This window comes from Populus trichocarpa, chromosome 1 (assembly GCF_000002775.5).
Source record: "Populus trichocarpa isolate Nisqually-1 chromosome 1, P.trichocarpa_v4.1, whole genome shotgun sequence".
NCBI classification, from domain to species: domain Eukaryota; kingdom Viridiplantae; phylum Streptophyta; class Magnoliopsida; order Malpighiales; family Salicaceae; genus Populus; species Populus trichocarpa.
The window spans coordinates 40,157,040-40,292,566 of record NC_037285.2 but is presented as its reverse complement, the minus strand read 5'-3'; the positions used below and the strand labels follow the sequence as shown (position 1 = coordinate 40,292,566).

At 32.8% G+C, this 135,527-nt stretch overlaps 13 protein-coding genes across 21 annotated transcripts; 11 read left to right on the top strand and 2 right to left on the bottom strand.

Moving 5' to 3' along the window:
- Positions 1–2,418: 2,418 nt before the first annotated feature.
- Positions 2,419–5,952, bottom strand: LOC18095411 (trifunctional UDP-glucose 4,6-dehydratase/UDP-4-keto-6-deoxy-D-glucose 3,5-epimerase/UDP-4-keto-L-rhamnose-reductase RHM1). Its single transcript, XM_006370002.3, has 3 exons — positions 5,794–5,952; positions 3,311–4,913; positions 2,419–3,212 (listed from the first exon to the last, which is right to left on the bottom strand). The coding sequence occupies exons 2-3, from the start codon at positions 4,877–4,879 to the stop codon at positions 2,769–2,771; spliced, it is 2,013 nt and encodes a 670-aa protein (XP_006370064.1). The 5' UTR covers positions 4,880–4,913; positions 5,794–5,952; the 3' UTR covers positions 2,419–2,768.
- Positions 5,953–30,318: 24,366 nt separating this feature from the next.
- LOC7459144 (bidirectional sugar transporter SWEET2) lies at positions 30,319–36,322 on the top strand. 4 transcript variants are annotated; one of them, XM_024587772.2, is made up of 7 exons: positions 30,319–30,620; positions 31,077–31,113; positions 31,215–31,431; positions 31,524–31,682; positions 31,766–31,885; positions 34,584–34,720; positions 36,036–36,322. In XM_024587772.2, exons 1-6 carry the CDS (start codon positions 30,560–30,562, stop codon positions 34,695–34,697), a joined length of 708 nt encoding a protein of 235 aa, XP_024443540.1. In that variant the 5' UTR covers positions 30,319–30,559; the 3' UTR covers positions 34,698–34,720; positions 36,036–36,322. The 4 variants fall into 4 exon arrangements, with proteins under 4 accessions (XP_024443540.1, XP_024443534.1, XP_024443526.1 ...); XM_024587766.2 differs by having other exon boundaries at positions 36,000–36,322; XM_024587758.2 differs by having other exon boundaries at positions 30,320–30,620; positions 36,004–36,322.
- Positions 36,323–37,657: 1,335 nt separating this feature from the next.
- Positions 37,658–40,724, top strand: LOC7491365 (uncharacterized). The gene is made up of 3 exons (XM_024589488.1): positions 37,658–37,797; positions 39,032–39,427; positions 40,095–40,724. The coding sequence occupies exons 1-3, from the start codon at positions 37,658–37,660 to the stop codon at positions 40,366–40,368; spliced, it is 810 nt and encodes a 269-aa protein (XP_024445256.1). The 3' UTR covers positions 40,369–40,724.
- A 3,881-nt stretch (positions 40,725–44,605) lies between these two features.
- On the bottom strand, positions 44,606–45,570 carry LOC7459143 (uncharacterized). Its single transcript, XM_024589435.2, has one exon. It carries the CDS (start codon positions 45,466–45,468, stop codon positions 44,896–44,898), a length of 573 nt encoding a protein of 190 aa, XP_024445203.1. The 5' UTR covers positions 45,469–45,570; the 3' UTR covers positions 44,606–44,895.
- A 3,313-nt stretch (positions 45,571–48,883) lies between these two features.
- Positions 48,884–56,737, top strand: LOC7459142 (protein FLX-like 1). Of its 3 annotated transcripts, XR_008059664.1 has the most exons (7): positions 48,888–49,175; positions 49,381–50,024; positions 50,101–50,264; positions 50,650–50,732; positions 50,868–50,997; positions 55,196–55,249; positions 56,290–56,737. XR_008059664.1 is itself a non-coding variant. In XM_052454374.1 (5 exons), the coding sequence occupies exons 2-5, from the start codon at positions 49,417–49,419 to the stop codon at positions 50,958–50,960; spliced, it is 942 nt and encodes a 313-aa protein (XP_052310334.1). In that variant the 5' UTR covers positions 48,884–49,175; positions 49,381–49,416; the 3' UTR covers positions 50,961–51,232. The 3 variants fall into 3 exon arrangements, 2 of the variants coding, with proteins under 2 accessions (XP_052310334.1, XP_006370061.1); XM_052454374.1 differs by lacking the exons at positions 55,196–55,249; positions 56,290–56,737 and having other exon boundaries at positions 48,884–49,175; positions 50,656–50,732; positions 50,868–51,232; XM_006369999.3 differs by lacking the exons at positions 55,196–55,249; positions 56,290–56,737 and having other exon boundaries at positions 50,868–51,232.
- Positions 56,738–62,688: 5,951 nt separating this feature from the next.
- Positions 62,689–64,452, top strand: LOC7459140 (uncharacterized). Its single transcript, XM_024609086.2, has 2 exons — positions 62,689–64,071; positions 64,173–64,452. The coding sequence occupies exons 1-2, from the start codon at positions 63,043–63,045 to the stop codon at positions 64,224–64,226; spliced, it is 1,083 nt and encodes a 360-aa protein (XP_024464854.1). The 5' UTR covers positions 62,689–63,042; the 3' UTR covers positions 64,227–64,452.
- A 3,660-nt stretch (positions 64,453–68,112) lies between these two features.
- On the top strand, positions 68,113–73,342 carry LOC7459139 (protein SRG1). Its single transcript, XM_002300417.4, has 4 exons — positions 68,113–68,677; positions 72,095–72,342; positions 72,445–72,769; positions 72,865–73,342. The coding sequence occupies exons 1-4, from the start codon at positions 68,426–68,428 to the stop codon at positions 73,105–73,107; spliced, it is 1,068 nt and encodes a 355-aa protein (XP_002300453.1). The 5' UTR covers positions 68,113–68,425; the 3' UTR covers positions 73,108–73,342.
- Positions 73,343–84,544: 11,202 nt separating this feature from the next.
- LOC18095407 (probable xyloglucan galactosyltransferase GT17) lies at positions 84,545–102,776 on the top strand. The gene is made up of 2 exons (XM_006369996.3): positions 84,545–86,691; positions 102,725–102,776. Exon 1 carries the CDS (start codon positions 85,143–85,145, stop codon positions 86,604–86,606), a length of 1,464 nt encoding a protein of 487 aa, XP_006370058.2. The 5' UTR covers positions 84,545–85,142; the 3' UTR covers positions 86,607–86,691; positions 102,725–102,776.
- Positions 97,368–127,751, top strand: LOC7459136 (uncharacterized). 3 transcript variants are annotated; one of them, XM_024611314.1, is made up of 5 exons: positions 124,732–124,884; positions 125,152–125,283; positions 126,007–126,587; positions 126,777–127,292; positions 127,374–127,751. In XM_024611314.1, exons 2-5 carry the CDS (start codon positions 125,154–125,156, stop codon positions 127,509–127,511), a joined length of 1,365 nt encoding a protein of 454 aa, XP_024467082.1. In that variant the 5' UTR covers positions 124,732–124,884; positions 125,152–125,153; the 3' UTR covers positions 127,512–127,751. The 3 variants fall into 3 exon arrangements, with proteins under 3 accessions (XP_052306071.1, XP_024467082.1, XP_006370054.1); XM_052450111.1 differs by lacking the exons at positions 124,732–124,884; positions 125,152–125,283 and adding an exon at positions 97,368–97,765; XM_006369992.2 differs by lacking the exon at positions 124,732–124,884 and having other exon boundaries at positions 124,891–125,283.
- LOC18095405 (probable xyloglucan galactosyltransferase GT17) lies at positions 98,902–102,776 on the top strand. 2 transcript variants are annotated; one of them, XM_052450112.1, is made up of 2 exons: positions 98,902–99,026; positions 100,325–102,776. In XM_052450112.1, the coding sequence occupies exon 2, from the start codon at positions 101,176–101,178 to the stop codon at positions 102,637–102,639; it is 1,464 nt and encodes a 487-aa protein (XP_052306072.1). In that variant the 5' UTR covers positions 98,902–99,026; positions 100,325–101,175; the 3' UTR covers positions 102,640–102,776. The 2 variants fall into 2 exon arrangements, with proteins under 2 accessions (XP_052306072.1, XP_052306073.1); XM_052450113.1 differs by lacking the exon at positions 98,902–99,026 and having other exon boundaries at positions 99,378–100,558; positions 100,637–102,776.
- Positions 119,431–120,436, top strand: LOC127904926 (uncharacterized). The gene is made up of 4 exons (XM_052450115.1): positions 119,431–119,622; positions 119,701–119,905; positions 119,999–120,162; positions 120,236–120,436. Exons 1-4 carry the CDS (start codon positions 119,451–119,453, stop codon positions 120,403–120,405), a joined length of 711 nt encoding a protein of 236 aa, XP_052306075.1. The 5' UTR covers positions 119,431–119,450; the 3' UTR covers positions 120,406–120,436.
- Positions 121,036–124,049, top strand: LOC7459137 (protein SRG1). Its single transcript, XM_002300415.4, has 4 exons — positions 121,036–121,508; positions 122,693–122,940; positions 123,044–123,368; positions 123,603–124,049. The coding sequence occupies exons 1-4, from the start codon at positions 121,260–121,262 to the stop codon at positions 123,858–123,860; spliced, it is 1,080 nt and encodes a 359-aa protein (XP_002300451.1). The 5' UTR covers positions 121,036–121,259; the 3' UTR covers positions 123,861–124,049.
- A 138-nt stretch (positions 127,752–127,889) lies between the features above and the next one.
- Positions 127,890–130,865, top strand: LOC7459135 (ALA-interacting subunit 5). Its single transcript, XM_002300413.4, has 8 exons — positions 127,890–128,309; positions 128,508–128,566; positions 128,681–128,755; positions 128,845–128,961; positions 129,065–129,135; positions 129,447–129,747; positions 129,845–130,134; positions 130,391–130,865. Exons 1-8 carry the CDS (start codon positions 128,177–128,179, stop codon positions 130,452–130,454), a joined length of 1,110 nt encoding a protein of 369 aa, XP_002300449.3. The 5' UTR covers positions 127,890–128,176; the 3' UTR covers positions 130,455–130,865.
- The last annotated feature ends 4,662 nt before the right edge of the window (positions 130,866–135,527 follow it).

Genomic DNA, 135,527 nt, shown 5'->3' with positions numbered 1-135,527 from the left:
TTTGTTTGGATTTTTAGTTGTGATTGTGGCATAAATCTTATGATCTTGTTAATTTGTTGTGTTTTCATGTTTTATTTGGTTTTTAGGGAAAAAAACACAGAAATTAGTCGAAGAGGCACTTAAAGCAAACAAGCCTTCTTCCACCTTTAAAACAAAATCTTTTATTAAGGTGACTACATAAATTAATCAAAAGTTCAACGTGCAATGTGAAGCTAAGCTAATGGATAATCATCTCAAAACTGTGAAAAAAAATAGGGAATAATAACCAAACTTTAAAATAAAAGTGGCTTTGGTTGAGATGATTGTTTGAAGATAATTACAGTTTTGAAAGATATATATGATGAAGAAATAAAGTTATGATAATCCCTATTCCATTAAAGAATGAATGGCAAAATCCATCTCTTTCCATCTTTATTTTCGCTAAACTTGCTTGCTTAGTATACTCTTTGTAATTTTTACGTTTACTTTTGTTTCCAAAACTTTATACAAGGAACTAAAAAATTCATATTCTAAACTTTATGAACAAACACATCCCAATCATGACAAGTATCTCAACAAAAAAACTTGATATGTATGGAGCAATGACAATTGTTGTTAGAAAAGACATGTCAACTGGAAATTATACCAAATCATATATTGATATCAACTTGGAAGAGAACACTCAACTGCAATCTATTTCAACTGAAAATAAAAACGAATATGAAAAAACTTTTTTAAAAAAAAGACATCTTTCTCTAGTGCACGAAAGAGACAACATAGGAAGAGAAATCGATGTTTGAAGATGATGATGTTGAAAAGTTATCTAAAAAAAGTTAGAGATGTAGCGTTTGCAATTCAAAACCTAAGCAAAAATCAACTTGATATTAACGAGTTATATACAGAAGTGATGAAAATTGAAAGCTTTGATGAGATCACTCTTGATGATACTTTTAATTACTTGATCCAAAATGAAATGTTGGCAAAAACATTTATGGCAAAAAAAAATGTTAATTTGAGAAAAATTTGGGTTCAAAGTTTTGTGAACCAACACTACTATAGGTCTGATTACTAAAATAATTTTACTATGATAAGAAAGTCTATATTTGTTATTTGACAAGTATTTTTATGTTTGTTATTTGATCTAATATGTTTATTTTTGTTAATTGAAACTAATATGTATATGTATGACATCAAAACTTAATATTTATGCATTACTATGTTTGTTGTAAGATATTTATATTTATTTCCTAATGCTTAATTCATATATATATATATATATATATATATATTAAAGAGATATTGAAGGGATAATTGCCCATACCTTTTTTTTTAAAAAAAACAATTTTTTATCCAAAAAAACCCATCAAAATATCTCTAAAAAAATCTTCATATCAAAAAAATCCAAATATCTAACTCTTAATTAATACCATTAACTAATTTGGCTTTTTTAATATGAAAAAAAATTATTAATAGGTTTTACTTAAGAAATATTTCACAAGGATATATATCTATAATATTATATTTAAAATATTTATATCTATAATATTATATTTAAAATATTTATATTACATATATAGTTATATTTTATAAAATATGCTATATATAAAAATATGATATAATAAAAAAAAATTTCACAATTACACTTTTTATATCTCATTTTTTATTATAAGTGATGAAATATTTATATTAAATATTTTATATATATTCGATAAACTTAAAAAAAAAATAAACATTAAAATATTAATAAATTATTTTTTAATTTATTTTTATAATATATCCAAATACTAGAAAGTATTTTTCAATTTATTTTGTTATGATAGTATCAAACATAAAAAAAAATCTCTTTTTCAAGAATTTATTTTCTACAAACTAAGTTTCCAAAAGGAAACACTTTCAAGCAGAAGAAATTGGTTTCAAAGGGCAAAAAATCATATTTACTGTCTGACGGCTGCTAAAAAGAAAAAGAAATCCCAGCAATTAGGGGGAAAGCAGGCAGAATGTAGAATATATCTTGACTCTTGTACGTGTACTCCTTGTAGCCTTGAGTGAATTGGAATTTCGAACTCAAAGCATAGATAGCCCTTTAACTATTTGGTTGATGTATAAATAGTCCTTGAATGAAGTACTCAGTATAATTAGTCCATGAACAAATTTGGGGATCTAAAATCTTTCAATTAACCGAAATCTAGATTTTCAGGGTTGTTCGAGGTGTAAATTAGGATATTTTTCGAAGTATTTTTTAATTGGAAAGCATTAAAATAATATTTTTATTTTTTAAAATTTATTTTCAACATTAATACATCAAAACCATTCAAAAACACTAAACAGGTTTAACCTCAATTCCAACATGGAATTCTTCTTCTACCACATGTTTATTTGCTTACTCCCAACTGGATGGAAAGTAATGATTCCTGTCAAATTTCTTGAAACCCGAGAGCATAACAACAACATAGTACCAATCTTATATTGAAAAGCTCAGCGATAAAGAATCAAAACACAAAACATTTGTCTAATATGCAAGATAGCATATGACCACAAATTTTAAGAACTTATTAAGAGTTTCCTGTGGAAAGGGATGATACTAAGCAAATAAAAATACAAACCGAGATAAGTAACTGAGATAAGTGTTCCTAAAGTAGTGATAGAATTAACCTCCTTACTCTCTAACATGGCAGAAACAATGAGATGAATCTAATAATGAATGGCAGGTAGACCAGAAAATTTTTAATATAATTAGGACACTCGGAGGTAATGCAATGCAAAATAGGGTCTGCACCTGAATCTTTGGCTTAGGTTCTCTTGTTGGGTTCAAAGACATACTTGATTAATGACTCTTTGATTGGCAGCAACTCAGGGAACTCGTTCTTCAGCTTGGACGCATCCATCTCATTGTTGCTCCGGGGGGCAACTATCACCTTGGCTTGCTCCTCTAGGTCAAAGTTAACCCATGTAAAGTCCGGGTTAATGTAGTTCTTGTACATCTCCAAAATCTCATTATGGCTCACAACACCAGGGTTTGTGAAGTTCCATATGCCTCTCAAGTTCCTCTTTGCCATCTCAATTGAAATAGGTAGAAGTTCGTCCAGGATAGTCATGCTGTTTGGAATGTTCACCACCTTATTATAGCGAGAAATCTTTGTAATGAAGTTGCGTGGGTTGTTTAGGTCTGATGATATTGGCATTCTAACTCTGAGGGTGCACACATTGTCATACTCTTTCAAAAGCTCTTCGACCTGGTTAAAATTTCAAAGAAAATACATGCAAGTTAGAAATATAATTTCAAAAGAGAGAGAGACAGAGAGAGAGAGAGAATCTAAAAGAAAACAATCACCATGGCCTTAGTCTTTGAATAGTAAGAACCAATGAAATTGGGCTTGTCTTCCTCGGTGAAACCAATGCCAGAACCCTCTGGATGACCAGCATTATACTCAAATATGCAGCCTGTAGCAAAATTCATCATCAGGAGGTTGTGCTCTCTGCAAAGATCTGCTAATGTCAGAGTTCCAGTAACATTGGTGCGTATAGTTTCTGTCTTGTGGGATTCACACCAATCAACATTGGGCCTGCCAGTGACCCCAGCAGCATTAAAAACATGGGTAGGCCTAACATTCTGAATATCTGACAAAAGTGAGGATCGATCTTCCAAGCGCCCCTTTCCATATTCATAGGAAATTCCTTGTTTCTCACACAACTTCCCAAGCAAACCCCCAATCCACCCAGTCCTGCCATAGATCAGGAACTTAAGCGAAGGTTTTCGAGGAGAGCCAGAGCCGCTTCCTTTTGAAACTGGAATCACCATCCGGGTCTGATTTGAATTATTTGAGACATAAGAAGCATCTTTCTCTTCAGACCCATCAAAATGTCTCCCACCAGGCATCATGAGCATTCTTGGATGAGGAAGCAGGGCTCCAGAGACATCACCCCACCAATCAGGATTTTGAGTGTACCACTCCATAGTCTTTCTCAACCCCTCCTGCCATGTAGTATGTTCTGACCATCCCAAATTATTCAGCTTCTGATCATCCAAAAAGTACCTCTGGTCATTGAATGGTCTGTTGTCTACAAACTTGATGCTCGTATCAGGGTCCCTTGAGAAAAGGTTGCAAATATCTTTGGCTACATCAATCACTCTCCTTTCCTTCTTTGTCCCTATATTGTAAACATGGCCTACCTCTCCCTTGTGAAGAATGACTTCAAAAGCCTCAGCGACATCCTCACAATACAAGTAACTTCTCACATTAGAACCATCACCATGGATGGGAAGATGCTTCCCTTGCATGGCTAAGAGAATAAACTTTGGAATTAATTTTTCAGGGAACTGATTGGGACCATAAACATTGTTCCCACGAGTGGTTATCACAGGCAGCCCATATGACCTTCCATATGCCATAACAAGCATTTCTGCTCCAGCTTTGGTTGCAGAGTAGGGGTTAGTTGGGAGAAGTTGAGAGGCCTCATGATTTCCTACAACAGCGTCTTCATCAGTCTCCCCATATACTTCATCTGTGCTCACATGGATGAACCTCCTGATCTGACCAGTGACTTTGCAAGCTTCTAAAAGGACATGAGTTCCATATATGTTGTTCTTGGTGAACTCAAAGCTGTTACCAAAAGAGTTGTCCACATGGGTCTGGGCTGCAAAGTGCATAATTGTGTCAATCGACTCCGTGATCAGGAGGAAGTTGACAAGGTCTGCACTTCCAACATCACCCTTGACAAACTTAAAGTTAGGGGATGACTTGGAAGGGAGGAGATTTTTCAGGTTTGAACAATAGTCAAGCTTGTCAAGCACAACTATTTTATAATCAGGGTAGTTACGGATAAGCCGATTGCAAACATGGGACGCGATAAACCCAGCAGCTCCAGTAATGAGGATGTTCTTCGGAGTATAGGTAGCCATGCCAAAACAACTTCCAAAAAAATAGATCCTAGAACTGCAAGTTAAAAAATATAATAGTTTAGCCCAGAATTTATCTAGAAATGTAGATCTTGATCACCATATAAGACAAAGTAGAATGAATGCTATCAAATATGGGTCCACAGTTATATTTTTCGAGAGAAAAACAATAGCCAACCACCACAGGTCACATTAAGTAAAGAATAAACAGAGAGAGAATGAGAGAAATGGACAATAAATCCGAGTGCAATCTAGGGAGGACGTCCATCATCAATAAACCAAAGGAAAACTAAATCTCATTTTTCCCAGTTTTTCCTTTCAATATAATGAAGCATTAATACAGTTCAACTAAATCTAAAGCAATGAAATTTCCATGTCATCAAGAAACTACCTATACACTTCAGTTATATATGCAATCAAAATCTCAAGAAAAGCAAACATTAAGAACAGTTAGCAAACAGGAAAGCAAGATGACAACAAGATCACCAGCCAATTATCAGAACTCATATATAGTAAATAAGGCAACAATACATCAAAGATCCACAAAAAATGGCACGCAAATGAATGATTCCAAGGGGCAATTTCAACAAAACATGCATAAACCTGATATTTTACAATAGTTCCAAATTATATATTCTTAGTACAAAAGATCCAGATCCAACTAAGCAACAAATGTGGATCATCCAAATCTAATAGCAAGCAACAGATAATACATAAAGTTTCCACCTTTATTACAGATCTAACAAACTGGAGAAAAACCAAGATCATAAAAAAAGCGTTAGCAGCTTGAAAACAACATAACTGATCAAGATCAAAACTTGCATAAATCATGCTCCAATTTAGTAAAGAAAAAAAAGCATTTCAAGACCAAAAAAAAAAAGAACTGTTAACAGAGAGAAGTGACAGGATAGACTTACAAATCTAAATCACGTGAAGATCAATCAAATCCCAGGAAAAAAGAAATGGAAATTTAAGAGACAGGTGGATGAAATCGGGACAGAAATGGTGTGACAGAGAAGGATGTTAGGGAGAGTTCATGTATATATAGTGTATGTCTGTTAGCTAGTATTAAAAAATTGAGACAATTAAGGACGACCATTTAATTTTTATTACATGACTAAAATACCCTTAATTGTCAAGTTATTGACTGACTAGTGTCACTGTTTAGAGTGGATGTTGAAGCATGCTTGGGTTGGTTGAATATTCAGGAGAGAGAAAAGGAAGGTAAATTACCACTATGCCCCCCTAAGTCTTATATTTAACTCTTTCTACCCTAACTTTGTAACATGCATGACCTCTTCTAGAGCTTTTAAAACGGTGAAATTTCGGTTCAAAATGTGTGTTTGTTGTGAAATTAGTATAGAATAAATATATTAAATTAGTGCAGAGTAAATATAATATACATTTTAAGTGTTGTTTTTTTTAGATGAAAATACATTAATCAATTAAAAAGTATATGTTTAACATGTGCTTTTGAAATTGTTTTTAGCTTTAAATTAATTTTTTTATATATATTTTTGGATCGTTTTAATATTTAATGTCAAAATTAAATTTTAAAAAAATATTATTTTAATATATTTCTAAATAAAAAAACATTTTAAAAAATAATTTTTATTACACTTTCAGACAGGCTCTAAAAAAAATCTTTTGCTTTTTTATTATGGATCTTTGAGCTCTAACCATACTCTCAAACTTATGTGTAGGTTACACTAGGAGTGATTATTTTTTGTTCGGTTCGGTTTTTATAAAAAAAAATAACCAAACCAAATTTTTTTAAAAAAAAAATTAAAAACTGAAACCGAACCGAAACCGGTTTCTGTTCGGTTCAGTTTTTTGGGACAAAAATCGGTTCAAACCGGTTTGGGTCGGTTTTTCCGGTTTGACTCAGGTTTTTTTCCGGTTTGGCTCTGGTTTTTTTTCGGTTTTTTTGTTTGGGTTCGGTCTAGTTTGATTTTTTAAAATTTTAATTAATTTAATCGGTTTTTTTTCACAGTTTAATTTTTTTGATTATTTTTTTTTAATTTTTTCGATTTAATTGGTTTTTTAATTTTTTTTCTCCACCTTAGCTTACACATAGCAGGTCTCATGAACAAAAATGGATGGAAGGATGAGGTATGATCACGGGGTAGAAAGTTTAATATCCAAAATCATGGTATATAGATATTCAAATTTAGAATTTGAGGGGCCGCAGATGTAAGAAGCTGCAAAAGAATTATTATCGCCAGTGTTTTCACGTGAACATAAATGAATGATGATGTCCTTTTCGAACTAATGAGGTTCTACATGATTGGTTCCTCCCTGAGAACATGAGAAAATGCCATGTTTTTAGAACAAGTCCTCGTGATAGGATTTCGTGCACTCATTATTAACATTACGTGTTTTTTTACTGTGCATCACGTTATTATAGAGTACTGTGAATTGTATTAGTGATTTTTTTTATCCCTGTTGTCTCTTTTTTATTCTTTATTTTTTATGTGATTAAATTGATGGTTAATTATTTTTTATTTGTTAAAATAAAAAAAAAAGCATAATTTAAAGACTTTGGGTCAAAGTGAGGAAAAAAGTGTCGATTTCAAAGTTTACATTAAAAATTCACTTTGATCCTAAACTTTTGGTCCCTTTAGCTTTTGAAGAAATAATTTTAGTATATTTTTTTTAGTTGCCGGTTTGTAAAAGGATAAAAAATCATTGAATTCTAGTTGTTGAGAAAAAATGTTTTGATTAACACCGATTCTAGTTATGAAAAAAACCAATTTTAATGTTACCGGATTTCATTTGATGATATCGGTTTTACTTGGGTGTTATTTTTCTTCCTTGCCTAGAATGGTAGATTTGACCTGGAAAAAAAAATTCAAGTAGATCTAAGGTTTTTTACTTGTTTTTATAGGTGGTTTGGATAAAAAATGGTGATCTCTCTTTTATGAACGGGTGAGACACACATCCCTCATGCATACCCCCACCCTCTCTCTCTCTCTCTCTTATATATATATATATTTTACACTTTATTCCATTGAAATAGATTAACTAGAAATTAGTTTCATGAAATTTATAACATTATTTTTCATAGTATTAGCGGGGGTTAGGTAACGGTTTTGACTCATGAAAAAATTTGACCCACAATAAAAGAATTTCTTGCTGATGGCAACACTTTTTGTGTTTTTGCTACAAAAATTTTATACTGCCTGCAGTGTAGAATACAAGCCAATGAACTAGTAGTGTTTAAACTAGATCAAGGTGTGTTCCTTGGGTAAAGTTATTTGGTCAATTTATCAAAAAGGAAAAATAATTTTGTGATCGATTTCAATATTTGGTTCTCAAAACTATCCATATTTTCTAGATTTATTATTTAAAATGCTAATCTTCTTTTTTTAAATAACATAAAATAAACTTTCTAAATTACTCATTATAATTTATGTAGTAACTTATTAGCAGTACTTTTCTTTATTTTCTTTTATTATGGATTGTGAGATAATTTTATTGTGGATTGCTACAATGTTACCATGATTTTAAGTCTTACAATTTATTTCAATTCGTATAAGAATTAACAAGAAACATCTCAACATTAAATTAAAGGTCAACATTACAAAAATGAATTTAGTTTTATAATTTAAAAAATAATTAAAACAAAAAGGACCAAAGTTAACACTTATTGAAAAAAGCTTTTTTCGTGTGTTCATGGGTGCAAAAAACTATAGTTTGGCATTTGCAGTTTTAAATCTTTATATGTTTAGTCTTTGTTGTTTTAGGATTTTACATTTCAATCCTATATGTTGAGAGAATAGAGAGAAATTCATCAAATAAAAAAGAGGAGAGAGAAAATGTTTGATTGATCCCATTTCGGTTATAAAAAGGAAAAATAATTTTTTGATTAATTTTATAATCAGAAACTATATATTATGTAGTTATATTTGTTTTATCAAAACTATCCATATTCTAAAATTTTATTATTTAAAATGTTAATCTTTTTTTTCTTTAAATAATATAAAATATACTTTCTAAATTACTCATCATAATGTATATAGCAACTTATTAACACCGTTATTTCTTTTATTGTGAGATAATTGCATTATGGACTATTATAATGCGCGCAATGGTTTTTGTCTCTTTTTTTTATTTGTCATTAAAAAATTATATAGTTACAATTATTGAATTTTTTTTTCAATTTTATCCTCCTACATTCTGTTGACATGATTTTAAGTTTTATATAATTTTTTTAATTTGCATGCTCTAGCATATTCTTATTAGCGAGAAACTTCTTGAAATTAAATTAAAGGTTGATATTACAAAATAAAAGCTAATTTTATAATTTTAAAAACAATTAAAACAACAAGGATCAAAATTAACACTTAAAAAACAGTCGTTTTATTTTTGTTGTTCAGGTGCAAAGAACTATAGTTTGGTCTCTACAATTTTTTTTTTAATGTTTGGTCCTTGTGTTTTTAGAATTTACATTTCAATCCTAAATTTTATTTTTTTATGCTAAATTCCCTAGATATTGAGATATGAGAGAGAGAATCATCGAAAACAGAGAAAGAAATGAGAAAGTGTTTGATTGATCATATTTTGGTTAAAAAAAACCTATTTTTGTGTGAATAAATTTGTCTTGGAGTGGAGAGGTTTCAGTTGAGATGGTGTTTTCCATTAAACATGCCATAATTTCTTATGTAAAGTTATTTGGTCAATTTATCAAAAAGGAAAAATAATTTTTTGATCGATTTCATAATAGAAACTATATATTATGTAGTTATATTTGGTTTCTCAAAACTATCCATATTTCCAAGATTTATTATTTAAAATGATAATCTTATTTTTTTTCTTTAAATAAAATAAAATAGACTTTCTAAATTACTCATCATAATATATAATGACTATAGTAACTTATTAACACTGCTATTTCTTTTATTATAGATTGTGAGATAATTGCATTGTGGGCTACTACAACGCAATTGTTTGTCTTTTTTTTTTTTGTCATTGAAAAATTATATGGTAACAGTAACTCTAATTTGTTTTTTTCAAATTTATTTTTCTACATTATATTGACATAACTTTAAGTTTTACAATTTGTTTCGATTTACATGCTTTAAGCATTTTCTTGTTAGCAAGAAACATCTCGACATTAAATTAAAAGCAAATATTAAAAAATAGAATTTAATTTTATAATTTCAAAAACAATTGAAACAATAGGATCAAAGTTAACACTAAAATACCAACCCTTTTTGTTTTTATTGTTCATGAGCGCAAAAAACTATAGTTTGGTCACTGCAGTTTTTTATTTTTTTATGTTTAAACCTTGTTGTTTTAGGATTTTACATTTCAATTCTAAATTATTTTTTTATATTCAATCCCTGTATATTAAGATAGGAGAGAGAAAGTTATATATAAAAAAAGAGAAATAGAGTGTTTGATTAATTAGATTTTGGCTTCAAAAAGACCTATTTAGGTATCAACAAGTTTTTCTTGGGGAGAGGCTCAATTGAGATGGTGTTTTCCTTTCAACACACCATAAAAAGTGATTCTAATTTTTTTATGGTCAATTTCATAATCAGAAACTATATATTATGTTGTATTTGGTTTCTCAAAACTATGCATATTTTCAAATTTTATTATTTAAAATGTTAATCTTCTTTTTTCTTTAAATAATATAATAATATTTTCAAAATTTAGAGGTAATTGCATTTTGGACTACTAAAGTGCAATTGTTTATGTCCCTGATGTTTGTCATTGAAGAATTATTTATATATAATCACTTATTTTTTTTATTTAATTCTATCCTTTCTTTTATATTACGTTGACATGATTTTAAGTCTTTTTTTATTTGCATGCTTTAAACATATTCTTGTTAGCCAAAACTTCTTAACATTAAATTAAATGTCAATATTATAAAAAAAATAATTTAATTTTATAATTTAAATAAAAATTAAAACAACATGGACCAAATTTAACACTAAAAAAATAGCTCTTTTTATTTATATATTTCATGGGTGTTAAAAACTACAGTTTGGTCTCTATAGTTTTTTTATTTTTGGCCCTTGATAGTCTAGGATTTTATATTTTAGTCCTAAGCTACAATTTTTTATGTTTCATACCCTTGATGTTGAGAGAGAAAGTAATCAAAAAATAGTAAAGGGGAGAAAAAAATGTTAGAAAAATTATTTGCTTCCTATAAAAAAGCCTATTTTGATGTCAATAAGTTTGTTTTCAGAGAGGAGGTTCAATAAAAATAGTGTTTTTCTTTGAACATACCATAAAAAGTAGACCTAGGTTTGTAAAGTTTGTTTAATAGGGGTTTATTTTAATCTGGGAATGTCTTTTTTTCTGAGGTTTTAAGAATTATTTTTTGTGTGTTTTTAGGTGAAAACAAATTAAAAATTAGTTTTGTGGGATCGAAAACTCGGACTCTAACTTTTCTACTATTAAAGATGGTTGAAATCTCAACTAAAAGATGATGTGTCATCTACCAAATAGGCAACTCGTCATTTACCCAGGCAAACTATAAGTAAAAAAAAAAAAAATAGAGAAATAAAATGAGTATTCATCTAATTGTAAAAAAAGCCAAGCACTTGGGGCTAACCTTCTAAAACCATGCAAACCTAGACTTTTTGTTTAAAGCCAAATGCCTCTAGCCTTTTTTGTTAGATGCCCCATTATTATTATTTTTGGATAAAATTATAATAAAATTAATTTATTAAATTAATATTTAAGGGATTATCCAATTATACCATTGTTTTTTTAGTAGGTTGGAGCTTTTTATGACGATATTAATAATTTATTTATGAATAATTATGTATTAACCTTATATACATATATTTTTTTAAATAATTTTCTAATTAATATTAAATGAGAAAAAAATATGTATTTTGATTGCTTTTTTATATAATTTTCTCAGATTTATTTTTTTATATATTTTTCATAAAGGTTCATAAAAATAACCAATTCATTATTTTTTTTATTTTTTTATTCAATCTTTCTTTCATTATTATAATAATTGTTTGCTTAAAAAACAATGCTTCTAAAAAACACATGTTTTCATCAAAATAAAAAATAAATACATGAATAAAAAGTTATGATTTTAATTAATAATAAAAGAGTCATTTTATTGTTAAAAAAAAGAAGAAGAAAAAACCCATATTTAAGCTCTACTTCAAATTTACAAATTTAAACACTAACCACCGTCAATGATTAAATATTTTTTTTAATAATTTACAAAAACAAATGGAGGTGTAAATAATGGAGGTGGAGTTTGTGGCGCTCTCCACTCAAACTCGATCAACGTAAATTTCAACATCTTAATTTTTTTCAAATCAAAATGTTGAAAATTAAGATTTTATCTTATCTAAGAACGCGTAATAAACTGTCAACAGAGAGGATGTAATCATTGTTTGGACAAGTTGGACTCCATTAAGTTTGTGATTTATTTATTCTATTTGCTTCACGGGGTGCTTGATAGTTGTAAAGATTATTTTTGCAAGGTATTTTTTATTTTTTAAAAAATTATTTTTAACATCAGCAAATTAAAACGATATAAAAATATTAAAAAAAATTAATTTTAAACCAAAAAAATATATACTTTGACAAACCTTTGTTTGAGCCACACTCCCAAATACAAGCTAAATCGATTGATTCTAAGAGAGAGAAGAAAAAAAAGAGAGAAACCCAGACTTATTCATTGACCTTGCAGCGTAAATGAATAATTTTATATTCAGTATTTTTTTTTATAAATGTAATTGTATAAAAGAAAAAAAGTATAAAAGTTCGAGGAGCATACCTCAAGGAATACAAAGACTTGTTACTCAGGTCAAACTGACCAAAAGCAACTGGAAAAGAAAGAAAAAGCTAAAAGAAAAACAAAAGTGTAAAAAATAGACCGCATAGACAAATAGCTTGTTAACCAGTCAACTGGTTTCTGGAAAACCCAAAAGCAACCAATCGGTTGTTCGTGCAGAAACCCAAAAAAAAAGAGGAGACGATCGACCGGTTCAGGGAAATCACAAAACTGATTGACCGGTTCTGCAAGACAGTAAGCTAGAAAGCAGGACCCAAATAGCAGCAAAAGCAATGAAACCTCAAGACATTGGAAGGCGCCGGATGGACCTGATGGCAATTGAAATCTAATATCTTGGTTCAAGCTCAATTAAAGGGACCAAATGAGCTAAAAAATCTCCTCACATACACTATCAATTTAACAATTTTATCGATGGAGCTTTTTGTCGATATTTACACTCACAATCTTTCGGTAAGTATTTTACTAACGAGCTCATGGACGGAAAAGGCCGTAAAAAAAAACTCTCATCGGTAATTTCTGGTATGTTGGTGAGTTCTTCGGTAGTACATTTTTCAATGAATTAACAGACAGACAAAGCGCGCCAAAAAGTTTGTAATTTGCTTCATTCCTTCAGTATTTCCCTCGGGAAGTTTGCCATATAACCGACAGAATATTGTATGCAATTTTGTCGGTGTTTATATTTGTCCATCGATATATCCGTCGGTAAATATAATATATCACCAACAAAATACCATCTGTAATTCTGTTAGAGAGTTAACAGTAGCAATGATATTTGCAGTAATTCTTTACCAACTCTCTGGAATATATCGACGAGTGTGGTTTGTCGGTAATCCCGTCAGTAATATTTAAAAAAATATATATTTTTGTAAAAAAATTTATTGAATAGAAGTAGAAAGATAAATAAAATAAATAAAAATCAAATGTATAAAAATAAAATATTTATTCCAAATTTAGACATTTATTCGTTCGAATACAATAAATCTAAAACAGATGCGGTGCTGGCGGAGGAGGTAGGTCGTTGTTGGGACTGTGGGGCCAATAACGAGGAGCACATGGACCATCCATGTGTGATTTCATCTCTATTACCACTCGGTGAAGTTCTTCATAATCCTCAGTGAGTTGTTCATATTTTTCATTAAGATGGGTCGTCGGATCCTATACTCATTGGTCTAACATCACCTCAAACTCGGGAGTTTGAGTGCTCGGAACTGATTGCGAGCATCCAACAGTCGAAACACTATAGGCCATCCGCAATTTCTTAGCCATAGTTTTAGAGAGTCCGTCCACCCGATTTCTATCAGGCCCACCAGACAATCCTGCCTCTAACCACAAATCTGGATCAAGATCCAGATGGGTCAAATGATCGTCCCTTTATCTATCATTCAAGTGATTGTTATATGTATCCTGGAAAGAAAAAATAAATTCATCAAATTAAAGGAAATTATAACTTAATAAAAAAAAATGGTTGAAAACCAACATATCACAAAGTGCAAAGCTCGACTATCCGCAAACTGCTGCACCTCTTTTTAGCGATCATCACTTTGTACATGTGTTTCAACAAAAAGCTCTTTTGAGCTTTGCTCGCGTCCAAAAACCATAGCCCACAAGATTAAAAAAAATATTGTTAGTTAAATATATTTATAAAAATTAACAAAAAAAAGTAATAAAAAAAATCTTACCATCCGCTTCGCATGTGAAACAAATGGAACGGATCTACCAGTGTGCGTGGTAACGAAACCATGAACACATTGGTACCAGTTCTTCGCATCGGATTGTAACCGTCGAGTGAAACGCGGATGTCACGTGTTGAATGTAGTCTGCCTATACATCCTCCGAGATATATGGCGGTCTAAAATTCTTTCAACCGTTATGTCATTCTAGGCTGAAAACTCGCTTTCTCTCACATATTCTTTTGCTTTATTTTGTGTCTCAAACTAAAAATCACACAACCTATCTGTTAGTAAATGAAAAATAAAATTTTAATATTTGGAATAAAAAAATTATCTTGATTTTGATCTTACCTAGTTGCAGTGTGATTCTCCCAAACTCTCCTCGCAACATTATCATCAACTCTCTCTCATTCAAATTTTCCCCTATAATAAAAATTTATAAAAGAAAATTTCAGTATTTTTAATAAACTAACCAAATTAACATAATAAAAAAATATTTAAGTTAATTCTAACCTTAAACCTTGAAAACTATGCAATGACTTGTGGTTTCCATTCAAGATATTTGGAAACCCGTCTTTATTGAAATAATAAAATTTTCATCGATAATTCAAAAGGCGATGTTACCGTTCTTATAGCCTCAATGTTTGTAAACCTGGAATTGCATTTGTTCAATAAAATTATTTTAAAAAAATTATTAAACATGCCGTTGTGAAAGCAAATCAAACTTACATTGAAAGGTGATCCTTTTACTGGGCCTCGTACTTATAGGTAAATGGATCCCACTATGAAGGGACCCCTCTTGATGTTGTAGCATTGCACTCAACGACCCCGTGTTGTGAGTCGATGCCTGTTCTTGGTCAGCACTTAATAACTCATGGTTGTCAGCATCAGCGCTAGAAGAATTAGAAGTGATCTTGTCCTCACGACGTGCAATACACTTTCCCCTAGGCATTTACATAGATTAACAAAAAAAAATTAGAATAATTTAATTTTGAATAAAATTCTCAATTTCTAAGTGGTAATCTTTTTAATCCTAAATTTAAAAAAAATAATCTAAATTAAAAATATTAATTAAAATTAATCTTACACATTTAATTGAAATTGAACAACAAAATTGAAAAAAAAAATAAATCAAATTCTTAAAAATAATGAAAAAATTATTTAAATAACCACTAAAATTCAACAAAAAATTAAACAAAAATAATGCAAAAAAAAATAAAGAAGAAAAAGAAATGAAAAAATATTATTTTTATGACGTGTTTAGTGTCGACTAAGCATTAAAAAAAATGAAAAAAGATTCTTAACCCATAAAAAAGAAAAAGAAAATAAGGAGAAAATTAAAAAGACAACATACTTTAGGATGAGAAAAGAATATAATGCTTGATTTTGGCTCGGGTCGTGAAAACAAAATAAGAAAATGAAGAGAAAAAAGAGAAAAAAAGGATGAAAAAAGAAGAATGGAGAAGATGAAACCCTGTCTGTTGTGCTTGTGGTCTTTTATGTTACATTTTATTGACATAATATTAAATATTAATATCTTTAAAAATTTTGTCGGTGATTCCGTCTGTGAAGTCAAGTTGAAATTTTCAATTCGTAAGAAAAATTTCATAAACCCCTTTAAATATTACTGATGACCTTTTCATTTCATCGGTGATTCTGTTGGTAAAAGAATAAATAGTCAAGAGTAAAAAAGAACATTAATTACCAATGCTTTGGAATTCTCATTTCGTCAGTGATTTCATTGAGAAATGTGTACCATAGTAAAAAAACATCATTAATTGTTGGCACGTTGGAATTCTCATTCTATCGGTGATTCTGTTGGTAAAAAAACATTAGTTATCAGCGCCTTGAGAAGTGAACAATTCCCATCACCATTGAAATATATCAACATAAATATTTTGTCGGTATATTTATGTGTAATTAACACCATGAAAAGTGTTAGGAAGAAGAGGAACAATTTCATCACCACTAGAATATACCGATGGACACATTCTATCAGTATTTCTATCAGTATAAAACAATGTCTGATGTTAGATTGTATCTGTATTCCCTAGGGGTGAGCATTTCCGGTTCGGTCCGGTTTTGGACCAAAATAATTAACCAAACCGAAATTATTTTTTTTCAAGTTTTTGAACCGAACCGAACCGAAAACCGGTTCGAACCGACCATATTCGGTTCGGTTCGGTTCGGTTTTTTCCCCTTCCAAACCAATTTAAACCGAAATTATTTCAATTGAGTTTTTATTCTGAGTTTTTTCACTAACCATATTTTTTCAGGAATTCTATCTTCGTCTTGTTCTTAATTTCACAGATCTGTGCTTATTTTCACAGATCTGTGCTTTCTCAACATGACTTTTTCTTAAAATGGTTGGGCATATATGACGAACAAAAGGAAAGAACAGAGGTCATTTGACTAGAAAAAAAAACAAAGGGAAGATCAAAAGATAGTTTACATAGATCCTCATATGCTCATCATCCATCGAGTGCCAAACTTTATTTTGAATTTTTGTTCTCACAATACCAACATCAAGGAGAGCACAGAAAAGCCCTTTACTGGTTCAACATGATAATCTTCTTTGGTTACATGTGCATGAAAAATTATACAATAATTACAGGATTATGTGAGAAATAGAAAGAAGAAGGGTAAAAAAATTAAAAACAAAATTAAAAAGGAACATGTCTCCTATAGAAGGAATAAAACAATTAAAAGTAAAATTACAAAAGTGATGATAGTGGCGTGCCTTTCAAATAGGAGGAGCATGGAGCATGGAGCATGGAGCATGGAGCAAAGCTTAACAAATAAAGGAGCATGAAGGAGAATTAAAAAGTAAAGATGCAGGGAGCAAATGGAAAAGAGAGATGGAGAGATGCAGAGAGTAAGGGAGGGGGCGGCTAGGTTTGTTTTTAGAGGAAAGTTAATTTAGGTTTAGGAATAGGAAAACATGCTATTTATACCCGTTTCTTTTTTTAAGTGCTGCCTGGCTTGGTTGAACCGGTTCGGTTCGGTTCGGTTTAATCGGTTTTAGACTTTAGAAACCGAAACCGAACCGAACCGGAATTTTTTTGTAATTTTTTAATCGGTTAATTCGGTTTTTTTTTTCGGTTCGGTTTTTTTGGTTATTTTTTTTTCGGTTTTCTCGGTTTTTTCGGTTGTTCGGTTTTTTTGCTCACCCCTAGTATTCCCTATCTATTCATCCTGCAAATACTTAAAACCACAGTTACATGCACAACATAATAGCACTAGTTCACATAATAATAATAAAATAATTTTTTTCTTTTCATTCAATAATATATTAACATCATTGTCATTATATTGAAGTGAATTTTGTCCATAAATATTACATTATAGTTTATGGCATTACAAATTCATGGTGTGAAAATTAATCAGAATTGTCTTCTTCTTCGTCAAATGACTCGTCCTTATCTTCATCACAATCTTCTACATTGATTTCGTCATTATCATCATCTTTATTGACTTGTGTATGTCCACTGGAGCTCAAAACATCATTCAATTCCTCATTGTCAACATTAACAAAAATATTATCGGTGATTCAAAAATTTGAATTTTCTTCTAAATCATTAGATGGAGCAACTTGATAGGGATCAACTAATTCACCAAGTTGAAAGACATCATCTTCCATAATTAATTCATCGTTCTCATCCTGAATAACCTCAACACGACCCCTAAGTTTGGTTTTCACTACAAATAACCAATCAACTCTTGATGATCATTTCTAAATGAAGGAGTGTATGTGTAATAAACTTGTTGACATTACTTGATGAAAATAAAGATATCATCGACATTGTGGAGTCTAGCCTTTGAATTAATTTCAACCAAACTATGATGGGGATCTGCTCTGATTCCTCTATTAGTGGTGTCATACTAATATTATTTGAATAAAAAAAACTATATTTTGTTCGCTATGATATTGCAATTCAATTATCTCTTCTAACTTTCAATAATAGTCAACTTCAAACTCATTAGAAGTCGATCTCTTAGCACAAACCTTATTGTTATATGTCTTTCTACCATGCCTATATTCTTCAGTATGAAACACATGTCCATTGAAAAAATAATTATTATAGCATTTCACCTTTTTTTCAAGACCCAGACTTAGTAAAGACAAAGTAACATTAACATTCCTTCTCAATTGATAAATATAGTACATGAAGTACAACCATGAACATTTAATGAGAAATGTGTAATGACATTAAGTATCTCGAGGGATGAGGATAAGTAAACAATACTTACATATGTTCTTAACCATGTGGAAAATTATTCATTTTATAATTGAAAGATTTGAGATTCATTCAGCTGTGAGTCTTAGAACAATAAATATTGATGATGTTGCCTTCAATAAATTCAATAATGTATCATTTTATGATATTATAAGAGATAAATTTTTCAACAATAATGACATGTTAAGTAGCATACTTATTGAATAAAAAGTCATAGTTCATCACAGTTAAATAACATATAATTATGTGCTTGTCTGAATTCTATTTCAGACAAATATCTTCCCTTTATAATATTTTTTTGCTAAGTGTACTCCTGGACATCGCGGTGACCAAACAAAAATTTTATGATTATTTATTGGACAAAGAACGAATATCTGTCATCTCGTTCTTTGGGGTATTGTGTAGTTCAATGAGTTGTCACCTAATACTATAGTCACTAGGAACCTTAACTGGTCATCAGAGATTCTATGGTATGAGACTAGTTACACGAAAAGGAAGATGTTATCACCCCTTAAGCGTCATAGCTAAGGCAGACTGCATTACTGATTTTGTCTAAAATTACTAAGAATTTGTTCTTTTTTTTTTCTTCCTATCATGTTACTGGATCTAGCGTCCGTGAACAGTACTTACGAATATTTTCAACTCTGGCGTTGGTAAATATTGCACAAAGCAAAAAAAACGATATTCCTAACTTTGACGCTAGTGAATAAGTTCTCAAAATTTTGAATTTTTAATGAAGAAGAAACAATTTTTCTATGCCTTTTTCTTTTTGTTTACCTTTTCTATTATTTACTCTTTTTAGACAAGAATAAAAAAAGTATTGCATAATATATTTGCATTTAATAGTAATGGTTCACAAATTGTGCATATAGCAAAAAAAATAAAACTAAATGAAAAAAAATAAAACAAGGCACGAGAAGTCCACAAATAAATCAATGAAGATCCTCAAATATTTCTGAAATTTTTTGATATAAAAAATAATTATTTGGCTAGGTATAAAAATAAAAGGGGAATAAAATACATGGAAAAGATATAACGGTCAGCAAACCTAATTTGAGCTGGCTGGGCTTAAGGCCCAGACCCAACCCAATCTTTTTTTAACATTCAGCATGATCCAGCCAACCTTGCGCGGCCCAGTTACGTGGAAAACAAGATCTTGCTACAATGATAGTGAATTAAATAGGCAGGGGAGGGAGCGGGAAACACTTACTTGTTTTGCAGATGGCCTTGGGACGAAGATCTTGCTCGACCGCCACTGGATGAAGCTTCTGTTCTTAGTTTCCCCTTTTGCTCCCTGGCTTTTCTTGTTCTTCCTATTTTTTGTCTCTCCTGATCTCTCTCTCTCTCTCTCCCTCTCTCTCCCTCTTCCTCTTCTCATAGGGATCCTCCTTCTCTGCCTCAGCCGACGTCTCTCCTCCTGATAAGCATGGCTGGGGAGTTGGTTTGCTGCAAGGACTCGGACGCCAACAGTCCCGCCACGGTTGGCCTGTTGGCGATAGGTTAAATCCGAACTCCAGCTGCGTGTTGAGGGAGACCTGATTGGTTTGGGATTCGTGGAAAACCGAACGATCTACATGTTGCCTGGGTTGAGTTGACACCGTCTAGGCAGCATTTCCTTTTTTTTCTTTGCAGGTCGTTTCCTCTGTTTCCAGAGGAAGAAGATGAAGAATCAGGAAATGTAAAACGACATCATTTTGGACTGAGGGTTATTCTTCAATTTGCCTCCTGAAGTATCAGCACCTATTCAATTTGGTCCCTGAAATTTAATTTCTTGCAATTTGGAACCAAATTGACCCTGAACTTTGATATTTTTTCAATTATGCTTCTGATTTCATTAATTAAACTAATTGAAAGTTTAATTAAGTCCCCAAACTTATAAATTCTTTCAATTTCTATCAAAATTGAATCCCAAATTTATAAATCCACCGATATTAGTCTTAAAAACTTCCGGTTTGTGTTGTCTTGACCCAAACTTCAAGTTATTCTTCATTCATTTTCATTTTTCTCTCTTTTTTTTTGGTGAATTTATGTTGTTAAAAATTAGATTATGACAGTACGGGTCGTCCATTATAGGAGAATATTGATAAATTCTCACTCGAAGGCACTTTCTCACCATCATCATGCCTTGGAACATAGTTGATTGTTTCTCTCAATTAAGATTCGAAATAGTACGAGATAAATGCTGAGATCTCTTGAATAATATAGGTCTCGTATATCGAAGCCTCAACATACAACTTATTTTTTACTTTTTTCTTAAGGTTGAACAAGTGCCTGCATGAAATTCAATAAATGTTTTGAATTACGCAAAAATTGACAAAAAAAAATTGTAATTACAATGCATGTGTAAACCCTAACCTCTCTAATGGATACATCAATCTATATTAAACCGGGCCGCCAACTTTTATCGTAAATGATAAATATATAAGTAGATACTCCATCGAGTCAAAAAATGATTGAGAAAATATCATCTCAAGTTTGCATATTGTTTGGATGATATTCGTTTCAAGCCTCTTCATGTGTTATGTATGTAACTTGTTGGAACATATATCTCTAAAGAAATTACTGATTTGCACGAGTGCATCCCATATCTTATTTGACAATGAATCTCAGTAATTTAATGGAATGAGTATTTGTATAAACACATGGCGGTCATGGCTCATCATTCCATATAATCTACAATCCTCTAAACTCACTAACATTGATATGTTCGAGACATGTCCAATAGAAAAATACATACTTTTAAGCTATTGGTAAACTAGTAATTGTGTATTTTTATCTAAGACGAAGCTGACTTAGGGTTTTGAGACCCGTGACCTAACATAAACCACATCCATATTTTTACAATGACAAAACAATGTTATATTCATTCTAGCCTTGATGTTGTCCTTTGTCTTTCCCTTTACGTCTATAATCATGTTGAAAATGTTCTCAAACACATTTTTTTCTATATGCATAACATTAAGGTTATGACGAAAAATATTGATCTTCCAATAAGGAAGCTCCCAGAAAATACTTTGCTTAACCTAATTATGGGTCAACCCAAAACCAGGAACTTCTGCTTACCAGATTGAAAACCAAACACAATGTCACCGTACTCGGACATTACACCATACAATTCCTCACCCGAAAGAAGTGGCAATGTAACATCCTTTTCAACTTTGCTAACAAACAAGTCCTTCTTGTTCTATCTGTACTTGTGATACATTGACAATAACCACTGATGAAAGTAAAAAAAAAAAAAAGATGCTTTACCAACATTTGTTAATGTGAGTGCTTTGTTATTTTCCATACAGTATGGACATACTAGTTTTTCATGTGTGCTACAACTAAAAACCATTTCATAAGCAGGAAAATCATTGATAGTCCACATCAAAGCTATTTTCATAAGAAAATTATGTTTCCTCGATTCATCATAAGCTAAAGCCTTGGATGACAACAACTGTTTCAACTCATCAATCAACGGTCGAAGACAAACATCTATATTCCAACCCAAACTATTAGGGGATTGATCATAGATAAAAACATGAACTACGGTCTCATATACATCCCCGATGATAAGTTATAAATCGTGAGCATCACCGGCTAACAAGAATAAAGAACAGCAAATGACCTGAATGGATTACATCTATTTGTATATAACCTAAGACGCAAGTTCCATGATTCCACTGAAAACTAAGGATACACATTATTAAAGTGTTTCAAGGCTTCACCATCAGAAAGGTGCACCATTACTCTATCCACTGCATCATGTGATTGGTGTCATATTATGCGCTCAACAGTCTTTGGTGACATGAATAACTTCTGCAGTCTAGGTATGATTGAGAAGTATCTAAGTTTTTTGTGTGCGACAAGAATCTTTTCTCTACCAGTTCTGAGTTTATAATGAGAATGCCCACATGTTTTGCACATAGTCGAGTCTGCGTTTTCAAAGTAGAACAACATGTAAAAGTTTAATCACATGTCAATTTTATGGTATCCCACACTGAGAGGTTTCATCATGGACGTGGCAACATAGAAGTTCTCTTTCATCTTGTTCCCTTAAGAAAAAAAAATGTTTCTTTCCCATTCAACAATTCTATCATAATTGGCCTTACTCAACCCATGATCTGACTTGATGATGAATATATGTGGAACGACCAATAATATATTATGATTTGTGCAACCATTCCATAATGGTTCGTCAGAATCTTTCAAAAGATTAAAAAACTTGTCTGTGTCTGTATTAGATTATTCATCTATGATTGGACATTAACCGGTATGACCTTGATTCATTCTCATCGTACCCATAACTATATTTCTATAAGGATTACTATTGTCATTTACAACTCGATGCACATTGCTAACACTAGAAGTTGACTCAACCATCCACTTTATAATGATATCTTGAGAAACATATAGTTTTCTATGTTTATACCAATACAAGTATTTCTCCATGAACTATTTTTGTAGAAGATGCATCGTTACAACATCTAGATTGATAAATTTTTTATTCTTACACATCTTGCATGAACATCTAATACCGCTTCCACTAATATTTCTAGGATTGGATAATATGCAATTAATAAAACCCTAAATCTCCATCACAATAACTCATCCTCTGCAACCTGTAGGTAAATCTCGATACATCCATGAAATGATCATCCATTACTTATATCAAACATATTTAAATAATGATGACAACATGTATTAATTAACTACGTTAACTACATAAATTTGCAAAAATATTGGTTTAGCTTAATTTTATTCAATCTATTTTAATAGTTCTCTTAATTCATTATCAATTATATATCTACATAAATTCAAATTTCTACATATTTACCGAAAATTACAACTAGGCTATAAAATTGAAAAATATAAAATAACTCATTAAATAAGTCATTATTTATTTCATCACAAAACACCGAAGTTAAAAATTCAACATAAGTTCATCAATTTACAAACAAATATAATTTTTAAAAAAATCTAAAACAAACCATAACATGTACAAATCATAAATCCATACAACAAAATTATATGAGAAAAAACTATAAAACAAATAAATACAAAAAAATAATACTTATACTACAAAAATATGCAAAACAATTAACATTTAAAAATTGTGTTCAAATAAAAAAAGGTAGAATTGCTTACTTAAGGTGGAGAATCCTCAATAAAATTTGAATAAGAACATAAATGTTGACAAACCAAGTGTTGTGGTGGCCGAATTTGTTGTGGAAGGTTGAATTGTGTTATGGTGGCTATTTGTTGCAAAAAAAAATACATAAGAAAGAAAAGGAAATGGGGGACGGGGAGAGGAGGGTCGATCGTCAGGTTATAAATTAAATACTACCAATGGATTTATCGATAAAATAATTCTATCGAGCATGCCATTGGTTATTCTATTGGTAAAAAATGTCACATCACTGTACAATTTGCCTTTTGAATCTCACTATAAAATTATCTATAATTCCGTCGGTATATACTTAGAGATTATTTTCATTGGTATATTTACAAACAAACTTTACTGTCGAGGGTGAAAGCTGTTGGTAAAAGTTACACATCATCATACCTGATTTGATTTCAGGGTTTTGGACTTTTTTGGGTTGATGGATTGGTTTCTAAATGTTCTAAGGGTGATAGTAAGGTGTTTTTGGGTTGCAATGTCTTAAAAACTAGGTTTTTAAAGCAAAAAACTAATGCCTTAATTTTCTAATCACCATAGTGGTGACTGGAATGTAGGTTGGTAGATGACATGTTACATATCTTTTTTTTTAAAAAAAAAAAAATAGGAGCAGATAACAGGTCATCAAATGGTTTAAATTTTTAAATTTTTGGTTTTTTTTTTTCTGGGCGATTCCAACCTTTTAAGGCCAAATTAAAGGATAATTGACTCAAATTTATTGACAAAATAAATTATTGAAAGAAAGAGGACCAATGTGGAAAAGACACTAAAATAGGTGGTGGGAACTTTGAAAAGTTCAATTTAGTCCTCTATCTTTTCATATTATACCAATTTAGTCCCTTAATTTTTTTATAATTCGATTTTGATATAAAAGTTTATTTTTATTATTTTTAGTTCCTGTTTTAAGAGAAGAGAGAGAAAGATATTGCCAAATTTCAATGTTGAGAGAGAAAGTTGTTGTTCGCACCATTTTTGACCATCAAAATAGTTATTCTTGGTATCTACGAGTTCATGAGATGAGAGGATTTTAATGGTGGTTCTTTAGAGCTTCAATGTTCCATATAAAAACAAATTTAAGTCATGGAAGACAAATTTAACCCGGTTTTATTTCAATTTTTTGGACCTTTCTTTTTAGGTTTTTGGGTTGATGGATTGATTTCTAGATGTTATAAGCGTGTTGATAAGGTATTTTTAGGTTTAAATGGCTTAAAAACTAGGTTTTTAGGGGGAAAAACCAATGCCTTGATTTTCTAACCACCATAATGGTGGCTGGAATCTAGATTGGTAGACGACATGTTATATGTCTATTTTTTTTTAAATAGGGTGGATGACAAGTCTTCAAACAATTCAAAGTTTCTCTATTTTTTTTTTTTGGTCTTCAAACTTTTTTTCTAGCGATTCCAATCTTTTAAAGCCAAATTAAAGGATAATTGATTCAAATTTATTGACCGAGGATAATGTTGAAAGAAAGAGGACCAATGTGGAAAAGAAGCATAAAATAGGGGGTGGGCTCAAACTTGTGAAAAGTTCAATTTAGTCCTCTTACTTTCCATATTATACCCATTCGGTCCTTTATTATTATTTTTTTTGCAATTCAATTTTGGTTCAAAAGTTTATTTTTATTATTTTTCAATTTTGTTTTTATAAAGAAGAGATAGAGATTGTTGGATTCTAATGTTAAGAGAGAAAGTTATTATTCATACCATTTCTAACCACCAAAATGATTGTTCTTGGTGTTCATGAGTTTTATACGATAAGAGGATTTTGATGGTTGTTGTTTAGAGCCACCATGTTAAAAAAAAAAATTAACTAGGTTTGGTTTCGGGGTCCTGAATCATTTTTTTGAGTTGATGGGTTGGATTTAGATGTTTTAAAGGTGTTGATAAGGTGTTTTTTTTTTTATTAAAATGACTTAAAATTTGTTTTTTAGGGAAAAAACCCATTGTTTTGACTTTCTATCCGCCACAAATATGGTCAAAATCTTGACTGGTAAACGACACGTTATTTTCTTTTTAAAAAGAAAACAAATAAGATCGGACAACATGCCATCTACCTTTTAAAAGAGAAAAAGCCCACGCCCACACACGTGGGTCCGGGCTTGAAGGCACAAATGCCTAGGCTCTTTTTTTGCCCTTTTTTTTTTAATCAAAATTTCTTATTTGATTTTTAGGTTAACTATAAAATTTTAAAAATAATTTATTGAACCAGGTTAAATCTATGACTCAGATTATATGTTTGCTAGTTTAAGCCACAACGTCCGGGCTATTATTATTTTTTCTATTTTTAATGTATTTTTTTCCTTTTAATATATATATATACATATTTTCATTATTTGTTATCAATGATCTATTTTTTTTTATCTAACTTGAAACTAAAAAAAGTATAATTTCATATTTTATTATCAATTATCTAATTTTGTTGTCCCAATCTCACATGTTTGTCCTAATTTTTTTCTTAAAAAAATATTTCATATAAAAACAATTCACATGTGTTTTATTTTTGTATGATTAAATGAAAAATAATCTATGAAATAAAAAAAGTTATTGAACTTGATGACGTGTATGACTTGTGTCGTTAGTATAGTTGGTTGACTCGAGTTCACTTGGGTGTTTTTTTTAAAAATTAAGTACTACTTTTTACAAATTTTATCCTTTAATATTAAGAGCATGTTTAGGATTGAGATGGTTTTTTTGTTTTTTTTTTAACCGCAAGAATATAGTATTTGGTTATCAAATAAAAGTGTGGCTGAATTTGTGAGGCCTACCATTAAATGAGATCTAACCTAAGTTATGATAAAACTATTTTTTCATGCTTTTTCTAAACCATAGTTCTGCTTTTATTATCTTCTTTTATTTTTCTTACCATTAAAAAATCTGTTGAGCATTTTAACCTTTGCAATTTAAATGCTGTAGCATGTGCTTAGAGAAACAAAAGTTTGGTTTTACCTATGATAAACACTCCATTAGATGTACACAAATCATCCATATAAGGTTCGGAGAGTTTTCATAGACGGATCTTCATGCATGCTTGATGTGCAGTAACAAATAGTAATATACACATTTTTCTTATGCTTCTTATTTAATTTGAAGCTATGAATTTACTACTTGTTCTTTTTAGTTATTTTACCTTTAAAAATAGTTTTAACCAAACATGTTTGAACTAAATATATATAAAATTTAACTAGCAACAACTAAAAGTGCTTTTTATTAAACCTATTTTTTTCAAACCGCAACTATAAAGGCTACCACAATGCCAAACACATCCTAATTTAATTCAAATTGGGCTTCCATATTTGTTATTTGCAAGATTATTCCTGCAAGTTTCGTAGGTCAACTCGGGTTGACTCAAGTAAATCCAATATGCTTCTGTCTCATTATTTGATAAAAGTATTGTCTATTATATAGTTGGTTTTGAATTCATGGTTAAAATATATTTCTTTTTTTAGGAAACATGTTAGCAATGCCTCAACATTTTTGTTGGCGTTCAAGGAAATTTTTCTATGACCCGTGGCGTAGCGCAGGCAAATTCTAATATTGTTTGACTAAATAAAGAACTTATTATAAGATACAAAGTTATTAGACACAACTAAATACATGGCTCATGTTACAAGATTAAATATCTCGATCTACATCTATCTCTCTATTTTTTGAGTTTAATCTTTAGTTATCTTTAACAACTTTTTTTCACGTCTTATTAGTATGAATAATTGTTTGATTAAATAAAAAATTTATTCCAAAAAACAAAGTTATTGAACATAAATGGGTATATCGGCCATACGTTTTCTCAATGTTTTACATTGTGATCCTCTCTCTTTTAATTTTATATTTCTATCATAATTCTAAATTTTACCTCATAAATTTTGATCATAAAAGGATTTAATTAAAAAACATAAAGTTGAAAATGAGAGAAATATGCCATTTCTTTAGCACATCCTAGTTTGTTTGGAAGGTAAACATAAATCTTCATGAGCTTAAGTTAGTATAGGAATAACACCAACCAATCCCAGTGCAAAAAAACAGAAGTCTATTTATCGGACTGCTTCAATAATTAAAAAAGAAAATTTACCCAAAAAAGATGAGAATATCAAACCAACTCCAGAATGTTCACATGATTTATGACGATGGAGGATAGCTGAAGAATTTTATTTAGATTTATTTATTGTGCTTAGTTTAGTTATTGTTTTATTTAAGTTTATTTATTGAATTTAATTTAATTATTGTTGGATATTTTATTTAGTGGGTTATAAATCCAATTATTTGTATAGTTAGAGTTTTAGTATTTATATTATTTTTTTAAAATGTTAATAACTTGAATAAAAATCATAAAATTTTCCACCTTCTATTATTTCTCTTCTTCAGCGTTTTCTTCTCTTTCTTTGACATTTTCTTCTTATCTTCTTCTTTTCTCTCTTCTGTAGCTTTGAATCTCTTTTGGCCCGCATCCATGTGTTAAATGCCTAAGATAGAGGACAGGTTAATTAGCAGAATCCTTGATTCCAATGAACACAGGTAAGGTAAAGGGCCAACATCAATCATCAGTAAACAAAGAAGCAAAAGAAAACCATGTTGATTGTCAAGTTTAGGGGATATTTAACAATAATTATAATTTAATTTCTAATGAGAACAGTTTTGGCACCATCCTCTTGCGTATCTTCTGGGATAAGATTTTCTTGAACGATACAGCTCTAAGGTAAGCCACTTGCTGCAATTTGTATGATATCCAACTTATATAATATAAGGCCATCATTTTCCATGTTGATTACGAGTTGAGTTGATTAAAAAAAAGGAAGAAAAATACTCCTACAAAGTTTACAAGGTCATCATTTTCTTTCTTATCTTGTCCAGAAAGCTCAACGTACGGGTCTCCTCAAGTTTCATATATAACACGGCCAGTTCTTTCCCAAACCCTAAATACCTATATCATTTTCTTTCTGGATTAATTAATCACTTTAAAACTTGTGTAGAAATAGAAATCCCAAGTGTTATTTCATCTCTGCTGTGCATGAATGATAACTTTCTGCTCAGGTACAGAGGAGAAGGTGAAGAAAGGTGTCCACCACCGACCAAAAGTAAGAAAAAAGGAGAAGTAAGGCCTGGCCTGCACATGTTCTCTGCAAACTCGAAGCTGGAATTAAGCTTGTGACTTTATTCACAGTACAATCTTATTTTAATGCAATATATATGTGTGGTTGAAGATGGCCCCCCCCCCCCCTTTTTTTTTGTAGAGAAATTAAACATTATATTGACAAGTCTTATTAATTAATGGGTCCATATTGGTATTTGAAAATGTGATAAGAAACTTATCCTCTCCGACAAAAAAGAATAAAAAAGAGGAAGAAAAATGAGTTCATCAAGGGCATGCACTGGATCGATCATCGTTGATAAGTAATGCAAGTTTATCTTAGCTTTTCAGTTAAGCCAAACGGGCCCTTAATACTAATCTATTAATTAATCCCATCATTTACAAATGTATGCATACATTGGAAAGAGGTAGTCAAGACGGTAAATACAAATGTATATTATTAATCATAATTCATGTATTCTATCTAGTATTCTACTTTCAACCATGTCCTTACATACAAATCTGAAAATTGTTTATGAGATTATTAATTATTATTTTTTAGTGTTTTTGGATCATTTTGATATGTTGATATAAAAAATAAAAAAATATTATTTTGATACATCTTTAAGAGAAAAATACTTTGAAAAACAATTATCATCACACTCCTAAACAGAAGGACTTGATGGAGGATTGTTGAAAAATTAGGAATCAAATTGATAAAAATAAAGTTAGGGGATCTAATTGTGAAATGAAAATAGTTGGAGGTCCAGTGGTAAGAGTTTGGGACTAAATGTTTGCTCCCTCTATGGTCTCAGGTTCAAGCCCTGTGGTTGCTCATATGATGACCACTAGAGGCTTACATGGTCATTAACTTCAGGACCTGTAGAATTAGTTGAGGTGCGCGTAAACTGGCTCGGACATCCAGGTTAAACTAAAAAAAATAATAGTTGGGGGCACTAATATGAGATTAGGCGAAGAATAAAAGTTAGAAAGGTCGGATGTTTGAATAGAATAGTAATAGTAAGGAAATTTCGTGTGGAATCTATGTATGACTAATTCCAGCTAGCAAAACAATAATCATCAAACAACTTTTCAAACTAATTATTGGAGTAAGGTTTGCTGGCTGAAGAATCTTCCAAGCACGATTCCTGTTTTGAAACGACCGTCCTACCAACGTTTCATAAATAAATAAATAAATATTTTTTTTTATTTTTTAAAATTATTTTAATATAATAATATTAAAAATAAATTTTAAAAAATATTATTTTAATATATTTTAAATAACAAACATTTTAAAAAAACATACCATACCAGATTCTTTAAACCGTATCCATGAATTAAAAAGAAAAAAGAAAAAAAGGTGACTGATCTGATGAGTCGTCATGATATGGATGAGGATGATAAGTTGATGAGGATATCACCAACCGGAACCTGCCAGCTCGCCCCAGCCCCCTTGTCTGAAGGAAAGCAAGGGTCCCCTCTCTCTGACCTGTCTGCCTATTTAACAAAAATCTTACATGATTTGTCGTACTAATTTTAATGTACTAGAGGTTGAGAAACCCTCTCTCTCTCTCTCTGGCTTTTATTTCGAAAACGTGAAAAATTTAGAGAGATAAATACTTTGCTATATTCATATCTAAAAGAGAGGGAGGCGGGTTTTGGTTGTAAGGCTGAGATAAAAGCTTAAGGCTGGGTTTTAATTGGTGTTAAAGAAAGAGAGGTTGGTTGGTGTTTAGTGAAGGAAGGAAGGAAGGAAGGAAGGAAGGATTGATGAGTGACTCTGTTCATAATCCTGTCTGGACCTCTTGCAAGGATGCAGCAGGAATCGCCGGTACTCTTCTTTCGATTCTTACTTCTTTCATATGTTTCTCGTTTAAAGCAAATGGCCCTTTTGTTCTGTTTTTCGATATCAATTTATTAGATTCGGAAAAACAAGATATCTCATATGGTTGTATTTGGGGGTTAGTAACTGCCTCAGATTTCCCCTTTCCATCTTTATTTCTTACAATTTGGATTGCAACAGGAACCCATGTACAGTTTGTTCAGAAAGGGAAGGGAAAAAAAGAAGATATGTGTGATCTTAAATTCTATGCGTGCATTGGATACTTTATTTTTGCTTAATCAATGTACCAGCCCCTTTTAGATGCTTGCAATTCCCGTTCTGGAACTCGAAGCAAATGTCAAATTAGATGATATGAAGTATGAAGTAAATGTATTTTGCTATATGAAATAGAATTGGAATATCATTTGAGAATTTTTCTTTGACACCAATACTTGATTGTTGCAGGGAATATCTTTGCTTTTGGGCTGTTTGTATCACCTATGTAAGTTGTTCTTCTGTCCTCAGTGTTCTTTCACTACAGAGATTGATATAATTCATCGCTTTGACTAGCATTTTTTTTTTCCTTGATGTTGAAAATCTCAGACCAACATATAGGAGAATCATCAGAAACCGTTCAACGGAACAGTTCTCGGGGTTGCCGTATATATATGCACTAATGAATTGCTTGATCTGCATGTGGTACGGCATGCCCCTCATATCTGCTGATAATCTTTTGGTTGTCACTGTCAATTCTTTCGGCACTGTATTTCAATTAGCCTACATTATCTTGTTTATAATATATGCCGAGAGAAAAATAAAGGTATTTATCCCCTTTTATTTGCAGAACTTATCAACATTTTATGGGTTCTATGTGCTCATTCACTTACATTTGCTATCACTTGTTGCCGGCAGGTTAGTATGTTAGCTTCGCTGCTAGTGGTGCTTGTCCTATTTGCAATCATAGTAGCAGGAAGCTTGCAAATCCATGATCGAATGATACGGTGGATCTCTGTTGGGTCATTGACTGTTGTTTCTCTCATATCAATGTTCGCTTCCCCGTTGTTTATAATTGTCAGTAAATCAACTATTTCCTTTTAATTAAATATTTCCTTAAATTGCTTAATTTCTTATTGCCTTTTTACTTGTATCTCCAGAATTTGGTGATCCAAACAAAGAGTGTTGAATTCATGCCATTTTATCTCTCCCTTTCCACTTTCTTGATGAGCACCTCTTTCTTGCTGTATGGAGTATTGAATTTCGATGCCTTTATTTATGTAAGCTTCCTCTGGCACATGCATTTTCTTTTCGTGCAACCTTTACCTTTTCCCTCTATATTTTAACACTTCAGATTTAATGTACAAGCAGTTATAATTGTTGTGCAAAACCCAAGCAAACTAACTGATAACACAAAATAAAAAGGAGTGGTTCAGCAAAGTTACTCCACAAAACTTCACTATTAAATATTAGGGATTATAAGCACTAATCAAGAGCACACTTAAATACCTCACTACCGAAAAAACCTGATTACACAAATACCACACTAATTCTGTTGACAAAAAAATCACAAACAAAGGTGGCTGTTACAAGTTACCAATTTCTGCAGCATAAATGTGTACACACACACACATAATTAAAGCAAGGTTACACAAGTCCATATCCAACTAGGAAACAAGTATCAAGCCAAATTCCAAAACTTATAATTATACGAGGGTTTTCTTGGGAATGGAACAGTGTATTGTAACTGTACTTAATCAATCAACCAATCAATTAAAGCCACCTCATTATTCAATTTAAGCCATTAATTTTAACAAATCTCCACCTTGGTTTAAATAGGGACAAATCATCTTCTACTTCGACCTTGTTTTTGTTAAGTATGAAACTCCACTCTTCTTCACACACACTTGCTTGTACCTTGCAAATTGTTTTGTACGATAATCTTCTTTTCCACTATCTATCAAAGCAAAACTAACTCTCTTGTTGGATGCAACCAAACACTACTTTTTGTATATTTAACCACACACTTCATTGCATGCTCCACCTTGAACTGCACTACCTATCAACTTATACAATTTATTATGCATAAGTTTTCCTTTTGTCACTACCAAAACATCATGACTAACTTTTATATCGCCACCTTCAACCGAGCATGCATAAGCACGTGAATCAAGTTTCTCAATTGAAATTAAATTCCTTTCAAATTTTGGCGCGTGTCTAACATCACCAAACATCTTCATTGTACCTTCATGCATCTTAATTTTAACAACACAAATTCCATCAACTTTAATTTCATTATCATCTACAAGCACTACAGAATCTCCACCAAATTCTTTATAATTATCTAACCATTCTTTCTTTGAACAAACATGGAAGGAGCATGTAAAATCTAAAATTTATGGAGTTTTCAAACTTCCTTGCCTTTATTAACCATGAAAGCATTGCCATCATGGCAATCGCAGCATCTCTAGACTTCTTGCAGTTTAGTTTCTAATATTCTGAGTCGGCTTTCATCTTCTCAAAATGATATTGAAAATGGCCTTTTCCATGACAATAAAAACATTCCCTGTTACTGCAATTGACTCCAGGTCTAGAATTTGATCTAGAGCTCTTCTATCAAGTCTACCTCCTCTTCCATATCTCTACCACGATAATCATAATTTTGTTTTCGAGACAACCAACACCTTATCATCTCTGACATTATTTTCTACTCCTAAAACCTATCATTCTCTGGTAAAGTTGTACTCACATCATTTAGACCCAAAGTTGTACTTCCAACTTTCATTGTTTGTGCCAACGACTTGCATGACATGCAAAGATGATAGTAGTAGGAGGGATTGCTCTTCATTCTCAGTCTTTTCTCCAACATTAACTACCTGCATCATCAACCTGTTAAATTTTGAAAGATGGTTGTGCATGCTCATTCCTTCATCTATCCTTAACGAATATAAATCCAATTTTAAAAGAAAATGATTAGTTAATGACTTGGAAGCATAAATACTCAAACTTTTCCCAGATGCCTCTAGGTGTCGACTCGCCTAGGACATTGTACTTAACCTTTGAAGCCAAAGCCAATTGAATCTAACTTGCTGCTTTCTTCTAAATTAAGTTCCAATCAACATCCTTCAGTTGTTCGGGTTTAGTCTCTTCGACAACAATATCAAGTCCTTAAGTTGTTAAAACATCCTTTATTGTGCTTTGCCAAAGAACGATATTGTTTTTCCCATCAAACAATTTGATCTCAAATTTCGTTATGCCAATTTGTGTCCTCATCATCTTCATTTGATTTGCTTAAGTCTTCAATCAACCAGACTTTGATACCGCTTATTGTGCAAACACCTAAGCAAACCAAACAATAACACAAAATAAAAGGGACATCAAATATAATGTGGTTTGGAAAAGCCTACTCCAAAACTTCACTATCAAATATTTGGGGATTACAATCATTAATCAAGCACACACTTAACCTCATTAACCAAAAACCCAATTACATCCAAGAAATCACTCACAAGAAAATACTACACTAATTCTGTTGATGGCAAAATCACAAACAAAGGTGATGGCCACAAGAAGTTTCGGCTATCCTCCCTCTAAAATTTATGCAACATACATAAGTGTGTATATATACATCAAAGTCAGGTTACACAAGTCCATATCCAACCAGGAAACAATTGTCAAGCCAAAGTCCAAATCTTAGGGTTTTCTTGGTTGTGGAGAAATGTATTGTAACTCAATTTACATAATTAAATCGACAAATCAATTCAAGCCACGTCATTATTTAGTTTAAGCCATAAATTCCAACAATAATGTCCCTCTTTATGTAACATAAATTTATGAGAGTGTTTTCATAACTATGTAGTTGTTTATGAATGAATTTATATATATATATATATATATATATATATATATATATATATATATATATATTATCTTGGGTAAGTTTACCCACTAACAAGTTTGATTTCATTTGAACTTCAGGTTCCAAATGGCATTGGTACCATTTTGGGAATTATACAGTTGATGTTATACCTTCACTATAAGAAGAAATCCGTACAAGAGTCCAAAGAACCCTTGATAGTTTCGCACGCATAAAATGGACATACTGGCAAAAGAAGGTGAGGAACAAGCAATGTCTCAATTCAATTGTTTTGTTATTTGTGATAATTTTCTATTGTTTGAGAAATGGATCTTTCTTGATGCTTGCGGTGTATAATGCTGGGGTGCCAGGGCATGTTGATTTGCCTGGGCTATGCTTCAAATAGGAGTGTATTCATAACTTAGTCTAGATAATGGATGCTTTGGAACTTCTTGTTTCAAGGAGACACCCCATATTTATCAAAAAAGGGCACTTTGTGGGCTGTCTTTCTTTCCATATTTTGAATGATTTTAAATTGATATGAATCCATAGGTTTATCCAACTTCCTAATTAAATGATAATCTAGGCTTCTGGTGCAACTGATATAAGAAAGAGTAAAGGCCCTAGAGGAACGTATACATGACCAACATGATCCAATCTCATGCTCTTCGGTCACTTTTATGATCCAATCTCATGCTCTTCAGTCACTTTTATGTGTGTGCACGCATGTTGGTAATCAAAATTCAATCCTCCAGCACCGTTGATTTTTTTCTTTTGTTCATGTTTTCAGTGCACTGCTGATGTGTGTGTCCACTATTTCTGTTCTTGCCTTGAATCTTCAAATCTATTTCCTTGCCCATCCTTTTGATATCAGGGTTGATACACATCATTCTAGCACATGCTTGACCTGAATATTCATATTTTGAACCTCTTCTGCTGTAAGACATATATGAGAAACACAATCCCCTTATCTTAAACCTGTAATTCTAGTAACTTTGAAAAATCCTTTATACAATATCACATGCAGGAGTGAGATGTAACATTGAAACATGGAGTGACTGCTTAGAGGCATGTAGACAATTTTCTTCATTGTACAGTAAGTCTTATTTGGCATATGAACAAAAAAAGAAAGAAGAAAGAAAATCAGCTATTATGTATTTTTTTAAAAAAAGTCAGACGAGAAGCATAATATTTTTCTTATCCTTGAAATAAAAAAGAGGTTAAGGCCTCCATTGTACAGTCAAAAGTCCATTGGATTGCTGAATGCAGAGCAGAAAAGAAATCACCTTATAATTCTTACTCGCTCGACTTTCAAAATTTTAGAGAAAAGGATGCCAACTCATGATTTTAGTCGCTTTGCTCTCCAAATTGGATAAATATGCCATTAGTTGTTGATGTTTTGAATATATATTTGTTTCATATCTAATGTTAGGAAAATCCAATCCATTAACAGCTGTTCTTCTTATTTCTGCATGGAATTCAGGGTTGAACTAGCAGTTAGTAAAGTTAACGTTTGTTCTGTTTGCTTGTTATCCAAGACAGTGACTTGATCGGTTGCTGTTCGCTTTTTCAAGGTGACCGTGGTTGTCGAGATGTGCGCGCAAGAATCCTTGCAAGTACTGTGTTTATTGGGAGCCTGGACTCCTGAGAATAATTTTTCTCCCTGGTGATGGCATCCATTTATTGAGGACTGCTTTCCCAAGTTGCAGCCTTTTCTATTCGGTTACTCTACTCTTACCTTTCCTCCTGATCTCCTATTTTAATGTTGTTTGATCAGTTGCCCCTCCCTTGTTGCAATGTTGTTCCATTTGTGATGAGCATCATTGTTCTTCCAAAAATAAAATCTGATTTGATGCCCTAACACAGCATTGCTTGGATCACTTGATAATGGTAGGTGTTCGTAATGTCTTCTTCTTCTTATTTATTTTTTTTAATTTAAAAAAGTAAGTAAATAGATCATGCATTACACTTGTAGGAGTGTTAAATAATTAAATCTTGTGTAAATCAAGGTCGGAAAATAAATAAATAAATTAATAAAATTTAAATAATTTATTTAGAATGGAAAATAAATTTTCTTATTTCGTTTTCATTTGTCAAAGATATCGAGCGCTGCTCTTACTCCTTCAATATCATCACCAACGATACGGTTCCAATTCCAGAAAATGAAATCATCAGTAATATGTATTATAAGTTTTTGACTCTAATTGAAAGGGTCCAGATGGATAGATTTTTTGTTTTTTTTTGTTAGAAATTACAAAAACAAAAATCCTACATTTGGAATCAATTCCAACCACGCACCTAAAAGATGTTACAATTCAAATCTTCTGTTTCAAGGATTGCTGGGGAGATATGCACTGAGCTTGCACGAGAGGACTTGAAGGTATTGATGATGAACACCGCTGCAGTCCAAAAGCTTAGACCATTGGATTGCATGTCTATCTTTGTATATAAACACCCCAAACTTTTCATCGTTAATGATGTGGGATTCTCAACACTCAAATGTAGAACTCTACAAAGGATTTTACTTTTCATCATCACCTTCCATGAAGCTGACAGGAAGCGCTCACATTCGCACATGTCTAATAAGAAACAACTGCCCAGCCCAATAAAAAAAATGCTAATATCAACACAAACTCACCAGTGCAGCTCAATGACTGAGGAGGAAAGTCACAATGAATCAATTGAAATATCCTTCGGTCTCTCTTACTTTTGTATAGTTATTATATATATCAGGTCAGAGTTCCATGTGCTTTTATGATGCTCAAAATAGTTGCATTTCATGACGGCAGAATCCTTGATTGTAAGTGTTTTTATAAATGAGGTTTATTAAATACCAGCAATCAGCATCCATGGATATTTGAGGAGAACTGAGGAAGTTTATGGCTTTGCCTGGATGAATGAAGAGATCAATTCCAAAAGCAAATTTTGGAGGGGACAAATCCTGCTATAAGACAACCACAGAAAGCAAAAGCTTAACTACATATAACCAACTGCTGTTCAAAAAAGAAAAAAAAACAACTGTCAGCATTAACAATGTACATAAACAACTGCAGTTCTCCTCTGTTACCTAAGAAATAAATAAATACAGAGTCTCATTTCAAGGAATAAAATAAGAGATTGGTACGTGCGTGTGCCTTCCAGAAGAAATGGAGGTATCCAAGCAGGCCCCAAAGCAATAGACGAGCATATAATTGAAATGGAAGAAATAGATGTCCATTTACCTGTTGTGCCACAAGAACAGGATATTTCTGAGATCACCGGGGCAGATACAGAAACAATTGTCCCACAAGAGAAACTGACCCTGGAGAATGAGGTTGGGACTTCAACTCCACTGAGGTAGCCTTCCTGTCATCTACTTCCCTGCAAGCGCTATCTTTCTCATTTTTATGGCAAGCATTTTCAAGTGTGCATGCTAGGACAGATACAAGTGGAGATGATCCAATTACACGAGACACAATCATAATCACATGCTTTGTCAAGCAAATTATGATAGGCCAACAAGTTCAGCTCTGTAACTTTCTGCATTATAGCATAGCATTATAGCATAGCATAACTTGTTGTGATTTCTAAATTACATATCTGGCATGAAAGCACAACATAGATCAAAATGAAAAGGCAAATATGCACTTGGAATAACATTACTCACAGATGCACAGTAATTACGTATTTCCCGGATGAGAAAGCTGTGTAACATACCTGTAATATGCCAACAAATACAATTTAAACTCGAGTCTGCAAGACCAAAAACTTAATCCGATTACTTATGAGTAAAGAGCAAGTTTGGTCCTTGGATCATATAGAAACCACAATCCAATGCAGAAATTTAACAGCTTAGAAATGCAGCCAACATCACATAAGATTTAGTAAGCAGGAAATATATTGGTAAGTGCAGAAAAACAGCATTCTAAACTATATCGTTATCTAAGGATTTGCATAGAAAACTCGTACATGTGCAAGTGAAAGAAAAATATGCAATAAGAATTCAACTTAAAATAGTTGGTGGGGAGCTTCACCAACTAGCAAAAACGTATCGACATGGTTCAAGAGTCGTCAAATATATGCACAACTTGCTAGAAAAAGTTCTGTCCATGGAAATAAGTGAACTGTGTAGAGAAGCTAATAGAAAAAAGAAGCAAGAACTAAAAGAAACAAATATAAGCACAACTTGCTAGGGGTATTAGAGGGTGATTTTTATATAGAGTTTTTGGAATATGTCAAGGCAATAAATGTTTACAATATGCAAGCTATACTAAAAGACAAACTTCATAGCATAAAAGGGGCAGCCGATTTTGCCTACAGGGCTTTGTAAAACATAAAGAATAAAAGGGAACACCAAGTAAATTACCAGCACTCCTACAACAATATAACCACTGATTTTGTTGCTGTTTTTGTTGTTATCACGCAGAAAAAGACTACAGCTTCCATTATTCACACTGTGAAAAGCTTATTCTGCTTTCTTGTTTAGTCCCCAGGTATGAAGACCTCACAGAACACAACTATGACGCAATCTCAAGCCTTTCAATTAGTCAAACGCCTTTGGAAGGAAGTCCTAAAACGAGATGACCTGAAGGCTACAATCAGGGAACCTACACTTATTATTTGATGCAGGAAAAGCCGGGAATTTTCAATTCTTGGCTGAACTAATCTCTTCATATCCTGATTTAATATGGGAAACAGATGAAGAAAAACAAAGCATGTTTCATATAGCAGTACTGCATCGACATGCAAGTTTATTCAATCTGATATATGAATTAGGATCAATGAAGGATGTGATAACAGCATATAAAGATCATATGGGTAACAACATGTTGCACCTAGTGGCAAAATTACCAGATCAGAATCGACTGAATATGGTTTCTGGTGCCGCTCTGCAAATGCAACGAGAGTTAGTGTGGTTCAAGGTACATACCACTTTATCAAAAATCGATCTCCATGTTTTTACTATTCCCCTCGAAATATTTTCTAGGTTTGATTAAACCAGTTAAAAGTTTCATTCCACAATTCATATCAATTAACATATACATTGAGAACTTCAATCCTAAGAGCTTGCTATATATTGTTCTAAGAATCTTTGTTTTTTAGATTTCAGCAAATTCAGGTAGTTTAACTGATCTTGGGGGGATTTCCTTGAAAAATCTTATTCATTTGCTTTATGTTTCACAAAGATATAAAAAAAAATCCATCTGCTGATGCAATAATATAAATCCAATAAGTAATAAATACAGTATTAATGTGTCATCCTTACTGTAAGAAATCAAGTAAAGAAGTAAAAATGGAAAGAGTAGGAGTTTTTCAACTGTACTATAAGCTTCAATTAATCAAGTACTAGAAACTATATAGGAGCATTTGGTATAGTGTATGTATCATCTAACAAGTTTCAAAGAACTTCAAGCATATTAAACTATGCTGCAGTTTCCCGAACAAGATTTGAGAGCAAACATCAAGAGAAGAAAGCAATCTATTCCTGCTCTAAAAAAACCTTGTTTTCTTTGATGAACTGATTCTAGGTCAAGAGGAAGTAAGCGTACACAATTACCTTACCATTACGTTCATGGTTTCCTGTAGTCTTTGCTGCAGCCCTTAGCTTACCTGGGGGCAATGATAACCATAAAGGAACTCCTATATATCTAAAGAGAAGTGCATTTAAGGTTTTTGCTATATCGGATGCTGATGATCGGCCTCTCTACGCTTTTCATCTCTATGATAAGCATGATGGTAGCCTTTAGCACAACCTTCTGCTCAGCTTGTCAGCATGGACTTGATTTGGCCCCTGCAGTTATTTTTGCATTTGCATCTGTACCTCCATTTTTATTTGCTTTTCTGCAACATCCCCTCTTATCTGATGTATTATACTCAACCTATCGTTTGAGACTTTTGTTTCAACCAGGTGATTCTATGATTTATTAGGCGACGCAAATTTGTACCAAACTTAAAATGTTGATCGACATTGTCTGCCATGAACTATATAGCATATTTTTCACTATTTAATACCACAAAATAAGACTGGAGAAAAATGATAATGAGTTTTAAAATTGTTATATCTATTCATTCAAAATAAGACGCTTTAATTTATTTGAATATAGAGATTGGAGGTTTTAGCACACAACCAAAAGCATTTCTAACCCATTAAAGGAAGTAGTTTCTCCTGTGTTTCCAACCATTTTTTTATTCTCTTTATATGATGATATCACCATTCTTAACCAAACCAGAATCATATAGTTTGGTCTTTTATATTTTAATTACGTATAACAAATTAGAAGCAATTTACCATAGCCACAATTAATATAATCAAATTGAGAAGAAAAACATTTGAGATTATAATAAAAACAATGAAATATGAGAGGCTTTATAGTGTATTTGCAAAGTAATTTCGCCATGCTTTTTAATGTTTTACTTGTAACTTGTAATTTAATTGTAACTGTAATTCTAATGAGTGCACCATTTTCAAGAAATTTTTGTTATGTGTTCACTATAACTTATGAAGCAGTGAGCAAAGAAGATACCTGTTATACTAAATCACGAGATGACATTCCCGTGCACTGCTGCAAATTTATAAAACAAATATATTTGATAATGTTATAATTATAAACCAGCACTAGATAAGTAATAGAAACTAAAGGTATGATGGAGCAAATATTTCATGACGGGAAAAAAAAGTCGTGTTGGTGATCAAAAACTTAAAGATTGAACAAAATGATTTGTAGAAATCAACAGTGTTTTGTAAGGAAAGATACAGTGTTTTCGCTACATGATTTAGCTTTTCTGTTAATAAAAAGCAAAAAAAATTACAAAGGTAAATTCTCTATCAACTTAATATTAAAAAAAAAAAGAACAAAGATAATTTTGGAAGGAAAAAACCCATGAGGAAAAACATTGTAGCAATTGACAATGTTTTGTGAGGAAAACTACAGTGTTTTCCCCAATAAAATAAAATAAAAAACCATTGAGAGAAATATTGTAGTAATCCACAGTATTTTGTGAGAAAAACTACAACGCTTTCCTCATATGATTTAGCTTTATTGTAATTATAATTCTTAACCAAATCAATATTCAAAAAAATAAAATCGACAAATATAATTTTGAAAAAAATCATAAAAAAAATCATATGGAAAAACACTGTAACAATTCACAGTGTTTTAAAGAAAAAAAATTATAAAGCTAAATTCTTAATTAACTCAATATTAAAAAAAAAAATCGACAGAGACAATTGTAGAAAAAAAACACCAAAAAAAGGGAAAAAAAAATTATGTTGGAAACACTGTAGCAATTCACGTTGTCTTATGATAAAAGCTACAGTGCTTCCCCACATGATTTTAGCATTATTTGTAATGACTTGTAATTGTAATTCTCAAACTCAATATTAAAAAAATAAAATTGACAAAGATAATTTGGGAAAAAGTATAAGAAAAAAAACCATGTGGAGAGACACTGTAGCTATCCACAATGTTTTGTGAGGAAATCTACAGTGCTTTCCCCACATGATTAAGCTTTATTACAAAGTTAAATTCTAACCAACTCAATATGAAAAAAAAAAATCGACGAAGATAATTTTGGAAAAAAATATTACAAAAAAAAACACAAAAGAAATTAGAAAAAAACCATGTGAGCAAAAACTGTATCAATCCATAGTGTTTTGTGAGGAAAAACTTGTATTTACTTGTAATTGCAATTCTTAACCAGCTTAATATTTAAAAAATAAAATTGACAAAGACAATTTTAGAGAAAAACATAACAAAACAAAAAAAAACCATGTGGGAAAAAACATTGTAGCAATCCACATTAATTTGCGAAGAAAGTTATAGTGTTTTCCTCACATATTGTAACTGTAATTTTTAACCAGCTCAATATTAAAAAATAAAATCAAAAAAGATAATTTCAGAGAAAATCATAAAAAAAAAATCATGCAGAGAAACACTATAGCAATCAACAATGTTTTAAAGAAAAAAAATTACAAAACTAAATTCTTAATTAGCTCAATATTAAAAAAAATCGACAAATATAATTTTAAAAAATAAAAAAATAAAATAGAAAAACTATGTGGAAAAACACCGCAGCAATCCACGGTATTTTAAAGGAAAAAAATTACAAAGCGAAATTTTTAACCAGCTCAATATTAAAACAATCGACAAATATAATTTTGAAAAATAAAAAAACAAAATAGAAAAACTATGTGGAAAAACACCGCAGCAATCCACAATATTTTAAAGAAAAAAAATTACAAAGCGAAATTTTTAACCAGTTCAATATTTAAAAAGTAAAATCAACAAAAATAATTTTGAAAAAAAAATAAATGCAAAAAAAAAACAAAGAAAAGTTGAAAAAAAAAAAGGGGAAAGTTGGAAAAAAAATGCAAAAAAAAAAGAGGAATGCACTGGTGGGGAAACAGTGATTCCCCCACACCATTTAGATGTATGTATAATTATAATCCAATACATTAATCACTATGGATTGAAAAATAAAAGTTACTTTTTTACCCTTCTTAAACAAAATTATTGAACTTGTTATTGGGGTAATATCGTCTTTTTTCTAGGATTTATTTATTATTATTAAATTTATCGGGGACAAATAAACCTTTTTCTTTTTTATAAAACAGTAAAATAATTTAATTACTTATAAAAACAAAATTTATTTTGTTAGCTTCTATGAGCTTTTTAGTCTTTTTTTTTTATTTTCAAATCATGGTAAAATAACTAAATTATTTTTAAAAGTAAAACTCTTTAACTGGTGTCCAATGGCATTTTCTTCCTAATTTTTTTGTTATAATGGATTTTACTATGAATAATTTAGTATTTTAACAATTAAAAAATATAATTTAAACAAAAGGTTGGTGCATGGAACCATGCCTATTAGGGAAAGCGTGAGGCATCGTCCAATGGACAAATATCGACTTTGTAATGGAGTTGGAAGCATCTTGGTGCTTGCTTCCTTGTGAGGTCGTGCATTACGATGTTTTAGGCAATGGTGTGTCACAAACGATTTTGTCTTTTTTTTTCTTTGCCTTTTTTCTCTCTCATCCCTTAAAATTTATGTTATCCATTCAAAATTTCATATTTATCCTCTTATTTATTGATATCAACTTTGATCCTCATTTTTTTATTTTTAATTTTTATTCGTTTTTCTATAGTCAAATTTCAATCTGTTTTTAATTTCATCTTTTGATCTATAATTGTGATTTGTTATTTTTTTAAATTTGATTCTTATTCTTTTGATTTTTTTTATTTTGGATTCTTTTATAAATTTGATTTTTCTTTTTAATTTCCCCCCTTCAATTTAAAATTCTAAGTTGTCCTCTCATTTATTTTTCATTTTAAATTTAGTCTTTATTCTCATAATTGCTATTTATTTTGTTTTTTATCCTCTTGTACAATTGAATTTTTTTTCAATTTCATCCTTCGATATTTGATTTCTTAAGAATTGAGTTTTGTGATTTTTTCATATGGAGATGCTTTCGATTTAGTAACTTGGATCACGGGTTTGAAAAGTTAACATGGATTGACATCATATTTGTTTTCATTTTTTTTTTTCAATTTCATCATTTGATGTTGTTTATTTTAAAAAATAGACTTCATGATTTTCTCAAGTTTCCTTTTAATCAGGTTTTCTCAATATCATGACCTATGCAATAAGTATAGTTAGTTAAACTGAGCATTTTTTTGGGTTCTTTTTTATGTCTTTTTTGGGTTTTGTCCTTTAAAATTAAGCTTCATTATTTTTCTTGTTTTGCATTTTATTAGGTTATCTTGTTCACATGATCCAACTCACGAGGTTTAGCGGTCTTACTTGGGTTTGCAAATGTTTTATTTTTTGGGTTTTTTTTATTGATTTTTTTTTTATTTTAGCCTTTCACACTGGAATTGTTGGGGATTGACAATCGTTATTTGTTTTCAATTTACTTTTTATAAGGATGACCCGATCTCATGACCTAGATTATGAATTTAGCATACTAGCTCGATTTAATTCAAGGTACTTTGTTTTGTTATTTTTTTATATTTTTTAATTTTACCTTTTAATATTGATTTATTTTAGAATTTGACTTTGTAAATTTTTTTCTTGAAAATCATTGTTTTTTATTTTTACATTATCACTTTTTTTTTAGGATCCAGTCCATTTACAATCGTTATCACCTTTTCTATTATATAATTGAATAAACATTGATTTTTCTTTTTTTCTTTAAACAACGCTTGGAACATCATTTTCTTACGTCTTAGAGAAATTGGCTGCGGCTCAAATATCTAGTCATTTTCTTATTTAGATGACGCAAAAAGAATTAAAATAAAAGCTTGGTCAACAGAGGTAAGAAAGAAGCAATAAAATACAGCTATAGCAAATCAACCTTAGAAGTTCTCAGAACAGCTGCTGGTTTTTCCTACACGACATAAACAAGAGATGAGACCATGTTAGGAAGAAGGACGTATCAATCAAATTTGTTAGCTCTCAAATTTGGTAAAGAGAGATGCTCCCTTTCTCTACCTCATGAATATTTTCTTTACGAGATGATGTGAGAGAATGATCAAGTAGCCGACCTCTTTCATCATAGAGAATAAGCCCACTATGCCTTGGAAGCTCACATTTCTCTCCCATGAGGATAGGCCTTTGCCACACTGCAGGTGACAAAGAGTTCTGGCTTTGCCACCCAATACTTGAGTCGCACCTCTCTAGCCCGAGAAGTGGTGGTGGTCGTAGCATCTCTCCCCGCCTCCCACTCCCACTCTCACTCCCACTACCTCCCTCCTCCCATTTGCTTGCTTCACTCCACCTCATTGACTCCATCAACACCGTCTTTATTGTGATCCAATCATTAGAACCAGGGTCAGGCTCAGACCATCTTATTGAGGTACCTGCGCTAATTGGGTCTTGGTTCACTAATCTTGGCTTTCTCTGGGCCTTCCTCTTAAGCATTGTTGCAGTGCAGAGCGCAATGACTGCGAAGGCAGAGCATACAAATAAGAGGACTGCTTCTTGGGTCGTCAGCTTCCATTTGTCCTCCAAATTCCACAGTGCTTCCATAACTGGTTAGTATGAGTGATTCTCGGTGTTACTGATGATATCTAGCATGCTAAGTTGCTAAGCGTGTAGCATATAGCTAGTGTTTTTAAATGTCTATATCCGGGTGTGTATGATGAACTTCACGTGAGGTCCACCGCTAGCAGGGGTTAGACCCGGTGGCTGCTCATGTATAGGGTTCACCTGTGTACTAGCCGTTGCGAGTATCTCACCGTTTTGAGCTAATTAAAGCAACTCACGAGGGATATAAAGTTTGCCACAGTAAGTTTTGATGATAAGCAAATATACATGACAGTACAGACGCATGCCTGCCTTCTTGTGTGGTTCGTGATTACCAAATTTAATCCACTGCTAAGCTTTGAGAGATGAATTATATATACTTTCCTGAAATCAAGCCAATAGTTAAAGCCAATTTTCAGTTCATGCTGATTTCTGACTGCTCTGTTGAACTATCAAAAACTGCATCTTATATTTTGCTGCAGAAACAGCCAACGATAATCCACTACACTATGTGACTTCATTTGAAATAAAAACAAGAAGTACGGGTATATAATCTGAACAGGATGATCACACTGAGGTAAAAGAACTGGCTTGGCCTGGCCTTTCTTTCTCACCCATAATTGAAGCGCAAGAGAACCAGTCTACTGTCTGCAAGTAGTGAAACTATGCCTTTCCAATGCTCTACTAGGAATAGAAGGATCCACTCCCTTGATCAGAACTTGGACAGCTGCTTGGACGAGGGATGATGACTAGATAGGTAGCCCGCAGCGTATTGCCTGCCTACTTGTTAAAGCATTTGCTGAACACAGACTGAAAAGAAAAAAAAAAACTACAGGGTTGTTAATGCGTTTTGTAGCGGTAAGAATTTTTTTAAAAAAAAATCGAAACATGCACTTGTTTACTGGTATTTTAAAAATATATTCCTTTTAATATTAAAACAACTATATATTATATTTAGTTAGATTAATTTGGGTTTACTAATCAAATACACAACTCATATTATAAACACATCTTGGTTTAATTATTTTAATTTGTAAAACTATATTTTATTTAATTATTAGATAATAAAAATAATCTCTTGCAAAAAAGCAATTAGATATTTTTAAAAAAAATATGATCTTATCCGAGAAAAAAACTAAAATTTTAATGGTATTTTATAAATATATTTTGAATTACTATAAGAAATTAATAAAGCAATACATATCAAAATTTACATCAAAGATATTTAAAAAGAAAAGATAAAATAAAAAAATAAAGACAAAAAAGTTTCAGATACACGAGCCTGTGAGGCCCTGCACACCTAGCCCACAAACAATCAAGGCATATGGGCATGGTAGCACAAGCTTGTTAGCTCATTTCTGATTTGAATGAATGAATGAATAATGAGTCATTCACTTATTATTTTTTTAATTAAATTAGATGACACATTGTCTATAGTGGCAAACAATACGTCACAATATAGTTTCACCTCCACCTTGAATCGCTGGAAAATCACCCATAAAAACATTATTTTTCAAGCATTTCTTCTTCTAAAAACATGGAGAAACATCTCATAAATATCAATGACACTATATCTAATTTCAAAACAATGTCTAATCGATAAAATACTTAAAATTTGTCTTCATTCGAAAAATATTCCAAAAGCATGATCTACATTCCTTGTAATATGAGATACAAAAAACACCTTAATGACATTCGTTAGAAGAAATAGAACTCATTGATACTAAAATAACGTATTTTAGTCGTTGAAATATGATTAATGATAACTTTTTTTTTTCTTCAATGTAATCTAGTGACTCTCTTTTTCTCTCTTCTCACAAACTAAAGGGCTGAAATGTGAATAAAATAAATCTAAAAATGGTTGTCATTTCACCAAGGTTTTAATTTTCGGTTCCCTAATTTTTTATTTTTCTCAAACAACAAAATTGATTTTTTTTTTTAGTAAAATTGAGAACCAACTCAATTTTAGAATATTTTTCTAAGATTATGATAACTCAAAAGAAAACAATACGAGCTAGATCATGAAGTCAAATCACCAATGAACGCAATGTGAAATGATGAATTGTTTTTCCTAAAAAATCATATTTTTAAATAAAAAACTAGCATTTCACCTAACTTTCAATTTTAATCCCCTCATTTATAATTTTTAACTATCAAATCAAATTACTTTCTGTAAAATCAAAAACCAACTTAATGCTGAGATATTTTTTTGAACCATGATAACCCAAAAAAAAAATACATAAAACAAATTAAGAAGTTTAATTCTAAATTAACAAAATGTGAAAAGATCGAATTAAAAAAAAAACTCAAAAAATTTAAAGATAAAATAAAAGGAAATACTATCTGAATTTACAATGAATCCTTTCATAATCCACAATATTTTACTATGGCTTTTAGTTTTAGTTTTTCAAAGAATGTTGGCCCATGTTACGCGACAAGCCGAATTATATTTTTTTCATAAATTCACAATCCACAATATTTTATTATGGCTTTTAGTTTTAGTTTTTAACAGAATGTTGGCCCATGCTACGTGACGAGCCGACTCATATTTTTTTTCATAAAAAAATAATACTCTAATGTCTCAAGCACATTTTAAAGCAGGAAGAAAAATATATGACTCAAGTTATAGATCCAACTAGATCAAATAAGATAATTTTATTTTTAATTAAATGATAAAAAAGCAACAACTGGATCAATTAAAAAAATGATCACGATAACCTAAGAAAAAAATATTTTTTTTTAAAAAAAACAACGCAGCTAAATTCTTAGACAATTAAACACGAAAGACAAAATTGGGTAAGAAAAGGAAAAAAAATAACATGAACTTACTCGAGTTAGCATGACAAACCTGTAACCCTGATATTAAGAGCGGAGCAATCCCAGGTTAACCTGTCAAATCTATAGTTCAAGTGATAAGGTCATGATAACGTGATAAAAGAAAAAAAAAGAAAACTACAAAGCCCATATCTTAAAAAAAAAAAAACACCAATGCCGAATAATAAAATTAAAAAAAAAAGTAAAGAAAAAAAATCAATTCATATTAACTTTTTAAATTTGTAATCCTAATCATTAAACTGGAAGCATTTTATTTGAAAAATTTATAAAATTCAATTCTTAACCAATCAAATGTTGAATAATGAATAAAAAAATTCAATTCAATATTAAAGGATAAGACCGAAAAAAATAATTAAATCTAAAAAAAATAACAAAATAAAAAAATAAAGATGGAATCTAACATACAAATAAAGTGAAATTGATATATATAAAAAATAAAATTAAAAACAAATTGAATTTAAAAAATTAAAAATTAACTAAAAAATAAATACTAAATCTAAAAAAAAAACCCTTCAGTTTCATAATCCATTTCAAATAAAATAAAAGGTATAAATATCAAGGAAACAAAAGAAGAATTAAAAAAGAAAAGAACAATAAAAACCTGTCTTCTCTTCTTCCGTTCTCAATCAGTTGGGTTCCCAGACCTTTGTTTTCTTTCTTCTTCAACGTATCCTCTCTCACTTTACCCAGGCATCCATCCATCCATCCATCCAAATTTGACTTTAGGTTTTAATTAGTTTAATTAATTAACTAATTAGCATCATAGAAATAGAATATAATTTTATATATATATATATATATTCACCCGCTGATTATAATTATCCCCTCTCTTTTGTGTCTTTCAATCACCCAAATTCCTCTCCTCTCCTCCAAAGGTCAGTAATTCTACACTGCTAATTATTATTTTCCAACATTTTCTTGATTTCCCTAATTCTTAATTTATTCATTATTCGATCACACCTATCCTTTTCTTTATTTTTTTAGGGTTTAGTCTGTTACAAATTTGAGATTTAGAACATTGCTATGCTAATTTTGTCTTAAAAATTTATTACAATAGTGTTTGTTGGTTATAATTTTCAGGTTTGGAATTTTCCTTAATTAATAAACAGTAAAAATATGTCTGGGAGAAATCGAGGACCGCCTCTGCCCATGAAAGGTGGACCTCACCCTTCACTACCACCGGCTGCCATACATGAGGCTCGCTTTGGCAGGGGACTCGGACCATTGCCCCCTCATCCAGGTTTATTAGAGGATATGAGAGAACCCCAGTTTGGGATGGACCCCAGGCGCCTTCCTCCTCATCACGTTATGTTTGAGGATCGTCTTGCAGTCCAGCACCAAGATATTCAAGTTTTATTAGCTGACAACCAGCGCCTAGCTGCGACCCATGTTGCATTAAAGCAGGAATTGGAAGCTGCACAGCATGAGTTGCATAGGATGGCACATTTCGGGGATGCATTTCATGCTGAGAAGGATGTTCAGATGAGGGAGTTGCATGAGAAGTCTCTGAGGATGAAGATGGATCTTCGTGGGGTGGAAGCTATGCGGAATGAGCTTCATCATGTGCGTTCTGATATTAAAGAACTTACTGATGCAAAGCAGGAGCTTACGGGTCGGATGCAGGCGATGAGTCAAGATTTGGCTAGGTATAATGTAGATTTGCAACAAGTGCCATCTGTGAAGGCTGAAATTGAGAATATGAAGCAGGAACTGCAGCGTGCGCGGTAAAAGCAGCATGATCTCTATTATTTAGTGCAATGTAATTTGAGCCCTGAATTTCTTCTTCTTTTTTGCATGTAGAGCTGCCATCGAGTATGAGAAGAAAGGCTATGCGGAGAATTACGAGCATGGTGTGGTGATGGAGAAAAAACTGGTTGGCATGGCTCGGGAGATGGAGAAGCTTCGGGCAGAGATTGCTAATGCAGAGAAGAGAGCTCGTGCTGCCGCTGCTATAGGAAATCCAGGTACTCTGTTGTTTGAATCCTTAATGGGGTTCGTGTTGTTAAATTGATTGAGTTGGTTAGTGAGGTTGGAAACAAGTCAATATGTACTTTGAATGTGAAAAACAAAGGACAGAAATCACTTGTTCAAACTTGTATAATCCTTTTTTTTTTTGTATGTTTTAACTGCTTTTAAAGGCTAGTGTTTTAGGTGATTTTATTCATCTCAGATGATGGATGAGTTCAACTGGTGTGTCTGATTTTAAGTGTCTTAAAGGAGATCAATTTCTTAAACAAGCAATTTTTATGGATTGCCTTTATTTAGTTTCTATTTTCACTCTAGAGCTTGATGCATCACTTTTGTTGACATTTGGTTCTTAGTTTTCATAATCTTAAGTTTTCTCTGCAGCTGCAGCTTATAATGCAAATTACGGAAATCCGGAAACTGGATACACAGCAAATCCATATCAGGCTGTCTATGGCATGAATCCTGTAAGATCTCGATGTGTGTTTCCAAATTTATATTTATGCATCTGTGCACGCGTGCTTGTAGGTGAGTTGCACTTGTATGCTTGTTTATGTTCTGGGAAATGAGTTTTGATGTTTCTCATTCTGGCAAAATTTCAGGTGCAAGCTAATGCTGAAAGTTTTCCGCAGTATGGAGCTGGACCTGGTTCCTGGGGTGCATATGATATGCAGCGAGCTCAAGGACCCAGATAGATTGGCTTTCAGACCAAGCTAAGATGTGTTTCAAATGGTATCTTAGGCTGCACTTCCTTAGATACTTGGGTTTGGGTTTGAACTGTTTTCTCAGTATGCTTATTTTAAGAGTCGTGCTCATCTATTTCACTTGATGAAGTTGTACCTGCTAATAATGACAGTTCATATTATTTTTGGGGTGCAGTGCACTACATTGATTTGTCATCTTCTACTGCAAATGTTTGCATAAACTCCTATTCTTTTAATGCATTTTGGTGTGAGTATTTTGTCCATGCTTGGATTCATGAATTCCAATTCATGTACTGTAAAGGGTCAGATATGCATGCTTCACAGCTGTATATTGGTTATTATGCTTCTCAGTTGTGAGGCATTTGGTTGTGAAGTCATCCAAATTGCTGAGTATCCTATTTTTGAGACAAGTACCATATTCAGGTGCCACTAAACTTTAGGACACCGTGTGGTAGATGAGCAACTGGGTTATGTTAAATATTTTGCTCTGTGATCACCTGAACTTCTGGGGTTTACTCTGAGGCACTTTCTGATAATTGTTATTGTGAAGTTTAGCCTTCTTCTAGCTCCACTTTCTTGCAGACCTTAGTTGGTTTACTTCAGATCTTAGCTCAAAAGCTTCTGCTTAGTATTTTTTTTGTTGTTCCAGATATTAATTTCTTTCCAAAATATAGAAAGAAGCTTTGATCTCTGGAATCTGTTAACTTTGATCTCTGGAATCTGATGGTAGTTTTAGCAACTAAAATGGTAGAATTTGGATAAAGTTGCTATTTGGTGAGCATCTTCAAGGTTCAAATGAACTTAACTGGGGATGTTTGATCTGCCATTGAGTTGTCGATGAGCCATCAATAATTATCTGTTATAACTTCCAGTAAGTTTACAGCTAGTTTGTTAGGATGCATCCTTGACCATTAGGATGGTGTTGCTGTTTTGAGAGCATCTTCAATGTACAGTATGAGTAAACTTGGGGACCTCTGACCTGCCATTGAGCAGGTGATGAAAACCATCTATCCTTTGATTGGTTACTATTTTTATTAAATTTACAGCTTGTTCTTTAGGATGCCATTTTTCCACCACCCTCTTTTCTCCTTTTCTTCTGTCTCTGGAGAAAAGGACAAGTGTTAAGCTAAAGCAATTGACCTGGGATACACCTACATTTCAAGCAGTTCTTGTCTTGAAACCTAATCTTCTTTCGTATTGACCAAGGGAATTACTCTAGAGATGTGTGATCAAATTCAAATCATTACCACTTTTGAGATCTTTGCTTGGTTCTTCAGTTAGCTACCTTGTTGCAGTCTAGTGTTTATGTTTTATACTTCCATGTTTCAGTCTAGTGTTTAAACTTTATACTTCTAAGTCCATTTGACAACTGCACTGTGGCATTGCTCTGCAAATTTTCTTCGTATTACACTTCAAATCTTGACTAATCTCTAACTGGTATGAGATTCTTACTATTCAGAGTAAGATGCTCTCGTAGTTGTTTTGATGCCAGACTGTCTTAAAGAATCCTTCTATTATACTTTACGTTCTGATTGGGAACTGTATATGAAAGTTCAGGATTTAAGGTTCGGAATGATAGAAGTATGATCTTAGGGCTACTCTGGTTAGGTTTGAATTGGTTTGAGGCTTTAAAGGAACACAGGGGCTGCATTTGGAACTTGAGAATCGGGTTGCAGGAATTGCTAGACAAATGAATTCAGGTTTAAAAGGGGTTCCTCATATTGATGGTTGATAGTTACAAAATAATCAGGTTTTAGGCTTCAAAAGGGTGTAAAATTCAGGGTTTAGTCAATAGCAAGACAAGCCTAAATCAAGCCTAAAATGGTAATCAATTCCAAAATTTCATGCACATATTTCTTAAATATTATTAACCTAGTCCAAAAGTGAATTGGCTTGTGTAATATTCTAACATCCTAGAGCTGACCTAGTTTTACATATAATTTGTTTATAGCTGTTACTTGCACTAACCTTTTAGGTAATTTAGCTTTTGTGTACATATATACTATCTTCATTTCTTCACCTTCTGCGACCAGGACCATGCAGTCAAGCAAACCTATAGCAGTTTGGCATAGTTCTTAGGTGGCTTGTTTTACTCCTTTCCTTTATGATGGCATTGTATTTATTTCCTCTGGGATCTTAGAGCACTGATGTCAGGCTAGTTATTTGGATTTAGTCAAAGTTTGTTGCTTCTATGAGGGAGAGCTCAATGTTCCCCTCTCCCTTTCAGAAAGGGAAGAAAGAAACACGAAAACAAACTTCCTATTACAGAATTGCATTGTTTGCCAAGGTAGAAGATATATCTCCCCTCACCATTAGATGATTGGTCGTTCCTGCAACAGTGAATTTCCCATTATGACTAAGGTGAGAAATAAGCTTTGAAAATGGAACTGAACTTTTAAGTTGGAAGCTCTCAGTTCCTGAATGGGAGGCCTTCTCTACTAGTCTATCATGTGGAGTTGGCTATGTGGAGACACATCATTCATTTTCCCCTTTGAAATGGATTCTATGAATTCATCTCGTTTAAAATATCAGTGGCCGAGTGATCGTTAGACTCTTATTCGTTGGCCAAGGTATGCTGGTCATTCTGGAAGACATGTTCCACTGTGAAGCTGCAAGATGAGGTTTATGGTCAAGTAAGTGATATAAATTTCTGTGAGTATGCTGTCTTTTATTTGTATCTCCTTTCCCTCGTTTTTTTCCCAGTCAAAATGTTTTTAATTTCTTTCCCTGTAAGTACACTAGTAGCTTGGTGCCAATCTCTTGGTTGTAGCATATGATAGGGAGCCTTTTGTAATCAATGGTTGAGGCATTTCAAAGTCAAGAAAATAGACTGCTTGAGCTGTCTTCTGGTTGCCATGTTTGAAGCCATATGGATATTGCTAGCTGTCTCGTGTTCAATTCCTATTATATATTGTATTTCGTTGATTGGGAAGCTGTTGGTTTGCTTCTTCATTTTTTTGTTCATAATTTTGTTTTTAAGAATTTTTTTTTTTACTTTTTTGCATGCAAGTTTTAGGGGCACTTCCTGATCGTGATAGTGCGCAGGAGGATGATAAATAATAGGAGAAACAATTAAATGAAGGGATTTGCATTGATGGTTTGATGTTAACTTAATTTATACAGGCAATAATGTAAGAGTGATGAACTCTCTAGGAAGCAGCATCTTGACTGAGTTTTACTGCTGGAAGGATAAAACTAGAAAATGTGCTGTGATGTTGAATTCATCTATAATGAGTATGTATCCTGACAGATGTGAATATGTTGGCAGCATCATCAGTCATTGTCTTGTTCGTATTAGTGCTTCTTTTGTTGATTTTGGATAGGTGTTATAAGCATATGTGAGAGCATATGTTTTGGAGATTTGTCCTTCTTTTCGCTCGCTACGTGGTTCACATTTGTCTTGACTTGATAAAATCTGAAACTGGTCTTTGTTGGCTGAGTTGAGAGGAGTGTCCTTAGTATGATTGTAAACATTGCAATCTGAATAGGGATCAATCCCTCTTACCTACATAAAAAAAAAAAAATCTAAACTGGAAGGATTTTAGTTGGCTAGATTCAGATTGAAAAATCAAGTAGGGTTCTGAGCCTATATAGTTTACAACAACCACTTCAGGACGAGTGATGCACTGCTGTTTTTTTTTTTTTACAGGCTCATTTCCTGTCTTGATTTTCATTTGTCAATTCAGTATATTGTGAGTTGAATTTGAAAGTTATTTTTCCTGTTGACATTTAGTCTCTAGAAAAGCTAATATTTGATTGAGCAGCATGTGTTAAGCAAAATATTTTACTTTATTTTGCAGAGATGTAAAGTATAAATGTGTGCTTGTATTGATGCTTACTTTTTAATATTTTCCACTATATTAGTATTCCTGGCATTTACTGTAGTTGCATTGTTTTTTACTATATTTTGTAGATGGTACATAGGGTCTTATAAGTTATAATGCTCCATCCATTTCTATTATTTTTGTTAGTGTTATTTATATATATTTTTTTCCTTGAGAATGGTGTTTAGTTGTATCTCAGGTGGATGCCTTCTATCTACCAGTTCATATTTACATGACAGTATTATTATTTATTTTTTTCAAGCATTTAGGATTCGTTCCACCTTTGACATGTTCTCATGTCTATTTGATGTTTTCTTATTTTATTTTTATTTTTTTATGTTCAGCAGTGCTGTTACCTTCTCTACGATAAGTGTGTTTGATACTTTTGTGTTTCTTGTTTAGGGCTCATGACCTTTTAGCCATCAAATTGTTGCCTTCGCCATGGTGGATCATGGGGTATGTTAAATCATTCTCTCTCTCCCCCTCCTTCCCTCTCTCTCTTATAGTTTTGTTTTCTTTGGTTGTGGCACTCCTGTCATATTTTGGTTATGAAACTGACATTATCTTCTGCCCCTGCAACCATCCATATGAAAAACTGAGGCTTGTATAGAGAAAACAACATTTTTTTTTTAATTTGATTAAAGATAATGAAACCAGTTAGATTAATTAACTTGTACACCTATGAGAACTCTGATAGTGAATTTACCCGAGAGCTTGCTCACGGACCTGGTTATGAGAGTAAATGAGACAGTATTAGTTTTTTTCAAGTTTGGTGCATCAATATATGAGGTCTAAAATCTAGTTTTAAGTTTCTTTTTTGGGATTGATAAGCAAATACAAGTTGATACTTTATTCAGCTGAAATTCAAGGTTTTCATGAGCAGCTTGCTTTGTTTGCAAAACTTGCTGGGTGAACTGCTCTGGTTTGGGCACTAGTAGAATGAGAAGCGTGTTTCCAAAGCGGAGTTACTTTTCCTGAGATTTGCTGGGATAAGAATGTCTTATTAACTTTTGGGACCACTAATCTGGTGGTCTTTTAGACCATATACATGCAGATCCATGCTGGTGAATTTAAAAACTTGTGAAGATAAGTACGACCTTCCAGTCTAATCTTCAGCCAGCCAATGTTTTTTTCATTCATGCCAGCTCAACTGGCTGGTATCTAGAACTGCCAGTTATTGTTTCTTTTCTGGTCAAGTCTTGTTTGGTCAATGTGAGCAAATACTTCATCCAAGTCAAATCTTTGGGTTTTGTATTTGCTCACATTACTCTAGCTTTACAGCAGCCAAAGATCTGCTCTATTGTTCTTTCATCTAGTGTTGCCTCTGTAATTCTTTGTAGAGATTTATCAGGATCTCCAACTGACCTATAGATTGCTTGCTAATAAACTTTGGATCAAATCTGAATTCTTAAGTGTTTTTCACGTTTACTTTTGCATGGTTATTTTCAGATTGATAGCATTCATCTATCACATTTAACAAGTTATCCTCTTCACAGGTTCTGCTGTCTGAGAGGCACAGATAACAATATGCAACCAAAGTCATATTTGGCACTCTAATTGGGATCAATCCAAGATGCTCTTGTACTCGCAACCTCGGTCTGTCGATTGCGGTGGCAGCCACATCTGTGGTTGCAATAAGTTTTTGAGGCTTCCATCAATTCCTTTAGAGAAGGTTTCTTGGCAAGGATGTGCAAGGCCTTGTTTGATTGGCAAAAGTTCAGTTTGCTATCGAAGAAAGAATTAATACAATGATTTTCTTCGATTCTGTCTATCTTGGATTCTTCAAGGTCACGCCATACATGATACTGGTAAAATTTGCAGGAGTCAAGTAGCAAGTCATCTTGAGCATTTTCATGTATAATCATAAAACACGTAGGTTTTTTTCATATTGTATTTCTGAAAAATACAAACAGATACCACTAATGGAAGGAAAGATATTCGAAAGATCCCAGTATCCTGATCCTATCTTCTCACGTCTTTATGGGATACCTTGGTTCAAAAACAAAATTCAATGCTAGTTTTTTTGTCGTTCTCTGACGACATATTTTGGATTTTAATGCGAGTGAGGGGGCATGTTCTTGTTTATCATGGCATGCGGGTCAAGGTTATCTTGGTGTCGTAAGCATGTTAATCCAGTGCAAATAATTGTTCGTACTTTTATATATATATATATATATATATATATATATATATAGATAGAGTATACAAGGCTGATATGTATATGTTTTTTGAATGTCGATCTCGGGGTCGGGGGTTTGAGTAGTGAGGTTAATATTTTTAATTAAATAGCAGGAAAAAAGGTAGTCTGTTTGTATTTTTTTCTTAAAAAAGAAGGTTGATGACAGGTAATTCGCACCTATAAAAAAGAAAAAGAAATAAAAAAAGAAGGTTGATGACAGTAAAAAGAAAAAGAAAAAGAAATAGTGGAGCAGGTAATCTGTTTGTTTTTCTTTCTTTCTTAAAAAAGGTTGATGACAGGTAATTCGCACCTATAAAAAAGAAAGGAAAAAAAACACTGGAGGAGGCCACATCTATTTAATCCATCTAATAAAGAGAAGGCCTAAGCAAAAAGGAGGGCCAACCGGGCCACGACCACCCTTATTGTCAATAATTATGGAAGGCTAAAGGCTTTATTGCATTAAATCACTTAATAATAATTTTCTTATTGCTAGGGCTTTTTTTTTTATTCATTTGACTACCTACCTTGCTAATTATATATAATCTCTGTTAACTTCAGGAAGGATTTAACAATTAATACTATTTAAAAATATATAAAATATTTTCTCTAATTCATCTAGGATGATAAATTTTCTTTTGATCACTCAAATACTTTTATATAGTTTATGTTATATCTATTGTCTGTGCATTTTTTACCTTTACCAAGATAACATTATGTTTATAATTTTCCTTGCAAAATATTTTGTGCAAGCATCCATGAATGAATGAATGTCTTTCCATAGACACATGTAATATCTTCATATAAAATTATCAGTTCAATATACATATCTTATGACAATCACTTACATATTAGTTCTAGTTATATTTTATATCTCAACTTTTAAGAAGAACCGTTTTTTTTCATAAAGAAAAGAATACAATATGTATCAATCTTTACGACTCTAATGAACATTTAAAATTTAAGAGAGCATCGACTAGGAATATTTAAGGAACAATGCTTTGATGCAATAAGAATCTTATAATTATAACAACTTTATAATTTTCTTTGTAAAACATTTTTGTCCCATGAACCTTATCTTTACTCTAGATTCATAAATCAAATATTAGATTCATTAATCTAATATTATATAAATATTAAAAATAAATTAAGCTTTTATTAATAATAAATATATATTTATATGAATATAATAATATTAGGCATAACCAACCGATTAACTACAAAATATGTTACACTAGTATAGTAGTAGACCCAACGAAATGAAGATGAGTCTTGATCAATGATAGCACTTGGCACGTTTGGTTTCTCCAAGTCCATGCAAGATGGAAAAAGTAGAGGTTAGTCGTTAAAAGAAATAATAAAAAAGAGTAAATTGATAACCATAAATGTATCAAAAAATATCATGCATCTATAAAGTCGAGTAGCTTTGACATATGCGGTGGCTATGGACGCAGGTTGTGCTTCTTCCTGTACTGGCTGGTGCATATCTCAAAACCAGTATTTCCAGAGCCTGGTTAAAATTGCACCTCCCTTGCTGCCACCCATTACCGCGCGCGGGACTGTTGCTGTTTTATGTGGATTTGCAAAGGCCCAGAGTTCTTCTGGAATCCTTATGTCTGGTAGACAAGTGGTGCTTCATCTCTTCTTCACGCATCTGGTTTTTTCTTTGGATATTTGCTTAAATCTTTGGTAGTACCATGTGCCGTATCTAGTGTTTGCTGCTCAATCTTTGGTAGTGCTCTGGATGGGATTTGGAACGCAGTGTGACAGCCCATAATGAGGATTAACAAACAGTAGATGGTGACTAGTTAGGTTGCACCCGTGTTATCGCGGGCTATTTTTGAAAACACACCCTATTTTTAATTGTGAGATATTAAAAAAAAAACATTTTCTAACCATGCAATCAAGAGCTGATAGTATTGAAAGGTATATAATTTGATTTTCAAGCAATAGATAAATAACATGTAAAAAAATTACTTAAACAATCCCAAAATTTATATAAGAATCAAATTGTAAAATGAAAAAGGACATCAATCTAAAATAGGTATTGTTTGAGCAACTCAAAACAAAAAATGATATGATGAACAAAAAGAGTATGGAAGCCTAACTTTTGAATAAGAAGTGAAGTCTCAGAAACTGTTAGGACTTGGATAACTTAGTTAAGTGTTTGCAAAAATATTTTATGTATCCATCTATATGTCTGGATCCAATATATAAAATGAGTATGGTACATACCTCAAACACTCACTTTAAAAAATAAATTTTTCTCTAAAAAAAAGCAATCTAAGAATACCTAAAACCTTTAAACTTTATGGGTCAAGCATCGGTCAAATAGTTTCCTCCACCATATATATATCCTTTAAATTTTCTTGCAAATTAAGTATGCTCTGTGTTTGATCAATGATCCTAACATTGCTGGTCTTGCCTTGTTCATTCGCATCAGAAAGCTATTTGTTTTCTTTTCTTTTACTTTACAAAATCAGTGTATATATATATATATATATATATATATATATATATAAACTCCTAGATGTAAATCGAAAAACTTATACATGCATATAATTAAACAACCCAATAACTATTGTGTAAAATAATGAAAAGAAAAATTCATCAACAATAAACAAAAATGAAATTGAGAAAACCAAGCGAATAATGAAGATCAAAATATCTAACATCACAGCACGAGTAATTTACCTGGTTATGTTTAATGAACTCCTTTATCAAAATAAATTTGTAATAGAAAAACATATAAAATTTATAATAGAAACTGACACACATATAAAATTTATTAAACAATAATTATATATAAAAAAACAATGCAAGGCTACACATAACACATAAAATTTATTGAACAATAATTAAAAAAAAAAAGCAAGGCTGCACATATAAAAAATCTTATAAAAAAATAAATATTAAAAACAAATTAATCTATATAAAATCAAGAAAAAATCACAAATGAATCATACTTACCTCTCTAAAAATTAAACGCACTCAATATCATTTAAAAATAATTACAATCTAATTAAAACATAAATAAAAAATTTATTTGAAAAAATATACACAAATAATGCATTATTTTTTAAAAAACTAAAAATTTAAAAAAAAAGAATCAGGCCAAGAGTTGTTGGGCCTAGTAAACTAGGCCTAGCGCCTAGCCTAATAAAGCAACGACTTGCGCGCGAACCTTTATATTTTTTTTAAGTTTAATGGGTCGGATGACACGTCTGACCCAAATAGTTAAAAAAAATGACGCGTTGTTTGCATCAGCAAACTACGTGTCACCTAGGAAACCCAGAATCTGGCCACTATAGTGGCTAGAAAAATGGGGTCTTTTATTTTTTCATCCAAAATCTTATTTTCAACCTATTTTGTACTCAAAATACCTAGAAAACACCTTAGAGACATTGTTAAACCAATCTATGGCCACCGAAAAGCCAACAAACCGCCCGAAAACCTGAAATCCACTCGAAACAAAAATTCTTCCCAAGTTCAGATATGTTGTTTTAGGTGTTTTCAAGGTAAAAAAAACCTAAACATAACCCTCCTCATTATATGAAACCTTTTGACACAAAATCAACCGTTTTAGTGGCTGAAATCTTCCCTAACGACCACTTTCTCTCTTTAGGCCGAAATTCAAGGACTCCTTCTCTCTTCTCTCAACAGAAAAAGACTAAAAGAAAAAGAAAAATGAAGTTAGGTACCAAAATATATTGTTTTGAAATTCAAGAGACTGATCACCTAACATCTAAAAAATATGACGGATTAAAATGAATATTTCAATGAAACTTTCAATCCGTCTCCCATGTTACTTGAGAGTTTTACATCAGTCCCTTAACTTTCAATTCAATCCCCCCCTCCTAAAAAAATATGCAATTGGGGCTAATTTAAGCTTAAAAGGGTCAAAACACATAAAATAAAAGTTTAAGGATCAAAATAAAAATTATAAAAAAATACACTACTCCAATCCACAATGAATTGTGAGTGAGTGCATATTATTTTTTGCTATAGTAAAATGCTGATGCCTTTTAGTTTTTGTTATAATATGCCATTTTCATGAAAAAACTTTACACATAAATTGGGCATTTCAAGGGTCGGGATCCTGAGTTAAGACGTGGTGACTTCAAATATGAGCTTGATTATATATATTTTTTAATAAAACAAGAGATTTTCTAATGATTAAATTAGTAAATATAGAAGAGAAATAAAAAAATATATATAAGAACGAGAGTGAAATGATGAGTTTAAAAAAGTTGTAACCTATGGTATTTATAAACCATGGATATATTGGTTCATCTTGGAAGTTACATGAAAGTTGATCCGTGAATATAAATAACATGTTTGCTAGAAATATTCAATTAGCAGAGATAATAAATGTCTTATTACATAGAAAATAGCTCATCCTTATAAAGCATAGTATAATAATTAATCATGAAATATATTATGTGTGTAGGCAATATAAAGCTGTATTCTTACTCCTCGTAGCTCGAAAAAATACATTGTAACATGTTGGGAAAAAAAATAAAAATCCGGGGCAGCAGTTTTTTTTTTTTTTGGGAAAGGCAGCCGTCATTTCATTGTCGATATCAGAAATGTGGGATATCGTACTTTCATCGTTGCTGTCAGGAACGTGTGGTGCTTTAATTTCCGGTATAATTATGATAGACCAGAGATTCAGAGAGTGGCTTTGCACTGGACTTCCTGTGCTTCCTTGTTTCTTTATAGAATTTGGCATTTTACATTGGATTTAGGTTTCGTAATTTCATAATGCTATTTTGAAGGCGCTGGAAGTTCTTGTACATTGATCTTACTAATGCTCACAGAACAGCAAGATGTTCTTAAAGGGCAGGGCAGGCCATGATGATCAATTGTTTGGCCTTTTAAAGCAGCACAAGATAGTAATTCTAAGAGGTGTAGTTTAATTGGTCGAGCTATAGGATTGCTCCTCAAAGATCACTAATTCGAGTGCCATAAACCTGATTATGACTACTAGAAGCTTATTTGGTCGTTAACTTCAGAATCTCAAAGGATTAGTCGAGGTGTGCGTAAGCTAACCTAGGCACCCACGGTAACTTAAAAAAACCCCAGCACAAGCTGGTGTTCAAAGTGTTGGGGTTGAGGGTGAGCAAGAGCCTAGAGGGTGTTTGAGAGTATGGTTGTGATTGCTTTTTAAAGTCCTTTTCACTCATAAATGCATCAAAATAATGGTTTTTTAATTATTTTTTAAAAATTATTTTTGATATCAGCGCATCAAAGCGATTCAAAAACACTAAAAAATATTAATTTTAAATAAAAAAATTAAAATTTTTTAAAATATGGATTGGACTGCGTTCCCAAACGGTTATAAATACACAAAAATGTATGTTTGACATTACAACCAAAACGTTGTTCGCTCAGAATTTGATTTTTTTTGTTTAAAATTAATTTTTTAATGTTTTTGAAAGGTAAATCAAAAAAATAAAATAAAAAATTATTTTAATATATTTTTAAACAAAAAGAACTTTAAAATACAACATTTACCACACTCCTAGACAATCACATATCATCAGGAAAACAAGTACAGGAATTGCTTAGTTTTTTAACCAAATTATATATTTCCTTGCTGCCTTTAAATCATTCTCTCTAGTTTATCTTGCTTTGAAGTGCTTGGTGTATTATACGCAGTCTGGTTTTCTCTTTCGAAGAGATTTGCTCTTCAGCAGCCAATCAAAGATGTGTATAATGCAATGGCACCAGCCCCGGAAATTGATCAACCATTCATTCATTTAAAATTACCAGAAGTATGAGGACCTAAATGAAACCTTACTGATAGTCAGAGGGCCGGACTTCAAAGTTTTTTATTAGCAAAGTTCTAAACCTAAATTTTCATCGTTCAAATTATAGGACCAAAAAAATGGAGGGGTTACAATTTTAGCTTCCCGCCACGACAAACTTCCCTTCCCGGGTTCTCTTCTCTTCCCCCCGCAATCAATTTGCCTTGATAATTCAAAAGTAAAAAAACCCCACCAAGACGAAAAGCCCTCTCCTCTCCATCTCTCTCTACCTGCAAAATCCAATAACACACGCAGAAACAACAATGGATACCAAATTCCAAGCCTTACCTCCTCTCAAAAGACACAGACTCTTGCAACAGCATCAGCAAGAAAACAAAGAAAATGTACCCATCGCTTTGCAATTGCCTGCCAAGAAGCGAAAGGAGTCCCGGAATCCACTTCTTGCTGATGCTGCTCCCCAAGTCACTACCACTGCTGCATATTGTTTGCCAACCAAGAAGAGGGTTTGGGCATTGCATCCTGATTTGGTATCCGGTAAGCCACTCTCGCCTTTCAATCTCAATGTTGAGTATAATCCTCATTCTTTCAATGAAGAAATCAAAGCAAACGAGGAAAACAAGAAAACCCCACTTGATATTATTATTGATAAGTCAATTGAAAGTGAACAAGAAGATTTAAAAAAAGAGGAGGAAGTCACAGTTCTTGATGAAAACAACCAAGAGGAGTGTAAAGAGGAAGAGGAAAAAGAAGAAGAAGAAGAGGAGGAGGATGATGGGATTTTGTGTGCTATTTGTCGAAGCACAGATGGGGATCCAACAGATCCTATAGTGTTTTGTGATGGGTGTGATTTAATGGTTCACACTACTTGCTACGGGAATCCTTTAATAAAGGGTGTTCCTGATGGTGATTGGTTTTGTATTCAGTGTTTGGCTTCTAAATCTTACAGGTCAGAAAGTAAGCAATCCTCCTTATCTTGTTGCTTTTGTCCAACAAAAGGTGGCGCTTTGAAACCCACCACAACAAAGGGTGTTGATGGGTCGTGGGCTCATGTTGTGTGTGCACTTTTGATTCCTGAGGTGTTCTTCGACGACCCAGATGGCCGTGAAGGAATTAATTGTTCTAAGGTTCCTAAAAGGAGATGGGAAGGGAAATGTTATGTTTGTAAGAGTAGAACAGGGTGTGTTATTGAGTGCTCTGAACCTAAGTGTCCTCTGGCATTTCATGTTACTTGTGGGTTGAACGAGGATCTTTGTATCGAGTTTAAAGAAGGGAAGAAGAGGGAGACTATAGTTGCTGGGTTCTGCAAAAGCCACACTGAATTATGGGATAAGGTAAAAAAAATTGCTCCTCTTGCTTTTTAATTCAAGATTTTAATTGGAAGACTGTATCGTATTTGTATGGTTTTTGATGGTTTTTCTTCCTATTTATGCAGCAACAACAGTCAGGGAAGTTCAAGATTGTAGCCAGAGAAGAGCATAGAAAGTAACTGTTTCAGTGGAGGCTATAGGTCTGCCATTGAACGACATATCGATGAAGGTTTGAGAACGTGTTAGTCCTCGATGGAAATTACAGTTTTTTTTCTCTCTCAATGTTGTTAACATAGCCATCTTCTTTAGATTTTAGGGTGCTAGTTTTGATGCTTTGGACCGAAACAATTAATTTTACTCTCTGTGATGCATCTAATGGTCTAGTTGATTTCTTCTGAACATCAATGATTTGTGGCTAGCCTTCTAACTCTCAAGATTTTCTTCTCCATTGAATTACTTGGTGATTGACATAGCAACTTCGCTTGCCCTTTTTCCATGTTGACTGCGTGGGGATAGTTTCGACTTGGAGATAGTAGGCATTTTAACTGGATTTTACATTTTTCTTTTGTTTAATCTTGTTGAACAAATATCTGGCATTCTTGAAATTGAAATGGCAATCTAATTTGTTGCCTTTTATCTTGAGAGTGGTAATCAGTTTATACTGCTATGACATTCAAAGTACTATGTAAATGTTCAAAGGGTAAATCAAGATTCAGTGGATGTATACGTGATCATCATAATGTGCTCTTGCCAATGAATAGATTGATGCTTGAAGTGTCACCATCCTTTGGGCCAGAAAAAGTAAAAACATATGAAAAAGGTTAGGGTTTTGTCTGCGAATGTTTGGAGGTCGAATTTCCGTAGCATATGAAAAAAGACCAAGAGTCCGGATTCAGTGCCCGTGATTGACAATTAAACACTTGATATAGAAATGGATTTTGAACTAATACAGTTTTATATTAGTGATCTTGTTTTTTTCTGGTAAAGTGAATCAAATTGTTGACTGATAGCTAACAAGGACGGCCATTTTCCATTAGCTATTGAATTTTTTCTCCGAAGAGTCTAATGATGTTTACATCTTTTGTGTTGGCATCGACCAACTCCTGAATTGACATTTGCCGAATCCAAACACTAGAGCTATTCTATTAGGAGAAATCTAGGGTATGTTTGTCTCTTATAATCACTTTTCAAACTTTACTATATTTATTTATTATTAGAAAAAATTAATCAATGAAAAATACTTTCCTGTAAAGAAAATTTAAATTAATTTTCAGGAAAGTGTTTTTCTTTTAATTTTGGACAGAAAACACTTTTTAAAGTTGTGAAAAATTTAGAAATATCATATTATTTACTGATTATATCAAATTTGATCCTTAAACTTTTGATTTTTATATATTTTGTTTGAAACTTTTTTTTTTCAATTTCATCCCTTAAAATTTGATTAAATTTGATTTTTATATAAACTTGACCATTATTTTTATGATTGTTATTTACTTTTCTCTTATATTTCTTTAATTGAAATTTTTTTTTTATCAAATTTGGTCTTTATTCTTTTGATTGTTACTTATTTTATTTAAAATAATTTATGAAATTGTAATTATTATTATTTTAATTTCATCATCTTTTAATTTTTTTATCTGTTAGATTTGATCTATATTATTTTGATTATTATTTATTTTATTTGAGATAATTTATAAATTAGATTTTTTTCAATTCCATTCTCATTCAACTTTTTAATTTATAAGATCTATTTTTCTGCTCATTTTCCATAACATAACCAAACACTGAAAAATGTTTTTCAATTTATTTTTCATTACACTATCAAACATCGAAAAATAATTTACTTTTCTGGAATTTACTTTCCAAAGAAATCACTTTTAAAAAAAAAACAACTTTCCTACAAACAAACGGAACCTAGATTAATTTGGACATGCAAGTCAATTATAAAATAGCAAAAATATTCCCCCCTCTTCATGTGAATTTGTTACGGAGCAATTAAATAAAAGTTAATATAATTTAATATGAACCAAAATCATACATAGACACGTTAATTTTTACTCGAAAAGCTTCCTTAGTGCTGGAGGATTAATCACGGGATAATAGTCCACTAAAAAACTTCATTATGAATGAATAAAATAAGTTACAGCTGTTTTTTCTAGAAAGAACTTTCAGGTAGAAGATGTAACACTGCAATTTTAAGAATTTGTACGGGTCAAATACGCTGTTTTAAATGATAATATCAACACTGCAGTACTTTCAGGAGTATTTTAAAAAAAAATTAAATTAAAATATTTTTAATTTTTTTATATCATTTTAATCCGCTGTTATAAAAAATAATTTATAAAAAATAAAAAAAATATTATTTTAATATATTTTAAATAAAAAATATTTTAAAAAATAACTTAATCCACGATTAAACATTGAGAATTAAAACAGAAGCAACACCTTCTTATAGGATTATTATTATTATTATTATTATTATTATTATTATCATCGAAAGTCATAATTTGTCTAATCCACATGATGGTATTTTGTTTGGATTAATCTCTTCATTTTTGTCTCAGAAAACCACTCTCCACCATATTATCTTCCCTAAAAGATGTCATCACGTGTCAGCATGATAAAATTAAAAAACTCTGCCAAGAAAAAAAACAACTTCAGAAATGCTATCCCAGAGAGATAAAGGAACCTGTCTCCTACTCAAATATGACAATGACCTTGGGGAATCATTAGTCAAAAGGAGAAAATTCACCAGCATCTTCCTAGCTATGGAGGTGGTTGAGAGTTTGAATGTTTTTATTTTTGACATTTCACAAATTTCTTAAGTCAAGCTTCATATTGCTTGACCTTTCTTTCTTTCTTTCTAGAATGGCTAGATATTCATACACATTCACACAAGCATATGCATCACTGTGTGCATACGTAGGCATGCATCTCATCCACTTTGGAGTAGGAGGATACTGCCCTTGTCTTAGGAGTCAAAGGAAACAGATGTGAAACATCCGGCCGTGGCCGGATCCCGGAGGACATCTGGTCGTGATTCGGAATTTTCAACTGGATAAAGAGTTAACATCCTGTTGGCAAACAATAAAGAAAAACTCTGTTTCAGATAATGTCAAACTTCTGTTCTCAAAACTGTCTGGTTGTTCTAAAACACATAGTTATGGAAGCTGTTTCCGAAAACTCCACTAGTCGCATAAAAAAAGGCACTTTATGAGCTAGGATCAATGCGTCCAAAGGTACTGTGGAATTTCCCTACTTCTTGAATGGTGTTTTCAGCTTGAGAGCAGGCATGCATCTTGTAGTTTACGTTTCACGCTAAATATTGCAGAAGGAATGAGGAATCCTCTGAGGTCCATGCCTTCGTCTTCCAACTTCTTCCTGGTTTGATATTTGGCAGTAATATTGTTTGAAGATGCAAAAAGACAACTGATTTCTGAACGATAATATGAGACGGCTGGAATATCAATATGTTGATGAAATGGTCATGCTCTCACACAGTGGAATCAGAGAGGATTTAGTTTTTTTTTACCTGGCAATTAAATCCATTTGTTAACAGATTTCAATGACTTTTCTAGAAATGGGACCGAATGGGATTGTTCTTGTCTGACAGGTTGGGTTGATTGTGAAGTTCCAGTAATTCATTATATTATATCTCACGTCTTCAAAGTTTTTAGCATTTTACTCGTTTTTTTAATAGTAATTGTGCAGCACATCATCATCATCACATCATCATCATCTTAACAAATCTCTAGAGATTATAGACTTGGCCTTGCAACTACCACCATGTCTGAATGGATAAGAATTAACGAGCTTACTAGAACATGGAAATTATTGGTCCCCAAAGCGAAAGAAGCTCTTAAATATTTACAAACAAAATATCTACTCTTCCCCCCATTCATAAATGATGGCAGATTCTCAGTCATATTCATCATCAAAATGCTCACCTTTTATATTTGTTTTCCTTAAAAACTCCTTTCATTCATTTGGCCCCTTGACAAAATCCTCTTCCTTTGCTGTTCAAATGGATTCATATTAAACATATTTGGACCGTGTGATCATATATATATATAAGAAGAGAAATTTTATTAAATATATTATATGACTTCTAAAATATATTAGTGTGAAAGGGTTGGAGATTTTGGAAGATCTCGCCACATCATTTTGACATTTCTGCTCATGCATATCGATCAGATAACGATTTTCTACCTCTGTTTCTAGAACGCCTTTTTTTTTTTTCTTTGAAGTCTGAAGGTTATTTGCCGGATGCTTCACTCATATATTACTGCATAGGGGAGTGGTGTTTTCTCCTCCTATATATAAAGAAAGAAAGCTAGAAACCTGCAAAAACCAGTACCGCTAATACAAATTAAGAAACATGGAATCAAAAGTTGTTCAGTTCGGAAGCTCTCTTATTGTGCCCTGCGTCCAGGAATTGGCCAAGGTAAACACGGCAGCCATCCCACCAAGATATATCCGTCCTGATCAAGACCAGCCCACGATCATTCCCAGCTGTGCTTCGGTTAATGAGATCCCGGTTGTTGATATGCAGAGGTTACTAGATCAAGAATCAATGGACTCTGAACTGGCCAAGCTCCATCTTGCTTGCAGAGACTGGGGTTTCTTTCAGGTACACACCACACTCACTCACTCACTCATGTTTGTTTAGTTTCTTCCTCGTCACCTATTTTTTTTTTATTCCATGGCAAGCGATTTCTTCGAGCTCCATTTGTGATTCAACCAAGATTAAAAATCATCTCCAAGGTGCATTAAGCTTAAATAAAAAAGAAGAAATATTACTGAAAAGGCGAGAAAATTGCATATAATGACAACAAACTCATTTTATCATTATCCACCCCTGCTCACAGTCATCAACCCATTAATTCAAGGTTTAGCCCTAGCCAGATCAGTGAAAAAACCTAATTTCTTTTACTAAAATAACATGGATTTGTTTTTTTTTTTTCTCTCAAAAACATCAAAGGTTTTGTCAGCCATCGACTTGTGATCCTGGGTTTGGATCGAGTCGAAACCCCTCATAAAGCAGACATAAAGAAACAACCGAATCTACAAATATTTTCTCAAAGTAACTTTAACAGCACATTTCAAGTGCAGCTTCGTCTCCATAAATGTTATGAACTGTTTGATAATCAGTCTTAGACGGGCTCTACAGGGTTGCTGTCTTCGGTGATAAACTTAAGTAAACAATTATAAATACGAAGTCCACTGTAATATTAATCAATTGGGATCAACACACTAATTAACAATCGAACTATAGTGAAGAGCAGTCAAAGAAAAACACAGTACTGATATTGAGGTGGCCCATCGTTGTTTTTGTGTTGCATTCGAACCTAAAACCTTCTGAAAAATTAGAAAGATGTGAGTGTTAATTGAAGAACAAGTTCATTAGCAAGTTAACATACATATTGATGCATTTGATTTAAATAGATAATTAATAACCTTAAGAACAAAAGAAGAAGTAATATATATATATATATATATATATATATATATATATATATATATATATATATATATATATATATATAGCTAATTGCTTTTTTAATCCATCTTTCCCAATCGGTGAAGGTCATCACTGATAATTAATTTGTTAATTATCATCCTGAGAGTGAAGTTTAATTTTGTTACAAGAGAGTAGTATGCTGACGGCCTCTCCTGGTCATACATATCCTAAACTGCATAGTGAATTAACAAAATGCTACAGGATGTGGTAAATTAGTAGTTATACTCGCAATACAAAATAACATTATTTAGTAGATCTTTTTTAATTTTTTCATTCAATAACTTTTTTTTTGTTTTTTATTTTAAATTTTATTATTTAATATTGAATTTATTTAAAAATTATGTTTCATAATTTTTTAAATTTTCTTTCTGTTGAATTATATACAAATTTCATAAATTTAATTTTCTTTTCTTGATTTCAACTTTTCAATTATATAAAAAATTCATAAATTTAGTTTTTCTCTCTTTTAATTTCAACATTTGACATTAAATCTATTAAAAATGAGGTTACATATTTATTTTTAATAAGAATCTATCCTGATTTCATGACTCAGGTCATGAGTTTAACAACTTAACCCTGGTTAATATTAGATCAACGGGTTGACTTTATTTATTGTTTAGGTACTTTTTTAATTGAATGTTTTTTAATTGGACTTCATACTTTTTTTCAATTTAGCTTATATATTGTTATCATAATCTCATGACCTAGATCACAGGTTTGGTAGGTTGATCCGAGTTATCTTGATTTATTTTATTGTAATTTTTTTATTTGAATATTCTTTTTCAATATCAACCTCCAACAACTTAATTTTTTTTTACTTATTTTTATCATTCAATATTAAGTTATTTAGGAACTGGGTTTCGTAGTCTTTTTTAAAAAAATTATTTCTTATGGAGTTATCCTAATCTCATGGATTTCGTTTTTTTTTCTTCTTAATTTCAACCTTCAATATTGTATATATTAAAGATGAAGTCTTGTAATTTTTTTCTATTTATTTTTTATAAAGTTATCTCAGTCTCATGATCCAGGTTGCGAGTTCAATAGATTAGCTCAAGTTGATTTAGGTTTTTTTATCATGTTTTTATTTATTTTATCCTTTTTTATTTTTTATTTTAATATTAGGTTGATTGAATTGATCTTCATAATTTATTTTAATTTTCTTTCTATTGAGGTATCACGATTTCATGACCCGGGTTACAGATTTAACCAATTATATATTTCGATATATAAGCGTTTTAATATTAAAAAATAATATTATTCAATATATTACCGTATCAATATTTTAAAAAAATATTATCCAATATAAATTATATTTTGAGTTCATAATTATATTTTTTTAATTAAAAAACATATTATATTTTTTTAATTAGAAAATTAATCCGGCTTGCATCACATCAACACCAATTATCCAGTAATGAGTAAGAAATATTATTCAATATATTTCATTTTCTTGTTACATTGATCAATGAAAAAACATATATAATATCGTCATAATCGTCATCATTATAATATCATCAAGTGCACGGATGTGTTTATATTTATACACACACATATCATTTGATTACTAATATATGCCTAATCATGTAATTAATAATAATTAAGATGATGTCTAATACTGCATTAAATAAAAGGTTATTATTGTGACCTGACATTTATTAGTATTTTTTATATATAATTAAATACATAATTACAATACCTAGTTCGGCTTCACCGGTAAACCCAATAATTTATTGATTTAAAGTCTAATCTAATTAGATGACTTGTTGATATGAAGCTTCGCCTAAGACATGTCAACGCAAAATTTTGAATTTTTTTTTTATCAAAATAATTTTATTTTGAATTCTTTTTAAAAAATCAAATGTTGGATTAATTTAATTCAATTATAATCTATGACCAAATTCGGCCGTCTCATAATTACAATTATAATAAAGAGGTACAAGTTCAAACATTTGATGGAGATTATTCAAGATAAATTGCTTTCGCTTGTTTAATGAATATATTTGGTAGACCTAGTTAGAGGTGATTATTTTTGATTTGGTTTGATTTTTATTAAAAAAAATAATCAAATTGACTGAAACCGAACCAAAATTGAAATCGGTTCAAATCGACCGGTTTTGGTTTGGTTCGGTTATTTTAGAACAAAATCTGATTTTTTCCGGTTTGGCTTAGTTTTTTTTTGTTTGGATTCGGTTTGGTTTAGTTTTTTCAGTTTCAGGTTTATAAAACCGAAACCGAACCGAATCAGTTGATTTTTTAAAAATTATAATCAGTTTCATCAATTTTTTTTTTTATAATTTAGATATTTAGTTATTTTTTAATTTATTCAATTTTTCAATTTTTTTCTTCACCACTAGAAATAGTTGTCGCCACAAAATCATCTTTTTATCTCTCGTAATAAAATAAACCAAGAGAGGCAAAATTCCTGTCACGTGCATTAATACTACCAAACAAATCCTACTCAACACGGCACCATTTCCAACCAAAAAAGAATTAACATATACAGTGATCGATTTTTCTTCCTCGTAGTTGGTAAACCATGAAGTGAGCGCTTCGTTGTTGGAGAAAGTAAAGACTGATGTCCAGGACTTCTTTAACCTGCCAATGGAAGAGAAGAAGCTCTTTTGGCAGTATCCAGGAGAAGTAGAGGGCTTCGGACAAGCATTTGTCGTGTCCGAGGAGCAAAAGCTTGACTGGGGTGACCTTTTCTTCATGGTCACCCAGCCAGTTCATGCAAGGAAACCCCACTTGTTTCCAAAGCTGCCTCTTCCTTTCAGGTCTTCGCTCTTTCTCTCTGTCTTTGTATACTGTGAGTTTTTTAAGGTACTTTTGTTTCTTAATTAGTAACCTAGCTACTAGCTCTTAATTTCTTCTTGCAGAGACACCGTGGAGGCATTTTCATTGGAATTGAAAAACCTAGGTATTACAATCCTCGGAAAGATGGCTAAAGCACTAAAGATAGAGGCAGAGGAAGTAGAAGAGCTCTTTGGAAATGGGTTTCAGTCGATGAGGATGAATTATTACCCTCCATGTCCTCAACCTGATAAGGTTATTGGCCTTACTCCTCATTCTGATGCTGTAGGTCTCACTATACTCCTGCAAGTCAACGAAGTGGAAGGTCTCCAGGTAAAGAAGGATGGGAAATGGGTTCCTGTCAAGCCCCTCCCAAATGCCTTCATTTTCAACGTTGGAGATATTTTGGAGGTAAATTACATACATAATTGCAAACGATGTTAGCTTGGAACTTGGATATTGATCATAATGTTCTTGCGATTATCATTTGCACATCATTTCTGCAGATCATAACGAACGGGACATACCGTAGCATTGAGCATCGGGCAACAGTGAATTCTGAGAAAGAAAGGCTCTCAATTGCAACATTTTTGTCCCCAAACTATGACGGCGTAATTGGACCAGCATCCAGTTTAGTCACTGAACAGACTCCAGCAATGTTTAAGAGTACAACAACTGAAGAGTATTTCAAGGGCCTCTTTGCTCGCGAGCTTCATGAAAAATCATACCTTGATGTTATGAGAATATGAGGGGGGATAATTGATAGCAGGGAATTTGGGTGCATGGTTTGGGAATTGTCAAGATATTTTAGCATTAAACGACATATGATCTTGCTTTATTACTGAAAGGATGTCTTTAGTAGGCGAGAGTTGCTAAAACATATATCATCCATGTTTATATCTGTTAGTTCTAGCTAGGTGTGGGTTTATATATATTGTACTGTTCAAGAGGTTGATCATAAAATAAAATAAGTAATGTTTATCAGACCTTTATTTCCAATATGTTTTCAAATAAAAAAATGAGAAAAATAGAAAATAAAAAAGAAAGATTAGAGGGTGACATGATAAGTAAGGGAGAAAAGGAGGACCAAAATAAACATGAAAGTTCAGGTCTCTCCAATCAACTATAAGATAAGGTAGGGGTGTTAAAAAAAACCGAATAACCGAGAAAACCGATGGAAAATTAACCGAGAAAACCGAACCGAGATGAAAAACCAATTAAACCGATTACTAAAACCAAAAAATCTTTCCGGTTCGGTTCGGTTCCGGTTTCACCACCAAAACCGGTGAACCGAACCGGCTACCGATAACAAATTAAAAATAAAGACTGAAAGGCAGCAGAACGACCTAGTATAAATACTAAATGTTACAGTAAAGTGTAAACCTAAACCTAAAAACATTGCAATTTACTTCTGCAGCCGCCGCCCACACCAGACCATCCTTCTTCGATTCTTCCTTTCCCCTTCAATTTTCATCTTCTCTGCCTCTTGCCCCCTGCATCTATCTCTTGACTCTCTTCTCTAGCTGATCAATAGTAAACAACCCATATCTCCGCATCCATCTAGTAGACTTGCGGTGGAAAAAAAACCCGAACAAAACCCCTTGGCTTCTCTCTTCACCTGCAGCAGAAAGAGTCAAAGAGGTAAAGTTTACTGTTTATCCATGTGTTCATTCTCGTGTGCTTGTAAGTTTTACTTGTAAGTTGTAACATTTGTTCCATTAGAGATCTCTAACCTCTGCTTCTTTTTCTATCCTCTTGCAGCTAGGGTTTTTACATTTTTCTGTTGATTTGTGTTCATTCAGGTTCGCCCCCCTTTCCCCGGCTCTCTCTCTAATATTTCTGTTGATTTGTGTTGATATCAAGTTATTGATTGCTTTGTTTAGCATTGTTAACTTTAATATGTATCGGTTTATCTTGATTGCTTTGATCTGTATTATCAGTTTTTTTATCTGTATTATTAACTATCAATCTGTTAATTCTGTTGATTTATCTGTATTGCTTTGTTTGGCTATCAATCTATTTTTTGTTGTATTAATTCTGGGCTGCTGGCAGTATGTAAATTCATTCTATTTTCTATATATTGATGACTTCATTCTGTTTTATTCTGGCAATAAATTCATTCTGTTCAATGTTCATGTATGATCTGTTAAATGTTTAGTCCTGCTAAGTGCTAATAATTATATAAGAGAGAGATTGCGTGAGAATCCATATAGGGGAGTGAAATAATTCAATGAAAATCTGAATAAGTTAATGGAACCGAGGCCTTGATTGAGTAAAATGTGTTGGATCAGCATGTGTAAATGCCACGGACTTTCAGGGTTTTGCTTGCTCTTTCCTTCATTTTTAGAATAGAAATTGGTCCGTTACAGACTTTTTGCAATTGAAATTGGTCCATTACAGACTTTCAGGTCCATTGCATGTGTAATTTACAGTATGCAGGTTTTTTAGAATAAAGAGGTGATAGATGCCTTTTTGCAATTATATGAACCTAACATGATGCTCATTGCTCAACTTCTGCTTGATTCTCAATTGTAGTCAGATGTTGATTCATGTTGTTGTTTTCTTAATTTCAGATGGATAGTGGGGAAAATCCTAGATCGAATGAGTCAAATACTTCAAGTTCAGAACCAAATTCTTTGCCTATTCCAGTTCCAGTTACTACCTCCAGCACAAACAGCAACACTGAAGAAGGTAATCCAGCTTCTAGATGTAATAAAAGAAAAACATCCCAAATTTGGGATCACTTTAAAAAACTAGATGGTAATGCTAAAACTCATAGGGCTGCATGTAAGTATTGTGGAAAAGACTATGCATGTCATACTATACTTAATGGGACTAGTAACATGTGGAGTCATCTAAGTGTATGCAAAAAATTTCCTTTTGTCATTGATCGAAAATAAAAAACTCTAGTTTTAGAACCTAAGCCTAAAATAGAGGGGGGTGATAATGGAGAGGAAAATTTGGTGACTGTTAAGGCAGTAGGTTATAATTATGAAGAGTGTAGGAAAGCCCTTGGAAAAATGGTTATACTTGATGAGCTACCTTTTAACTTTATAGAAAACCAAGGATTTAAATCATTTTGTAAAGTAATGCAGCCTAGATTTGATGTTCCTTCTCGTTTGACGATTTGGAGAGATTGTTTGAAAATTTATTTAGCTGAGAAGGAGAAATTAAAGAAAGCTCTTAAGGATCAATGTTTATGTTTAACAACTGATACTTGGACATCAATCCAAAATATTAATTATATGTGTTTGACTGCTCATTGGATTGATGAAGGTTGGAACTTGAATAAAAGAATTCTAAACTTTTGTCAAGTTTCTAATCATAAAGGTGAAACTATTGGCCAAGCGATTGAGAGTTGTTTATTGGAATGGGGAATTGATAAGATTTTAACAGTTACTGTAGACAATGCAAGTTCAAATAATTTGACAATAAAATATCTGAAAAGAGTAACAATTGGGTGGGCAACTAATATATTGTCAAATGACTTCATGCATGTTAGATGTTGTGCACATATTGTTAATCTTATTGTATGTGCGGGGTTGAAAGATATTGATGATTCAGTGGTTAAAATTAGGAATGCAGTAAGGTTTGTTAGATCTTCTCCTTCTAGACAACTTGTTTTTAATCAATGTGCGGAAAGGTTGAAAATTGGGAGTAAAAAATCTGTTTGCTTGGATGTTGCAACTAGATGGAACTCTACATATATGATGCTAGATGCGGCTGTTAAATTTGATGTGGTTTTTATGAGGTTAGAAGAAACCGATCCTAGGTATTTGAGTTACTTTGAGGTTGATTCACAAGGGAAACAAAAAAACTTAGGTCCTCCTGCATTAGAAGATTGGGAAAAGGCTAGATCTTTTGTCAAGTTCTTGAAATTATTTTACACGGTTACATTGAAATTTTCTGGCTCATTGTATGTGACATCTAATTCTTTCTTCAATGAATTGATTTCCATGCACACAAGCATATCTCAACTTTGTAGAAGTGAAGATGTTTATGTAAGTAACATGGCTAAGAATATGATGGCAAAGTATAAAAAATATTGGGGGGATCAAGATACACAAAACTTTTAGTTGTATGTGGCTGTTGTGTTAGATCCACGTTTCAAATTGAAGTATGTGAGATTTTGTTTTGGAAGATTGTATGATGTTGAAGAGGCTAAATTTTTTACAATTAAGGTGAAAAATACTTTGTTGAGGTTGTTTGAGTATTATATGAATGTTGATGAGAATGTTGATGTTGTTCCTAGTGTTGGAACTAGTATAAATGAAAATGTTAATGTTGATTTAACGGTGGTAAATGATGATATGGTGGATGACTTAGCTTCTGAATTCAAAAAACATTTAGAGGAAGAAGGTTGTGTCAAAAAAAAAAAATGAGGTTGAGAGGTATTTGGGTGATGATTGTGAGGATCCTAATGATTTTAAATTAGATATTTTGGGTTGGTGGAGGTGTAATGCTACAAAATACAAGATTCTTTCTAAGGTGGCACAACACGTGTTAGCTATCCCGGTATCTACAGTTGTTTCCGAAGCAGCATTCAGTACTGGCGGTCGTATATTAGATCCATTTCGAAGCTCTTTATCTCCATCGACAGTGCAAGCACTTGTTTGTTGTCAGAATTGGTTGAGTTTAGCACCAATTCCAATCAACATTAGAACCTTCATGGATTATATTGAAAATTCTGAGATGATTGAGTCAGGTAATTTCTCTTACAAATTTAAATATAGTTATTTTATGATATTATTTATTTACATGTTTAATCTAACATTTTAATTTATGTTTTTGTAGAATTTGGTGAGAGTTTAAAAATCTCAACTGATTGTTTGTAACTACTGCAATCTTGGAATATAATTGTTTTGGGTAATTAATTTACTTTACCTTGTTAATTCCCCTTAACATTTTGCATACTTAATTCTTTCAATAGTTGAACTCTAATTAATTTGCTAATTTGCTAGTGTTTTTTTATAGCATTATCATTGCTGGAATTTTTGGATGCTGCCATTGCTGGAATTTTTGGATGCTGGTGTTGCTGGATTTTTTCCGGATGTTTATGATATTTTATTGCTGGTTGCTAATGTATTCGCTTGTTAATTTTTACTTTTCTAGTGCGAACAAACTTTTAATTTGAGATGTTTAAATTTGATCATGCATCTTGCATTGATTTATCATTTTGGGAAGCATATTAAAACTAAAAGTCAGCCAATTTGCATCTGATTTAATTCATGTCCAGATTTTAACCGAACATCAGGTTGCTGTGAATTAATTGAATGCTGTGAAAGTTTGAATTAACCGAATATCAGGTATATCAGGTTGCTGTGAATTAATTGAACATCAGGTGACTTTTAATGTAAACTGTAAAGCTAAGCAAATTTAAAAAAAACCAAAAAAAAAATCCATATAATAAGGGATTAGGTTTCCCGGTTTTTTCCAAAAAAAAACCGGATTTAACCGAACCGGACCGGTTCGGTTTGAACCGGTTTCTGGTCCGGTCCGGTTACTATTTATCACACATACAGAAATTCGGTTCGGTTGGTTTTTTGAGTCTAAACCGAACCGAACCGAACCGTGAACACCCCTAAGATAAGGAGATAAACAAGGTTGTCAATTCCGTTCCGTTCCGCCCGGAATGGCCGAAACATTCCATACCAATTCAAAAAACGGAACAAAACGGAATAAATTTCATCTCATTTTAAATCTCGGTCCGTTCCGGATTTTTCGGCTAAATTCCGCCCGGAACGTTCCGGTTCCATTCCACATGTTCCGTTCCGCTCTTGAAAAGCCATTGAATCAAATTGAATCAAATTGAACCTTATTCAATTTAATTAATTAAACCACCCAATTATAAAAAACTCTTTTTCATTACTATTTTCTATAACAATGATATTAATAATAATATTGAAAATTATTATTACTATTTTTATTAACAATGATATTAATTTTTTAAAATTAGATTTATCACTAATATATATGGTTTATATTCATGTTGTTTTTTTCATGTTTATACTTTGTAGGAATTTGAGCAAAACAAGGGATGCTTTAGATTCCATTAGCCTTCATAACATTGACCTAACTTTATATTTAAAATATTTGTGTTAAAACATTTTACTTTCATAATATTTTGATATTTTGTTTAAGTTGAATTACTTTAAGTTAAAGATCTATTTAATCTTGACTATTTAGAAATATTTTAAATTTTAAAATTATATTTGTTTGGCATTGTGTTTGTATTGCATAATTTATAATTAATTTATCTTGAATTTGAATTATGTTTGTTGAATATATATATATATATATATGAACAGTACAACCCCGAAACGACACGCCGAAACACTCCGAAACTGAAACATTCTATTTCAATTGAAAAAAAAATTGACAACCTTGAGATAAAGAGATGAAATGATAAGTAGAGAATAGACCATACAACTAGAGAGAAAAACAGGAAAAAATCACGACAGAAATAGGAGATAGTAAAAAAGAAAGGAAAAAAACCTTTCTCTACTAAAAAACACTAATTGCCAGCACGTTCTTTAATTTGTTTTTTTTTTTTGTTCCTCGCGTCAGACTCCAACCTCCTTCCCCGTACCAAACTCTTTTTCCACCATGGAACAGCCCTTCTCTCCTCCTTCATACAGTTGCAGCAACCCTTTCCACATCGTCAAATCCGGCAGCACCAACTCCCTTCGTCGCCCCGCGACCCTCTCTCCACAAACAAATACGCCACTGACACCAACTTGTGCAACAATCCAGAACAACCACCGAAACACTTACACATCGAAACTGATCTGCCTTTTTAACCCTAACCAACAACCACATCAACCACCAAAAATCAGCCCAAATCCCAATCATAGACACGAAAAAAAATTCATTTTTTGTGTTTTCTTAAAGATCCGTGACGGCGAGTGTGATGCACGCGCCAAGGAATCCACAAACGCGCGCATGAATCCACAAATCCTAGTCACGTTCCAGCGCATGTCTATCAGGCGCCACCGCTTCCTAGTTCATTTCCAAGGTTATTCTGTTGACTCTGGTAGCTCCCAAAAGTAGTTACTGGATTTGAAATGTATTTTTGTTGACTGCATATAATTATTGATTTTTATATTTATCTCAAAATAATCAAAGTTTTGGAGTCTATACCGTTGTTTAGCAACCCAGAGGAATTAAGTCACTAAGGAGGGTGATTATTTTTTATTCGGTTTCATTTTTATCAAAAATAAAAAAACAAATTGAATTTTTTTTTTAAAAAAAACAAAACCGAACCGAAACCAGTTCAAATCGACTGGTTTCAGTTCAGTTTGGTTTTTTAGGACAAAACCGGTTTAAACCGGCTTGGCTCGGTTTTTTCAGTTTGGCTTGGTTTCTTGCCGGTTTGGCAAGTTTATTTTTTGGTTTTTTTTCAGTTTCGGTTCGTTTCGGTTCGGCTTTTTTGGTTTTAGGCTTATAAAACCGAAACCGAACTGGCCGGTTTTTTTAAAATTTTAATCGGTTTAATCGGTTTTTTTTCACGGTTCGGTTTTTTCGGTTATTTTTTTTCTGGTTTTTCCGGTTTTTCAGTTTTTTTACTCACCTCTACTAAGATTTACTTTTCAGTGTGATAAAATTGAAATCAATACTCTGAAGTGAGATTTAGAGATGGGTTATGAAAGGCAAAATAATTTAATTTTTGTGAATGAATGTGTTTGATTTTGCATATAGATGTTTTTAATTTCACTTCGGATTTCAACATTTTTCAGTAAAAAAATACATATAGGATTACTTACATATAAAAAATGTGTTTTTTTTTACCTAACAATAAACACAATAGCAATATGATTTTTAAACGAGTCTTATCACTCAGATATTGATACTTTGTTATTTTCAAATAATAAAAACAATAAAAAAATATTTTGAATTTGTTTTTGTATGATATATGTTTTTTTTTTTGAAGAATCAACATAAAGATAGTATAATCCTTAAAAGGTTTTGTTCCTCCAAAGTCGAACATTGTTGAAATGATATGTTTATTGGGTTTTTTTTTTATGGTTTTTGATGAGTTTTCATATAGAGTGATCAAAACTTGGCTATTTGATCAAAATAAGAGAGCTTTGGATAAATGTTAACAGCTAGAACATTTGTCCTTTAATGATTTTTAAAGATGATGGTTTTGTCTAGGTGGTTTTCTATTTCTTAAAGACAAAGACATACATTTCTCGCCTTCTGATCTTGGATGAAAGATTTATAGTCCTTGATAAGAACCATCTGAGAGTTTTTAAGTGTGAACACATGAAGAAGTTGGGTGGTTTTACATAAATGAATATTTTAGTTAAGGCTGACAGAGTTGGTTATTTTCAAGGCTTCGTCGAAGCAACTCTGATGGAAATGTCACTAAATACCATCTGAACTTGGTTGAGGAAATGCATATCTTTTGTTTTGATCCATACTTGCTCAATTTGAAGGTCTGTAGCTCCACATTCATTTGCTTGAAAGTGTCAACTCGATCAGCCAAGAATCTAAAAATGCAGTGATGGCTAATCATGGACAAGATGTTAGAGACTTCTATGGAATAATTGGGATGTAAACCTCCAATTTCATGAAATGTGGGTTGTAGAAAGGATGTTCTTCTTTCATTTACAAGAACTCTTGTGTTATTTAGAGATCTAGAACTCCACAACGAGCTCTTGATAGGTGCCAGCTCAATCATCTAAATTTGCCAAGGAAAGGGATAGATAGTAGCTGAACAATGTGTCACCCAATCCTTTAATTAAACCTGAGTGACGCGTCATTCAAATTAAACTCTAGAAATTAGGGTTTTTAATTTGGGATTTGATAGATTTCAATTTAATTGATGTTCTTTCAATTGTAGCATATGTACCCTTAATTGACTCAAAATCTTTTTAATCCTTGCAATTTCGCCCCTAGAAATTTTGATTTGAAGCCCCCAATTTCAGCGCCTTCTTCATTTTGATTTTCGGTTTCTAATTTGTGTAATTTAACCCTTAATTGACAATCGAACTTTTAATATTCTTTAATTTGGTTCTGATTTGGTCAATTTCAGCTTCTGAAGTCTCGCATCTTTTACGATTTGGTCATTGGTTTTGAATTTTTTCAATCAAACCTCTAATTGGCAATCAAACTTTAATTTTTTCACAATTAAGCACATGATTTGACCAATTAAACTTTTCAAAGTTTAATTTCAGTCCCTAAACTTCAATTTCTTCTGATTAACACCCAAATTGACTCCAAAAAACTTATTTTCCTTGCAATTAAGTTCTCAGTAAAATTAATTAAACCTTTCAAAATCCTTATTGAGTCCTTACTAATTCAAATTAGTATTTATTTATCCCAAATAAAATATTATCACCAATAGGGCCTTTTGTCAATCAGAATTGGGTTGCTAATTTGTCAATCTTGTACATTCTAGTCATCCAACTTTTCCATTTGTTATTTTGGTTTTTCAGCACCAACTTGTAACATCTTTTAGGCTTTCTTCATGTGTATCCTCTTGAATATTTTGGATTTTTTTCTATATTTTTTTGTGGGGTTAAAAATGGGTAACAATAGATGCCCTCTCTTGTTGGGCAATCTTTTACAATGTTTACGAAGAAAAAATCTTTCTTAAAAAAATTGTTTGTGTTTAATTTTTGAAGATATTATTTTGATTCATCTATAATTTTTTTTTGTTTGTTATAGATGAATTTTATTTTTAAAAATAAAAAATATTTGTTTTTAAATAATATTTATAACATGTTCGGCTTTGCGTAATATTTTTTCCTTTTATATTTCTCAATTAGTTCCATGTGTGTTTCCATTTCTATTATCTTTTATTGATTTTAATAATCAAATTCAACAAACATAAATAAGCAAATATCTTGTTTTATAGGATTAAATATCTTGATCTAAGTTCATTTCTTAATTTTTAAACTTTTTTTTTAGTTATTGTTAATAACTTTTTTTATATTTATTTATAAGGAAAGTTATTGATTTATTTAATTAGATACTTGTATAAACTTTTTAATATTTACTTTGATTTTTTTTATATAAAAAAACACTTTGAAATAGGGTATATATCTTTTTTTTTAAAAAAAGAAAGTCATGAAACTAATTATTTGAAGTAGAGAAATTTCAGTGCCCGTCGGTTCATATTTTAATTGGAAGCAATCATATGAAGATGGGAGGGTCTGCTGCAGTGGGACAACAGATAGGGTGTTGGAAATGGACTTGTGAATCCGTTTTAGCATTGCTGGGAAAATGACTTGCAGGAAACCTAAGATATCATCATCAGAGGGCCAGCAGAGCTCTAGAATGGAAGTGCTCTTCGCTGATTATTTCAATATTGAAGAATGATCTTCAATCTTGAAAGGTACATGTTTGTTTGGTCAATGATTGAAAGTTACCAACCACAGAAAAATGAATATCAGAAGAATTTTGATTTTTTTCAGGGCCCGCCCCCTGTTAGCGCCCCCCTCCCGGTTTCGATGCTGCCGTTACTTTCAACACATGTCATTGAAAATTAATAAATAAAAAAACTAAAAGAAAAGTGAATTTTACTACACCTCTTGTCATAAAATAGTGTTTATTAGAATAGTTTTTTTTTTAATTTATATTTTTTCTATTAATTTTAATTTTATCTTTTAATATTATGTTTATTGGGAATTGAGCTAATTCATTTTTTTTATTTACTTTTTATGATGTTAACCCAGTTTTATGACCCGGATCGCGGGTTAATGTTATTCATTGAAATAATGTCCCTTTTTTTTCAATCTATCTTTTTTTTTAATCTAATTTTATACTTCAACATTCGGTTTATAGAGGATTGAGTTTTATAATTTTTTTTCATTATTTTTTATGAGAGCATCCTAGACTTATAACTCGAATCACAGGTTTGACAAGTTAACTCGGTTGATTTGAGTTTATTTTTTTCTTTTTCCTAATGACTTTTTTTTTTCAATTTTGAAAGTCTCATTTTTGTTCCTTGCATATTAAGAAGCAATCCACTAACGCTTTACAAACACTGAAAAGTAATAAAATAAATATAAGTGTGAAAAATTTAAATTAATAAATTATTTGGTTAAAAAAAAGAAAACCTTTTGAAGAACTATTCAAAAGATTAAAAAAAAACCTTTAAGGCATCTAAACCCAGAATAAACAACTTTCATTAGTTTAGAAGATTACAAGACGAGTGTTTTTTTACTACAAATCATTTATGTCTATACTACCTTACTTTTCAAGAGCAAGACAAATACTTTGTTTTGTCTTCTACCATAATAGCTTGCCAGAACACCTAACGATCTTTAAATTTTTGTCATCCTAACTGAAACATTCAATTGCTAATAGTTAACATAAGAACTTCCTCTAAAAGTTTGCAGGTTCTCCAACTCTTTAAGAAATAATTATTCTTGAGAATTTTCTTCACACTCCACTCATGTGTCAAGAGTATATGATATGAAACTCTGAGTAATTCCTTAGCTAGTTGGACATTCCTGCTCCACTGCAAGTGTCACTCTGCACCAAAATATATGTGTCTGATTGTCATTTCTTATATATACATTCATGTGATAATGATAAAATTTTTTTTGATAAACATTATCTTCAAGTTTTGTAATTTGTTATGTTCTTAACATACTGCTAACATATTTCACAAAAACACTTATCTGACAATTATCTTTGAATAACTTGTATTTATCTTTTTGTGATAAAACTTATTTAAGCTTTCCATATAATTTATCCAAACAAACTATATAATTACATAAATAATCACATTATATCATATAAGATAAACTTGACTAATTCTTTATCTAATTTGGATAAACTAACGAATCTAAACAAATTCATCAACACAAATAATCATTTACTAATCAAAGCCAATCATTTTGACATTTACAAATTTCATCATTCAACATTAGCTTGATTGAGAATTAGGCTTCATTATTTATTTTGATTTATTTTTTATGAGGTTATCTTCATCTCATGATTCTTGGTTATGGGTTTGATGAGTTAATACTAGGTTGATTTGAAATTACACTTCATAATTTGTTTTAATTTTTTTTCTATCAGGTTATCTTGGTATCATGACGCAAATCGTAGTTTTGACGGGTTAATCTATAGGTTGTCTTTTCACCTACCAAGTTGATCGGGTCACATTAAGTCAATTCTCATCCAATTTAATTTTTTTATTAAAAAAAATAGAAATATCTAAACATTTTTATATTAAAAAAATTGATCTATAGTACGGGTCAATAACGATATAGTATAATAATGTTACGCTATTAGAAATTAGCTGTATATAGTCGTCCTAGTAACGTGTATACCACCGCATAATTAATTTAAGCGATGATATGCACGTATTGATTATAGCATTGATTACCGGGAGAATTCAACCATGCTGCTCGATTTTCTAATCCAAATTATGGTAGATAAACTCCGAGTAAATAGTAAATCCTTGTTTTTGGATATAGATTTGATGAGATTAGGGCAAGTCAGTGGAGATTGCATGTGAATATGGAAACTTGTCCTATTCCGATTCGTCTAACATAACTTGTCCCCGTGTTAACAAGTTTTCCTTCTTTCTTTCCTTTTCTTTTCGGGGGGACAACTTTTTCCTTCTTTCATTAATGGAAATTGTTTGTCCTCACCAAACTCCACACAGCTCACCAGTCTTTGACTTGTTCTGTCACTCACGCCACCATTTTTAAAGGTTTCATCCCCTTTTTCTGTCCTGTTTGAAACAGAAAGGCTTCCACTCCCCACCCTTCCAATCCTTCTCCTTCCCTTTCGCTTTGTATGGTCGGAGACATCTACAGTAATGGTTGTCAAGAAAAAATCTATATCATCTGCATCTCCATGGTCGACGGAGAAAGGGAAGTACTCTAAAACCAACGAAATACATTACTCATTCCTTAAACCACAGTTGAGACACGCTCTACTACTCTGTTTCTTGCTTTCTGTTTGGTTTGTTATTCTAAGATGTTTTCTCTCGTCCTCCTCCACGAGCGAAAACAACATGGAGAAGCAAAACGTAGATGAAAAGGCCAAGACAACATCGAAATCATCTGCGATATCCAAGTGTGAAGGAGGAATGTCAGTGTATTTATATGACATGCCCGCTGAGTTCAACAAGGGTTTACTTAAAGATTGCAGCCATCTAAATGCTTACACTGACATGTGTCCTCATGTGGCAAATCGCGGATTAGGCCAACCACTCTCCTACATGGTAGAGTCCGCCGTCGCCACCACATGGTTTGCCACCCACCAGTTCATTGCGGAGATGATTTTTCACGCTCGTATGGAGAACCATCCATGTCGTGTTTTGGATCCTATAAATGCCAAGCTATTCTACGTGCCATTCTATGGTGGACTCGATGCCTCAAGCAAGTTCCACGATGCCAATCTCACGGCACGCGATGAACTAGCCGTCCGATTAGCAGATTATCTCCGATCAAAACCATGGTGGGAGAGGCATCACGGTAAGGACCATTTCTTAGTCCTAGGAAGGACCGCATGGGATTTCTTGAGAAGAAATAACGACTTTGGAAACTCTCTCCTAAATCTGCCAGACGTGCAAAACATGTCGGTGCTGACTGTAGAGCGAAACCCTTGGGATCGAGTCCACAACCAACATGGCATCCCTTACCCTTCCTATTTCCACCCGTACACGTCACACGAGATGATGACGTGGCAGAACAAGATGAGACAATCAAGTAGGCCCCACCTCTTCTCCTTTATAGGGGGGCCACGTAGAGGAGTTGAGAAAGCTGCTGTAAGGGACGAGTTAATAAGGCAGTGCAGCGAGTCAGGTCGCTGCAAGCTTCTAAAATGTGGGAAAGGACCCAGTAAATGCCATGACCCAATTGAGGTACTTAAGGTGATGTCTCAGTCCCAGTTTTGCTTGCAAGCTCCCGGTGACTCGTTCACTCGGAGGTCAACTTTTGACTCAGTGTTGGCAGGTTGCATACCTGTGTTTTTCTCACCTCACACTGTGTATACTCAGTATGAGTGGTTTTTTCCAGCTGGGGATGCGAGAGAGTATTCAGTTTACATAGATGAAAATGCTTTGAAGACGGGAAATGGAAGCAAAAGGGTAGTTAGCATTGAGGAAGAGCTTTTCAAGATTGAGAGAGAGAAGGTGGAGAGAATGAGAAGCGCAGTAATAAATTTGATGCCGAGACTCACCTATGCACACCCTAATGCGACTGATCTAGGGTTTCAAGATGCTGTGGATGTTGCCCTTGAGGCATTGTGGGCCAAGCGTTTGAAGTTGAACGTCTAATCAAGGGAGCCTCCTGCCTTCAGTGTTAACTAAGATAGTCGAATCAGGTCTCCTAAAGGCAACACATAGCGCATTCTTTCTGAACCTTTATCATATAAGGATGGAGATTATCACAATATTAGCAGATTATCCATTATTGTTTCTTTAGCATCTTCGGTGTTTCTACACCTATAATGTTTCTCATTGATTTTTTTTACAAACATTATTGCATTTAGTTGCTGTGGTTTATATAGGCGAATCCAAAAAAAAGCATTATTCTCCTGTTTATTTTTACATTTTAAAAATATTTTTAAAAAAATTAAAAATTCTTTAATTTTTTATTTGCTTTGAATTAATATTTTTAGATTATTTTGATATGCTGATGTCAAAAATAATTTTTAAAAAATAAAAAAAATATTATTTTGATATATTTTCAAGTGAAAAACAATCGCAACCACACTTACAATCAAACTAGTTGAATCCAAAGAACTAATAAATAACATTAAATCATTAATAACATGCATAAAGTTTCAATTCCTATAACTGCCAAAACTTAACTAGCTTACATATATATGCAATTTGAATTAAAAATTAGTTTCCTAGATATATTTTGGTCATGAACAAGCTTTGTAAACCTAGGATCAATAATATTGCTTCACAATGCATTAATCAAACAAAACAAACAAATATTGTTTTATCAAAACTAACCTAAGAAGAAAGCTTTTGTCATATTAAAAACATCAAACACAATTTAAAAACAACATCAAACCGTAAAATCAAAATCATAACAACAAAAACAAAAACATAGCCCTTACTCTTTTAAGCATTCTAAAACCTTATCACCCTATTTGCAAATATAAATTTAGACCAAATGACAACCAAAATCTTCTAAATCGGGCCACATAGACTCCACTTTTAGGTTAGAAAATATACCTTCAAAACCCTAGAACAACTACTGTTTTCTTTGTAAAGTTTTGATTTCACAAACTTAGTGCCCTTTCAAAACTGAATAAACCCTTGTGTTAGGCTCGTAAACCCTCACAACTAGGTTATTTTCTCAATGTTTCTCTCCTCCCTTTCTCTCTTTTTTCCCCTCTTCTCAGTTCTGATTTTCAGGGGTTATTTAATGGGTTTGGCTAAGGATTTTTGTTAGATTCAATCAAAGATTGATCATGATTATGATTGATCATGTTTGATCAATCTTAGTGCTCAAATTGAAATGAAAGGGTTTTAGATTAAAAAAAAAACAATAGATGAAAGCTCTATATAAGGTTGGTTTTGCAGTGGTGGTTTTGGTTTTAGTGGTTTTGCCAAACTATGAGACCAATAAGTTGTTTTTTGGCCTTTTAATTTTGAAATAAATTTGATCAACCCTTGATAAGAACCTATTGAGAAAGTTTTGAGTGTGAACATATAAAAAAGTGAGTGGTTTTTCTAAATGGGTGTCATAGTCATGGTTGTATAGGTTGGCCACTTTTGAGGCCTTGTTGGAGCAACTCTGACATCAACGTTGCCTAAGACCACCTGAAGTTGGTAGAGGATGTGCACACTTTTTATTTGGATCTAACCTTATTTAATTTGGAGGCCTGTAGTTTCACATTCATTCACCAAAAGGTGCCAACTCGACTAGCCTAGAATTTAAAAATGCAAGGAAAGTTGATCGGGGATAAGATGTTGGAGACTTCTATGGAAGAATTAGGGTGTAAATGTCTAATTTCATAGGTACAAGGTTGTAGAGAGGGTGTTTCTTTGTTGAATGATGGTGGTTACAGCCCCTGAGGTGGTCAGAAACGCCATATTCATTCACCTGAAGATGCCTACTCAACAAACTAAAATTGCTCAGGAAGAAGATGAACTGCGGGTGAACGACACGTCTTCTAGGTTAAACCCTAGAAATTAGGGTTTTTGAATTTGGGATTTGGCCAATTTTAATTTGATCCCTCCTCTTCCAATTCCTTTTAATTGCACATGTGATTGTCTCACAACGTTTGATTGTATGCAATTGCACCTCTACTAAATTTAAATATTAGCCCCAAACTTCAATACCTTTTATAAACGTGTCATTGGTTTTTAATTTGCTCAATTTCATCCTTAATTGACCACTAAATCCTCAATTTCTTTCAATTTGGCTCCTGATTTCACCAATTTCTATCCTGAAATTGCATGCCACTTACAAGTTGGTCCTTAGTCTTGGAAATCTATAATTAAGTCCTAAATGGCCTCTAAACTTTATTTTTTTTTCATAATTAAGCCCCTGATTTAACCAATTAAACCTTCCAAAGTCTAATTTCAATCCCCAAACTTCAATTTCTTCTAATTAACACCCATATTGATTCTACAAACTGATTTCTCTTGCAATTAAATCCTTAATAAAATTAATTAAGTCTTCCAAAATTTTCACCGAGTCCTTACCCATCCAAATTTGTGTTTTTTACCCCAAATAAAAATATTTTCACTAGTGGGGTCTTTTTTTAGTCACAATTGGGTTGCTAATTTTATACATTTTAGTCCTTTGTGTTTTTCATTTGTGATCTTGGTCCTCCACCACCAATCTTGGGCAATGTCCTAGGCTTTCTTCATTTATTTCCTCTTGTATTTTTTTTATTTTTTATTTTTATTACTTTTTTATGTGTGTTAAAAAATAGGTAACAACACCGATGTTGATGAAGATGAAGGGCTCGAACAATTTCAGTTCAACGAAGGAGATGATGATGAACATGAAAATGACAATAAAGATCATGAAAATTCAATTTAAACATGGGATTTGAACTCATTTTTTATATAAAACATTGTAATATAATTAAGATATTTATTGTTGTTCAATATTGCATTATGTTTTGTACATATATCAAGTGTTTATTGTTGAAGAATATGGTTTTAAATAAGTTGTTGTTTTTTAAGTGATGAATGCAGGTGTTGCTGTTTAATTAGATTGGGTAGGGATCATAAAAAATATTACATCTCCGATGGATTTACTAACAGAACTAATAAATTATAATTTATTACATACATTTGTTAGTGATTTATTTCATCGGTGAGTGTAATATCACCGACGGACATCACCGACAGATATTAAATTGTTGGAGAATTATAGAGAGCTTAGGGGTAAATCAAAAAATTAATTTTAACAGACAAGTTTTCAATGGATATATCTACGTCAATGATAGTGTAATAACCGACGAAACATAAAATAGTTAGAGAGTTACATAGTGTTTGGGAAGAAAATCATGAAATTGGATAACACAAACAGATTCACCGATGGAATATAAAAAAGTCGGAGAATTACAGAGAGTTTGGAAAAAATTTAGTGTAATTTACCGATGAAAATATAAATAAATGAAAAATCATCAGTGAATTCTGGAGTTTTCCAATAAGATTTCTGAAGATTTTAAATCACTGACAGATTAATCAACAGTTTACAATTGTTTTTAAAATATTTCATCAGTAAAACTGTCAGTTAATGTGATGACGTGGATATATACTGACAAATATACCGATAAGATTTCCATCAGTGAATTTAAGCCAGATATATCGTGGCAATCCTTAGCTTTCTCCTTTATTTCCCCCATTTCCATCATTCTCTCTCAGTCTCTCTTTCTCTCTCTCTTTCTCTCTCTCTCTCTCTCTCTTTGCTAATTTAATGTCGGCGCTTTCTTTCTTGTTTTAGGTGGATGACACTCTCTCTGTTCTTCTTTAATGGCAATGCTCTCTTTGTCCTTCTACCATTCTCTCTTAGTCTGTCATCTCTCTCCCTACCAAAGTATGCCTTTTTCTTCTTAGATTTTTAGTATGTGTTTTCTAACATGTTTTCTAATAAAAAATTACTTGTACTTGGAGTTGATAAATAAAAATCACACCAACCACCAATGCAATGCAATGCAATACAATTAAAGTGTCAAAATTTAGGGAGTTTTAGTCCAATTTAGAGACATTAGTTTCTTAATAACATGAATGCACTGCCTATTTGGTATATATAATGCTGAGTTCTTTGAGTACGGGTGCATATAGTGCAATTTTTTATCGATTGCATCTATACAGAGATGTGACAACTAGCAACGTAACAGGCATATGAAAGGTCAAGTTGTGATTTACTTTTTGCAATTTGGCCCATTTTTAAGCCAAATTTGGATGGTTTTATGTCTTTGATCATGTGAATAGCTAACTAGAAAATGATGATTTTTTTGTCATGTTGATTTATATTATGAATGACTGCATAAGTGCACCACTTTGTGGGCTACTTTGTAGTTACAATTTCCTTTATTTATTTATTTATTTATTTTTATCCATAAAGGTAATGAAAAATATAATCAATACTTGAAAAATGCTCGATTCAATTCAGGCAATTGTTTACTTCAATAAGATGTTATGACATGTATGCACACATGTTAGCATGAGAAGTGAAATAGTAATTGTTAAGAGAGAAAAGGTTTGAGAGAGATCAACGAGAGAAACAGACTGCCAGAGCCATAACTTCACCATCCACCATTGGATTCATTTAGGTTTTTAGTATGTTGTGCACTAGGTTATGCTTTACAAACTAACCAGTGATCTATTGCTTTTTGAGAGATCTCACCACCGCATTATTTCTGGAAAATTGAGTTCTGGAAAGCCATAGCCTCCGGCTCAATTCTCCTTCGTTCACCATTGGATCTGCTTTATATTTCTTAGGAGGGTTTGCATAGGTGTCCTCTTTGTTCTGAATGGTAGAGATCAGGTTTGAACAACTCTGGCATTCTTCTCAGAATATTTTAGTTTCAGACATGGCTACCAGTTACCCAGGAACCAATCGACTGGTTCACCAAATCTAAATAAGCTACCAAAAAGATATAAAATCACATTCAATGACTTCCTATCAATCTAAGACTCTATTAGTATAACACTTACTCCTTAAAAATTATTTTAAAAAATCAAATGTCATAAAAGCCCTAATTCCTTAACATTTCTCAATAATCTTAATATGCATACAAAAACTCAATTAAAAAGTAAGGAGAGAGAACAAATAACTTAAATTGATAAAAAAAAAGATTTTGATCTTAAATCAAATCTCCTCATTTATTCTCTCTTTGTTAATGTAGGTTTTAATCTTCTAACAAAATAGAGCATAAATTATTATAGGATTTTATTTTTTTTAATTCTCTACATTATTATGTAATTAATAATATTCTCCCTATTAGATATAGTACCCTTAATTAATAAAAGGATTATAATAGAAAACCTAATCAATTAAATTTTTTTTTCTTGCGCTTTCACACCAATTGTCCCTTAATTATTTTAAGAACTCTAAAATTAAGCCTAACACAAAGAACCTGAACACCTCCTCAAAGGATAGGGAGGTTAACTCTCCTATATACAAAAAAGCTTAAAATATTTTTTATACTCTTAATATTTTTTTACATTTAAAATATATATTATTAACTCACTATGAAGTACGGACCAGCAACAAAATATAAAAATATAAAACAATTAATTTGAAATAATTTTTTAAAAAAGTTAAACAAACAGTATTATTTTAACCGCTGCAATTGTTTTTTTATTTTTTATTTGAAAAGTTGTTGGAGTGTGTTCCACACGCTCTAGCAAGTGGGTGGCGCTCGCGCTATTAAAGAAGCGCATGAGACCTCCCGGTAGCCAATCTGTTCATTCACCGTCTAGATAGATGAGTAGACGTGTCCTCTTCCACATGGTGCGATGCGTGTAGAGATATTATGGTTGGATTGCTGTCAGTGATCGATTGTTGCGTTTTTTTTCCTCTCATGATAACTAAAGTGCACAATTGTTCTCTGTTTATTTGTTGTATGCTTGGGTCTGGCAAGAGTTGTCAGACCCAAGTATCTTGGGTCTAGAAAACATGTCAGACCCAAGCTACTTGAGTCTGGGTACAACGCTAGACCTAATATCCTTGAATCTGACAATAATACCAAGCCCAAAAGCCTTTGGTCGGGCAACCATGTTTGATGTCAGACCCAGGCGCGACTCTGACATGGTTGCCAGAACCAAACACGCGCGGTTCTGTCAACATTTCAAGACTCAGGCATGGGTCTGACTTGTTTATCAAACCCAAAAAACTTAAAATATTTTTTATACTCTTAATATTTTTTACATTTAAAATATATATTATTAACTCACTATGAAGTACGGACCAGCAAACAAAATATAAAAAATATTAAAACAATTAATTTGAAATAATTTTTTAAAAAAGTTAAACAAACAGTATTATTTTAACCGGCAATTGTTTTTTTATTTTTTATTTGAAAAGTTGTTGGAGTGTGTTCCACACGCTCTAGCAACTGGGTGGCGCTCGCGCTATTAAAGAAGCGCATGAGACACCTCCCGGTAGCCAAATCTGTTCATTCACCGTCTAGATAGATGAGTAGACGTGTCCTCTTCCACATGGTGCGATGCGTGTAGAGATATTATGGTTGGATTGCTGTCAGTGATCGATTGTTTGCGTTTTTTTTTCCTCTCATGATAACTAAAGTGCACAATTGTTCTCTGTTTATTTGTTGTATGCTTGGGTCTGGCAAGAGTTGTCAGACCCAAGTATCTTGGGTCTAGAAAACATGTCAGACCCAAGCTACTTGAGTCTGGGTACAACGCTAGACCTAATATCCTTGAATCTGACAATAATACCAAGCCCAAAAGCCTTTTGTCGGGCAACCATGTTTGATGTCAGACCCAGGCGCGACTCTGACATGGTTGCCAGAACTAAACACGGTTCTGTCAACATTTCAAGACTCAGGCATGGGTCTGACTTGTTTATCAAACCCAAAAAACTTAAAATATTTTTTATACTCTTAATATTTTTTTACATTTAAAATATATATTATTAACTCACTATGAAGTACGGACCAGCAAACAGAATATAAAAAATATTAAAACAATTAATTTGAAATAATTTTTTAAAAAAGTTAAACAAACAGTATTATTTTAACCGCTGCAATTGTTTTTTTATTTTTTATTTGAAAAGTTGTTGGAGTGTGTTCCACACGCTCTAGCAAGTGGGTGGCGCTCGCGCTATTAAAGAAGCGCATGAGACACCTCCCGGTAGCCAAATCTGTTCATTCACCGTCTAGATAGATGAGTAGACGTGTCCTCTTCCACATGGTGCGATGCGTGTAGAGATATTATGGTTGGATTGCTGTCAGTGATCGATTGTTTGCGTTTTTTTTCCTCTCATGATAACTAAAGTGCACAATTGTTCTCTGTTTATTTGTTGTATGCTTGGGTCTGGCAAGAGTTGTCAGACCCAAGTATCTTGGGTCTAGAAAACATGTCAGACCCAAGCTACTTGAGTCTGGGTACAACGCTAGACCTAATATCCTTGAATCTGACAGTAATACCAAGCCCAAAAGCCTTTTGTCGGGCAACCATGTTTGATGTCAGACCCAGGCGCGACTCTGACATGGTTGCCAGAACCAAACACGCGCGGTTCTGTCAACATTTCAAGACTCAGGCATGGGTCTGACTTGTTTATCAAACCCAAAAAACTTAAAATATTTTTTATACTCTTAATATTTTTTTACATTTAAAATATATATTATTAACTCACTATGAAGTACGGACCAGCAAACAAAATATAAAAAATATTAAAACAATTAATTTGAAATAATTTTTTAAAAAAGTTAAACAAACAGTATTATTTTAACCGCTGCAATTGTTTTTTTATTTTTTATTTGAAAAGTTGTTGGAGTGTGTTCCACATGCTCTAGCAAGTGGGTGGCGCTCGCGCTATTAAAGAAGCACATGAGACACCTCCCGGTAGCCAAATCTGTTCATTCACCGTCTAGATAGATGAGTAGACGTGTCCTCTTCCACATGGTGCGATGCGTGTAGAGATATTATGGTTGGATTGCTGTCAGTGATCGATTGTTTGCGTTTTTTTTCCTCTCATGATAACTAAAGTGCACAATTGTTCTCTGTTTATTTGTTGTATGCTTGGGTCTGGCAAGAGTTGTCAGACCCAAGTATCTTGGGTCTAGAAAACATGTCAGACCCAAGCTACTTGAGTCTGGGTACAACGCTAGACCTAATATCCTTGAATCTGACAATAATACCAAGCCCAAAAGCCTTTGGTCGGGCAACCATGTTTGATGTCAGACCCAGGCGCGACTCTGACATGGTTGCCAGAACCAAACACGCGCGGTTCTGTCAACATTTCAAGACTCAGGCATGGGTCTGACTTGTTTATCAAACCCAAAAAACTTAAAATATTTTTTATACTCTTAATATTTTTTTACATTTAAAATATATATTATTAACTCACTATGAAGTACGGACCAGCAAACAAAATATAAAAAATATTAAAACAATTAATTTGAAATAATTTTTTAAAAAGTTAAACAAACAGTATTATTTTAACCGCTGCAATTGTTTTTTTATTTTTTATTTGAAAAGTTGTTGGAGTGTGTTCCACACGCTCTAGCAAGTGGGTGGCGCTCGCGCTATTAAAGAAGCGCATGAGACACCTCCCGGTAGCCAAATCTGTTCATTCACCGTCTAGATAGATGAGTAGACGTGTCCTCTTCCACATGGTGCGATGCGTGTAGAGATATTATGGTTGGATTGCTGTCAGTGATCGATTGTTTGCGTTGTTTTTCCTCTCATGATAACTAAAGTGCACAATTGTTCTCTGTTTATTTGTTGTATGCTTGGGTCTGGCAAGAGTTGTCAGACCCAAGTATCTTGGGTCTAGAAAACATGTCAGACCCAAGCTACTTGAGTCTGGGTACAACGCTAGACCTAATATCCTTGAATCTGACAATAATACCAAGCCCAAAAGCCTTTGGTCGGGCAACCATGTTTGATGTCAGACCCAGGCGCGACTCTGACATGGTTGCCAGAACCAAACACGCGCGGTTCTGTCAACATTTCAAGACTCAGGCATGGGTCTGACTTGTTTATCAAACCCAAAAAATTTAAAATATTTTTTATATTCTTAATATTTTTTTACATTTAAAAAATATATTATTAACTCACTATGAAGTACGGACCAGCAAACATAATATAAAAAATATTAAAACAATTAATTTTAAATAATTTTTTAAAAAATTTAAACAAACAGTATTATTTTAACCGCTGCAATTACAAACACATGCAAAGTGGCCTCAAATTCTAGAAACAAGCAGTGAGGTCGGTCCAGAACAATCTCATCGGATATAAACAAAGTCAAGCCTCCAAATCTGACTCCAAAGAGATGAAGAAGAAAACATGGACCCAAAATTTGTAGAATTGGAGGAGGCAGTTTGGGGTTTGATGGTTCACGGACAAAACAAGGATCCAAGTTCAACCGAAGTTGAGAAAATTGCAAGCCATGAAGACTTGGGATTGGGGCTTTTTAACCCTTGACTTGAGATGTTTTAAAGCAAAAACAAGGGGTGTTCAGTAAAAAAGCTAACTAAGTTATTGCGCAAAAACATGGCATCCAAACCATCAAGTCTTGGAAGCTCCCTGCTTGTGCCCTGTGTTCAAGAATTGGCCAAGGATCCTTTCGAATTGCATTTTCTGTTTTCAGTTGGTAAACCATTGTGTAAGCTCTTCGTTGTTAGACAAAATGAAGACACAACTTCAGGATTTCTTCAACCTCCCAGGTAATTAACTGGCGTTGACATTAGGAACCTTCAAATTTTAAACATTAACTTCGCTTGACAATGAAAGAAAGATGAATGGGCCATTTAATTCAACTTTTGTACATTTATGTGGCAGATTGTAACCAATGGTGCATATCGTAGCATCGAGCATCGTGCAACAGTAAACTCTAAGAAGGAAAGACTTTCAATTGCTTCATTCCATTCCCCGAGGTTTGATGGCAAAGTATGCCCAGTTCCTAGCTTGGTAACCGAACAAACACCAGCATTGTTTAAAGAAGTTACAGTTAAAGAGTACTTCAAGGGCCTGTTTTCTCGTGAGCTTGTTGGAAAATCTTATCTTGATACATTGAGAATACAAGATGGTCACGCCTAAAATTTGGCCGAATTCTGTCCTATGAATATGTAAAATTTGTTATATAAGAGGTGCTTTGAAAGTTGTTAGAAATAAATGAGCTATAACTATTAGTTCAGAAAATTTCTGTAAGACTTGCAATACTTTATGTAAAAACAGATATATGAAACATTATGTTGAATGGGGTGACGAAATGTGCTGTTATGGAATCGGACCAACACTGTTATACGAACAATATGATAGAATTTGGAATACGAAGGCAGATGATGCGTTTATTTGCAATTTTATGTGCTGAACTTCTTGAATTTTTAGTGCAAGATGGGATAAGTTTTCAGAATGCCTTTATTTGATAGCTTGTATAAAAGGGAAAACATATATATATATATATATATGTTTGCTGTTGAGGATGTGTTGTCAGGCAATTTACAGATTGAGAGGGGAACTTTTCTGGTATTGATTGGCAGATGAAATCCTTGAATTTTTTGGCTCCTAGTCCCATGTACTCGGCATACATATATATGGGATCATTGATGCATTCACGATGCTTTCGAATGGCTCTGGAGAAGAGTAAAAGGTTCAACTAAGCTTCAAACCCAATCTAATCGGAGACTAGCGGGATTGATCTGAGAAAGAGAAATACAACACAATAACTACTATGACATGAGCTACCATTTAGAAATGGATAAGTTTGGCATTTACGTTTGTCTTAGCCAACCCAGTTGCCGAGTCCAAACAAACCAACGATGTTCCACTGCCGTAGGATACTGCTTGATCTAGGAAGCATAGCTTTCACCTGGTGAAGTTATACAAGAACTCAACTTACTATCATCCTTACCCAGATTTATATTACCATTATCCTTCTAGATACGTGATGCATTACCTGATTTTCTCTTCAGCTAGAATTCAATGATGAATAGAACAGAAAGGCTAAAGTACTCACATATACAAATTGTATTGCCCTCGAATAATCAAGGAGCACTTTCTTTTGCACAACTTTACAGAGATGACAATGGACACATTGAGATTTTTTCAACTCCTTTTTCTTGCTTGTTTCACTTCTGTAGTTATGGCTTGCAATGATGATTTTATATCGGCTGTTGGTGATCCAGGGATGCGAAGGGATGGCCTTAGGGTGGCAATTGAGGCATGGAATCAGTGCAATGAGGTTGGAGAAGAAGCTGTCAACATGGGAAGTCCAAGAATGGCAGATTGCTTTGATGTTGACCATTCTACATCATCTGGTGAGAAATGTTTAGTTCCTCTACATCTTTGCGCTGTTACTTATTATGAATACAATTTCGCAAGAAAAGAACGCGAGGAACTAGTGGATTGTTTTTTTTTTTTAACCCTTTCACAGATTCAAGCCAAAGTTACGGATTCATTATAAGAGAAGCTTTCCATGATTAATATCAATATTTTTCTTAAAACCTTTTCTCTGCAAAAACTATTTTACTTAAGCTTGTAATCATGGCCGAACAAACCCTATTAATCCTAATTAACAATGTAATTCTACTAATAGTATCTGTTAATTACTTAGTCCACGTGTTTTTATCACATTACTCGTTGGAATTTCACCATGCTCTTTGGGCTTCATGCATCTAGGTCAGTGCATATTTCTGTTTAGGAAAGGAGTGCAGACTATGGAAGATCATTCCGAGTTTTTTTATTTATTTATTTCTTTTTCCCTTGAATGACCAATACTAACAAAAAGTTTGGAGGCCCCTCAATTCCATGTTTCTGCATGTTACCAATTAACTAAAGAAAGACTAATAACGTGAGATAAAAATATGTTTTAAATTGTAACTCATTTGACAGACTTTTTGCATTTGATGCCCGAAGAAACAACAAGATCTTTGAAATCATAGGATTATGTTTTCTGTGATAGGACTTTTTTGTTAGTATATGGTTGCTAAGCTCTTTTCCTTTCTTCTTTCCATGATTCTTGATGAAGTCAACTTAATTCACAAGGTGAGTGAGGATGAGAACAGGCTGGGCTTATTGAATGATACCTACGGAAGAATAAAGGCCAGAAGTTATGACAGGTATGCGCCTAAGAAGCAGCTGTACTTGGGTAACAAATGCCAAGTAAAGGACTATCCGAAACCATGGCAATTCTGGATGATCATGCTCAAGAGTGGTAACATGGACACTTTAGCTGCTAGATGCCCCGAAAATGGCAAGAAATCAGAGCCCTTTGCACCGGAATCTCGTTTTCCATGCTTTGGAGAAGGGTGGATGAACATGCCCAAGATGTACCATAATTATACCGGTGTGCATGGAAACAATACCTTGGATGCTAATGTCAAGAGTGGAGTTGTCGACAACAGCACCTCTTATTTCAATGTCACTTGGCAAAAGGAGTTAGGGAAAGGAAGCTGGGTCTTTCATTTCTACTTGAAAACATCCTCAAAGTATCCATGGTTGATGCTATACCTAAGATCGGATGCCACCAAAGGATTCTCCGGTGGTTATCACTACCAAACAAGGGGCATGTCAAAAATAGTAAGTTATGTTTTTTTCCTTCGTTCTCCTCTCATACTCGTTCTTCTGAATTTTGGACTTTTCAATTGAAAATTGCAGATTCAAATTCTTAGATAAGTACACAGTACACAGATTTTAACATCATTCTTGTCAAAATCCAATGATTAATCAATGTATCATACTTTCAAAATATTTCATATATTCATACAGGTGCCAAAGTCACAAAACTTTAAAGTAAAATTCAAGCTAAACATTACACAAGGAGGTGGACCAGGAAGCCAGTTCTACCTGATGGACATTGGGAGCTGTTGGAAAAACGATGGCAGTACTCTAAATGGCAATCAAACTTTAATGTTTTCATATATCTGACCAATTTAAAGTTTAATTTCAGTTTCTAAACTTCAATTTTTTTTTATTAACACTCAAATTGACTCCAAAAAACTTATTTTCCTTGCAATTAAGTTCTCGATAAAATTAATTAAGCCTTTCAAAATCCTTATTGAATCCTTACTAATTCAAATTAGTATTTCTTTACCCCAAATAAAATATTATCACCAATAGGACCTTTTATCAATCAGAATTGGGTTGCTAATTTGTCAATCTTGTACATTCTAGTCCTCCAACTTTTTCATTTGTTATTTTGGTCTTTCAGCACCAACTTGTAAAATTTTTTAGGCTTTTTTCAAGTGCATCCTCTTGAATTTTTTGGATTTTTTTTCTATATTTTTTTGTGGGGTTAAAAATGGGTAACAATAGATGCCCTCTCTTGTTGGGCAATCTTTTACAATGTTTACGAAGAAAAAATCTTTCTTAAAAAAATTGTTTGTGTTTAATTTTTGAAGATATTATTATGATTCATCTATAATTTTTTTTGTTTCTTATAGATGAATTTTATTTTTAAAAATAAAAAATATTTGTTTTTAAATAATATTTATAACATGTCCGGCTTTGCGTAATATTTTTTCATCTTATTTTTCTCAATTAGTTCCATATGTGTTTCTATTTCTATTATCTTTTATTGATTTTAATAATCAAATTCAACAAACATAAATAAGCAAATATCTTGTTTTATAGGATTAAATATCTTGATCTAAGTTCATTTCTTAATTTTTAAAATTTTTTTATAGTTATTGTTAATGACTTTTTTTATATTTATTTATAAGGAAAGTTATTGATTTATTTAATTAGATACTTGTATAAACTTTTTAATATTTACTTTGATTTTTTTTATATAAAAAAACACTTTGAAATAGGGTATATATCTTTTTTTTAAAAAAAGAATGTCATGAAACTAATTATTTGAAGTAGAGAAATTTCAGTGCCCGTCGGTTCATATTTTAATTGGAAGCAATCATATGAAGATGGGAGGGTCTGCTGCAGTGGGACAACAGACAGGGTGTTGGAAATGGACTTGTGAATCCGTTTTAGCATTGCTGGGAAAATGACTTGCAGGAAACCTAAGATATCATCATCAGAGGGCCAGCAGAGCTCTAGAATGGAAGTGCTCTTCGCTGATTATTTCAATATTGAAGAATGATCTTCAATCTTGAAAGGTACATGTTTGTTTGGTCAATGATTGAAAGTTACCAACCACAGAAAAATGAATATCAGAAGAATTTTGATTTTTTCAGGGCCCGCCGCATAATTAATTTGAGTAACGTGTATACCACCGCATAATTAATTTGAGTGATGACGTGCACGTATTGATTATATATAGCATTGATTACCGGGAGAATTCAACCATTCTACTCGATTTTCTAATCCAAATTATGGTAGATAAACTCCGAGTAAATAGTAAATCCTTGTTTTTGGATATATATTTGATGAGATTAGGGCACGTCAATGGAGATTGCTCATGAATATATATGGAAACTTGTCCTATTCCGATTCGTCTACCATAAATTGTCCCAGTGTTAATATGTTTTCCATCTTTATTTCCTTTTCTTTTCGGGGGGACGACAACTTTTTCCTTCTTTCATTAATGGAAATTTTGTCCTCACCAAACTCCATGGAGCTCACCAGTCTTTGACTTGTTCTGTCACTCAGGCCACCATTTTTAGAGGTTTCATCCCCTTTTTCTGTCCTGTTTGAAACAGAAAGGCTTCCACTCCCCACCCTTCCAATCCTTCTCCTTCCCTTTCGCTTTGTATGGTCGGAGACATCTACAGCAATGGTTGTCAAGAAAAAATCTATATCGTCTGCATCTCCATGGACGGAGAAAGGGAAGTACTCTAAAACCAACGAAATACATTACTCGTTTCTTAAACCACAGTTGAGACACGCTCTACTACTCTGTTTCTTGCTTTCTGTTTGGTTTGTTATTCTAAGATGTTTTCTCTTGTCCTCCTCCACGAGCGAAAACAACATCGAGAAACTAAACGTAGATGAAAAGGCGCCCAAGACAACATCGAAATCATCTGCGATATCCAAGTGTGAAGGAGGAATGTCAGTGTATTTATATGACATGCCCGCTGAGTTCAACAAGGGTTTACTTAAAGATTGCAGCCATCTAAATCCTTACACTGACATGTGTCCTCATGTGGCAAATCGCGGATTAGGCCAACCACTCTCCTACATGGCAGAGTCCGCCGTCGCCACCACATGGTTTGCCACCCACCAGTTCATTGCGGAGATGATTTTTCACGCTCGTATGGAGAACCATCCATGTCGTGTTTTGGATCCTATAAATGCCAAGCTATTCTACGTGCCATTCTATGGTGGACTCGATGCCTCAAGCAAGTTCCACGATGCAAATCTCACGGCACGCGATGAACTAGCCGTCCGATTAGCAGATTATCTCCGATCAAAACCATGGTGGGAGAGGCATCACGGTAAGGACCATTTCTTAGTCCTAGGAAGGACCGCATGGGATTTCTTGAGAAGAAATAACAACTTTGGAAACTCTCTCCTAAATCTGCCAGACGTGCAAAACATGTCGGTGCTGACTGTAGAGCGAAACCCTTGGGATCGAGTCCACAACCAACATGGCATCCCTTACCCTTCCTATTTCCACCCGTACACGTCACACGAGATGATGACGTGGCAGAACAAGATGAGACAATCAAGTAGGCCCCACCTCTTCTCCTTTATAGGGGGGCCACGTAGAGGAGTTGAGAAAGCTGCTGTAAGGGACGAGTTAATAAGGCAGTGCAGCGAGTCAGGTCGATGCAAGCTTCTAAAATGTGGGAAAGGACCCAGTAAATGCCATTACCCAATTGAGGTACTTAAGGTGATGTCTCAGTCCCAGTTTTGCTTGCAAGCTCCCGGTGACTCGTTCACTCGGAGGTCAACTTTTGACTCAGTGTTGGCAGGTTGCATACCTGTGTTTTTCTCACCTCACACTGTGTATACTCAGTATGAGTGGTTTTTTCCAGCTGGGGATGCGAGAGAGTATTCAGTTTACATAGATGAAAATGCTTTGAAGACGGGAAATGGAAGCAAAAGGGTAGTTAGCATTGAGGAAGAGCTTTTCAAGATTGAGAGAGAGCAGGTGGAGAGAATGAGAAGCGCAGTAATAAATTTGATGCCGAGACTCACCTATGCACACCCTAATGCGACTGATCTAGGGTTTCAAGATGCTGTGGATGTTGCCCTTGAGGCATTGTGGGCCAAGCGTTTAAAGTTGAACGTCTAATCAAGGGAGCCTCCTGCCTTCAGTGTTAACTAAGATAGTCGAATCAGGTCTCCTTAAGGCAACACATAGCGCATTGTTTCTGAACCTTTATCATATAAGGATGGAGATTATCACAATATATAGTTTTACTGCTTCAATTTCGTGTTTTTTATTATTATTATTTTTTTTGCAGAAATATTAGCAGATTATCCATTATTGTCTCTTTCGCACCTTCGGTGTTTCTACACCTATAATGTTTCTCATTGAATTTTTTACAAATATTATTGCATTTAGATGCTGTCGTTTATATAGGTGAAATAAAAAAAAAATATCATTGTCCTGTTTTTTTAAAAAATTTAAATTTTTTTTATTTGCTTCAAATTAATATTTTTTGATATTTTTAGATCATTTTGATACGCTGATGTCAAAAATAATTTTTTAAAAATAAAAAAAATATTATTTTAGTATATTTTCAAGTGAAAAACAACCATAACCACACTTTCAAAGAAGCTATTAAGTATAATAAAAGTCTTTTATAGCTTAGTGCATACCTTGTTGATAATCTATTTTTATGAACATAGGTCTGCATAATCTAGGAGAAAAGTAAAAAGATCACGATAAAAAGAAGTTCTAAAAAAAAAAAAACTTTAGATTTTCCTAAAAAACATTTTTTCCTTATTATATATAAATCTTAATTATTTGTTAACTAAAAAATTACAATTAACTTCTACCCATAAATCACATAAGCAATAAAATTTATAAACTGTAAACAACAATTTTCAGAGCTCTTTAATTTTCCCAAGTTTCAGCATATGTGTGAAGCTTGGTAAACTATAACTATCACCACCAAAAAATTATATAGTACCATTGAAATTATTAACAAAATATTTTTCATCGGTACTTCTAATGATTATAGCGATGGAAATTCCTGATTATAATCACGACAAAATTATTTTTGTCAGTAAATACAAATAGACTAAATAATTAAAAAAATAAAAAGATTTTCTATAGTTGAATCCATCTTCAAAATGACATGTCATCAATAACCGATAGAATTACCGACAGTATATTTCATCATTATATTTTATCGACAAGTTCATCGGCAGATCTAAAAGTGTTATAATCGGCAACATCCTCATTATCCCCTTCTTTTTATTCTGTTTCTGCAAATCAAAACAATAACCTCTCCCTTCTATTTTGGTACAAATCTAAGTCTCATCATTACAAATTTCAACCACCCAACATTTCATAGTGTCTACATCATTGTCTTAATACAATTTTCTCTAAATACTCTCTACACCAAGTAAGAAAACCTACTTATTGATATTTTAAGTTAATGTATCATTGTTTTTTAGTATTTGTAGTGTAGTTTGCTTGTGTATTTTAGTGTTTTACAACCTTTTCATAGAGAATTAGAGTTTGATTTCTATTTAGGGTTTGTTTGTGATTTGGGCAAATTTGAATTTGTTTGTAATTTGATATAATTGATTGTGATTTTATAACTTAGGTGTGTTATACTAAAAGAAATTATGAGTTATTTAATTAGTAACAATCATATTTTGTCAATTTTATTGTTAAGTTGAAAATTTTAGAGAAATTGATATTTTATGGAATTGAAAATAATTAAATTATATTAATCTAGATTGAATAAGTTTGAATTGAACAAATGATAAATAACTAGTTGGGTTATTGATTACTTGCAATTAATTGGATTTATTTAGTTGATATTTTTACGCATCATTATATTTTTTGTACAAAAATAATAATTAATTATTAGATTGTGAATTAATTTTTAATTACCAAAGTTATATTTTGAATTTATTGTTACATTATTAATAAATGTCATCATCATTAATCTATATAGGTTTTCTAAGTAATGAATGATCATTTGTGAATGTATCTAGATTTACCTCAAGGGGTGTTTAGGGAAGATTATTATAGAGGGGTTAAGAGTTTTATTAATTTTACACTTTCAAATCCAAAGAATATTAGTGGATGCAAAATTAGATGTTTATATGTGAAGTGTAAAAACAAAAAAATCAGATGTTGTGATGATGCATTTCCTAAAAAAAGGGTTCGTTGAAAAATACTTGTGTTGATTTGCACACAGAGACCATGTTAGAAAGGATTGTTGGCTCAATATTTAGTTCTGGAAATATACATGAAGTCGATGATAATAGTAATTATTATAGGAATATGATGACGGATGGAATGAGAATAAATTATTGTTATTCAGGTAAAGGTTCATGTGTAAATGAAGAACCAAATGTAGATGCAACTAGGTTTTTTTTTTTATCTTTTAAAAGATTCTAATGAACCATTATGGAATGGGTACACAAATTATAATAAATTATCGATCATTACCTGAGTATTTTTCATAAAGTTAGATTATGGTATAAGTGAAGCCGGCTATGATAGCATAATCATATGGGCAAAAAATATTTTACTTGAAAAGAATAAGTTGAAAAAGAACTTTTATGCTGCAAATTTATGATGAAACTCTTTGGCCTGAGATATCAAAAAATTGATATGTGCCCAACTTTTTGCATGTTGTATTATGATGAAGATGTAAATTTAACTGAGTGTAAAACATGTAGGTATGCTCGGTATAAACCCAATATAGGTAGGTGAATGACACTTATGGCATACAAAAAACTAAGATATTTTCCTATCACTACTAGGCTACAAAGATTATCTATGTCTTCAAAAACAGTTGAGCATATGATGCGAAGGATGGAGTAATTGTGTATTTTTTCGATGGAGAAGCTTGAAAGCAATTTAACAATTGCATCTTCGGTTTTCAATGAAACCACGCAACGTGCATCTTAGTTTGTGTACAAATAAGTTTAATCCATTTAGGTCATTTATTGCACCCTATTCTTGTTGTTTAATTATACTAACAGTTTGCAACTTGCCCCCGAGGATATATATGAGGCAAGAATTCATATTCTTATCTACAATAATATCCAGTCCTTATAGTCCAGGTAGGAATGTAGATATTTATCTTTAACCGTTGATTGATGGGTTGAAAATTATAGTCATTCGGGGTTTTGACATGTAATGTCTTAAGGAAACAAAATTTTCAAATAAAGACAGCTTTGATGTGAACTATAAATAAGTTTCATGTGTATGAGATGGTTTTATGATGGAGTATACATGGAAGATTAGCTTTTCTATAGTATATGGAAAACAATAAAGCATTCACCTTAACAAATGGTGGTAAAACTTTTTTTTTTTTTGCCAAAGGTTCTTGTCAAATCATTATTGATACAGAAAAAATAGAAACGACTTTTTGAAAGATAAAGCTAAAAAAGATGTTATATTGCTTGTACTATTGTGTAAAGAATTATATGATGTAATATCGCGGTATAAGAACATTGTATTTGATTTTCAATTCAGTAAACATAAGTTTTCTAGTTTTGGTGTGCCCCATGATTGGGTGGAGTGAAATGTTTTTTGGGAGTTTATGTGTTTGAAAAGATTTTTAACACAGTTATGAACATCAAAGGATAACATAAAAGCAGCACAAATATAAATTTTTTTTTTTGTGAGTGTCATAATATAGAGTTACTTAGTGATTAAGTACGTATCGTAAAGCTCAAATCCATTTATACCTCAGATAAAAAAAATCATAATTTTTTGTTTACGAATGGTTTAAGAGTATGCAATTTCCTTATGGATAGGCTTCGAACATAGCTAGATTGATGAATTTGAAGGAATGCAGATTGTATGGAATGAAGAATTATGACTGTCATATGTTTATGCAAACACTCATTTCAATTGCATATAGGAATTTATTGTCAGAAAGGATATGAAATGCACTCACAGAGATTAGTTATTTTTTAAGAAATGTTTTCTCAAACAATTTGTGTTCACAACATATGGAACAACTTGAAAGGAACATTCTTGAGACAATATGTAAATTTGAGATGATTTTCCCTCTCTCGGTCTTCGATCTAATAGAGCATCTGCCTATACACTTAGCGTATAAAGCAAAAATTAGAAGGCTTGTGTAATACAAATGGATGTATATTTTTTAGAGGTTAGGAATAACATTCATTCTAAGTGTGTAATGTGTTTTTTTTTAACTTTTGGTCATTCAATGAATATATGCTTATGTTTACCTCCATGTAGGTACTTGTTCAACAATAAAAAAAGGTTAAAAACAAGGCGCATGTTAAGGCGTATATGTGTGAGACTTATATTGTTAAAGAGATTTCAATAATTATCTCATATTATTTAGAGCCTCATATGCAAACAAGAATCAACTGTGTTCCAAGACATGATGATGTTGGTGAAATGTCTTCTGGTGGAAATGTTTCAATATTTTCTCATTCTGAACAACCATTGTCAAAGAATATAGTTTCAAGAAGATATTTGACAAATATCAAATTTAGATAAACACGTAATTGTGTGCTATTTAACTGTCATGAACTGAGACATTTTTTTCAGTAAGTCAAATTCACAATTTTACAATCTTGAATCATTTTCTCTTGTATTCTCATTTAGGCTAAACTCCTAGTAACTTTCTTATAGACAACATCGTCAATTCTTATAATTTCAAAATCCAAATCTTATTGAAGCTCAAATTTTTCAAATATAAGATGAACAATTCATAATATGGTATAAAACACAAGTAAGTTTGTAATTATTTGTAACTGTAATAAGAATACATTTATTTAATTTTTTTAATCGTTAATGGTTGTTATCTTTAACTAGGTATACAACTTGAGAGACAATGCTAAAAGTTCAAAATTACTTTTTTGGGTCCAAAATGAAAGATCAAGTGTTATAACGGGTATTTTATCAATAGATATATATGTCTTCCGTATTGAAGATTATGGTGAAGGTAGAAATATCTATAATAATAGGGTTTGTGTTAAAGGATCAACTTCCAATGGATTTGAAGTTGATTATTATGGCAAGTTAGAAGAGGTGATTAAATTGCAATATCATAGGGTGCAAAACACAATTTTTTTATTCAAAGGCTATTTATATGATACTGGTAAAGGAATTAGAGTGGATCATCACCATCGTTTAGTTAAAATTAATAAAAGAGGTAGACTTAGCAACATTAATGATGTTTTTGTTTGCCAAACAATGTCAACAAGTGTAATACACATTCACTCCTTCCTATAAAAAAGATTATACAAAAGTTAATTGGTTATTTATTATAAAAACCAAACCTAAAAGTTGTGAACGATGGCAAGGATAAATTAAGTGAGGGGAGAAGATGTATTTCAAATAAATGAGCTAGTTGATCCATATCAAGTTACTCTATCTACCGAGTTAGAAGAAATTATGATTTTTGTGTCATTAAGAACACTTATGTTCATGTTATTGTTGATGAGTTAAATGATTTATTGAATACTAGTGGACATACTGATTATCGCACTTGTGCGCATGAAGTTGCAGCGTCGGGATCAAGGAGTCGCCACTTAATTGTTTGGTTCAGGGTCATTAGAAGACCCGAGTGGACTGATCTTATATGAAATTCTAAGGTAAGGGACTGGTTGTAGCTGGGAAAAGTATTAACACCCCTAGCACACTTTACCTGAGGTAAGCTGCATTGTATGGTCTAGATGTGGCTTAAAGGTGTTGATGGGTTCCTAACCGATGGTCTGTTTATGTCTTAGAATAAAAATTTATTCTCATGAATAAATCTAGCGTTTTGAATTCATTATAAGCTTGTATGCCCAAAAAAATATTTATGGGAAGAATCCATGTAGGTGCTCTGACATGGTTCACCTATCTTGGAAGGCGAAAGAGTTTTTCACAACTCGTATATTATGGTAAAAAATACTCTCAATTAAAATTGGTGAATATCTGAAATAATTCTGAAAATTTTCTAGTCAACTTTTGGTATTTAAAAGCTAGGCTACTTATAGGTCTAACATTTATACCATAATTTTAACCATTAATTCTCATGAATTAAAGTTTTTAGGGGTTATTGAAATATTCTCATAAAAATATAATTTTTATCCTTTTGAGATTTTGATGAAAAGCATGTATTTTAATACTAGGACAACATCTTACAATGTAAGTCTACAACCCTCTTAATAAATAAAATTGCTGGAAAAATATGTGAGGAATCCAAAAATAAGTTTAAATTGGTCCTTGAAATTTTTTTAGGGAATTTATTTGGGGCTCTATTTGGCAAAAAAATCTTTTTTATTCAAAACAAAACTGTCAAAATAGACCTAAAAGTGTGTTTGTCAAACAACCTCTTAGGCCAAAAATTCCTCAACAATAAAAGAAACCAACCAAATAAAGCCTTAGTACTCGACATAAAAAAACCAATCGACTTGACTCGAAAATACTGGTTCAACCCTGAACCAAACTGAAAACCATGGTTTGACCTGAAACTAAAGAAAAACAAATAATCAAACAAAAAACAGATCAAAACTAAAAAAAAAACACGAAAACATAATTTTTTTGACAAAAACAAATCAAACACTAAGAACATGAAGAGCACAATGAACATTCAAACCGAAACCCAGAAAACACAAATCACATACCAAACAAGTTTTCATGATATCAAGGGATACGTTTTGTTCATAGTCATGCGTAGATCAAGAATCAAGCATCCATTTTCTTTAATTAACACTCAAAAGCCACAATTTGATCAAAATGTGTTTGGGTAGTTGAAAAAACTCTATAATCTAAATACACGAATACATGTTATGGATGCATTTTAATCCTAGATTATTTGCTAAAGATGACAAGTTAATATGTATGTGCCAAGAATTAACCCAAAACAACTCAAAAATAAGAGGCTAAGGCAAAGTTCATGCAAAAAACATGAACTCAGAATTTGGAAATTTTTTAGAAATTGAAGTACTGCTAAAACCCAGATTTGGCCTTTTAGGCCTCTAAACACAATGCTTTTGGTCCTCACAAACCACTTTAGCAATACCAAGCATAGTTGAATCCAAAAAACTAATAAATAACATTAAATCATTAATAACATGCATAAAGTTTCAATTCCTATAACTGCCAAAACTTAACTAGCTTACATATATATATGCAATTTGAATTCAAAATTAGTTTCCTAGATATATTTTGATCACGAACAAGCCTTGTAAACCTAGGATCAATAATATTGCTTCACAATGCATTAATCAAACAAAACAAAACAAACATTGTTTTATCAAAACTAACCTAAGAAGAAAGCTTTTGTCATATTAAAAACATCAAACACACCCTAAAAACAACATTAAACCGTAGAATCAAAATCATAACAACAAAACAAAAACATAGCCCTTACTCTTTTAAGCATTCTAAAACCTTATCACCCTATTTGCAAATATAAATTTAGACCAAATGACAACCAAAATCTTCTAAATCGGGCCACATAGACTCCACTTTTAGGTTAGAAAATGTACCTTCAAAACCCTAGAACAACTATTGTCTTCTTTGTAAAGTTTTTATTTCATAAACTTAGTGCCCTTTCAAAACTGAATAAACCCTTGTGCTAGGCTCGTAAACCCTCACAAATAGGTTATTTTCTCAATGTTTCTCTCTTCCCTTTCTCTCTTTTTTCCCCTCCTCTCAACTCTAATTTTTAGGGTTTATTTAACGGGTTTGGCTAAGGTTTTTTGTTAGATTCAATCAAAGATTGATCATGATTATGATTGATAAATCTTGGTGCTCTAATCGAAATGAAAGGGTTTTAGACAAAAAAAAAACAATAGATGGAAGTTCTATACAAGGTTGGTTTTGCAGTGGTGGTTTTGGTTTTGGTGGTTTTACCAAACTTTGAGACCAATAAATTGTTTTTTGGCCTTCTAATTTTGAAATAAATTTGGTCAACCCTTGATAAGAACCTATTGAGAAAGTTTTGAGTGTGAAGATATGAAAAAGTGAGTGGTTTTTCCAAATAGGTGTCATAGTCATGGTTTAATAGGTTGGCTATTTTTGAGGCCTCGTTGGAGCAACTCTGACATCAACGTTGCCTAAGACCACCTAAAGTTGGTAGAAGATGTGCACACTTTTTATTTGGATCTAACCTTGTTTAATTTGAAGGCTTGTAGTTTCACCTTCATTCATCAAAAGGTGTCAACTCGACCAGCCTAGAATTTAAAAATGTAAGGAAAGTTGATCGGGGACAAGATGTTGGAGACTTCTATGGAAGAATTGGGGTGTAAATGTCTAATTTCATAGGTACGGGGTTATAGAGAGGGTGTTTCTTTGTTTAATGGTGGTGGTTACAGCCCCTCAGGTGGTCAGAAACGCCACATTCATTCACTTGAAGATGCCTACTTAACCAACTAAAATTGCTTAGGAAGAAGATTAACTGTGGGTGAACGACACGTCTTCTAGGTTAAACCCTAGAAATTAGGGTTTTTTAATTTGTGATTCGGCCAATTTTAATTTGGTCCCTCCTTTTCCAATTCCTTTTAATTGCACATTTGATTGTCTCCTAACTTTTGATTGTATGCAATTGCACCTCTACCAAATTTAAATGTCAGCCCCAAACTTCAGTACCTTTTACAAACGAGTCCTTGGTTTTTAATTTGCTCAATTTCATCCTTAATTGACCACTAAATCTTCAATTTCTTTTAATTTGGCTCCTGATTTCACCAATTTCTATCCTGAAATTACATGCCACTTAAAGGTTGGTCCTTAGTCTTGGAAATCTATAATTAAGTCCTAAATGGCCTCTAAACTTTAAATGTTTTTCATAATTAAGCCCCTTATTTAACCAATTAAACCTTCCAAAGTCTAATTTCAATCCCCAAACTTCAATTTCTTCTAATTAACACTCATATTGCCTCTACAAACTGATTTCTCTTGCAATTAAGTCTTTAATAAAATTAATTAAGTCTTCCAAAATTCTCATTGAGTCCTTACCCATCCAAATTTATGTTTTTTACCCCAAATAAAAATATTTTCACTAGTGGGGCTTTTTTTCAGTCATAATTGGGTTGCTAATTTTATACATTTTAGTCCTCTAAGTTTTTTATTTGTGATCTTGGTCCTCCATCACCATTCCTTGGACAATCTCCTAGACTTTCTTCATTTATGTGCTCTTGTATTTTTTTTTATTTTTTTTTCTTTTTTATGTGTGTTAAAAAATAGGTAACAACACCAATGTTGATGAAGATGAAGGGCTCGAAAAATTTCAGTTCAACGAAGAAGATGATGATGAACATGAAAATGACAATAAAGATGATGAGAATTCAATTTAAACATCGGATTTGAACTCATTTTTTATATAAAACATTGTAATAGAATTAAGATATTTATTGTTGTTCAATATTGCATTATGTTTTGTACATATATCAAGTGTTTATTGTTGAAGAATATGGTTTTAAATTAGTTGTTCTTGTTTTTTAAGTGATGAATGCAGGTGTTGTTGTTTAATTAGATTGGGTATGGATCATAAAAAAAACTATATCTCCGATGGATTTACTAACAGAACTAATAAATTATAATTTATTATATACATTTGTCAGTGATTTATTTCATCGGTGAGTGTGATATCACCGACGAACATCACCGACAGATATTAAATTGTTGGAGAATTATAGAGAGCTTAGGGATAAATCAAAAAATTAATTTTAACAGACAAGTTTTCAATGATAGTGTAATAACCGACGAAACATAAAATAGTTAGAGAGTTACATAGTGTTTGGGAAGAAAATCATGAAATTGGATAACACAGACAGATTCACCGATGGAATATAAAATAGTCAGAGAATTACAAAGAGTTTGGAAAAAATTTAGTGTAATTTACCAATGGAAATATAAATAAATGAAAAATCATCCGTGAATTCTGGAGTTTTCCAAAAAGATTTCTGAAGATTTAATCACTGACAAATTAATCAACAGTTTACCAATGGTTTTTAAAATATTTCATCAGTAAAACTGTCAGTTAATGTGATGACGTGGATATATACTGATAAATATACCGATAAGATTTCCATCAGTGAATTTAAGCCAGATATATCGAGGTAATCCTTAGCTTTCTCCTTTATTCCCACCATTTCCATTATTCTCTCTCAGTCTCTCCTCTTTCTCTCTCTTTTTGCCAATTTAGTGTCGACGCTTTCTTTCTTGTTTTAGGTGGATGACACTTTCTCTGTTCTTCTTTAATGGCAGTGCTCTCGTTGTCCTTCTACCATTCTCTCTTAGTCTGTCCTCTCTCTCCCTGCCAAGGTATGCTTTTTTCTTCTTAGAGTTTTAGTATGTGTTTTCTAACATGTTTTCTTATAAAAAATTACTTGTACTTGGAGTTGATAAATGAAAATCACACCCAACCACCAATGCAATGCAATAAAATTAAAGTGTCAAAATTTAGGGAGTTTTAGTCCAATTTAGAGACATTAGTTTCTTAATAACATGAATGCACTGCCTATTTGGTATATATAATACTGAGTTCTTTGAGTATGGGTGCATATAGTGCAACTTTTTATCGATTACATCTTTATAGAGATGTTACAACTAGCAACGTAACAAGCATATGAAAGGTCAAGTTGTGATTTACTTTTTGCAATTTGGCCCATTTTTAAGCCAAATTTGGATGGTTCTATGTCTTTGATCATGTGAATAGTTAACTAGAAAATGATGATTTTTTTTGTCATGTTAATTTATATTATGAATGTCTATAGAAGGGCACCACTTTGTGGGCTACTTTGTAGTTACAATTTCTTTTATTTATTTATTTTTATCCATAAAGGTACTGAAAAATATAATCAATACTTGAAAAATGCTCGATTCAATTCAGGCAGTTGTTTACTTCAATAAGATGTTATGACATATATGCACACATGTTAGCATGAGAAGTGAAATAGTAATTGTTAAGAGAGAAAAGGTTTGAGAGAGATCAATGAGAGAAACAGACTGCCAGAGCCATAACTTCACCATCCACCATTGGATTCATTTAGGTTTTTAGTATGTTGTACACTAGGTTATGCCTTACAAACTTACCAGTGATTTGTTGCTATTTGAGAGATCTCACCATCACATTATTTCTGGAAAATTGAGTTCTGGAAAGCCATAGCCTTCGGCTTGATTCTCCTTCGTTCACCATTGGATCTGCTTTATATTTCTTAGGAGGGTTTGCCTAGGTGTCCTCTTTGTTCTGAATGGTAGAGATCGGGTTTGAACAACTCTGGTATTCTCCTCAGAATATTTTAGTTTCAAACATGGCTACCAGTTACCCAGGAACCAATCGACTGGTTCACCAAACCTAAATAATCTACCAAAAACATATAAAATCATGTTCAATGGCTTCCTATCAATCTAAGACTCCACTAGTATAACACTTACTCCTTAAAAATGATTTTAAAAAATCAAATATCATAAAAGCCCTAATTCCTAAACATTTCTCAATAACCTTAATATGCATGCAAAATCTCAATTAAAAAGTAAGGATAGAGAAAACACAACTTAAATTGATAAAAAAAAAAAACGAAGATTTTGGTTTTAAATCAAATCTTCTCATTTATCTTCGTGTTTCTCTCTTTGTTAATGTAGGTTTTAATCTTCTAACAAAATAGAGCATAAGTTGTTATTGGATTTTATTTTTTTATTCTCTACATTATTATGTAATTAATAATGTACTCCCTGTTAGTTATAATACCCTTAATCAATAAAAGGATTATAATAGAAAACCTAATCAATTAATTTTTTTTTTCTTGCGCTTTCACACCAATTGTCCCTTAATTATTTTAAGAACTCTAAAATTAAACCTAACACAAAAGAACCCGAACACCTCCTCAAATGATAGGGAGGTTAACTCTCCTATATATAAAAAAGCTTCGATGGAAACCTATATTTTTTCCATTTCTTTCTGTTTTTTATTTTTCATTCGATTACCTCGTCATGGTCCATATAAATTTACTTTTTATGCCTTTTATTGTTATTCTATTCTAATTTTAATATATTTTTATTACTATTATTATTTTAATTTAAAATTTAATAATATGGCCAATATAAGATTTCAAAATGGACATTTGTTAGGCTTTAAAATTAGAAGCACTGAAAAGTAGATAAACTCAAATAGAAAACAAATAAAGTGTAATATATTTATGTACACTTGGCAACTACATCAACTTGTCAATGTAATGACTACGACAACATGTATTTGATGAAATTTAACATAAATTTTTTATTAAAAAAAATTAAAAGTCCACACACTTAAATAAAAAAATAAAAAATATTACATTAAAATATAAAAAAATAAAAAATCTCGCATTAAAAATATAATTAACTCATATTTAAATATATTTTTTCTGAATGTACTAAAATAATGCAATGGGTGTGTTCTTGATATTTTCTAGAAAAATAATTTAATTTAGGAAGATGTGCAGTCTAATTCAAAAATATTATTAACCATCCAACGAAAAAAATTGGTGTCGTGATATGTAATTGTCGTCAAGTTTTATCCCTAAAATTCGTGCTACCATTAATTACCCACGGGAAAAACATACGTATAATTCTAGTTTGGTGTGGTTTATCCGTTTGAAACCAGTTGTACACTCTGGGGGCGCAGATTTATTCATAGTAAGGGACGAGATGGCTAAGCACAGAGTTACTGTTTGTTTTAAAGTGTTATATATATATTAAAATAATATATTTTTAATTTTTAAAATTATAAAGAAAGCTAAATGGTACGAGGTTTTCACTGTAGCTATAGACACAGATTACAGTAGATTGCGACAATAAAAATTTTTTGGGTATGATGTGTAGTTAAGAGGACCATTGGAGACGTTTTAGTATTTTCATGTTGTCTTTTCTATTTTTTTTAAGCTGCTGGAGTGTGTTCCACACGCTCCAGCAAGTGGGTGGCGCCCACGCCATTAATGAGGCACGTGAGGCGCCTCTCGGTGACCACATCTGGTCATTCACCGTCTAGATAGATGCATAGATATGTTCTCTTCCACATGGTGCGGTGCATGTAAAGATATTATGATTGGATTGCCGCCGGTGATCAATTGTTTGTGTTTTTTCTTTCTTTTCTCTCTCCTAACAACTAAAGTGCATAATTATTCTCTGTTTATTTGTTGTATGCTTGGATCTGGAAAACACGTCAGACCCAAGCTACTTGGGTCTGGCAACTATGTTTGATGCCAGACCTGAGCGCGGGCTGACAAACCATGTTTGGTGTCAGATCCAGGCACGGGTTTGGCATGGTTGCCAGAACCAAACACAGTTTTACCAAAGTTTCAAGACCCAGGCGCGGGTCTGGCTTGGCTGCCAGACCTAAAACACTTATAATATTCTCTGTACTTTTAATATTTTTTTTAAAAAAAAATTATTTACTCACTACAAAACAGAATAATATAAAAAATATTAAAACAATTAATTTTAAATAAGTATTTTTAAATTTTAAACAAATAGTATTTTAACCGCAGTATTACAACCACGTGCAAAGCAGTGTTATTAAACCTGGACCGGCCCGGCGGGTCGACCCGGGGCCTGGACCGGTCCAGGCAACACAAAAGACCGGTGCAAGGAAAAAACCGGCCAGACCCGGTCTGACCCAGGTGACCCGGCCTAACCCAGGTGAGACCCCAAATATATATACTAACTCACCTGTCTCGGGAAATTTGGGAAAGCAAAAGGAAAGCTAAATTTTTACCCTAATTTCTTTCTTTGCAGTTTGAACAATCAAATTATATTCTTCTGCTGGTATCTTCTACTGGTAGCTCTGCTGGATTTCTCTCTTTTTTTTTCTTTGAATATTCTAGCCCCTTACTGGATCTTGTCATGATCTTGTAGAACTCAGCAGTCTGCACCAGTGGTCCGAAAGAAAAGGTAGATTCCACTGTTATAAGCCAGGTACTTTCTCTTTTTGCAATATTACAGCTGCTAAATTGAGTTAACTGTTGTTCCTTTCAAGTTTGAGTGGACAATGTTCAGTTTTTAAGAGCTATTTCAAATTTGTTAATGGTATTCTTTTTCTTCTTTTTTTTCTGTTAATGATTTCCATTCCAATTCCCAGAAACTAACTAAACAATTGTAGAGAAAAATCATTAAACAGTTCAGACGAACAACATAATCAAAAGATTACCTCTTAAAACAAGTAGAGTTTGTATGTTTAGAACTTTTTAATTCTGCGTAGAAATGAGTGATTAGATTATGAGTTAGTAGTTTTCAACAATTACCCTATCTTATGAAATGTGAAAATAAAATTTACAATCCTTCGTAGAGTGGGGAGCATGGTTTCTCTTAGCTTAAATGTGTCTCTGTGAATACTGACATTAGTTAAGTCCTTTCAACTTCGGTTGAATGCCTAACAATCAGCAATTCATAGTTTTTTTTTTGTTTTTTTTATTTATTTTCTTTAACTTCTGTAAAATCCAATGTTATAATTAGCCACTGCCATATTATGTGATGCTTGCTATTTTGTTATATTTGCAATCAAATTTTGTTATGTTATTTCTTATGAATCTGAAGTGGCTTAGTTTATCTATGCGTGGGTGTCTTCTAAATATGCCATCAATTAATTAATTTAGCTTTTATTTTTCTAGCTTGATGCAAATGTATCTTACATATTTTTAGTATTTTTTATGGACCAAGAAGTTTAATGTAGATTGTTTGTTTCTCTTAGTTGACCAGTTTTTTAGTATAAACATGGATTGGTTTGGTTAACTTTGACAGGTGAGTTTTATTAAGCATCACCTACATCAGCAGTTTAGTTTTAGTGTTTGAGAGATGCTTCTATTTCAATTACTCTTATGCATGGGCTCACTTTCCCCCAATAATGAGCACAGTGTGTAATATTGGTAATTTGAGAAGTGAATATGGTCCGAATGTAACACTTCCTGATCTAACACCATGTTGAATAATTGCTTCTAGTTCCTGTTGTAAATTATTGTTCATCAATAATGTTTGGTGTGTCTAGTTATTCATCATGTGATAGATTAATTGTTCTGAAACTGTTATCCTTAAATCCGAATTATTAGTTGAACATGATCAATGCATCCTTTCTTCTGAAATATGTTGTCACATTACTAATTCAAGTTTTTTCATATACATTGCACACTGCAAGTACCACTTCCAACACATGCAACCTTTTTATTCATCATGTTAGTTTGATTTGATTTACTATAGGTTTGTAAAATGGCTTCTTAACATGGTAGCACTTCAAATAACACTCCTTCAACTACTCAATCATCTGAACCTTCAATTTTCATATTAACATCAAGTGGTATAAGAGAAAAAACAGATTTGGCATGGGGTCATTGCAGAGAAGCTCCTGAACTTAGTGTGGGATGTAAGAAAACCAAATTAGTATGCTTATATTGTGCTAAAGTTTTTGCGGGTGAAGGCATTAATCAATTCAAGCAACATTTAGCTGGAACTAAAGGAGAAGTGGAACAATGCCGCAAATGTCCTCCGGATGTTCGTCATCAAATGCTTCTGAATCTTCAGGGGAATGTTGAAAAGAAAAGAAGAGCTAGAGAAATGGAAGCAGATTTCAATCCATATAGCGCTAAACAAAGAGAGCATGAGGGGAGGATGATTTGATAATTAGAAGATGATTGTAAAGGCGATGATGATGATAATGACAATGACGATGATGATGTTGAAGCTGATGGTAAGAAGCTGATGTTACCACCGAAGGTTGCCAATAAAGGAAAGAGTAAAATCACTGGTGTTGTTAAACAATCGTCTGCAAGTTGTGGAAAACAGAAAGAAAATATAACATTAGGGGCATATTTTATTCCAAGAACAACTCATGGTGCTCAAAAGTCTCTCCAAAGTTGTTGGAAAAACAAAGAAGATATCGAACGATGTGATCTTGCTATAGCAAAATGGATGATTGATGCATGTGTGCCATTCAATACTGCAAACTCTGTTTACTATCAGCATGCTATAGATGGTATAACAGTCATGGGTCCTAGTTATAAAGGATCAAATTTCCATGCTTTTCGTGGTTATTACCTAGCAAAGGCGGTTGATGAAGTGAAGATTTTTGTTGAGAGTTATCGAGAAACTTGGAAGAAGACCAGTTGCACATTAATGACTGATGGATGGACAGATCAAAAGAGGAGAACTTTAATTAATTTCTTAGTATATTGCCTTAAAGGAACTATTTTTTAAAAAACAGTAGATGCATCAGAGGCCTCAAAGACTGTTGTGTTGTTACATAAATTGTTTGGAGAGGTTTTTTTATTTGTTGGGCCTGAAAATATTATGCATATGGTGACTGATAATGCTTCTAATTATGTTGTTGCTTGCAAGTTGTTGGTGGAAGAATTTCCTTCAATATTTTGGTCTCTATGTGCTGCTCATTGCATCTACCTCATACTCCAAGATGTTGGTAAGCTATAGTTAGTTTGTTCTGTTGTTGATCATGCTTCTAGTATTACAAAGTATATTTATAATCATTGTTATCCACTATATTTGATGAGGAAGTTCATTGGAGGGAAAGAAATACTTAGACCTACTCCTACTCGCTTTGCTACTAATTTCATAACTTTACAAAGCATTTTAGTACACAAAGATAATTTGAGAGCTATGGTGACATCTAGAGAACGGGTCTCCTCTGCTTATGCTAAAGATAGCAAAGGAAAAAGGTTTGTTGATAGTGTATTGAACTCTACGTTTTGGGAAGAATGTGCATCAATTATACGAATGACCGAACCATTGGTTCGAGTTCTACGAATTGTTGATAGTGATGATAGACCTACTATGAGATATTTATATGAGGCTATCCATTCTGCAAAGGAAGAAATGTTGAGGAGATTTCAAATAAAAGAACTAAGGTGCAACCTTTCATAGACATCATTAATAATAGATGGGATGGACAATTGTATAGGAAGCTTTATGCAGCGGAATTTTGGTTGAATCCTCGATTTCAGTATGATGTCAATCTAATGGATAGATATATAAACATCATTTCCGGACTTCTAGATGTTGTTGAGAAGTATGCAAATGGAAATGCAATTCTGCTAAGCAAGCTTACAAGTGAAATGAAGTTGTTTAGGAATGCAGAACATGACTTTGGTAGAGTGTCTGCGAAAAATGATCGCACCCTTTTACCTCCAGGTATATTATTATTTTCATATTCAAAGTAATTTAAAAATATTATCTTGATATAATCTAACTTATTAATTTTGTATATAGATGAATGGTGGGTGTTGTATGGAACTTGTGCTCCAAATCTCCAAAAGCTAGCTATACGAGTTTTAAGTCAAACTTGTAGTTCTTCAGGATGCGAGAGGAATTGGAGTATTTTTGAGCACATCCACTCTAAGAAGAGAAATCGATTGGAGCATCACAGACTTAATGACCTAGTTTATGTCCACTATAATCTGAAATTAAAACAAAAGTATTTTCTTTTCTCTAATTCTTCAAAAGTTCTTTATATTATTACATAGCATCATTGATACTTATATTGTGTACCTTAACTTTGATTTTGTAGAAATTATTCGAAAGGACGGAATTATGATCCAATTAATTTTGAGGCATTTTCTGACACTGAAAATTGGATAGTAAAAGATGATCCATCATCTTTAACAACTGAAGAAGTAGAGATCTTTCATCGTGATTTATCAACCATGACTATTCAAGATACTTTAAATGAAGGTAATGAAAGATTTGATCTTTCACTTTGTGTCATGACTATAATGTTTATTGATTAAGTATGTTTCAGTTGTAGATTTGATAAATATTAATGAGATTGAAGATGACTGTGATGATGAAGATACACAAGAGCATGATGATGTTTCAATAGGCATTAATGAGGTTGGCTCAATTCCATTGGTATTTGATTCAAATTTTGCTCCTATGGACACTGAAGAACTCAATGCCTATATTCAACCAAAGTAAAAATGTTGTGTAGAAAAAGTGTGGTTATTCCAATGAGGTTTTGTACTTTACCATTTTTTTAAAAAAAATTATATTAGTGTTAAGTGTTCAACATATTCTAAAATCTTTTTTTTTCTTTATGCAGCTGAAGATGTTAATTTATGGATTCTAATGCAAAATGGAGTTAAAATGTTGATTTATGGATTCTAATGCAAACTAGAGTTTGAATGTTGTCACCTTATATCTATTATGTTAAATTATATATCTCTAGAACAACTTGTTATTTTATTATCCTTATCTTTAAATTATGTTAAATGTTTGTTTATTTGAAGATAAATGCACCTTCTAATCCATTGATGCTAATTAATTATGCTAGTACATATGTTAATGTTATATTTTCTTGTTAATTATACTAACATATATATTACTGTGATATTTTATGTCAAAAGAACTATATTAATATGTGTTTTTGTTTTTAATCCGGGTTGATTCACAAGATCCGTGACCCGATCATTACCGGGTTAACTACCGGATCTGGTCTGATAACTATGGTGGAAAGTGGGCTCAGATTCTAGAAACAAGCAGTTAGGTTAGTCCAGCACAATCTCATCGGATATAAACAAAGTCAAGCCTCCAAATCTGACTCCAAAGAGATAAAGAAGAAAACAAGGACCCAAAATTTGTAGAATTGGAGGAGGCAGTTTGGGGTTGATGGTCCTCACGGACAAAGCAAGGATCCAAGTTCAACTGAAGTTGACAAAATTGCAAGCCATGAAGACTTGGGATTGGGGCTTTTTAACCCTTGACTTGAGATGTTTTAAAGCAAAAACAAGGGGTGTTCAGTAAAAAAGCTAACTAAGTTATTGCGCAAAAACATGGCATCCAAACCATCAAGTCTTGGAAGCTCCCTGCTTGTGCCCTGTGTTCAAGAATTGGCCAAGGATCTTTTGGTCGCTGTTCCACCAAGATACATCCGTTATGACCAAGAACATCCCATCATTGCTAGTCATGATCCGGTATCTGAGGTTCCAGTTATTGATATGCAGAGATTACTTGATCAAGAAACGATGGATTCTGAATTGGGCCGCCTCCATTTCGCTTGCAAAACATGGGGTTTCTTCCAGGTACATCTTGTATACCCACTTTCATTTCTTGGGTTTTTTTTCTTTATCGAAATTTAACCCAAGTCGTGAAAATTGTTGTAGTTTTTATGAATGGACAAACTTTCTTTCGAGTTATTAGAGAAAGAAGCAAGAACAGGAAGAATATTTGGACACGTGAAGCTATAATTGAAACCGGGATTCTTATCAACTTACATATTCCGTTGTGAATTCTTTATGAACAATTTCACTCTCTGTTTTGTGGTTATAGCCAGAGAGACATGACATGGCAAGATAATCAGAAACAGGGGGCGGGTTCACTGAAAAAGAGCAATGGAAAAAGAACAATTCGGCTAAGCCTAGAATTGAACTTAATCGGGATCCTAATTGGGTACCCCATGAGGTCACCCTCTTATCATTATGGGCTGCGGCCTTATATTTTTAGGACCTTCATCCCACTATACCCGAAAGGATATGATAAAGAAGAAGAATAACAAGCAAGTTTTATTGTGTTGAATGTAATGAAGTTTTAGAAATTTGTATGAATTGCTAAAATTTTGAGTCCGCAGGGAGATTATTAAGAAACTCAAGCGGTATAGTTAATGGCTCTTAGAAATACTGACATAATTAGTACTTAAACAGAAAACACTTTGTGATTTTGGCTTGGTATGCAGGCTGTGACATGTTCATGTGTATGTGAACAACATAGATCATATATTGTTTAGTTTTCTTTATTTGGCATTTTGCGAGATGACTACCTTAGCAGATTGTTCCCCTATAATTCGTAAAGAAGGCTAAATTCCAAGATTTTCCTTATTTTTGCTTAACCATGAACCTTTGGATTGTCAAGGCTACCTGGTTTGACTAATGTTTTCTATCCAGCATAATTTTTAACCTTTCCATTTTTTTCTACTTAGTTTGATCAGTTAGTTGTTGATCGTCATGAAGAGATCTGTCTTATCAGAGCTGACAAAATAGGATGGAGTTTAACTGATATATGAGAGATATATTGATAAATGACACTAAGTTTGTGATGATGATGCATTTAATCGGATGTGATTTATGCTTTTAATTAGTTTTTGTCTCTGATATAGTTTTTCTCAAAAGTGGCATGAATGCTAGAAAAATTAGAGCTATCCAGTTACGTAGTTCAACAAAGGTTTTCTAACTAACATAAACTGCTATACAATTGCATTTTGTTTTTTCAGTTGGTAAACCATTGTGTAAGCTCTTCGTTGTTAGACAAAATGAAGACACAACTTCAGGATTTCTTCAACCTCCCAATGGAGGAAAAGAAAAGGTTCTGGCAGTATCCAGGAGAAATAGAGGGTTTTGGACAAGCTTTTGTTGTATCTGAGGAGCAAAAGCTTGATTGGGGCGATCTGTTCTTCATGGTCACCCAGCCAGCTAATTTAAGAAAGCCTCACCTATTCCCAAAACTCCCTCTTCCTTTCAGGTCACATCTCTTGTTCATAGTTTATGCTTGTAATTTTTGTAAGTGGTTGCAGTACATTTCAGTTAATTCAGCATGTTTCTGAGGTAACCTTCGTTCTATGCAGAGACACCTTGGAGAGCTACTCCTTGGAAGTGAAAAATCTAGCGTCTGCTATTCTTGAACAGATGGGAAAAGCTTTAAACATTAAAGCTGAAGAAATGAGAGATTTCACAGAGGGCATAAGACAATCAATGAGGATGAACTATTATCCGCAGTGTCCTCAACCAGAGCAAGTTATTGGCCTTACACCTCATTCTGATGCCACCGGTCTCACAATTCTCCTACAAGTTAATGAAGTGGAAGGTCTGCAGTTAAGGAAGGATGGGAAGTGGGTTCCCATAAAGCCACTGCCAAATGCTTTTGTTGTCAATGTTGGAGACATTTTGGAGGTAACAGATGTTTTACAATTTAAGAAAAGAACTTAACTGCAATCCAAGTAATAAACATTCAGTCAGTGGTCCATTGCTCTTGTCATTAGGAGAAGTTGATGTAGCTTAACTTACAGGTGGTAATTAACTGGCGTTGACATTAGGAACCTTCAAATTTTAAACATTAACTTCGCTTGACAATGAAAGAAAGATGAATGGGCCATTTAATTCAACTTTTGTACATTTATGTGGCAGATTGTAACCAATGGTGCATATCGTAGCATCGAGCATCGTGCAACAGTAAACTCTAAGAAGGAAAGACTTTCAGTTGCTTCATTCCATTCCCCGAGGTTTGATGGCAAAGTATGCCCAGCTCCTAGCTTGGTAACCGAACAAACACCAGCATTGTTTAAAGAAGTTCCAGTTAAAGAGTACTTCAAGGGCCTGTTTTCTCGTGAGCTTGTTGGAAAATCTTATCTTGATACATTGAGAATACAAGATGGTCAAGCCTAAAATTTGGCCGAATTCTGTCCTATGAATATGTAAAATTTGTTATGTAAGAGGTGCTTTGAAAGTGTTAGAAATAAATGAGCTATAACTATATAGTTCAGAAAATTTCTGTAAGACTTGCAATACTTTATGTAAAAACAGATATATGAAACATTATGTTGAATGGAGTGATGAAAATGTGCTGTTGATTTACTGTTATGGAATCGGACCAACACTGTTATACGAACAATATGATAGAATTTGGAATATGAAGGCAGAAGATGCATTTATTTGCAATATTATGTGCTGAACTTCTCGAATTTTTAGTGCAAGATGGGATAAGTTTTCAATAGCTTGTTTAAAACATATATATATATATATATATGCTGTTGAGGATGTGTTGTCAGGCAATTTACAGATTGAGAGGGGAACTTTTCTGGTATTGATTGGCAGATGAAATCCTTGAATTTTCCCCCCCTAGTCCCATGTACTCGGCATACATATATATGGGATCATTGATGCATTCATGATGCTTTCGAATGGCTCTGGAGAGGAGTAAAAGGTTCAACTAAGCTTCAAACCCAATCTAATTGGAGACTAGCGGGATTGATCTGAGAAAGAGAAATACAACACAATAACTACTATGACATGAGCAACCATTTAGAAATGGATAAGTTTGGCATTTACGTTTGTCTTAGCCAACCCAGTTGCCGAGTCCAAACAAACCAACGATGTTCCACTGCCATAGGATACTGCTTGATCTAGGAAGCATAGCTTGCACCTGGTGAAGTTATACAAGAACTCAACTTACTATCATCCTTACCCAGATTTATATTATCATTATCCTTCTAGAAACTATCAATAGAAAGGCTGAAGTCAAGCATACAGCTGTAAATGCTTAAATAGGAATATAAATGCCTAAATAGAAATATAAATGCTTAAATAGGATATTTACCTTACTATATTTAGCTTCCTAGATTTCCTCTTTGTAATTACTATGTACAGCACAACTTTTTCTATTTAATGAAAGCCTAGTCGAAAGGTGAAGGTAATTCAGACCAATCTGTTAGTAACGTGATGCATTACCTGATTTTCTCTTCAGCTAGAATTCAATGATGAATAGAACAGAAAGGCTAAAGTACTCACATATACAAATTGTATTGCCCTCGAATAATCAAGGAGCACTTTCTTTTGCACAACTTTACAGAGATGACAATGGACACATGGAGATTTTTTCAACTCCTTTTTCTTGCTTGTTTCACTTCTGTAGTTATGGCTAGCAATGATGATTTTATATCGGCTGTTGGTGATCCAGGGATGCGAAGGGATGGCCTTAGGGTGGCAATTGAGGCATGGAATCAGTGCAATGAGGTTGGAGAAGAAGCTGTCAACATGGGAAGTCCAAGAATGGCAGATTGCTTTGATGTTGACCATTCTACATCATCTGGTGAGAAATGTTTAGTTCCTCTGCATCTTTGCGCTGTTACTTATTATGAATACAATTTCTTAGTATATGTCGCAAGAAAAGAACGCGAGGAACTAGTGGATTGTTTTTTTTTTTTTATCCCTTTCACAGATTCAAGCCAAAGTTACGGATTCATTATAAGAGAAGCTTTCCATAATTAATATCAATATTTTTCTTAAAACCTTTTCTCTGCAAAAACTATTTTACTTAAGCTTGTAATCATGGCCGAACAAACCCTATTAATCCTAATTAACAATGTAATTCTACTAATAGTATCTGTTAATTACTTAGTCCACGTGTTTTTATCACATTACTCGTTGGAATTTCACCATGCTCTTTGGGCTTCATGCATCTAGGTCAGTGCATATTTCTGTTTAGGAAAGGAGTGCGGACTATGGAAGATCATTCCGAGTTTTTTTATTTATTTATTTCTTTTTCCCTTGAATGACCAATACTAACAAAAAGTTTGGAGGCCCCTCAATTCCATGTTTCTGCATGTTACCAATTAACTAAAGAAAGACTAATAACGTGAGATAAAAATGTGTTTTAAATTGTAACTCATTTGACAGACTTTTTGCATTTGATGCCCGAAGAAACAACAAGATCTTTGAAATCATAGGATTATGTTTTCTGTGATAGGACTTTTTTGTTAGTATATGGTTGCTAAGCTCTTTTCCTTTCTTCTTTCCATGATTCTTGATGAAGTCAACTTAATTCACAAGGTGAGTGAGGATGAGAACAGGCTGGGCTTATTGAATGATACCTACGGAAGAATAAAGGCCAGAAGTTATGACAGGTATGCGCCTAAGAAGCAGCTGTACTTGGGTAACAAATGCCAAGTAAAGGACTATCCGAAACCATGGCAATTCTGGATGATCATGCTCAAGAGTGGTAACATGGACACTTTAGCTGCTAGATGCCCCGAAAATGGTAAGAAATCAGAACCCTTTGCACCGGAATCTCGGTTTCCATGCTTTGGAGAAGGGTGCATGAACATGCCCAAGATTTACCATAATTATACCGGTGTGCATGGAAACAATACCTTGAGAGGAAGTTTTTATGGGACTTGGGATTTGGATGCTAATATCAAGAGTGGAGTTGTCGACAACAGCACCTCTTATTTCAATGTCACTTGGAAAAAGGAGTTAGGGAAAGGAAGCTGGGTCTTTCATTTCTACTTGAAGACATCCTCAAAGTATCCATGGTTGATGCTATACCTAAGATCGGATGCCACCAAAGGATTCTCCGGTGGTTATCACTACCAAACAAGGGGCATGTCAAAAATAGTAAGTTATGTTTTTTTCCTTCGTTCTCCTCTCATACTCGTTCTTCTGAATTTTGGACTTTTCAATTGAAAATTGCATATTCAAATTCTTAGATAAGTACACAGTACACAGATTTTAACATCATTCTTGTCAAAATCCAATGATTAATCAATGTATCATATTTTCAAAACATTTCATATATTCATGCAGGTGCCAAAGTCACCAAACTTCAAAGTAAAATTCAAGCTAAACATTACACAAGGAGGTGGATCAGGAAGCCAGTTCTACCTGATGGACATTGGGAGCTGTTGGAAAAACGATGGCAGTCCTTGCAATGGGGATGTGAGATCAGATGTCACTAGATACAGTGAGATGATCATAAATCCCGGAACAGAATCATGGTGCTCACCGGAGAAAGTCGCCGGTTGCCCGCCTTATCACACGTTTCCTAATGGAACAAGAGTTCATAGGACAAACAATGCCAGCTTCCCCTTCGATGCATATCACATGTACTGTGCTCCTGGCAATGCTCTGCACCTTGAGGAGCCCTATAATTTATGTGACGCATACAGCAATCCTCAACCCCAGGAAATATTGCAAATCATTCCTCACCCTGTGTGGGGTGATTATGGGTACCCCGCAAAGAAGGGTGAGGGTTGGATTGGAGATCCAAGAAGTTGGGAACTTGATGTTGGGAGACTATCTCAATCACTTTACTTCTACCAGGTACATTCAGCACTGTCCTTGTCTTTCCTCTTCTTCTTCTTCATATGAAGTTCATTCATGTCTTTTGTCATGACGATGCAGGATCCGGGTACAAAACCTGTAGAGAGACACTGGCCATCCATCGACTTGGGAACTGAAATATACATAAGCAATGATCAAGTTGCTGAATGGACTGTTAGTGACTTCGACATTCTCGTACCAAAAGATCAGATTCACTGATCAGTTCGTTTCTTATAATATCAGAAGTTTCAACTATTTATCCTGAAATGGATGGATATATAGCTGGTTAGATTATTATTTTTTTCCCTAGAAGGAAAAGAAGAGGAGTTTAGAGATGATGGTAAGCTAGAAGAGGCTTTCTGCTGCCTGGATTTTCCTGAACATCAAGTAGTTTTCTTATCATATCAACTGCTGAATTATTCAATTATTATTTTGGGATATATATTATTATTTTTATCATTGATTTCACTAATCATATGGAATCACTCAATCCTAAAATCGTGCTCGTTGCCTAATGCCAATTTAAGCCTTTTTTTATTTTCCACTAGTCAGACGTTTGGCGCACGCATGTTTCGCACCTAATTCATGATGATTTTTATTTACAGGAATGAGTCAGTAAATTCTTATTATAAGTTAAATAATCAATTAGACTTACAAATTGGAATTTGATCCTCATCATTAATCTTCTAATAATCCAAAGTTTACGACAAAACTTCCACTATTTACATTTAAATCCCCAAACAAATCAAAATTGTTTTCAAAACGAAGCAGACGGATCCAATGCTCCCCAAAATGGAAAACAAGAAAGCGTGAAAATGTAGAAAGGGAAATAAATAAAGAAAGAGATTCTCCATTTCCTTAGTTTGCAATTGCGACTTGTAAGTATGGCCATGTCTCCACTCCTCGAGGATGATACCACGTTGTTTGACGTGAACCTGGATGGCACAAGCACCAGCGAAGGTGGTGGTTATGAGCCAATTCCTGCCTCCAGAACAAAATCCGAGAAACCACCCCCATGTACACCTTCCCTTCAATTGACCCTTTTTTCGTTTTTTGTTTTCTGTAATGCATGTGGTCTTGTATGTGTTCTTTATAAATTAACTGCTAACTAATTTAAGATTGCGTCAGAGATTTGTAATGTTTGTGTAAAAACATGTTTTAATCATGTGCAACTGAGGTTGCTAAAAATATAGAATTGTTTCTTCATTGTTGCAGATTCTAGATTCACACAACAAGAGCTTCCTGCTTGCAAACCAATCGTAACTCCGAAATTAGTATGGTTACATCGTATTCTACTTGATTTTTCTATTTTGAATAATGCCCATTTCCTTCCTTTAGATTTTCAATAAGAATATTTTTTGTAATTTTATTGTTTATATGGGATTCAGGTCATTTCAGCATTCACTCTTATTGGTATTGTCTTCTTTCCTATCGGTATAGCAGCCTTGTCTGCATCAAACAAAGTAATATAATCCAATCCTTCCATTATCTTGGTTACTGCAAGGTTTTTTTTGGTTGCCAGCAACCATACTTTCATTTTGTGGAAATGTAGGTGGTGGAGATAGAGGAACGCTATGACAGAGAATGCATCCCTCCCATTTATAGCAATCGCATTCTTCAATATATCCAGAGTGTTGGAACAGACAAGACATGTACCAGGAGATTGACTGTTAGTCCAATTGTTTGAAGTTATTTTCTTAATTACTTTTCATTTTTTCTTAGTAATTATTTTTTAATTACGGTAAAAATGTGCGTTAATTGGCTGTTATCAGGTTCCAAAGCACATGAAGAGCCCTGTTTTCATCTATTATCAGCTCACTGATTTCTACCAGAACTACCGCATGTGAGTATAAGATTTTCTATATTGTAGATTATGCAGAATGAGCCCTTTCTTTTCTTATTAATATGCAGAAGGAGCTACGACGCCCCTCTTCTTTCTTTCTTTTTTTGATGTATTTCTCTGGTTCATAAATTAAACTCTTCCGAAATATATATCGGAACAATCAAAAGATTTTCCTTTACGTACACTAATGCAGAATCCAGGACACAAGTTGTTTACAATACAAAGGTTACTTCATCCTGTCATTATCCTTTGCTTCACTTCTAGGATTTCTTAATCTTTTCCCTGTATGACTTTTGAAAACATACTTTCAGATATAAAAGTAGTCGAAGTGATTTGCAGCTGAAGAGCAAAGCAGATGAGAGCAGTGAATTAGAAAACTGTGGGCCAGTACAAAAGGTGGGCGACAAGCCAATCGTTCCTTGTGGCCTTGTTGCATGGAGTATGTTTAACGACACATATAGTTTTTCTGTAAAAGGCAAGGCCTTGATAGTCAACAAAATGAACATAGCATGGGAAAGTGACAAGGAGGGTAGATTTGGATCTGATGTGTATCCAAAAAATTCCCAGACTGGGGGTGTGATTGGAGGTGCAACACTGAATTCGAGCATACCTGTATGTATATTCCTCCTCTGTGTGAACTGAAAGAATATTTTAAGGTTTTTGATTCGTCATTATGAGTAATAGCCATTGTTGGTTCTGCACATAACAGTTAAGTGAACAAGAGGACCTTATAGTTTGGATGCGGCCAGCAGCACTGCGGAATTTTAGAAAACTTTATGGAAGGATAGATGTTGACCTTGAAGCTAATGAGGAAATTAAAGTTGAAATAAAGAACAATTATAACTCATATGGTTATGGGGGCGAGAAGTTGCTAGTCCTTTCTACCACAAGTGCATTTGGAGGGAAAAATAAGTTCCTTGGCATTGCATATCTAACTGTTGGTGGATTTAGCTTTCTCTTCGCCATAGTCTTCGCGATTATTCATCGCTTCAAGCGAAGGTGAGTTAAATGGTCCAAAGTCTGTATTCATCAGCGTGAATGAATCCAGATACATAATGTTGCAGAAAATTCTTTGCCAGTGTAGTTGATCAGTAATGCTATTATGAGTTGAATTTCCTCTGTTTTCATGCTAAAACGTACTAGATTGAGTTGAGCCCCAAGCAGGACTTGGAATTTCCTAGGATTAAAATTATTTACTTATAAGTTTGTGTTTGATTCTTGTTTTAATTTCTTTTTGTGTCTGCTCTTTCTGCAGGGATATTGGGGATACTGCATACTTGTCTTGGAACAGATCTCCAGTAGGATATTATATAAAGTAAGAGCGTTTATTAGGGCATCAAAGCATTCACTAATTAATCCATCCAACCTCTCGGAATATCCCCGGAATAGGCTTCATTGCTGTATCAGTCTCCTGCATATTTTGTGCGCAAGAGCTTCCATTGGCAGAAGGATTCAAGATGGATTCGCAAGCATCATCAAGTTGGATTGAAATATTTTCACGGTCAAACATATTTTGCAAGTATCAAATTCTATACCTTTTGGACCTGACACTGAGGGCCATGCTCCATAATTAAAAGATTTTTATAAACTTCTGTTGTCATCATCTTTTTCCAGACATTAGCTATCGTTGAGTGATTATGATTTGAGTATGCTTCAAAAACTTAGAAGATTAATATGTTAGTGAAGTAAAGTTCCATCTCTTATACAATTCTCTGTTCCTTTAGACACTATATCCTCTACTCTCGTCTCCTCTTTCATTTCATTTTCATTTTTTACCACATTAAAATCAAGAAAGAGCACAAAGCCGATTCTGATGGAGCTGCAAATAGGAGCAATATTCGATTATTTATATGTTTAGCTTATCGTCACATTTATCCCTTCATGGAGCTGGCAAAGAAGCTCTCAAAGAGAAACTTCTACATCCATCTTCGTTCAACTCCCCTGCTAATATTGGTCAAATTAAAGAAAAAAGAACATCCTCCAATAGAACTTGTAGAACTCATATTTCCACCATTGAAGCCCTTGATATGTCAAGCTGTAGCTTCTCCGAGATGTTGACTACATTAAAGCCAGATTTGCTCATTTCAGATTTCTTCAGCCATGGGTTCTGGCAGAGGCTTTATCGCTCAATATTGTGACCGTTCAGTTCATGGTTAGTGGCACCATGCTGTATTTTCTTCAGCTTAACGCCTTCAGAAATCAGGAGATACTCTTCTTCTCTTGCTGTCTAATTACATACATGTGATCATGAGAATGATAACATTGCCCTTAAAAGAACGGATTCTTCGATGTCCGGAAGTGTCCTCTTATCTAATGTTGATTAGAAGTCTTAAAAAGAACCAAGGAAAATCTCTCAGTTATAGCCATGAAGAAGGTTGCGCTAGTTTATCCACTAGTTCAAGACCTTAGTGAAGAACAGAACTCACAGAATGGCTTAACAAGAAAGACCCATCTTCAATCTTTGTTTGTATCATCTTGCTGTAAGTGTTATTTGTCCAGGGAGGACAGAGAAGAGCTGCTAGCACTTGCCCTACAGCTTAGCAATGTTTTTTATACGGGTGTTCCTCAGGGAGTTAAAATAAGTGCAGAGAAGCATTTCCTGAGGGATTAATCATTGGCAACTAAATTAACACTCAGCATTTTTCTCTGTCTTCACGATAAAGTTTTGAGACCTGAAACTTGTTCTGCCTTAAAGGGAACAGAAAACAAAGCCTTTTTTGTATATTTCAATATAACAAAAGAAAAAATTGGCGACACCGTTTAACGTGGAACAAAAAGAACATTTAAGTAATAAATGTCAACTATTCAAAGTATTTTGAAAAATTAATGGTTAAATTATAAAAATATATGTATAATTCAGCATTTTAATTGATAATCAACTTAATATTTAGCATTATAAATTATAATCATAAATAATTTAACCTTCACTTTATCGAAGTAAACTCTTTGTAATGAGAAAAATATCAACACATCCACTAGTTAGTTAAGAAAACAGGATGATTTCTTTAAATATTATTGTAATTGTTAATTTAAAGAAATATTTATTTTAAATTAAAAAAATTATAGGCCAATAAAACTAGACTCACGTGCTTGGTCACTAGTACTGGTGTGTTTGATATTATGGTAGCTTTTGTGGTTGTGGTTTGAAAAAAGTTGTTTTATAAAAAGTTTTAGTTGAGGTTGGTTTGGTATTATATATGTTTGGTTAAAACTGTGGTTGAATTTGAGGTTGAACAAAAAGTAGTTTAATGTGTTTGGTTAAAAAATTGCTTTTCAAATTGAGGTTATAAAATAATTAAAATATATATATATTGATGGTTTTGAATTTAAATATTGTAGATTTAACTATTGTTATTACATCATGAAATAAATATTACTTTATATAAAATATTTTTTATTATTCAATTAAACTATATAGAATTTCATCACGTATGAAATACATCCGACAAGGACTATAATTTCCTTGGTTTCTCGCGCAACAACATCATGTAAAATATAATCAGGAACAAAATTAGGATTGCGATCAAATTCTTCAAATGCTACGTCATCAATTAAAAATAAAAAATAAAATTTAATTTTTTTTTACTAGGTCCTACCTCGTTCAATGCATTTAGCTTTGGACCGGACTCGGTCCCACTAGAATCATGCACACTATTCATGTGAACAGTGGATGCATGCTCCACTGTTCAGTGAACAGTGTAGCATGGTTCACTGTTCACTGAACAGTGTAGCATAGTTCAGCGTTTTCATCCGCGCAAAGCAGCTCCTAGTTGCTTTCCTTCCCCCTGCGTTTCAAACGCAAAAATACTGTGGGATCCATGAACAGTGAACTATGTTTTTTCCTTTACTAAACAGGTTGCATCTGCGTTTTAAACAAAACGCAGACGCAACCTCATTACCAAACGGCCTCTAAAGAAAGGGTAGGCGTAAATGGGCCAAGACCCAGTGCATTTAGACCTAGCCAAGACCTGCAAGCCTACAACCCCAAACATTAAGCTGGCAACTCGTTGTTCGCTTAATGTGAAAAAATAGCAGTTGACTAAACATCTTATTCTACAACACTTTGTAGAGGATTACACATCATTTTTTGTAATATTTTATAACGGACTATGAGTTGTCTAAAAAAAATGTCATGTGTTACAATAATTTTATAGCATCAAAAAACACGAGCTTGACTTTTTTTTAACCCAAATATCTCATTTTTTAGCCTATTTAAACAATACCTTTAAAATATCTTAGAAATCTAAATTATCTCATTCCAAACCTCAAAATACCTAAAAATCACTCCAAAAATCAAGAATCAAACTAGATTTAGAAAATCTTTACAACTCCTAATCTACTTTTTTTTTAATGTTAATTATAATGGGGGAAAAAAGAACATTTAATGAATAAATGTTAATTATACAAGATATTCTGAAAAACTAATAGTTAAATTATAAAAATATATGTATAATTCAACATTTTAAATCATAATCAACTTTACATTTAACATTTTAAATTATAACCACAAATAATTTAACGTTCACATTATGGAACGAAACTCTCCACAAAGCGAGAAACATCTACACATCTACTAGTTAATCAAGAAATCCATTTTTTTTCAGTTAAAACTAGGTTGTATGCCCATGCGACATCGTAGGGTTATTTTTAAAGCTAATTTTTATTTAATTATATGATGATTAAAATAAACATTCATAGGAGTTTGACATATTTAAATTGTATAAGAGAAAAATGTATTTTTTTAAATTAAAGAAAACATTCTTTATTTATGCTTTTTTTTAATGAAAAACACCTTCTTTTATTAAGAATGTTGTTTTTGATAAACTGTTGAAGTATTCCAAGTTGTTAGGGCTTTTTATTTTTAGGATCACTTCTAACTATGTTGAATAATTCCTCATGTACTTGAGGAACAAGTTTTTGCTTTTCTATTTAAAGTAATCAATCACGATTGTATCCTGTAAAATCGTGGGTTTGTTATTTCCTTTTTCATCTTAGTGTAAGGCTATTTATTAGATATAATAATTGTTCAATTAATAAGAATTATCGATCTTTCTTTTGATTCTAACATTTGGTATCAGAGCATCATCACGGGGCCTGATCAAAGTTTGCAATACAGGTACTAGAGTGAAGAAACACAGATATGGCATCAGAGAATAGCTTTGTACAACCTGTTATCCCACGGTTTGATGGTCACTACGACCATTGAAGTATGCCAATGGAGAACTTTTTATGTTCTAAAGAATATTAAAACCTGATAGAGACGAGAATCACTACTGCAGCAGAAAAAAAAGATCTCAGTGAGGCACAAAAGAAGGTCATTGATGATCAAAGATTGAAAGATCTAAAGGCTAAGAATTACATGTTCTAAACTATTGATCGCTCAATACTGGAGACCATTTAAAAAAGGATATTGCAAAGGACATATAGGACTCTTTGAAGCGAAAATATCAAGGCACAACACATGTAAAATGTGCTCAACTGCAAGCTCTTCGCAAAGAGTTTGAAGTGTTGCATATGAAGACTCAAAGAACTCTCATCATAGCTAATGAGATGAGAATTCATGGGGAGAAAATGGATGACGTTGTAATCATTAAAAATATTTTAAGGTCTATGACTTCAAAATATGATTACGTTTTATGTTCTATTGAGGAATCAAATGATCTTGACACCTTGTCCATAGATGAGCTTCAAAGCAGTCTTTTGTCTTTTGGTGCATGAACAAAGAATCAGCCGGCATGTGGTAGATGAGCAAGCCCTTCAAATCAATCATGGACCCTAACAAGGAGGTAGAGGTGAATGCCGAGGCACTTACCGTGGAAGAGGAAGGGGTAGGTTTGAGTTTGACAAATCTGGCATGGAGTGTTACAATTGCCATGATTTAGGACACTTTTAATGGGAATGCCCTAAGAGAGCCAATGAACATACAACAAAGTATAGAAGCAAAAGAAGAGATGTTGTTGATAGCACTTGTGGATTCCAAAAAGGTTGCATCTAAGCACATTTGGTTTCTTGATTCTGGCTGTAGTAATCATATATGTGGCAACAAAAACATGTTTTATGATCTTGATAACAGCTTTAGAGAATCAGTGAAGCTGGGCAATAATTCAGGGCTTACAGTACAAGGCAAGGGTATGGTTCGATTATGGGTAAATGGGATTGTGTTTATGATCACATGAGTATTCTATGTACTAGATTTGAAGAACAACTTATTAAGCATCGGTCAGTTCCAAGAAAAGGGGATAGTAGTGCTTATCCAACATGGAAAATGCAAAATCTTTCGTTATGAGAAAGGTTTAATAATTGAAACTAAGATAACACATAATATAATGTTTACTATGATCGCTCGTTGCTCACCAAAGGAACAACAATGCTTCTCCTCATTGACCACAGAT

Coding starts and splice junctions, on each gene's coding strand:
- LOC7459143 (XM_024589435.2), bottom strand. CDS start 45,468: ATGGAAGCACTGTGGAATTTGGAGGACAAATGGAAGCTGACGACCCAA.
- LOC7459142 (XM_006369999.3), top strand. CDS start 49,417: ATGTCTGGGAGAAATCGAGGACCGCCTCTGCCCATGAAAGGTGGACCT. Junction 50,265..50,649: donor CGCTGCTATAGGAAATCCAG/GTACTCTGTTGT, acceptor TTTTCTCTGCAG/CTGCAGCTTATAATGCAAAT. Junction 50,733..50,867: donor CTGTCTATGGCATGAATCCT/GTAAGATCTCGA, acceptor GCAAAATTTCAG/GTGCAAGCTAATGCTGAAAG.
- LOC18095405 (XM_052450112.1), top strand. CDS start 101,176: ATGGTTGTCAAGAAAAAATCTATATCGTCTGCATCTCCATGGACGGAG.
- LOC7459137 (XM_002300415.4), top strand. CDS start 121,260: ATGGCATCCAAACCATCAAGTCTTGGAAGCTCCCTGCTTGTGCCCTGT. Junction 121,509..122,692: donor AAACATGGGGTTTCTTCCAG/GTACATCTTGTA, acceptor TTGTTTTTTCAG/TTGGTAAACCATTGTGTAAG. Junction 122,941..123,043: donor AAACTCCCTCTTCCTTTCAG/GTCACATCTCTT, acceptor CGTTCTATGCAG/AGACACCTTGGAGAGCTACT.
- LOC127904926 (XM_052450115.1), top strand. CDS start 119,451: ATGGATAGATATATAAACATCATTTCCGGACTTCTAGATGTTGTTGAG. Junction 119,906..119,998: donor AATCTGAAATTAAAACAAAA/GTATTTTCTTTT, acceptor TTGATTTTGTAG/AAATTATTCGAAAGGACGGA. Junction 120,163..120,235: donor TCAAGATACTTTAAATGAAG/GTAATGAAAGAT, acceptor TTTCAGTTGTAG/ATTTGATAAATATTAATGAG.
- LOC7459140 (XM_024609086.2), top strand. CDS start 63,043: ATGGATACCAAATTCCAAGCCTTACCTCCTCTCAAAAGACACAGACTC. Junction 64,072..64,172: donor ACACTGAATTATGGGATAAG/GTAAAAAAAATT, acceptor CTATTTATGCAG/CAACAACAGTCAGGGAAGTT.
- LOC7491365 (XM_024589488.1), top strand. CDS start 37,658: ATGGAAGAAATAGATGTCCATTTACCTGTTGTGCCACAAGAACAGGAT. Junction 37,798..39,031: donor GGGACTTCAACTCCACTGAG/GTAGCCTTCCTG, acceptor GATGACCTGAAG/GCTACAATCAGGGAACCTAC. Junction 39,428..40,094: donor CCCCTCGAAATATTTTCTAG/GTTTGATTAAAC, acceptor ATATATCTAAAG/AGAAGTGCATTTAAGGTTTT.
- LOC7459136 (XM_052450111.1), top strand. CDS start 97,528: ATGACAATGGACACATTGAGATTTTTTCAACTCCTTTTTCTTGCTTGT. Junction 97,766..126,006: donor TGACCATTCTACATCATCTG/GTGAGAAATGTT, acceptor TTCTTGATGAAG/TCAACTTAATTCACAAGGTG. Junction 127,293..127,373: donor AATCACTTTACTTCTACCAG/GTACATTCAGCA, acceptor ATGACGATGCAG/GATCCGGGTACAAAACCTGT.
- LOC18095407 (XM_006369996.3), top strand. CDS start 85,143: ATGGTTGTCAAGAAAAAATCTATATCATCTGCATCTCCATGGTCGACG.
- LOC7459144 (XM_024587772.2), top strand. CDS start 30,560: ATGAGTGACTCTGTTCATAATCCTGTCTGGACCTCTTGCAAGGATGCA. Junction 31,432..31,523: donor ATGCCGAGAGAAAAATAAAG/GTATTTATCCCC, acceptor TGTTGCCGGCAG/GTTAGTATGTTAGCTTCGCT. Junction 31,886..34,583: donor ATTTCGATGCCTTTATTTAT/GTAAGCTTCCTC, acceptor TTTGAACTTCAG/GTTCCAAATGGCATTGGTAC.
- LOC7459139 (XM_002300417.4), top strand. CDS start 68,426: ATGGAATCAAAAGTTGTTCAGTTCGGAAGCTCTCTTATTGTGCCCTGC. Junction 68,678..72,094: donor GAGACTGGGGTTTCTTTCAG/GTACACACCACA, acceptor TCTTCCTCGTAG/TTGGTAAACCATGAAGTGAG. Junction 72,343..72,444: donor AAGCTGCCTCTTCCTTTCAG/GTCTTCGCTCTT, acceptor TTCTTCTTGCAG/AGACACCGTGGAGGCATTTT.
- LOC18095411 (XM_006370002.3), bottom strand. CDS start 4,879: ATGGCTACCTATACTCCGAAGAACATCCTCATTACTGGAGCTGCTGGG. Junction 3,213..3,310: donor ATTCAAAGACTAAGGCCATG/GTGATTGTTTTC, acceptor AATTTTAACCAG/GTCGAAGAGCTTTTGAAAGA.
- LOC7459135 (XM_002300413.4), top strand. CDS start 128,177: ATGGCCATGTCTCCACTCCTCGAGGATGATACCACGTTGTTTGACGTG. Junction 128,310..128,507: donor ATCCGAGAAACCACCCCCAT/GTACACCTTCCC, acceptor TCATTGTTGCAG/ATTCTAGATTCACACAACAA. Junction 129,136..129,446: donor TTCTACCAGAACTACCGCAT/GTGAGTATAAGA, acceptor ACATACTTTCAG/ATATAAAAGTAGTCGAAGTG.